The 144,179-nt window shown below is 47.4% G+C and overlaps 2 protein-coding genes across 2 annotated transcripts in view; both read right to left on the reverse strand.

Moving 5' to 3' along the window:
• KCNB1 (potassium voltage-gated channel subfamily B member 1) overlaps positions 1–12,065 on the reverse strand; it is a 112,323-nt gene extending 100,258 nt beyond the window's left edge. Inside the window, exon 1 of the mRNA XM_023184172.1 lies at positions 11,333–12,065. Within this exon, the coding sequence (XP_023039940.1) occupies positions 11,333–11,899 (567 nt within the window). The 5' untranslated portion in view covers positions 11,900–12,065. The remainder of the gene's footprint in view (positions 1–11,332) is intronic.
• Positions 12,066–37,262: 25,197 nt separating this feature from the next.
• Positions 37,263–101,271, reverse strand: PTGIS (prostaglandin I2 synthase). The gene is made up of 10 exons (XM_023184166.1): positions 101,177–101,271; positions 79,454–79,577; positions 77,176–77,354; positions 73,444–73,587; positions 68,733–68,884; positions 53,978–54,159; positions 44,081–44,249; positions 42,946–43,127; positions 40,924–41,075; positions 37,263–37,987 (listed from the first exon to the last, which is right to left on the reverse strand). Exons 1-10 carry the CDS (start codon positions 101,248–101,250, stop codon positions 37,843–37,845), a joined length of 1,503 nt encoding a protein of 500 aa, XP_023039934.1. The 5' UTR covers positions 101,251–101,271; the 3' UTR covers positions 37,263–37,842.
• Between the last annotated feature and the right edge of the window lie 42,908 nt (positions 101,272–144,179).

Here is a 144,179-nt window from a genome sequence, read left to right on the forward strand (position 1 = left end):
CCGTACCAGGCAGAAGGGATGGACAGTAAGTGCCAAGGCCCTGAGGTGGGAGGGTGCCTAGAACAGCAAGGAGGCCACTTTGGGTGCAACAGAGTGATGGAGAGGGAGAGTGGTAGGGAAGGAGGCTGTAAGGGTGCTGGGAAAAGGGAAAAGATGCCAGATCATGGGCCTTGTAAGTGGGACTGAGGAGTTGGGCTTTTTCTCTGAGTGAGGCAGGAGCCATAGAAGGGTTTTGAGCAGGGGCGTGCATTGCTGTGTATGGAAACGAGACTGGGGATGGGAGGCTGGAGGCAGCAGATGGGACTGGAGGCTCCTGCAATGGTCCAGGAGGGAGAGGATAGGATCAGGAAGGCAGCAGTGGGGTGGCAAGAAGTGGCCACAACCTGGACACATGTCACTCACACTTGGATCTCACTCTCTCACTTGCATTCTGCCAAGCTGTCCTGAGTGGAAGAGGAAGGGATGAGCCATGCTGGGTGTGTCAGAGATTGCCCCTTATCCCGGCAACAATGATAACAGCAGCTGCCCCAGATGGCGACTCCCTCTGTTCCCAGCACTGCACGTGGTGCTGCACAGCTTAGCACCTCTGATCCCCGCCATCCCATGTTGTCTTTTGTGGCTGGGGTTCCTGGCCGTGTGCAGAATCACCCAGGGCGACAAACGGTGTGGGGAAGTTGGGGATATCCCAGGCAATTGAATGAAATTGGTTCCTTATCTTACACATCACATGCAAAGACCTAAAAGTAAGACCTGCAACTATCAAACTCTCAGAAAAACTTAGGGGAAAAGCTTTATGATTTCCCCCTATTGCCAAAGATTCTTTGAATATAATACCAAAACACAGGCAACGAAAGAAAAACAGACGGGTGGATCACGAGGTCAGGAGATCGAGACCATCCTGGCCTACACGGTGAAACCCCGTCTCTACTAAAAAATACAAAAAACTAGCCGGGCGAGATGGCGGGCGCCTGTAGTCCCAGCTACTCGGGAGGCTGAGGCAGGAGAATGGCGTAAAACCGGGAGGCGGAGCTTGCAGTGAGCCGAGATTGCGCCACTGCACTCCAGCCTGGGCGACAGAGCGAGACTCCAGCTCAAAAAAAAAAAGAAAAGAAAAGAAAAGAAAAGAAAAACAGACAACTCGGTCTTCAACAAAACAAAAAACGTCTGTGTATTGAAGCACACAATCAATAGGGTGCAAAGACAACCTATGGAGTGGGAGAAAATATATGCAAATCGTATATCTTTTTAGGGATTAATATCCAGAATATACAAAGAATCCTTACAACTCAATAACAACAACAAAAAACCCAATTTTAAAAGAGGCAAAGTACTTGAGTAGACATTTCTCCAAAGAAAACACAGTAATCCCCCCTTATCAGCAATATCACTTTCCAAGGTTTCAGTTACCTGCAGTCAGCTGTGGTCCAAAAATATTACATACAATAAGATATCTTGAGAAAGAGAGACCACTTTCACATAACTTTTATTATAGTATTTTGTGGTAATTTTTCTATTTTATTATTAGTTTTTCTTGTTGATCTCTTATCGTGCCTAATTTATAAACTAAACTTTACCATAGGTATGTATGTGTAGGAAAAAACAGAGAATATATAGGGTTCGGTACTATCTGAGGTTTAGGCATCCTGATAAGGGGGTGTTAGTGTATACAAATGGCCGAAAAACACATGAAAAGATGCTCAGTATCACTAATCATCAGGGAAATGCAAACCAAGACTGCAATGAGATACCACCTCATGCCCATTTGGATAGCTACTAAAAAAAAAAGTAAACAAAAAAATAGCAAGCATTGACAAGGATGTTGATATAGTGGCTATTTGTCCCCTCCAAATCTCATGTTGAAATGTGATCCCCAATGTTGGAAGAAGGGCCTGCCTAGTGGGAGGCCTTTGGGTCATGGGGGCGGATCCCTCACGGATGGCTTAATGCCCTCCCTGTGATAATGAGTTCATGTGAGATCCGCTTGTTTAAAAAGGCCTGGCTTCTCTCTTGCTCCCTCTCTCTTCGTGTGACACGCGGGCTCCCCATTTGCCTTCTACACGACTGTAAGCTTCTTGAGGCCCCATCAGAAGCAGATGCCAGCACTATGCTTCTGGTACAGTCTGCAGAACTGTGAGACAAAATAAAACTCTCTTCTTTATAAATTACCCAGCTTCAGGTTTTTCTCTATAGCAATGCAAAATGGACTAATACGGATAGGAAGAAATTGGAACCCTTGTGCACCATTGGTGGGAATGTAAAATGGTACAGCCACTATGAAAAACAGTGCAGCAGTTCTTCAAAAACTTCAAAATAGAATTACTATATGATTCAGCAATTTCACTTCTGGGTATATACCCAAAAGAATTTTTTAAAAATTCTAGTCGGCTTTGGGAGGCCGAGACGGGCGGATCATGAGGTCAGGAGATCGAGACCATCCTGGCTAACACTGTGAAACCCCATCTCTACTAAAAAATACAAAAAACTAGCCGGGCGAGGTGGCGGGTGCCTGTAGTCCCAGCTACTCGGGAGGCTGAGGCAGGAGAATGGCGTGAACCTGGGAGGCGGAGCTTGCAGTGAGCTGAGATCCGGCCACTGCACTCCAGCCCAGGCGACAGAGTGAGACTCCGTCTCAAAAAAAAAAAATTCTAGTCAGTCGCTGCTTATCCATACCGAGAAGAATTGAAAGCATGAACTCTAAGAGATACCTGTACCCCATGTGAATAGCAGCATTATTCACAATAACCAAGAGGTTGAAGCAACCACGTGTCTGTCAATGGATGAATGCAGAAACAATATCTAGTGTATACATAAATGGAAAATTATTCAGTCTTTAAAAGGAAGGAAATTCTGACAAATTACAACATGGACAAAGCTGGATGACATTATGATAAGTGAAATAAGCCCGTCACAAAAGGACAAATACTGTATGATTCCACTTATATGAGGCACCTAGAACAGTTGAGTTCAAAGGGACAGAAAGTAGAAGGGGGGTTGCCAGGGCCTAGGAGGTGGGCCCAGGAGACAGCATTTAATGGGCACAGAGTTTCAGTTTTACAAAATGAAAAAGTTCTGGAGATTGTTCGGACAACAATGTGAATATATTTTCTAAACTATACATTTAAAAATGGTTAAGATGGCAAATTTCATATTACATGTATTTTACCAGAACTAAAAAGAAACCATTTGGGGGTGAGTTTCAACTGTGGGGCCTAGGCATGAGTATTTTGCAAAGCCCAGGTGATCCTCATGTGCAGCCAGCGTGGAGAAGCGCTACTCTGTGAGGTGTGCCCCAGGTATTATCCCCACCTCCCAGTATCAGAGAGGGGGCTTTGGGGGCTCATACAGCCAGGTAGTAGAGGAGGTGGAATTTGAACCCAGGCCTGTACCCAGGTCCACAGAAGTGTGTCTCACATGGCAACATTATGTCTTATTTGTTATTTATGTCATCAGAGAAAACATTTAAGGAGCATTGGCACCCTGGATATTAACATAAGAATTCTAGCTGCTACCCCGCCCACTCCCAATACGGGGGCTGAGAGATTCCTCCCGTCTCTGGCCCCAGCTAGTCATGCTCACTCCTGCAGGAGACACCAAAATCAAGATGATTTCACCTCTGGGAGAAGGTAGGACCTTATGCATTTAGTTTATCTATTAAAATAATGCTTAATGCTAAGTCTGTGTTTCCCATAGTTCCATCCAGGAGCCTTTGGGGGTAAAGTCATCCTAGATCCAGAGCTAGGAACACCCTCAAGTCATAGGGCAATTCTGAACAAATCTCTCACCTCTCAGCACTGCCCCAGCGTGAGAAGGGAACGCTGGGATCTTGCTTCTCACTTTCTGAAGGTCAGTCATACAACACAGAGATCAAAGTCATGGGCTGGGCAGTCAGAGTCCTGGGTGGGATCCGTCCCAGCCTTCCATTCACTGTGTGACCGTGGGCCAGATACTTCCCCTCTCTCAGCCTCAGTTTCCACAGCTGTAAGATGAGGATAGCTATCCCTCCCTTACGGGGGGGCTGTGAAAATCAGATGTGATGGGGCACTTAATGCCCTTTGCACTGTGCCAGGGACGCACATTGTAAGCACTCAGTGTCAGCTGTTGCTGCCACCGCTGTGGTTTTCATTTTATCTAAGTGACGGAAATGAGGTTGACTGTGCTCTGCCAGACCTTGAATTTCTTCTTTTACAACAACCCCCAAAAGAGGTTGTCTCTATCGGAGGGGGGGTTGTCTATAATACAGCACCAGGTCATTCTGAATAAATAATGTGTCCCACAGAGCTTTGGTTGGTTTCCACAGAACCAGATCCTAAGACAAGATTCTGAATACAAGTGGCTTATGTGATAAGTGATCCCAGAAAACTCTGGAAGGGGAGAGGGAACCTGAGACAGGGACAGGAAAGAGGTCAAACAGGGTCTGTTATCAAGCAAGTAATTGCTGTGAGCAACTGGAGCTGCTCTGGGGACCGTAGAACACACACCTCTGAGTTCTACCCCCGGCCAGGGAAGAAGCACATACACACCTTCCCCATCAGCCGGCAGGTGAGTATCCCACTAGTTCCTGCTGGGGTGTTAGTGCCCTGCCTTTACTGGACTCCAGTGGCCAGATAAAGCCTCTAACTTTACAATAAGCAGGTATCATTTTATAAGAGCAATTTTTTGAAAAGAAGCTTATTCATCTTGCAGGATTGTCAGGAGGATTACATGAGAGGACAGTTAAAAAAAAAAAAAAAAATCCCAACAGTTATTGAGGGCTTTCTACATACCAGGCCCTAGTCTAAGTGCTTTGCATACATTGACACATGTAACTCAATCCAATGAGGCAGGCACAGTGATTGCCCCAAAATTGCTGTTGGCTGAAGAAACCAGGGCACAGAGGGCTGCAATGGTTGACCCCAAATCACATGGTTAGTGAGTAGAGGAGCCCAACTCTGAACTGGGGCAATCCAGCGCTAAGGTCAAGCGCTTCCCACCCTGATGATGTTATCAAGTACCGGAAGTACACAAAGTGCTGTGTGTGGAGTTGGTGCCTAATGCATGCTTCTTCTCTTGCAGTTAGTTAAGCTTTGGCCAACCTGCTCATCTGACCAGCCCTTTTTCTTCCTAGCATTTCACATTCACACAGCAAGTCGGTGAAAGATCAGGGGCCATGCCCAGGCCCTTCTGGCCCCGCCACCAGTACCCACTGAGGCTCAGGGAGCTTTCTGTTACTCCAGGATGTTTGACCAGGATCATTTCTTAGCAGCTGGTCTCTCAGGGGGTTTGAAAGGCTATGATGGGCTGTGTGATCCTCAGCAGGTCACTGGAGCATCCTGGGTCTCTGGGTTTCTTTATCCTGTGGGGATGTATCCTGTAGGGATGTGGGATTTCTCAGGCACAGCTTCAACACTAATCATGCACTATCATCCTTCATCCTTCAGGCAACCCTGTGGAGTAGGTTTTATTATCACCCTCACTTACAGATTAGGAAATGGAAACGATGAGAGGTGAAGCAAATTGGCCAAAGTCCACAGCTAGGACAAGGCTGGGCTTGGATTCAAAGCCACAATCCCACAATCAGAATTCAGAATTGCTGGCATATTATCTGCCAGGATAAAAACAGGCATCTGGGTTGACCAAGCTGGGGCCAGCAGGAGCCTAAGCCGATGACTCATCACACTGAAGGGGCCCCATGGATTCTGAGTTGGTTCCCGCATTGCTTTTGATGATAATACACAGATCCTTGTGGCTCAGTCAAGGAAGCTGGAACCTCATTACACTAGAGACATGTAGCTGGAGCAGAGGAATTCCGTGATAACACTAATCATTGTTGCTGCCACTTACTGAATGCTTCCCATGAGTTGGGCGCTGGGCTGGGCTCTTTGCATTAGGGGCATCTCCTAATAGCCCTTCATGGTTGCCTCTGTTATAATTCTCATTTCCTAGATAAGGAAAATGACACTCAGAGCAGGAAAGGGGCTTGCCTAAGGTCATATTCATGGTAAGCAAAGGAGACAAGAAATCAACCTTATCTGTTGGACTTCAGAGCTGATTCTTAATCAAGTCTGTGATGGGAAAAATATTGACCACTGTTCCTAAATAAAGGCCACTCTAAGCTGGGCATGATAGCTCTCACCTTTAATCCCAGTGCTTTGGGAGGCTTAGATGGGAGGATCGCTTGAGCCCAGGAGTTTGAGACCAGCCAGGGCAATGTAATAAAACCCTGTCTCCACAAAAAAAAAAAATTTAATATAGCCAGGAGTGATGGTGTGCACCTGTAGTCCCAGCTACTCAGGAGGCTGAGGCAGGAGGATCACTTGAGCCCAGGAGTTTGAGGTTACAGTGAGCTCTGACTGCACCACTGCACTCCAGCCTGGGTGACAGAGTGAGAGCCTATCTCTGAAAAAAGTTTAAAAATTAAAAATAAATAAATAAAGGCCACTCCCACTTTTGAATACAATACTTCACGCTTATAAAGTACTTTCCATTTACAAATTACATTCACATCTGAAATCTCATCGAATCATCAAAAGAGCCCTGAAAGGGAGCTATGACTATTATCACCATTGGGCAGATGAATTCACTGAACCTCAGAGAGCTAAAATGATCCACCCAAGGTCCCAGGATTTAGAAACACAGGCTTGGGAACCAGATGAACTTGGGTTCAAACCTTGGCTCTACCATTTTCATTCCTTTGACAAATATTCACTGAGAACGTAGCTGTGTGGGCTCAGGCAAGTAACTTCACCTCTCAGAGCCTCCATTTCCTCTTCTGTAAAAGTCTTCATACCACTCATCAAATCCTTTCCCTCTCTCATCTGAAAATGCCAGACACTTGCTTTCTCAGGTCCCCCCATAGCTAGAGCATGAGCATGTGACCTGTCCTGGCCAACGAGAAGAAGTCTGCTAGGGTGCTCCTGGGAAAGGGTTTCCTCTCAGAAAAAAAAAAGAAAGTGGGCCAGGCGCTGTGGCTGACACCTGTAATCCCAGCTCTATGGGAGGCCAAGGCGGGCAGATCACCTGAGGTCAGACATTTGAGACCAGCCTGGCCAACATGGTGAAACTCTGTCTCTACTAAAAATCGAAAAATTAGCTGGGCATGGTGGTACATGCCTGTAATCCCAGTTACTTGGCAGGAGGCTGAGGCAGATGAATTGCTTGAACCCAGGAGGCGGAGGTTGCAGTGAGCCGCGATCACGCCACTGCACTCCAGCCTGGGCGACAGAGCAAGACTCCATTTCAAAAAAAAAAAAGAAAGAAAGAAAGAAAGAAAGTGGAGCATAGGAGAAAATGTCTGTCTTCATGGGTTAAACATCACTGAATCTATGTCTTGAGGGTTGGAACTGGGCAGCCATCTTGTGATATGAAGCATCAAACATGAGGACCAAGCCACTTGAAGGGGTTGGGGAGCAGAGGAGCAGAAAGATGAAAAGAATCTAGAATGCTGGTGGCATCGTTGAGCCATTTACTCAACCTAAAACCAAATGCCTTGGAACTTCATATTGTATTCAATGATACGTCTTCCTCCTTATTGAAGCTGCTTAGAGTTTTCTATTCTGCTACTTGCAGCCCAAAGCATCCCTAACTGGCTTACTACTGGTTGTATTGTTGGAGGAATTTCAATGAGATAGCAGATATAAAGCACCACTAATCAGTGCTGGGCACAACAAACATCAGCTACTCTGGAAATTAGGAAGTTATCTCAGGGTTTTAACACTGAGACTATCCCAGGGATCACAGACACGCCTGGGCTGGCAAATCAGTTCCTTGTCTCTCCTGCTGAGAAAAGCCTGTCAAGTTTTCCAAGAAAGCCAAAGCCCCGTGGTAGCCCCAGCACCGCAACCCTGTCACACCAATGGTGCTGACTCCATCTTCTAAACAAGAATCAATCACACTGCCTTTTGCCTAATGGGTTTTGATTTTCACTCCCATGATGGCAAAGCCTAGGGCCTGTGCTTTGGTTTGTCTCCGAGTTGCCAGAACATCCCATCAATTATTAACAGCGTCAGCTCAGTCTCCCTGGCACTGCTGCTATCAGAAGGAAAGGGTTTGCAGCAACTCGGCCCACCCAGCCCTAGAAAAAAGACTCTTTTCCTTATCATTTATAACAACAATCCCCACCTACTATGTGCTAGGCTCTGAGCAAAATTTTGACAAATGTGATTTAATGAAGACCCTGTAAGGTAAGCCTTTTATCTCCATTTTATAGGTGGAAGGTTGGGACTTGGAAAGTTGGAGAAATTACCTAAAGCTAAAAACTATGGAAGTGGGGAACGGCACAGAACCAGATACATCCTTGCTCTTCAGCATATGAGATATGGCCACTTTTGTATCTTAAAATCACCTAGAAATGATCCTCCATTTGGTCCTGTCACTCTGTGAGTTCTAAGAAATTTCCACAGGCTTTGCTTGTTTTGACAAGCAAGGCATCCAAGCTGGGGGGATGGGTGGGGATGGGTGGGCAAGGTGCAGATGACTGAAAGGAGGCCAGAGGTAGAGGGACCTGGGTTGCAGGTGGGCAGTGAGAAGGGATGACAGGTTCCCAAACCCTGAGACACAGTGACTAACTGCTTGCTTCATTCATTCATTCATTCGTTCATTCCACATGCTTCTCAGTGCCAGGCACCATCATGGGTGCTGGGAATCAAGCAGTGAATCAATTCATGGTACTCCCATTCTTGTGGGTGTGAAACAGAGAAACACAAAGAAGCAAATATAATTTCAGATGGCGTTTAAGGCCTCTGCAGGAAAGACGTTGCATGATGCAACAGAGAGTGAGGGGAGGGAAACTGTTTATAACAGCGGTCAAGGAAGGTCTGTCTAAGGAAGGGAAATGTGAGCAGAGACCTGCTCAAATAAGGAAGGGGGAGAAGGGGCTGGCCGAGGGGGAATCTGGGGAAGAGCATTCCAGGCAGCCGAAACAGCAAGTGCAATGGTCCTGAGGTCAGATAAACCCTGGACTGTTTATGGAACAGCAAGGCCAGTGGGGCTGGAGCCGAGTGAACCAGAGGAGATCAAAAGAGATGAGCTTAGAGAGGTCATGGGGGGCAGATTCTGCCCAGGCCTTATATGCCAGGATGAAAAGTCTGGATTTTATTTTGAGTGTGATGGGAAACTTCTGGAGGATTTTAAGCAGATGAATAATGTGATCCAATTTACATTTTGAAAAGCTCACTTTGGCTGCTATGTGGGGAATGGATTGCAGGGGCAAAAGTGGAAGCCGGGAGACTGGGGAGGAGGCTGCGGCACTTGATCATTATGGAAAGAACACTCGGTTTGGATTTCTGGCTACTCCTGTCTGCCTGTGGTGTGACCTTAGGCAAGTTACTTAACCTCTTTCAGCCTCACTGTTTGTGAAAGGTGGGATAATAACAGAGCTGTGTTGTTACACTCCATACACAGTAGGTGTTTGATCATTGGCAGCCAGGATTTCTATTCTGAGGGCCAGTGAGCCTGCCTGCCTCCCGATTTCAGCTCTGGCTGCAGAAAATCCTAGATGGTCCATCTGCCAGGAATGTGAGCCGGCAGCCCCAGACTGGGATCATGGAGAGGTCACGAGGCTGTCCCCGCTAGCCGATTAACCCAAGGGAGAGGAGAGGTTCTTTATTCCCAAACAGCACCTCTTGCAAGCCTCAGCACTTGGGTCTTGCTGCCAGACCAAAACACGGCCCTGTGACTGCTTCTTCTCTGGGAGGACAAATCATCCAGTTCCCTGTACCTTGTTCTCATGTCTTAGGGACAGGACAGGGAGGGAGAGTCATGTTTGGGCCTAAATGGGATGTAGAGTGGGAGAACCTGTGTCATGCCTGGAAATAGCAAAATAAGTCTGTTGATCCTAAGCTGATTAAGGGTGAGTGACTCTGTCTTAGGAGGAGGCATTTTGGACACAAAATCGGGGGTGGGATTATGAAGAGAGACAGGCCACAGCCTCAGAGGAGGAAGCCAGGCCCAGGAACCTCTACATCCTTGTTAGGGCCAACAGGGAAATGAAAAAAACATGTGGGGGCTCCCTCCACCCTCTTACCAGCAACCCCTTCTCCATCCACTCTCAGGGGCCTCTCCTTGGGTGGCCAGATCTGGAGGAAGGACCCCACGGAGTCTCCCTTCAGACTGGGACCTGCAGGTTGGCCTTCAGTGAGAACTGAGCCAGGGACCCCACAATGAAAGGCTGGGCTGGACAGGAGCCAGCCCTAGCTAGTAAGATATGGCTGGATGTTTAGGCTTCCTCCTCTTCTCTTTCTTTTGCCACAAATCTATATACCTGAGCCCCTTTTTTAGGCCCCACACTCAGTTACATTCTCTCCATGTTTCCCAACTTGGCCTTGTTGGATTTCAACATCATCTATCTTTTCTGGGTTCTCCATGAACCTCACACAACCTCTTTTACAGGCTTGGACACACTGTTTCGTCATTTGTTCCCAGCACCCAGCACTTCGGGCACATGAAGACAGGCCCCATCTCTCCCAGGCAACCTGGAATCCCAGCCTGACATGAAGAGTTGCTAATCAACCAATGCCCTCCAGCCCTGCCTTGGCTCCCACCCCAAGCCTTCCTCAGTCCCCTACAGCCCCTGCCATTACCCAGCAGCACCAAAGACTCTCTGGCCCACTCTTTGTGTTCAAACTCATTCCTGCCTCCTCCTCCTCCTCCTTTATTTTTCACATTGCCTCATTTTTCTCTCCTATTTTGAAATTTACATCTTGTTCCAAGAGCCGAAGCATCTTTACAAGCTGCACCAACCATTCTTGAAATAAACTCACCAAATAAATAACCAGGGGGTGACCCCTCACCCACAAGCATCCACAACCAACTGCATGTCTCGTGGGTTCACACCCACCCCTCTGGGTCCCTTCTTACTTATGTTTAAACTACCTGACAGTATCTCAATGTCCTGTAAGTATGTCTGTAAGCTGCTTTTATTCCCTTCCTGGGGCAGAGTGAGGTTATAAATATGGAGATATTAAAATCACAGGGTGACTCAATCCAGCCTAGGTCTGGGACTTCACAGGGAACCAAACCCTACTCCACCCCAACAAGCCTCTGTTGTCTCTCTGTGCTCTCTCTCTTATTCGTTAGTGTCCATCTTCTTGTTGTGGCTTTTTATGGGTCCCTGTAAAACCTTCTCTCCAACAAAGTAGGGGTACAACGTCTTGGATAATAAAAAGATGGAGTGACCAGTGCCACATGGGAAAAGTCTGAGGGGGTTGGTCCTCACCTCTGGGGACTCAGTCCTAGCCCCTCCCCATCAGTAATCTTCATCTTTGGGAACTAAGCCAGAGTCCTCCAGCAGTGGTCCTCAATATGGGGAGGCAGGCAGATCCCCCCGAGCCCAGCAGCCCCCAGATCCCTGACTCACCTTGGCAGCCACGGAGGAATTGGGCTTCTCCAGTAGATCCCAGAGTTTTTTCCTCTTCTCTGCACAGCACGTGTTATCGAACTCCTCTCCTTCCCGCTCCCGCAGAGTCTCGGCCTCACGCTTGAGCTCCTCGTTCATCTGCTCTTTCTTCTGGTGGTAGCGGGCCTGGCAGCAGGACTCCAGGTAGATCTCGTCGATGCCCCAGTAGTCGAGCTCTTGGCTGAAGCTGAGCGCGCACATCTCCTCCATCATGTGCAGTCGCCCAGTGCGGTAGAAGTTGAGGATGGAGGTGAAGGCGCCCGGGTGGCGGTCAAAGAAGTACTCGTTGTCGTCGAGGCTGTAGTCGTCGCACACCTCGAGCAGCGAGTCGTGCGTGTTGCAGTCGCGAAGCTTGCCCAGCCGCGTGCGGGGCAGGCGGTCCAGGGTACGCCAGAGCACCTCGTGCGCCAGCCCCCCAACGTTGAGGCGGACCCGCCGAGAGCACGCCTTGCTGCGCACGATCTCCATGGGCTCGGGCGGCAGCGAGCTGGTGGAGCGGGAGCCATGCTTCGTCATGCCCGCCGGCATCGCTGATCCGGCCGCCCCCGCCCCCCCTGCCCCCCCAGGCCGCTGTCAGTCGACGGCAAGGCCCGCTGCTGCGGGGGAGGGGGGCAGGGAGCGCTGTGGGCTGCTGGGGGTGCAGGGGGCCGCGCGGACGCGCGTCACGGCCGTCTTCTCACCTCCATCCCGACGGCTGCGAGGCAGAAAGTGAAAGCAGACGCGGGTCAGCAAACGGGTAGCTAGGCATGCTCTCCCCCCGCCCCCCACCTCTCCACCAGGCTCCCAGCCGGCCTTGACCTTCTCCACGCTTAAGCAGCTCAGTGGGGTAGGACGGATGGGCGCTGTCCCTCCAGCCGGTGCTGAAGTCCGCCCCACCCCATGGACGGAGGGAGGGGCTGCCCCTCGGGGCGGGGAGAGGGCCTCAAGAGATGCCCCTGGAGCCCAGGAGGCCCCACCCCCGGCTTCTGCGGCCCAGGCGCGACCCAGCCGCCCGGGGCGCTGTCCGCCCCTTAGAGTGCTGAAACTCGCTTCTTTATGGGTCTCCCGATCGAGTCCCGAACCTGGCCCCACCATGGGGAGAGAGGGGGAGCTGCATGAAAACTTTCTTTCTTTTTTTCTTCTTCTTTCTTTTTTTCTTTTTCTTTTCTTTTCTTTTCTTTCTTTTTTTTTTTTTTTTTTTGTGTTCTCTTCTTTTCCTTCCCCTGCTCGAGATAATCAAAATTTTGGGGGTGGGGGAATGGCAGCGGGCTTTTTTCTAAATCTTAAAAGATTTGGGGGAATTCCGGGGGTTCCAGGTGCCCACCTGTCCGAGGTCACAACAGACGGAGTGTGCACAACAGCCCCTCTGTCCTGGAGCGACCCCTCTTCCCAAACATCGGAGCATCTCCTGAGGTCGCTCCAGCGACGAGGTGAGCCGCGAGGAGGAAAAGCCCGCTCTCGCCTCTCCCTCTGCGCCCCCAACCCTACCGCAGGAGGGGCGGGCAGAGTCCTCGGGATCCGTCTGCTCCGTCGGCCCCTCGCTCCTTCCCCGCCCCCTTCTCCTCCTCCTCCTCCTCTTCCTCCTCCTCCTCCTCCTCCTCCTTCTCCTCCTCTTCCTCCCCCTCCTCCTCCTCCTCCTCCTCCTCGTTCCTCTCCTGCGATGGCTTTTTATAACTCCGGGTTCTGCGCCTTTCCCCGGGTTTGGAAGGGAAGGGGTGGGGGAGGTGGGAGGCGGGGAAATGAGCTAAATTTTCTGGCCTTTTCAAAACGTGCCATCCTCCTACCGCGCACTGGTGATTTCGGGGGGTTTCCGTGAGCACCCCCGGCATGTAGGGCTCACGCCTTAGCCCCAGAAAGGGGATCGCGCGCCCCCCCAGGCCCCAGCCCTTGCCTGCCTCCCACCCCGCTCCCCTCCAGCCTGGAGCTACGGAGCCCGAGCAGACCAACAGGCCGAGCTGCGGCAGGCAAGCCCCCTGCCCGTGTCCCCATGCACCCCCACGGAAGGCCGTACTCCCCAACACTCACCCCCAGGACGGCCGCCTCCTGGGGCCAGGGACCGCGCATCGTCCCGGCCGCCCGGGCGCCCCCGCCCGTGGGCAGCGGCGGTCCCGGGGCCGGGCTGGGCCGGGCCTACCCCGGCCGGGCAGGCAACGCGCCCGGGCTGCAGGCGCCGCGGGGCCGGGGCGCGCTCTTCGAAGCGGGGGACGCGGGCGGGCGCCGGGGGCGCGGGGGCAGGACCGCGGCCGCGCGGAGCCTCCTCCACCTCCTCCTCCTCCTGCTCCCGCGGCGGCAGCGGCGGCTGCCTGGGCGAGATCAACAAGTCGGGGCTGAGCTTCGGCTCCGCGCTTGCTGCTATTCTGTCCCGCACTTCGGAGCGCCCAGAGCCGGGTACCAAGGCGGGACGGCGCCACCTGCGGGTCGGAAGCGCGCGCGCGGCTTAACTCCTGCCTGCCCGGCCCAGCCTGCCGGGGAGGCCGGGGGCGGGCTCCGGGTTCCGGCCAAGGAGACGCGCGTGGCCGTTCATCCCTCTCTACCCGGGCCACCTGCACAGCCGGCCTCGCGATCCCGCCTTTCTTCGTCCCGTCAACAACGTGGGTTGAACGCCTCCTGTGCGCGAGCCGCGGTGCAGGGCAGGGTGATAGGCGTCTGAGATACAGCTGTGAATCAAACACAAACATCCGGCCCTCGTGGAGCTGGTTGGAAACAGATCATAAACAAAAAAGAGAAAGGATATATGAGGCGGTGACAAGCGCTGGGGGAAATAATGAAGCAGCAGGGAGGGTCAGAGGGTGGGAGGGGGCAGATCGGAACTGTAAATAGCCCTTGCTTTCATTAGTTTCCATTCTAGATTTTAGCGGGGGGTCGGGGGGGGGTGTGGAGGCGGACAATGAAAACATCAGTACATATGCAATGTGGCAGGTGGTGATAACCGCTAAGAAGAAAAATAAAGCGAGGTGGGGGGAAGAGAGGGTGAGGAGTGAGCTGGTTTATATAGTCTGGTGATTCATTCATTCATTCATTTATTCATGTGAAGTTGGACATCTGGTTATTGACAGCTTCCTATGTGCAAGCAGAATGCCAGGCTCCATGAAGGAAAAGTCTTCCTCCTGGAGCTCCCCATCTAGTGGGGGAGGCAAAACCCATCAGATAACCCCAGAAATGAAAAACTGGAGGAGGTACCTGGAGAGGCAGGCAAGGGTTCTCTAAGGATGCCACAGATGGGCCTTGTGTTTACTCATTTATTCTTTCAAATTTACTGCATGATAAGTAAATAGGTGCTGGGGGCCGGGCACAGTGGCTCACACCTGTAATCTCAGCACTTTGGGAGACTGAGGCAGGAGAATGGCTTGAGCCCAGAAGTTGGAGACCAACCTGGGCAACATAGTGAGACTCCGTCTCTGACAAAAAAAAAAAAAAAAAAATAGCTGGCCATGGTGGTGCGTACCTGTGGTCTCAGCTACTCAGGAGACTGAGGCGGGAGGATCACTTGAGCCCAGGAGGTCAAAACCGCAATAAGCTGTGACTGCACCTCTGCATTTCAGCCTGGATAATAGAGTGAGACCCTGTTGAAAAAAAAAAGTGCTGGGGATGGGTCCAGCAGTGAGCGCCCCTGCCCTGGAGAATGAAAACTGAACAAGACACAGCGTTCTAACACGGGTTCCTCTCTGGCCCTTTTCTTCATTTCTAAAATTAAGGGGTTCATTTCCTTAGAGTTGCACATAGTATTATTGTATATTTTTTACCTGTCCACTTATCATCTCCATCATCATGACTCTTGTCCAGTGTACCATCGTCTTGTCTCCCTGCAACCTCCCTGCAACTTGGCATCCCTGGCTCCCACCTTGGCCTCCTACAGTTCATTTTCCCCATGGCCACCAAAACAACTGCTACATTTCATAAATTGGACCATGTTTCTCATCCGCTTAAAACCTTGCCAAGACTTTCCCTTGCTTTAGACTAAAACCTAAACTTCTGACCTATTGCCCTAATTCAGCCCTGCCTCCCTCTCTGAGCTTGTAGACCAGTGGAGGAAGACAGGTAACTAAAAAAGTGAAGTTTTAAAGAGAGAGTTTCAGGCTACAGTGAGTGTTATAAAGGAAATGGAACATCATGATGGGGTGGAAAGAGACCAAGCTGCTAGCTTTAAACAGGGTGGTCAGGAAGCGTGTCTCAGAGGAGATTAATAGAGACTTGAAAGATATGAAGGGACTAGCCATGGGGAGAATGAGGGAAGGGTATTCCAGGTGGAGGAAATAGCAAGTGCTAATGCCCTGGGCTGGAAAGGGGAAATGAACTATATTTAAGGGACAGCAAGGCAACCAGAGAGGTCAGAACAGAGGAGGCAGGCGGGACCATGATGCGGGGGCGGGCGGGGGAGGGGAGGCAGGGACCATGCAGGCTCATATGGGCCATGGCAAGAGCTTCGGCTTTTATTCCTAGTGAAATATGGGGAAGTTACTGGAAGTTTTGAGCAGAGTGACTTAGGTTAGACTGAGCACTCTCTGAAGAACAGACAGTGGGGAGCAGAGGTAGGAGTGGGGAGACCAGCAAAGAGGCTGTTGTAGTTGCCCAGGCGAGAGATGATGGTGGCTTGGTCCAGGATGGTGGTAGTGGAAAGAAGTGGTCACGCAGGATCTATATCAAGGATAATGCTGTAAGGATTTTCTGATGGTTTGATGTGGGGTGTGAGAGACAGCGAACCACCATGTTCCCTCCTGCTTCAAGCTGGTGTTTCTAGGGTCAGAAAGGTTCTCCGCTGGCCCCTCTGTAAGCCTAATCTGTTGAAGGCAACTTTTCCCCAGAGATCTGGGCATTCCCACAGGAGGCTGCAGAAAACAATAAATCCTTCCTGATGAGAGGGAAAAAATGACTCTATAATGGTGAAGTTTCCAGGCATTACTGCAGGCATGACTGTGCCCTCCAGGTACAGCTAAAATAACGCCTAGAAGTGCGGTTCTTCTCCACTCCATGTAACCAAGGAGTGGGGATGAATGTTTGTTAGGCACCTACTACGAATAGTCCTCTGAAGGTATAACATCCATCAGCTTCCACATCTGGAAAAAAGAGATGAGGTTGTTTATAGATGTGGAAGCTGAAGCTCCGAGAGAAGGTGTCTTGCCGAATATCTTGCTGGCAACTGCTGGCATAACCAGATATGAGAATCTCTTGTTTGACTCCAGAATCAACAGGCTATCCAAATACCAGAGCAGCCTCTCTGCAAAGTCCTTTCTCTATCAATTCATTTGTTGATTAATGGAATCATTCCAGATGTTTACTGAGCATCTACTATGTGCCTCAGCATGAGTGTTGGTGCTGGGAATTGAGGGCGAATCGCTTACATGGTCCCTGTCCTCGTGGAGCTACACACCTCTCTTGCCAAGGCCAGGAACAGACAGAAAACCTGATACTTGTTTTTCTTCTGTATTGTTTTATTCATTTCTTAATTCCCTTTTATCTGCATTCCCCTCCCACTACACCTTCTAACCCATAGGAAATGGTTGTCATGTGTCAACCGTATATTGTTTTGTTTGGGTTTGTTTTTGTTTTTGCTTTTAGAGATGGGGACTCACTCTGTCATCCAGGTTGGAGTGCAGTGGCATGATCATGGCTCACTGCAACCTAAAACTCCTAGGCTCAAGTGAACTTCCTGCCTCGGCCTCCCAGAGTGTTGGGATTACAGGTGTGAGCCACTGCACCCAGCCTGTATATTGCTTTGTTTGTATGAGTTCTTGAAAACTGTTTGGTGTTTTGTGTGCACTTTAAAACTTACATATATGGTTTGTGTTATACATCACATTCTATTTATTTTTCTCTAAGATCCATCCATGTTGTTGTGGGTACACCCAGCCTGCAGCTCATAATAGCTGCACAGTTGTTCATGATGACACATGTCCCCACTCCACTGTCCACCCGCTATATGGTCACCCAGATGACCTCCAATTCCCACCACCACAATGAATGCATCCACGAGCATCCTCCCACATGTTTGCTTATGAGCCAGTATGATGATTTTTTAAAAAAACATTTCCTGCAGGTTTGGATTTGACACATCACAGAGTAGGCATGCACTTAATTTAACTAAGCATACCAAGTCTCCCTGCAGATGTCTGTTCCAGGCTGCATCTCACCAGCAGTGCTTGGGAGTTCCTACAGCTCCACACCCCAGACAGCATTTGGTATTATCCAGATATCTAGGTTTTGACAGTCTAACACGTACAAAGTAACATCTCAGTATATTTAAATTTGCATTTCTCTGATTACTAATGAGTCTGAGACTCTCTTCGTATGCTTGTTATTCTCTAGTAGAAATCACCTGTGCACATAGTGGCCCATTTTTCTATCAGGATTCCTGTTTTATTCTTGATGATTTGCAGGATTCCTTTGTATAATGCAGATTTTAAGTCCCTTGTGGATTTTAGACATTGCAAATATCTTCTTCTGCTTTGTCACCTACCTGTTAACTTTGTCTACAGTGTCCTTTATTAAACAGAAATCTTTTGAATGTGATCAAGATAATCTATTTTTGGCTGTATAGTTTGTGCTTTTAAAGTTTTTATTTGAGTCCTCCCCCGCCCCTAAGTTGCAAACAGTTGTGTTTATTCATTTTATATTTTCATTTTTTACTTTAGGTCTTTAATCAATTGTGTGTGTGTCTGTGTGTGTTATTTAGTAGGGAGCCAACTTCTTTCATTCCCTATAGTTGACTAGTTTTCTGAAAACCCTCTGTGAACCTGTGAAATAACTTGTCCTTTCCCCAGCTGATCTGTGGGCCATCTTTGTCTTATGAAGCCTCCTGCACTCCCGACTCTGCTCCACTGGGCTACTTGTGCTTATGTCACTGTGGTCCTGTTTTTATTAGTATGGTTTTATAGTGTGCTTTAGTGCCTGTAGCCCTTGTCTCTTCTTTGTTCTTTTTTAGGGCAGACTTGGCTATTTGTGAACCTTTAATCCTCTCTACAAACTTTTTAGTGAGTTTATTATGGGACAGTTGCTCTTCCCTTGCACTCATTTCCTGATCCTGATCACCAACCTGCCACCGAAGCCTACCCACGGCTCCTCTGCCCACTGAAACCCCTAAGGAATGTTGCCATGGTTAATACTAAGTGTCAACTTGATTGGACTGAAGGATGCAAAGTATTGCTCCTGGGTGTGTCTGTAAGGGCCTTGCCAAAGGAGGTTAACTGTTGAGTCAGTGGACTGGGAGAAGCAGACCCACCCTCAGTGTGGGTGGGCACCATCCGATCAACCGCCGGCATGGTTAGAAAAGAGCAGGCAGAAGAAGGTGGGAGAAGCTGGCTTGCTAAGTCTTCTGGCCGCCATCTTTCTTCCATGCTGGATGCTTCCTGCCCTCGAACATCAGACTCCAAGTTCTTCGGCTTTTGGACTCTTGGACTTACACCAGTGGCTCTCAGGTCTTTGGCCACTGATTGAAGGCTGCACTGTAAGCTACCCTACGTTTGAGGTTTTGGGACTTGGACTGAGCCACTACTGGCTTCCTTGCTCCTCAGACAGCCTGTTGCAGGACTTCACCTTGTGATTGTGTGAGTCAATTCTCCTTAATAAACTCCCCTTCATATATACATCTATCCTATTAGTTTTGTCCCTCTGTGGAACCCTGACTAAAATGTGGACAGACAGGTCCCTGGAAAGAAACCTGGGACCAGTCTTCCAATCAGCTGGAAAGCCAAGGAAAGCAATTTCCCCACAAAAACGAGTGAGACAGATATTTTGATGTTATTATGTTTGTTTGTTTTATTTGTTAAACAAACAGGGGATATGTTACAATGTCTGGAGATATTTTTGATTGTCATAACTGCAGGGGAGAGGGAGAGCAGTTGCCCTCGGATCTAGTGGGTAAAGGCCAGGGATAGTGCTAAGCACCATGCATGGCCCAGGACAGCCCTAACTATAAAGAATTCTCCTGCCCCAAATCTCAATAGTGGCAAGATTGTGAAACCCTACATGAGTTAGATGGAAGGCAAAGGTGTTTCCCAGTCTGGAAATGCCATTCTTCAACGTTCTTCAATCATTAATGAGCACCTACTATGTGCCAAGCATTACTCTTGACACTGGAGCTACAGTGTAAATAAAATAGACAGTACTGCACTCATGGACTTATATTCTGGTGGGAGATACAGTTAGTAATCAAGTAAATAAGTCATTCTGCTTGTGATAAATGCAGTGAAAAAAAGTAAACAGGAGGAAGTGATAGAGCCTGAGAGAGACATCAGGGACTTTAGATAGAGTAGTCAGGGAAGGCTTCCTGGAGGAGGCAATATGTCTGAGCCGAGAACCTGTAGGTAGGAAAAGCCACCCATGTGAAGTTCTGAGGAAGGAGGTACAGGCAAGGGAACAGCACAAGCAGGGGCCCTAAGGTGGGAATGAGCTTGGTGTGTTCTAAGAACAGATGAATGCCGGGACCAAGCCATGCAGTGCCTGGTTGGGATTTTATTCTCAAGGTTAAGGGAGGAGTTTGAGTTTTTTCTAATTGTGATGGGAAGCCACGGTAGTGTTTTAATCAAAGAAGTCCCATGCACTGATACGTTTTGAGGCGATGGCTCCAGCTGCTGGTGTGCACTATGAAGTATTTGAGGATAAAAGACGGTGGCAGGAAAACCCACAGTAAGATTTCTCCAATTGTCCAGGGCAAAGGTAATGATATTTGGACTGTGATGATAGTGGCAACGATGGCCGGGCAATTTCACAGCCACAAGTCTCTGATGGGAGACTGGTATCTAGTGGGTGGGGGCCAGGGATGCTGCTAAATACCATGCAATGCTCAGCACAGCCCCCCACTATAAAGAATTCTCGGCCAGGCATGGTGGCTCATGCCTGTAATCCCAGCACTTTGGGAGGCTGAGGCGGGCAAATCATCTGAGGTCAGGAGTTTGAGACTAACCTGGCCAACATGGTGAAACCCCGTCTCTACTAAAAATACAAATAGCCAGGTATGGTGGTGCATGCCTGTAGTCCCAGATATTCAGGAGGCTGAGGCAGGAGAATTGCTTGAACCCGGGAAGCGGAGGCTGCAGTGAGCCAAGATTGTGCCACTGCACTCCAGCCTGGGCGACAGAGCAAGACTCTGTCAAATAAATAAATAAATAATAAAAAAATCCAGCCCAAATGTCAATAGTGGCAAGATTGAGAAACCTTAGGTTAAATAAATGGAAGACAAAGGTCCCCAAGCCCAAGGCGAGTGCTACATGTTCCACATCTCTCAGATTCCTCCCCACTAGTAGCCCGTTATTTACAAAGTGCGGCTCCAGATTCAGATGAAGAACATCTGGGTACATCTTGAGCTTGTAAGTGCGGGCGGTGGGAAGGCTCTGTCACTTTTCAGCTAACAGCCCTGTTGTGACTACTTGTCCGTTCATTCAACAGGGATTCAGGGCAAAATGACTCAGATGGCAGTGTGACCTGTGGCTCAGAGGAGGATTCTGGAGTCAGAATGGTGCTATTACTTACTTGCAGAGTGACCTTGGACAAGTGCCCTAACCTCTCTGAGCCTCAATTTTCTCATCTGAAATATAGGGTGGTAATAAAAAGAGCACTTGCTTTATAGGGTTATTATGAGGAATTATAGGTTATTATGAGGATGATTAAGTGCTTTTGTAGAGAGCACTTAATCATCACTAGCTCTCATTGTCTGGTAACTGTAGGTTGCCTAAGGGCAGGAGCTGGTCTATGTTGCTCATCTCACGTAACAGAATGCTTAACTAATAGAGACGTAAAGAATACAGATATTTACTTATCTCACATAAAAAGTTAAGAGGAGGGTGGCATGAAAGTTGATTCAGCAGCTCAACTATGTTATTAAGGACCCAGGTTTCTTCCACCCTTTTGTTTTACCGCCCTATATATGTGGGCTTTTCATGCCCAGGCTTGTTGCCTCATCGCTACAGAATGGCTGCTATCATGTCAGGCATCAATCTTCATAAAATCATTTTCAAAGGCAGGAAGGAGGAGGTGACAAGGATGGCCAAAATAACTCTCGCTTCTCTCACTCTCTCTCTCTTTCTGTAATCCTGCCACCCACTGCCAACTTGCCTACCATCTCATTGGCTGGAACTGGGGATTCACCCCATAGGGTGAGATTATTCCTGTATTAACAAAACTCAAGTTCCTTTAATAAGGAAGAAGTAAAGACAGAAGTTGTGTGGACAGCCAACAGTGTCTGCCATACTGTTCACTGCCATTGTGCCCAGGATTACTTTTAACTGTTTGACAAATATTTTTGAATGAATAAATAAACCCTCTTATTTGAGGGCATGTAAGAAGCTTATGGAACAGTTTGGAGGTTTCTCAAAACAACTAGAAGTTGAGCTACCATATGATCTAGCAATATCATTGCTAGGTATATACTTCCCAAAAAGAGAAATTAGTATATTAAAGAAATATATACTCATATTTATTGCAGCACTGTTTACAATAGCTAAGATTTGGAAGTAACCTAAGCGTCCATCAACAGATGAATGAATAAAGACAATGTGGTACATAGATACAATGGAGTACTATTCAGCCATAAAAAAGAATGATATCCTGTCATTTGCAACGACATGGGTGGAACTGGAAAGCATTCTGTCAAGTGAAATAAGCCAGGTACAGAAAGGCAAACATCACATGTTCTCACTTATTGGTGGGATTTAAACATCAAAACAATTGAACTCATGGACGGAGAGTAGAAGGATGGTTGCCAGAGGCTGGGAAGGGTAGTGAGGGCTTGGGGAGGGGGAAGTGGGGATGGTTAATGGATAAAAATATAGAAAGAATGAGTAAGACCTACTATTTGATAGCACAAGAGGGTGACTATAGTCAATAATAACTTAAGTGAACATTTTAAAATAAACAGTGTAGTTGGATTGTTTGTAACTCAAAAGCTAAATGTTTGAGGGGATGGGTACCCTATCCTCCATAATGTGCTCATTTCACTTTGCATGCCTCTATCAAAACGTCTCATGTACTCCATAAGTATATATACCTACTGTGTACCCACAAAAATTAAAAATAAAATAAATAAAGAAGCTTATGAATAAGACACATCTCTGACCTCAAGGGTATCCAATTCTATTAGTTGGGGTAAGGTATACAGAAATAAATTTGACAATGATCTCTCTTATTGGCCCCTCCCCATCTCCAAGGCTTTGATAAGGAGACCCCCTGAGATCATTTAAAATCTCAGTATCTCAACTGACATTTGTATATATCTTTTAAAAAAATAAAAGCTATTCTGCAAAAGTTACTGGGGGAAAAAAAAAAACACAAAAAACAGAAATGGCTGGTACGTAAGCAGTGTTCCAGCCCTCTAGGCAATCCCTATTCCAAATAGCAGAGGGCATGAGCTGGTGGACTGTGGACTTGTGTTGTTTGTCTATGAGAGTATTTTTTAAAATTGTAATCTACAGTGAAACATCAGAAGAGTTTACATAAAATATGCTGGGCGCAGTGGCTCATGCCTGTAATCCCAGCACTTTGGGAGGCCGAGGTGGGTGGATCACCTGAGGTTGGGAGTTCAAGACCAGCCTGATCAGTATGGAGAAACCCCATCTCTACTAAAAATACAAAATTAGCCACACATGGTGGCGCCTGCCTGTAATCCCAGCTACTCGGGAGGCTGAGGCAGAAGAATCGCTTGAACCCGGGAGGCGGAGGTTATGGTGAGCCGAGATCACGCCATTGCACTCCAGCCTGGGCAAAAAGAGCGAAACTCTATCTCAAAAAAAAAAAAAAAAAAAAAAAGAAGAGTTTACATAAAATATGGATATACAATGTCACTGGAAAAATTAAAGGATCTGATTAACACTGGAACCACATTCTTGCATGACATGGCAATTATGGCTGGCACAGAGTAGTGGCTGCACTTGAGTCACAGCTGCTCCTTTAAAGCAGGACATGCTCTCCTGTTTGCTACAGTCTCCACCTCTCCCTAAAGCCCCTCACTCAAGTCACTTTTCTTTTTTTTCTATTTTTTTTCTTTTTCTTTTTTTTTTTTTTTTTTTTTTTTTTTGAGATGGAGTCTTATTCTGTTGCCCAGGCTGGAGTGCAGTGGTGTGATCTCAGTTCACTGCAACCTCCACCTCCTGGGCTCAAGTGCTTCTCCTGTCTTATCCTCCCAAGTATCTGGGATTACAGGCACATGCCCCCAAGCCTGGCTAATTTTGTATTTTTAGTAGAGACAGGATTTTACCATGTTGGCCAGGCTGTTCTCAAACTCCTGACCTCAATTGATCCACACTCCTTGTTCTCCCAAAGTGCTGGGATTACAGGCATGAGCCACTGCGCCCGGCCTCACTCTTCTTATTTATGTTACCTGCCTGGTCCTGGTATAAATTTGAGTCCATGCTTCTTGCATGCAAAGGCCAAGGGACTCCAAAGAGGTAGTGTTGCCTCTCTCTGTTTCCCCAGATGCTGCACAGTGCCTGATTTAGAATTTTCATTTTCTGAATGAAAAGACTGTAAGTTATTTGAAGGCACATAGCCTTCATTTCTAACAATTTTCTGCCATCATAAGAGAAGAGACTACCTAGAAATAAAACCATTGTAGGGGAAAGTTGGGCACCCTGGATTTTCCAGTTATGTGCGCTCATAAATTCTTTTTACCTAAGCAGAGTTGGGTTGTCGTTGTGTCATCTATATCCAAAAGAGCCCAAATGATATAATCCTCTTTCCACTTACCAGAAGGTTATAATCTACTTTTTTTTTTTCCCCCTGATACAGGGTTTCACTCTGTCACCCAGGCTGGAGTACAGTGACACCATCATGGCTCACTGCAGCCTTGACCTCCTGGGCTCAAGCAATCCTCCCATCTCAGCCTCCTGAGTAGCTGGGATCACAGGCATACACCACCATGCCTGGAAAATTTTTGCATTTTTATAATAATAGAGATGCAGTTTCACCATATTGCCCAGGCTGGTCTTAAACTCCTGGGCTCAAGAAATCTGCTCACCTCAGCCTCCCAAAGTGCTGGGATTGCAGGCATGAGCCACCGCACTCATCCAGTTGTAATCTAATCTATCTATCTATATATACACACACACACATATATATACACACACACACACACATATTTATTTATTTATTTATTTATTTATTTATTTATTTATTTATAGGAAACGAGGCAAAAAGAGTAATAAAAAGCAGAATATTCTATAGAGAAGGGACACCCCATCCCAGTGATACCTCAAGTACAGGCCAGTTGTGGTGGCACATAGCTGTAATCCCAACACTTCGGGAGGTCAAAGTGGGCAGATGGCTGAGCCCACTTTTTATTAAGCCCTGGGCAATATGGTGAAACACCATCTCTACAAAAAATCAGAAATTAGTCAGGTGTGGTGGTATGTGCCTGTAGTCCCAGCTACTTGGAAGGCTGAGGTGGGAGGATCGCTTGAGCCCAGGAGGCTGAGATTGTAGTGAGTGGAGATTGCACCACTGTAGCCCTGCCTGGGCGACAGAACAAGACTCTGTCTCAAAAAAATAAGAATAAAATAAAATATCTCAAGTACAGCCATCTCATTTAAAGATAGGGAAATAAAAAGCTGATTTAGGAGAATAGGATCCCAGTGGTCAGCCAGTGAGTGGGCAGGCAAGTACCAACACCCGAGCACCTGACTCCCAGGCCAATGCCCTCTCAAAATGTTTTCTGCTCAATCCTCTCTGCAGGCATCCTCTGCTGAGAAGTGTTGAGATTTTTCTTAGAGGCTGAGTGAGGTCAAGTCAACCCAATTCGTCCAGGTAAATACAAGCAATATCGCCTTTGAAAGGTGCTAGCAAGAGACGTGTTCACTTGAAGTCAAGTTTTTTTCTTTCTCTTGGACTCCATAATACCTGTCATCATTTATTTATAATCCCACTGAGTATCCTACTCAAGTTTTTTGGCACATCTGGGCACTGAGTAAAGCTAATTAATCCCCCTTCCTCCATGAATTCCTGAGTAAGAATAATTGCTTTATGAGGGTGGTTATAGGGGTACCCGAAGCCTCAAGGAAAATCATTACATCTCTGAGTGGATGTCACTCAGGACAACTGGTCTTTGCTGTGGCCCTGCCAGACAAAGCACCAGCAGCCTGAGGGTTTTTTCCATCAGCTTGGACTCCAGTCTTCTCACCCACCTCTCTTTTGTCACACCCCAAAATAATAATCATAATCACGAGTAAAAACGGGATAATGATGGAATCTTCCTCTCAGGGTTGCTGAAAAAAGTAAAAAGATAATGCATGTAAAGAGTTTCGCACCTTGCCTAAAAGTAGTAAGTACTCATTAAGGGAAGAGTAGTAGCAATGCTAACAACGACAATATCAGCTAACATTGATTGAGGGCTTCCCATATACCAGGCCCTGTTCTAAATGCTTTGCATGTGTCTGATCTCATTTAAGATTCTGTCTAGCTCTTTCACTCTCAGGCTGAATATTCTGATATAAATGAGACCTATTAGGTGTTAGATGATACTTGAGTGAACAGATGTCTGATTCTAGTGCCTGTTCTATTTTCCACTAGCCTGATTGTCTTTATTAAGCCCTGGGTTTCCTGGCCCAAGTTCCTGGTAAGTGGATGAACTTGGTTTTCTTTTCTTTCTTCATTTTCATTTTCTAAATTAAATAAAATTTATACTAGAGATGGAGTCTATGTTGCCCAGGCTGGCCTTGCACTCTTGGGTTCAAATGATCCTCCCACCTCTGCCTCTCAAGAATCTGGAATTATAAGTATGTACCCAGTGTGCCTGACTGAGCCTAGTTTTCTGACCAACCCAAACACTTACCCATCTCTCCTTGCTTTCTTTTGCCTATCACCTATCCATCAACCTAATCATCCTCTCATCCATCCATATACTCAGCAACCAAATTATTCAACTACATACCCACCCATCCATGTACCCATCACTCATCTGTTCACTCATTCACCCACTTACTCATCCATCTTTCTTTCAATTCATTCATATATTCTATCCACTATCCATCTTTCTACCTCCTCATCCACCTACCTATTCATTTATTCATCTATCCACCCATCCATACACATCTGTCTTTCCACCCATCCATCTATCTACCCATTCACCCAACCACACATCTACTCCCTCATCCACCCCAAATAGTCATGCATCTATCCACCACTCACTCCCCACTCATCCATCCATCCATCCTTCTAATCTATCCATGTATCTACCTGCCCACCCAGCCATCTCCACCCATCTACCACCTAACATTTGCAGTAATGCTCTGTGCTAATCCCTAGCTTGCTGTTTTGGGCTCCGTCCCTGGGAGGAAAGGTGGGTGCCATCAGAGGGTCCCCACAGAGGAAGACAGATAAGCCTGCGTGGAGTCCAGTGAGCCTCTTTGTGGCCTGGACCTTCAAAGTCACTGACTTCCAGGGTCTGTGGTCAAACAATGATGAAAGGCACATGGAAAGTGAGAAGCCCTGCAATTATATGGAAAGAGACAGAGGCTCAGCCCTCCCAATGTTACAGCGGAATGCAGCCTTCCAGCCATCCCTACCAAGCCACTCCACCATACGGTGGAGATGGATGGAGGCACATGCTTCCAGCAGAGCAATTAGAGGGAAACTAATATCTCTTTCCCACAGAGGAGACTGGGAACTCCAAGAAGCGATGGAAAGGAGGTGAGTCAGCAAAATGAAGAAATCAAAGCCACAGAGATCAAGAGCTAATTAACTGATCCTCCTAAGATAATGTTTCATTAAAATCCAGTTCTTCTGCCCTGTGGGGACTGATATCTCCCCTACCGCCTCTCCATTGCCCTTTTCCACCCATTCCTGATCTCATCTGCTTCCGCTCTGATCTTTCCCCAAGTCTTATCCTTCCTCCAATCCAACCTCCCCCCAGCTACTAGGGTAGACTTTTAAAGGCACAAGTCTGACCACGTCACTCCCTGTTTATAAGCCTTTACGACTCATTGCCCGAGACAAAGGGCAAACTCCCAAGATAAGGCAAAGGCCATTCATTCATTTAACACAGATTTCCTCGGTGCCTCTCCTCTCTCACAAGCTTGGGGATGGTAGGGCACAGAAATGAGTTTCTGACCCTTGCCCTGTTTCTCCAGTTTCCTTACCCACCACTCCTTTCCACATTCCTGCATTTCAGCAAAAACTTTCCAACCTCTGGCTTAGTGATAGCCAGTCCCCAGGGAACCTGCCCTTAGTATCCATGCTTTGCTCAGCTCACTTCCACATGGACTCTGGGCTTGGCCTTGTGACTTGCATTTACCAGTGGAATGTGGTGGCAGTAATGCCAGTTCCACGCCTAAGCCTTGAAAGGTTCGGGAAGCTTCTGCTTTTGTGCTCTTGGGAGCTCTGAACCACTATGTAGGCAGCCAGGCTACCCTGCTGGAAGGGACTGTGTGGGAAAACCACATGGAAAGTGAGAAACCCTGTAATTACATGGAAAGAGACAGAGGCTCAGCCCTCCCAATGTTACAGCTGAATGAAGCCTTCCAGCCATCCCTACCAAGGCACCAGACATATGAATGAAGTCATCTGGACGTCCCAGCCTCACCTAACATCTGACTGCAGTTGCAGGAGAGACCCCCAAGTGAGAGCAGCAGCAGAACCATCCAGCCATAAGCCCCATTCTCTTTCTGTTAGTTCTATTAGTTCTTATGAGAACCAATGAAAGCGCCAACCTGGCTGGGCACTGTGGCTTATGCCTGCAATCCCAGCACTTTGGGAGGCTAAGATGGGTGGATCACCTGAGGTCAGGAGTTTGAGACCAGCCTGACCAACGTGGTGAAACCCTGTCTCTACTAAAAAAATTACAACAATTAACCGAGCATGGTGGCAGGCACCTGTAATCCCAGCTACTCAGGAGGCTGAGGCAGGAGAATTGTTTGAACCCAGGAGGCAGAGGTTGCAGTGAGCCAAGATCATACTGCTACACTCCAGCCTGGGCAACAGAGTGAGACTCCATCTCAAAAAACAAGCAAACCAAAAGGGCCAATCCACAAAGCTATGAGAAATAATAAAATAGTTTTGTGTTAAGTCACTATATCTTGGAGTTTTTTGTTACACAGCACCAGATATCTGATACAGGGGACTTGCTCCTGCTATTTCCACAGCTTAGAATGTTTCTCCAACCCCAGCCATCTTCTTTACCCCACACAGTGAACTCCTAGTCACCTTTCAGGGCCCATATTCAGCATCACTGTCCCTGCCTCCCATAGGCTGAGTTAACATCTCTCTCCTCTGCGAAACTGTATGAGACTAACCTACAATACTCATTTTTCCGTCTGCTCCACTGACTCTGAATGACAATATTTACTCACGTAATGCTCACAAGAACCCTACGAGGGAGATGATATTATTATCCATTATCCTATTTTACAGGTGAAGAAGCTAGGGCATGGAGAAATGCCCCCAAATCACCCTGGTATTAAGTGGTTCAGCAGAGATTTAAGCCCACATAGAGCCCAAGTTCTTGTCCACTGTGGCTTCTAAGTAAAGTATAAAAAAGGTATGACATTTATTGACCTAATTTAACAGAAAATCCAGAAGGAGGTGTGATGCCAGGACCTGTCCCAGCAGCAGCCTAGCTGTCTCAGGGTCCTTGTTTGATTTCTGTGAGGTTCTCTTGTCCACATAATCACAAAATGGCTGCCATGCTCAGCCTCTCACATGACAACTCCCAGAGAGGGAGAAAGAAGGAATATCTCCTGTATTTCTGAAGCTCCCCACTGATTTTCCCAGCCATCTCATTGGTCGGTAGTGGATTACATGACCACCACTAGCCCAGTTACTGGCAAGGGGAACCTGATATCCATGTTTGGCTTGGCCCTGTCTTGATTTGGAGGTTGGGCCCATTTTCTTTGAGCACAAGGCTACCTAATATCTGAAGAAAGCCAGGGTTTCTTCTAGTGAGGAAGTTGGCCAATCAATTAGTGTCTCTTCTGCAGTGGTCAGCTCTCAGAACACCGGAAATAAAGTCATGTACAGACTCTGTTCATTCCAAGGATCCAGATGCCCCAAAGGTCACTCTCACAGGTTTGCATAATGTCAGTTGTCTTAGTCCATTTGTGTTGCTATAAAGGAATACCTAAGGCTGTGTAATTTATAAAGAAAAGAGGCTTATTTGGCTCCATGTTCTGCAGGCTGTACAAGATGTGGCACTGGCATCTGCTTCTGGTGAGGGCCTCAGGCTGCTTCCACTCATGGCGAAAGGGGAAGGGCAGCCCATGTATGCAGAGATCTCATGGCAAGAGAGGAAGCAAAAAAGAGACAAGGGAGGCACTGGCTCTTTTCAACAATCAGCTCTTTCAGGAACTACTACAGTGAGAACTCACTTATTACTATGGGGAGGGCACCAGGCCTTTCATGAGGGATCAACTCTCATGAACCAAACCCCTCCCATTAGACCACACCTCCAACATTGGGAATCAAATTTCAACATGAGGTTTGCAAAGGTCAAACATCCTAACTATAGCATGGGTGCACCTGCCTTGTCTCTCCCAGGCCACTGTGAAGCTCCATGGAAGGTCCTGGGGCAATAAGATAGCACACTGCCAGTTCTTCCCCAACTCATCGCCCTCCCGTCCTTGCAGACACACACCTCTGAACCATGTCTCAGACGGCCATGACTCCCAAGTGCCAGACCAATAATGTGGTTGCATTTTCACTGGTCCATCATGGAATGAATGAGAAAAATAGGGACAATGGAATGAGATTTGTATAAAGCTAAATTGATTCCATTTAAAGGATGATGGTGGTTTACTTTCCTACTTAAACTCTCTCTTGGCTTCCCAGAAAACTTAGCATAAAGCCCAGCCTCCTCTTCCTGACAAGGTCTGCTCCCAGAGCAGCTCCTGCCACCCCCTCACTCAGCCTCAGCCTCCCTGGGATGCTCTCTTTCTCCAGCACACCGAACCCTTTGCCTCTCTAGGGTTCTTTGGATTTGTAGTCTCTTTCTCCTGGAATGTTCTTCCCCTACTTCTTTACAAAGTTGCTATCTCTCATCTTGACCTCAACTCATCTCGCCACCTGCCTGGAGACTTTTCCTGACTGCCTCCAAGGCCACGGGCACATCCACCTCTATGTCAGCATCCATCACCTCCTGCTGTTTGCTTGTCTTCGGAGTCCCCCTCAGCACCTGACACTATTTATGCTGATTTGTTTCTTCACTGGATGGTTTCTGCTGCCCAAATGTGAAATCTATGAGGGCGGAGACCTTGCCTGGACTAGCACAGTCCTGGACTACCACAGACCTTACTCCCTGGTCTCCAGCTTCCCAGCCCTCGGCATGGACGGTGAGATGGATCCTGTTAGAATATAAGTTAAATCATGGCCCTTCTCTACCCAGACCCTTCCATGGTTGCTGGCCACGCTGCCTCCCTCCTGCTCCTAGAACCCACCCCGGAGCTTCCTATCTTCACATTTGCCATTGCATCTCTCCAGAACATTCTTTCCTCAGATGCCCCGATGGTTTGCTCCTCTCATTTCCATTGAGTTTCTGTTCAAAGCTCCCCCAGGGAGGCCATTTCTGCCCACTCTCTTTAAAATCTCACTTCTCATCTCCTGACTCCTTTATTCTTCTCCAAAGCACTTGTCTCCATTTGAACTGCTTTATATTTTACTCATTTGCCTCATTTCTTATGGTTTCTCCCATGAGAATGTCAGCACCATGAAGACAGAGATGTATCATTTTTTTGGTCTGTGTTACTTACTGCCAGGTCTTGTTGTCTAGAACAGTGCCTGGTACAGCAAAAGGTGTTCAAAATATTTACTTAACAAGTGTATAACAGCTTTCTTGAGGTATAATTGATATATCATAAAATTTGTCCACATGGCCAGGGATGGTGGCTCACACCTATAATCCCAGCACTTTGTGAGACCAAGGAGTGAGGATCACTTGAGCCCAGGAGTTTGAGATCAGCCTGGGCAACATGGCAAAACACCCTCTCTACAAAAATATACAAAAACAAAAATTAGCCAGGCAGGTGTGGTGGCTCAGGCCTGTAGTCCCGCCTGTAGTCCCAGCCACTCAGGAGGCTGAGGTGGGAGGATAGCTGGAGCCTGGGAGGCAGAGATGGCAGTGAACTGAAATCACACCACTGCACTCCAGCCTGGGTGACAGAGTGTGACCCCTGTCTCAAAAAAAAAAAAAAATTTCCCCTTTATTAGTACATTCACAGAGTTTCACAACCATCACAGTGATCCATTTTAGTAGGTTTCATCAGTGGTTACTCCCTATTTCTCCCTATTTCCCCATCCCTAGAAATCACTAGCACGCTTCATGTCTCTATAGATTTGCCTATTCTGGACATTTCATATACATTCAGTCCTATAATAAGTGGCCTTTCATGACTGGCTTCTTTCACTTAGCATAATGTTTTCAAGGCTCATTTGTGTTGTAGCATACGTCAGTACTTGATTCCTTTTTATTGACAAATATTATTCCTTTGGAATGGGGGATACATCACATTTTGCTTATCCATTTATCAGTTGGCGGACATCTGGGTTGTTTCCCCCTTTTGGGCTATTCAATATAGACTTTTGAGTGAGTGGTTGTGTTAATTCCAATATGAAACCTACCTTTCTGCTTTAGGGGTATTAAAATATCCTTTCATAAGCTGACAGTAGGAGTAAATGTATTTCTTAATGTCCTTACCTGGCAAAATCAAATGCTGGGTCTTTCTGTTGACTTTAATGGTACAAGGGTATGAAAGGCCAAAGTCTTGGAGCTGCAGATCACTAGGACTCAGGCTATAACAAAGGCTGGGTCAGTGGCTCAGGGAAGCCAAGCCCTGTCCCTCTGGCCCTGCCATGACTCAGACCATGACTGGTAAACAAGAGAGCATAATGCAGCACATCTCAAACTGGGGTATGGTACCCCGCTGAGGGCACATACTGATGTCCTGAAGAGAAAGACTACATTTCCCAGCCTCCTGTCTGTCCAGCAAGATGTGGTCATGTGATTGAGTTCTGACCAATGGGATGAATGCAGGAGATTTTTCTCTTCTTTGCTTCACCCTCCTTCCTGCTGGGTGGAATGTGGACAAAATGGCCGGAGCTCAAGCAGCCATATTGGCCCTTGAGGTGGAAACCACTGGTTACAGATGCTAGAGGTCCAGAAAGGAGGGACCTCATGATTGTGGAGATGCCACACCACCTCTGGCCTCCTGTATCTGCTTGAGAGAGAAAAAAAAAATGTGGCTGGGCATGGTGGCTCATGCATGTGATCCCAGCACTTTGGGAGGCTGAGGTGGGTGGATCACCTGAGGTCAGGAATTCAAGACCAGCCTGGCCAACGTGGTGAAACCCCGTGTCTACTAAAAATACAAAAATTAGCTGGGTGTGGTGGCGCATGCCCATAATCCCAGCTACTCAGGAGGCTGAGGTAGCGGAATCGCTTGAACCTGGGAGGCAGAGGTTGCAGTGAGCTGCGATCACGCCACTGCACTCCAGCCTGGGAGACAGAGCAAGACTCCATCTCATAAAAAAAAAAAAAAAAAAAAAAAAAAAAAAGCCTGCGGTCTTGAATGAAAGCGTGTTAATGTATAACATGTTGCTGTGTTGCTTTGAGAAGTCTGTCACTCACTGCCAAATCCCATCCCACCTGATGCACCTCCATGACCTCCTCACAGATGAGGAAACTGACATGAGGCACATCTGCCCTAGGATATTATTTCTATACAAAGATTTGAGAGAAAAAAACAAATTTCCCTTTTTATTTATCCCAAGGCTTATTTAATCCATGTCACCCCTTCTTTTTATATTAAAATGAATGCATGCATTCTGGGGAAGGATGGAGAACACCCAGTGAATTTTAAAGAGAGCTTTTGTGTTGTCTGCTTGTTACCAGGGTCTGCCCCAAAGGCCTCTAATACAGCAGTCCCCAATCTTTTTGGCACCAGGGACTGATTTCATAGAAGACAATTTTTCCACGGACCCAGGCGTGGGGGTGGGAATGTCGTTTCAGGATGGTTCAAGTGCATTACGTTTATTGTGCACTTTATTTATATTATTATTACATTGTTTGAAATAGTGAGCTAATTATACAACTCGCTGTAATGTGGAATCAGTGGGAGCCTCAGCTTGTTTTCCTGCGACTAGGTGGTCCCATCTGGGGGTGATGGGAGACAGTGATAGATGATCAGGCATTAGATTCTCATAAGGAGGGCGCAACCTAGATTCCTCGCCTGTGCAGTTCACAATAGGGTTCGCCCTCCTATGAGAATCGAATGGTGCCACTGATCTGACAGGAGGTGGAGCTCAGGCAGTAATGTGAGCGATGGGGAGCGGCTGTAAATATACATGAAGCTTTGCTCACTCACTCGCCATTCACCTCCTGTTGTGGACCCCAGTTCCTAATAGGCCAAGGACCTGCACTGATCCGTGGCCCAGGGTTTGTGGACCCCTGCTCTAATGGGTACCCAATCCCTCTGCTGCCAGCAGGAGGATCACTGAAAGAAAGATCCTGAACACTGTCTCAGGCAGCAGAGGGGCCTGCATTTGAATTCCAGGTCTGCTACTTCTTATCCACATGTTCTTGGGCAAACCACTTCACCTCTCTGACCCTCAGTCTCTTCCTCTATAAAAACGGGGATACTCATCTATGCTTTGGAGGGTGGGTAAAGGTGTGACTCAATTCTATCTGTGAGAGGCCTGGGCCCACAGCAAGGGACAGAGTAGATGCTCTGTGCTCTCCTGTCCCAGGAGCTGACCTCACCATTCCAGGCACAGCCAATGCCCTCCATCAGAATCACACTCAGAGGCAGTTCACAGACAAGGATGGTTTAATAGATTTCAGCATGTTTCCACTTGACAATGTTATACGAAAATAGAATCTTTATTAAAATAGCAAGGCATAACAATCCCTGCTGCTCAGGAAACACTGTTTATTCTTTTTCATCATCAAAATCAATGACTTTGGGCAAGACCTGGGAACTCTCAGAGCCTGTTTCTCCATCTGCGGAACAGGCAGGTAGGACATTGCCAGCTCCCTGTGAGTGGGGGCCACTGGTGGGAGGAGATGGCCCTGGTGGCCCATGTGATGAGCAACTTACTCCTCCTTCTGTCCCTGGAGAAGTTCAGGGAGATGCCAGTGTGACCTTAAGGCAATGCTAACACTTGCTTATCTCGTTTTGTAACAGAGAAGAGATAGCTCTCAGCCTTGGCCACACCAGTATGAAGCACCCCTCCCCAGTGAATTTATTTTTCTTTTTTATATATTTTTGGCAGTGAGTGATACATGTTATCCACTATTGGCAGCAATTGCGGAAAAAAAGTTCCTTTTAAAAATGAAGTTTAAAAAGCGAGTCTGTTTAAAGGAGAATATTCGGTAAACAACAATATTAAAATATAGCAAATAATAGTAATAATAATCACAGTGGTAAGGAAACACTTCATTAGGTCAGCTTAAGAGTATTTTATTCTTGGCCGGGTGCGGTGGCTCACACCTGTAATCCCAGCACTTTGGAAGATCCAGGCGGGCAGATCACAAGGTCAGCAGATCGAGACCATCCTGGCTAATACAGTGAAACCCCATCTCTACTAAAAATACAAAAATTAGCCAGGCATGGTGGCGGGCACCTGTAGTCCCAGTTACTTGGGAGTCTAAGGCAGGAGAATGGTGTGAACCCGGGAGGCAGAGCTTGCAGTGAGCTGAGATCACTCCACTGCACTCCAGCCTGGGCGGCAGAGCGAGACTCTGTCTCAAAAAAAAAAAAAAAAAAAAGAGTATTTCATTCTTGCCACTGAGCTTAAAAAAAGAAAGAAAGAAAGAAAGAAAGAAAGAAAGAAAGAGTATTCCTAACATATGTCCAGCAATTTTGATTCTTAAGCAAGAGATGAAGAAATGCAATGGCATCCAGGTACCTTCCTAATTAGCATGTAGCAGGTAGCTAACCCACTCATCTCTCCCTCTTTTCTTTATAGCTTCTATTTTTTTTAGGAAAAAAAAAAAAAGAAAAAGAACGATTAAAACAAGGGTAGGTTTAAATCATCGTCTCCTGAGCTGCACTTCAGTATCTCAGGTAACAGCTGGAGCTGCCTGGTGGGAGCACGTCTTTTCCTTGAGTGTAATTCACTAATGACTGTGGCTCCAAGGAGGTGTGACCTTTAAAGGGGATTGGCCCTTCTTTGAAGGCAGGTGAGAATCTAGTCTCAGTGACAACCCAGCCTGATTTGGAAGGGGGGAGTCATAAGGGTTTTCCCCCAGCACACCAGGGTTGCAGCCTGCGCAAGACCTTCCATAGCTATTTCTGCCAGCTTGCTTCCTTCCCTTCCCAGCCATGATGAGGTAACTGAGGGTTGCCAGGGAAACCGGCTCTGTCCTCCCACTGGAGGCTGCCAGCTCTGATTTCCCACAGAGTTAAGAAGGAGGCGGCAGTGGGGGTCACCCAGGCGTGAAGATGGGTTTCCCTGGGGATATCCCGCCTCCTGCCAATCACAGTGTCTCTCTGGGAATCCTGGGGGTGCCTGGAGGTTGAGGCCCAGGGAAGCCCCCAAACCCCAGTGCTCCTCTGAGAAGAGACGAGCCTCTGGGACATTCAGAGGTCTAGGGTTCTTTTCTCTTCCTCCAGCTAAAGCTCATTACGTGTCTTACGATATGTGCCCATGTTCAGGTGCCTCTGGCTCTGTCAGCTCTCTGAAGCCAAAAAGAATTGCACCATCACCAGCCCCCTTGAGCCCAAGGAACAGGAGTTGCCTATCCAGCATTTGCTCCTGGGACAGTGAATCTGCCTGCTAAGTTCTACAGCTTATGAATTATGTGGCCCCAGGCAAGTCACCTCACCTCTCGGTTTTCTCATCTATGAAGTGGGCACAACCCTCCTTCTCTTACAGAGATGCTGTGAGGAGTGGAAACACTGTCTGTGGGGCCTATTGCAGGCATTTAAAGGGCCTCAACAGACAGGACCTTATATTAATAAAACTAGGATCATAAAAAATGTTTGCAGGCCATTTTTCTCTTTCAGCTGTTTTAAATTTTAATTAATTAATTAATTAAGACAGAGTCTTGCTCAGTTGCCCAGGCCGGAGTGTCGTGGCACAGTCTCAGCTCACTGCAACCTCCACCTCCTAGGTTCAAGCAATTCTGGTGCGTCAGCCTCCTGAGTAGCTGGGATTACAGGCGCCCACCACCACACCCGGCTAATTTCTGTATGTTTAATAGAGACGGGGTTTCACCGTGTTGGCCAGGCTGGTCTTGAGTTCCCGACCTCAAGTGATCCGCCCACCTCGGTCTCCCAAAGTGCTGGGATTATAGGCGTGAGCCACTGTGCCTGGTCTAGGCTTTTTGTTCTAAAGCTGGGGCAAAGGCAGATTTTCATCACTGATACATTTGTTCAAAGGGTGGTGCACTCAGGCTGGCTTGGACCAATTAGCTGGTCCCCACCACCTCTTACAATGTCACTTCTAAGAGTTAGAACAGGGTCTCACACTCAGATGCCTTCAGTGCCAGGAGGCGCTGTGAATGCAGAAGCAGACCCAGTCAGAACCCTGGTGAAGCTGAGAGCACGTGTCCCACGTAAGGGAGGCAGCTGCCATTCAGGTCTGGCCAAGAGTTACCCTTGGGAATGTGAGCCCAGTGTGGTCAGATCAACCAAGTTTTCAAGAGAAGCTGGACGTTTTGAATGAACTCTCCCAAAGATGATAACAACTAAGGTATTTTCTTTAAGTGCAGTCCAAATAAAACACGTCTGCAGACTGGATCGTGACCACAGTTGGGGCTTCTGCACTAGAATGCATGAAATCGGCACCTTCTTTTTTAGCTTGACGTGTCTAAGGAGTCCTGGCTGGCTCCTTCCAGCCACCTTGTCTGGGCTGTGTCTTCCTTAGCTCCCTACCTGAGTACTGACACTGAGAAAGCCCATCCCATCTGGTGCCTGTCACTCTAGAACAGAGAACTCCACTCCTCAGAGCCCAGGCTTTGGAGGGTGTCCCTGTTCTGTGCTGGGAACGCATCAGCCTTGGGGGAAGCTCTCCTGCATTTTCTCAGGTAGTGTGAGCAGTGGGGCAACCCGGCAAATGGGGCGCCCAGGGAAGCAGATCTTCTAAGGGACTCCTTTGGCTTTAGCTGGTTTAAGGATGATTGGGGGACTGACTGCTGAATGACATCAGTGGACAGACTGCTAGGTCCTGAATGGCCTTTCTGTGGCCAGCATCTGCTTTGACTGGATAAGGCCTGGGCCATGCTAGCTGATAAGAACTGGGAAGGTGACCCCTCCAGGAGTTGGGGACAGAGCAGTGAGGATTCCTAGTCCTGCCTTGTCTGAATAGCTTTTGTGGATATCACGAGGTGAGAGGAACGAGGTGAGTTGGGAGCAGACAAAGCCTGATTTTGGAAAGAACTTTGCAGTGGATAATCCATAGAGCTTTCAATGTCTTTTCTTTGTTCACCCTCTCTTAACGTTTCCCTCCTCTGGACCCAGTCTTCTGGGAGAAAAGCAGGGAAGTGGTAATGCTAGCACCTGCACCCAAGCCAACTGTGCACACAGAAAGCTGGGAGGCTGGGGCAGGCTGAGCAGAGGCGAGCACGTGGATCCATCTGCTCCCTGTCACGGGCGGATGCGGTAGCGGATGGGCACGTCATGTTCTGGCTGCATCAGACCGAAGCCATACCTGCTGAGGTCAAACTCAGGGATCTCCACATCTGCGTTGATCAGCTCCAGGTCCAAGTGCACCAGCACGAGGAACACAAATCTGCAGAGAGATGGCATGGAAGGTGTGAAGGAGAGGAGTAGAGCAAGGAATTATTGGGAATAAGGTAGGGGAGCCATGGCTGCCTCCTAAGTCTGACACCAACTTTGGGAAAAAGGAGAAGAAGAGAGGCGTGAGGAAGTTGAACAAACGCATTTGCTGCTCACCACATTTGCCAGCCCCCTGTAAGGTTAGGCAGACCCATGGATGAGTTCTGGTGAATGGGCTGTGTGCAGAAGTGGCCTGTGCCACTCCTGTGTCAAAGCATTCACGAGCCAGCGTGTGGCTCTCCAGCTGTCCCTCCTGCCTGGCAGCCATGCAGGCTTCATGTTGACGTGGCGGAGCTGAAAGAGGGAAAGAGCCTGGCCCGAGTCTCTGCACAGAGTGGGGAAGCCCCCCAAACCCACAGCTGATACCGTGTGAGTAGAACTACACCTCTGTTGGTAAAAGCCACTGAGACTCGGCAGGTGCAGCGCTGAGCCTATGCTGATTAATACAGCAACTCCTCTGGATCCTCCAGTCCACGCCCTTCCCCGCCTTTCTCCAAACTCCTGGAACCCTCACTGTCTATCTTGGCCAGGGCTGCTGCTAACCCTTAGATGTCTCTGTGAGATTAGAAACAGGCATCGCTCTCTCAAGACATTTTACTGCCATCTCCGAGAAAATTGTCCTAAATAGACCAACTTTGCAAGAACAAGCGCTCTCTACTGCCATCTTCTGAGAAAACTGTCATACTAAACATTCGAAGCTGCCATGCCTATGATGTAATCAGTGCCCCCATAAACATAGAGCCAGCCCTACGGATGTCAATGGTTGCTGCCTCCCTGCCTCATCTTACAATGCCCATGTTCGTAAGGGTCAGGAGAATGTCTCGTAACTCTTTTCCCACCACTATTCCCTACCCCAACCCAGGTGCCCAATGCAGGACTGAGCACATGGCGGGGATTCTTCTGTCTCACTGAAGGAGTGAAGAAGACGGCAGAGGAGGAGAGAGGGGGGTTAACACTCTGGACAGAAGCTCTGGGCTGTGCCGCTTATGGGAATGTGGCCCTTGCCAATTTCTTTCCCACTCTGGGTCTCGGTTCTCCCATCCGGTCAAAGAGGGGAAAGGCAAGTTGAGTCTCTTCCAGCTCTGAGGCTGTAGGATACTAGGGGGTGAGTTTCTATGGGATGGCAGTTTTGTGCCCACCCCTGGATTTGAACCCCGGCACCTCCACTTCCTGGGCACACGGCAAGTGATCTGACCTGTCTAGACTCAGTTTTAGATGGACCAGCAGGGTTGTCATGACAATTCAGTGAGATAAAAATAACAACAAATTAGCTAATTTATTGGAACACTGTGCGCTAGGCACCAGCTAAGCATTTAGTACCTGCTATCTCTTCATATCTGTCCAAAAAGTTGATGAGGTAGGAACGCCAATCGGTTCTGCTCTAACACTTGTTTTGAACAGGTGAATTTGTTCCAATAGGATTGATATATTAGGGCACCATTTGAATATAATACAAGTTTCACATTTGCTCATGTGCAATTTCACTTGTGAGAAGCATGAAGTAAATACAAAAAACTGCATCCAGCTGAATCTGGCTGTGCAGAAATCCATAAAACATATACACGTGCACACAACTAAGCGTCGATCTACAGCCACAATTATTACAGCACTTACATAGTTCTTAGCCATGAACATGTGTAAAACTTTACTACCATTTTTTACTGGGTTCTTCTCTCTTTTTTTATTTTTAATGTGTCACTGGTGAGGTTTTTGAGAGTTGGGCCCCAGTCTCCCTCTTCCCCTAATCCCTGCAGGTTTTTCTTTTCCTTTTTTTTTTTTTTTTTTTTTTTTGGGCCAGAATCTCCCTCTTTCGCCCAGGCTGGAGTGCAATGGTGTGATCTTGGCTCACTGCAACCTCCGCCTCCCAGGTTCAAGAGATTCTCCTGCCTCAGCCTCCTGAGTAGCTGAGATTACAGGCATGCTCCGCCACGCCCAGCTGATTTTTGTATTTTTAGTAGAGACGGGGTTTCACCATGTTGGCTAGGCTGGTCTCAAACTCCTGGCCTCAAATGATCCACCCACCTCGGCCTCCCGTGAATTCCTGCAGTTTTTGTTGCATGATTTCATACAGCAAGGTGATTTTTAGGAATGCATATGAGCTGTATTATGCTCATAATCAACTCCATTTTCTTGAGGAAACTGAGGCCAAAGGTCAATGTAACATGCCCATTCACTTAGCATAATGCATGCATATTAATAATAATATTAATAATTATGATAATTAACATTTTTCAAATGCCTGCAATGAGCCAGGCAGTGGGCTAAGAACTTAGAAAGATCCAGCTCATTTATCCTGACACTTCTGGGATGTAGTTATAATCAGAACCCTCATTTTACAGTTGAGGAAACAGAGGCTCAGAAGGTAACCCAGCTTATGATTGCACAGGGGCTGGACGGAGGACAGGGCAAATGTCATAACCCCGGTCCAATCTGTTTGTGATCCTGGTGGCCAAAGCTCCTGGGGTTCAAAGGAGATAATTTATGAGACTTTCGGCCCCACAGGCATTAAAATAACCAACTGGGAACAGTGAAGTTCGGCCAGTTCCTAACACGAAGTTCTGAACACGCAGCAGCAGCTGCAGACGGACAGCTACGGTCAGCTGAAAGGAATGTCCAGTATTTGGAATCCGGACACCAGTCTTGGAGGGAAGAACCTGCTGCCAGATCTGATTATTTCCAAAAGAAATCCAAAATCTGGCTTTTTTACATGAGCTCTTCTGATTTAAAGCACACAGTTGTGAAACCACAAATAAGAGATGGCTCACGGGCTGTCCGTGTGGAGCCTCTGCCAAATCATTCTCCTGGCCGAGCCTTCAGTCCCAGGAGAGAAGGGCGAGTATCAACCAGGGGATCAGGAGCCACCCTGGACCCGCCCTGGGCCCCACTCACTGTTTGATGCTGTTGACTGCGTAACTCCTCCCCAGACAGTGATTGTGCCCCGCTCCCCAGGGCATGTTGTAATTCTTCAGCCGTTTCCCATCCTTGTAAAAGTCTTTCTTCTCTGATCCGTCAGGGTTCAGGAATCGGTTGTATTTAAATACCTGAAATAGGAAGAAGGTCCTCTTCTGACCCTATTCCCAGAACAAGCCCACCCCAAGAAAAATGTATGAGGATGTTCATGGCAGTCATGTTTATAGGAGAGAAAATCTGGAAACCAAATACAGGTCACTTGATAGGGGATTGGTTAAAAAATTATGGCAAAAGGTTTCTGTGTACTGACATGGAAAGAATTTCTACAATTGGTTGTTGAGTGAAAAAAGCAAGTTTCAGAATAGTATATGTTGTATGATCCTATACACACACCAGTCTTTTCATGGTCTGTGAATGTGTTGTGTGTATGCCTGTAAAGCCATGAAAACAATTCACAAGGCACACTCCAAACTGTGGTTAGAGAACTCTGTAGAACTGGAGAAGAAGGGAAATATATATTTTTTACATTAAAGTATATATTTCTCTGTATTTCTTTATACTCTATGATATATATTACTTTTGTAATGTAAAATAAAAGAAATTAAAATATTTTTAAAAGAAAATGCCAATTTCCTTTGGTTACACTGCACAGTGGTAAGGCAAGGTTGTACCTGAGCACAGAGCTTGGCATGCAGTAGCTGCTGACTGAAAGATGGGTGGAAGGATAGGTGAATGAACCAGTGGATAGATTAAGAGATGGAAACTTGGATGGAAAGATGAATGAATGGAGGGATGGATGGGTGGATGGGTAGATGGGGTGGATGGACGGATGGGTAGATAGGTGAATGAATGGGTAGATTGATGGGTGGATGGGTGGATGGATGAATACATGGATGAATGGACAAATGGGTGGATGGATGAGTAGATGGGTGGACGGGTGGATAAATAGAAGAATGGGTGGACGGACATATGAGTGAGTGGGTGGATGGAAGAATGGATGGGTGGATAAATGGATGAATGGGTGGGTGGATGAATGGATGAATGAGTAGATGGATGAATGGACAGATGGATGGATAGATGGGTGGATAGATGGATGGATTCATGGGTAGGTGGGTGGATGAAAGAGTAGCTTGGTGGGTGGATGGATGGATAGGTGGGCGGATGGGTGGATGGATTAATGGATGGGTAGATGGGCGAGTGTGTGGATGGATGGATGGATGGATGGATGCATGGGTAGATGGGTGCCTGGATGGATAGATGAGTGGATGGGTGGCTGGATGGATAAATAAATGGGTAGATGGGTGAATGAAAGGGTAAACCGGGTGGGTGGATGGATGAATGGATGGGTGGATGGATAGATGAATGGATAGGTAAATAGGTGAGTGTGTGGCTGGGTGGATGAATAAATGGATAGACAGATGCATGAGTAGATGGGTAGATAGATGAATGAATGGATGGATGGGTGAGCATGTAGTTTAGGGTCTGACACACAGTAAGCACCCAATCTGTTAGCAATCGTGAAAGTTTACTTCTTCTCAAAGTCTGGGGAGAGGGAAAAGTGTTGAGAAACTGACACTATAACATTCTGAAATAAGGAAAATGGCTCAGCTATCACAAAGCACTCAGTGTGAATGAACATCCCCTCATGTCCTACCGTTCCTCAGAGACCCTTGAACATGAGGGGATCTGGGTCTGCCTCCAAGAGAAGTTGTGAAAAAAGGTAGGAGCCAGAGAGATATCAGAAGGCTGGGGAGAGAGTGGGGCCATCAATATCTGCTTCTGCATGATCCCATTTAATCTTCCTATCAATCTTACGAGGCAGGTGCTATGACGAGGTCCATTTCACAGGTGAGGAAGCAAACACAGAGAGGTGAAGCAATCTAGGCCATGTCACATAGCAAACAAAGAGCAGAGCCAGGCTGCCACTCAGATCTGGCTCATCCCAAAGTCACTGATTTTCCTCCCACAGACCCCATATGACCAGGCGCCCTTGCCATTTACCTCTGGGTCTGTGTAGATTTCTGGGTCTCTCTGGGGGCTCAGGAAGGGGAAGAGGAGAAGGCGGTCACCACGTCGCAGGTTGAATTCTCGCCCATCTGCCATGGGCATGGCCAGGTCCACCACAACCTCGCGCGTGATGAAGGGGGCAGCTGTAAGCCTGAGGCTCTCACTCAGCACGCTGTCTGCACGGGGCAGGTGCAAGGAAGGGTCAGCAGGCTATCCCTTCACCTGCTCATATGCCACCCCCAACTCTTATTTTACAGAGGAAGATGAAGAGGCTCAGAGAGGGTGCCTGCCTCATCCACATAGTCACACAGCAAGGTGGAAAAGGACACTGATGACATGTGGTCTCTGTGGTCCCTCAGAGACCCTTGAACATGAGGGTATCCAGGTCTGACCCCAAGGTAAGTTGTGAGGGAAAGTGGGAGCTAGGGAGATATCAGAAGGCTGGGGAGAGAGTAGGGCCATCAATCTCCGTTCCTGCCTTCCCGGCATATATTTCTCTTCTGAAAACGGGCCCCTGGTTTTCCTCTAGGGTCCACCCCCTCTCACTCTCAGGGGTTAGACTGCTGATTCTATGCTCAACTCCTGGGATGAGGCTGTGACTGGCCAATCACAGCATCCCTCTGAGCCCTGTGATTGGTTCAGGATGGACACATGATCCAAAGAAAGCCAATGAGATACAGTCTGGGGACTCTCGGTGGGAACATTGTAAGAGATGCAGAGTCTCACAAAGCCAGGAGGAAATCAGCCTTGAGCTGCCAACAGCTACTGCCAGCCTGAGACTGGGGTCAACCCTGTGGGATGACAGGTGGAGAGGAACTGAGTAGTCCTGACAATATTGTTAAAGTGCCTGGATCCACCTGTGCCTGAAGCCAGTCCTTTGGACTTTTTAGTGACATGTCTCAAAGTACCTTTTCACCTCAGTCAATTGAAGTTAGGTTTTCTGTCACTTGACCCCTAGCTGAGACTGGTGTATGGAGATGCCAGGTGTGTGAAGATAGGAGGCTCAGGGAGACCCTAGGTTGGAGGACACTGATGGACTCTGGAAGACAGGAGCCCATGTTGGGGAGGATTTTGGGGGTCCATGATGACGCAGTCTTAGGGGCTATCTTGGAGGGTGTGACCGTCTCACCAAGCACAGGCGTGCCATCTAGAACCTTCTGTGGGAGGGTGGTCATCTGCGAGACAGGCTGCTCTGCTTCCCAAAGGATACTCTCGAGCTCTCCGCGGACAGCAGCCAGGGCTTCAGGATTCTTGAGAAGGAAGAGCAGGAGCCAGAAAGCAGCGGGACCCATATTCCCCTGCAAGGAGAAGGGCCCCTGTTATGTCATTATGAGGGCAGAGCTGACTCGTCTCTGCCAGGGACACGGCCCGGGCCAAGACAGAGGGGCCAGTAGGCCTGGGCTCCCACTGCTGCCAAACACCTGGGAATGACTAGTGTCTATCTCCAGCCTCAGGACATGGCCAAAACTACTCTGTGGCCCAAAATACCTACTTCAGGGCCACTCATGGCATCCCTGACTGTGTGTGAAGTCACTAATTCTAGGTCACACAGGTAATCTTCATAGCTAATCAGCAAAACGGTGTCAGTAGTAGGAACAGCGTGTATCAGTTAAGACTGTTCACAGCTGAGAATGATCACATTGTTGGCCCCAGTTCTTCACCAATCCCAGAATCCCCACTCCTTACCATGTGACTTTGCTGTTCCTCCCATTCAAGAGCCAGAGTGCATTTTCCCTGTCCTTTGAATTTATGCTCAGCCGTGGACTTGCTTTGGCCAATAGAATGAGGTGGAATTGAAGGAACAGCCACTGTACACCTAAGCCGCGAGAAACTTTGTGTTTCCACTTGCCTGACAAGCCCACTGATCCCAAGAGGAGGATGAAAGACTCATGGACAGAGCTGAGCTGCCCCACTGAGCCAGACCCACAGACCCATGAGTTAAATAAATGCTGATGGGTGTATGCCACTGAGTTGCTGTGGATGTTTGTTAGGCAACAATAGCTAACTGGTGCGATATCTAAGGATTTGCTTCCAAATATAATCATTCTCGATATAGTTTGGGATACAAAAAGTTCTCCATATGCTTTGTATCTTAAAATTCAGTCACTTGAAGAATAAATGTGTGCGTGTTGTGTACATATAAAACAAAGTCGCAGTCATCATTGATGACTGAAAGCTATGAATAAAAATTATTTAAACTTCCCAAATAGATAAACACTTAGGAAAATGAGTGGAATTTCTTGCTTCAAGGCTTCAGTCTTAGCTGAACATTGTCATACACATTTTAGCTTCAGCTCTTTGGTATGTGGCTAAAATGTGTATATGGCACCCTTTAGTGATCCCGACATGGGTAGAATACCAACTAATTTCAATTTGGGGGAAGGTTTTTGTCTGCCATGACTATCCTATTCAATCATAATAATGGAATATTAAATCATCATTAAATATCATGTTTACCCAGTAATTTCATTACAGACATAATTGCACATGGGCAGAAGGACATATGCACAAAGATAATTATTGCAGTGCTAATGTAATAGAAAAAAGCTGGAAACAAACTCCATGTCTATCAATAGGAGATCAATGAGATAAATGAAGATCCAGCCATTGGATGATGATGCAGGAAGTCATTAAAAAGAAGCCGGCTCTCTGTGTACTGATGTGGGACTGTAGCCAAGACACACAGAAGCATGCAAACAGCAAGGTGCAGGGTGGTGGCTCAGCATGCTGCCATTTGTGTGTTTGTTTAAAGAGAAATATACATGAAGAAGCACAGATCATCCCTTTTTTTGAGACAGGGTCTTGCTCTGTCACCCAGGCTGGAATGCAGTGGCACAATCATAGCTCACTGCAGCCTTGACCTCTTGGCTCAAGTGATCCTCCTGCCTTAGCCTCCCAAGGAGCTGGGGCCACAGGCACATGCTACCCAGCTAGGTTTTGTTGTTGTTGTTGTTGTTTTGGTAGAGATAGAGGTCTCCCTATGTTTCCCAGGCTGATCTCAAACTCCTGACCTCGAGCAGTCCTCCTGCCACAGACTCCCAAAGAAGCACAGACCATCGCTAAGAGACACCAGAAACTAGTAACTGAGGTTACCTTGGGACAGAAGCTGGGAAGACAAGAGGATAGGGAGGAAGGAGGCTGACTTTCCTTGCAAATACCCTTTTAAACTGTTCAAAATTTTTTAATGGACACACTAATTTTAAGTGAAACAGAAGGCACCCAGGCTGGAGTGCAGTGGCGTGATCGTGGCTCACTGCAACCTCTACCTTCTGGGCTCAAGTGATCCTCCTACCTCAGCCTCTCAAGTAGCTGATACAAGCATGCACCACCATGCCCGGCTAATCTTTCTATTTTTTGTAAAGATGAGGTCTCACTGTGTTTCTCAGGCTGTATTCAAATGATTTCTATAGTGATGTACAATGTCATGAGAAATGCTCATGTTACAGTATTAAACCAAATAGAAGGTTAGATTAAAACAGCTGCATGATCTTAATCACAGAAGAAAAACGTACTGGGAAAAGCTGGAAAGAAATGCACCATAGCATCAATGATGATGAGACAGATTGTGCCTTCCTCTTTAGTGCCCATGAGGCCATGAGGCCAGGAGGCACCACACTCCTCTGCTCAATACTTTCATCATGCAGGTGCGATTATTAGGCCTTTTACTGAAAAGGAAAACGAAGTACTCCCTGGTCGCTACCCACTGCCCAGCATATAGTGGAGGCTCCCTGATATTTGTCAAATAAACATCTATGTACCTTTGGATCAGAGGTGGAGCTCCAAGACAGCCTGGGAGGTGGACTGGAAGATCCCTGGACTGAGACCAGGCAGAGGTGGGTTCAAATCCCAGCTCCCCACTTTCTGTGACTGTGGACAAGTCATGTCCCCCTTTGGGTCTCAACACTGGGGGTAACATTGCTACCTCCTGGGTGGTCGCAAGGGTCCAGTGAGGCTGAATGCAAGCAATCCCACATGTGTTGTGCCCAGAGTAGGTGCTCAGAAGTGGTTACCCCTCCCCCACTGGCCCCTCCCCTGGATTTGAGAACAAGTCAGTGGGGGCCTCCGGCCCTTTCTGAGAGTTCTGCCAGCACCTCAGGTCCAGCTGACACAGCGAGGTCACTTGCTGTCCATCACTTAAATAGCCAGGCGAATGTGGGTGATAAATAATTCAGCACTGGCTTAGCTCAGCGCCAAGGCCATTTTATCTGGCCCAGATGGTCAGATGGGGGCCACCGCTCATTAATTACCAAGCAGGAGTGGAACACATGGGCCCTTGGCTATCTCTGCTTGCAGGAAAAAGCTGTGGCAAGTTAGGGAGGTGACCAAGACCGCCTTATACCCAACTGCACAGATGTGAGTGTCAGTGTGTGTGTGTGTGTGTGTGTGTGCACGCAACCATAAGAGATCCTGAATTTGCCACCCTGGAATTTGAGCTTTCACCCATGGAAACTTGCCTCCGTTTACTCAGGAAGACACTTCTCATTTGTCTTCATTCCCTCCTACTGTAGCCAAAGGCCATGACCCAGCAGTGCCACCCCCTGTTCTAGCTTTCCCGTGAATGGCGGCAGCTGACCTCTGGGGGGCACTGACTGCGGGCCAGACCACACCCTTGGCGATTCACATGCTCCTTCTTGTCGCCTGCTGACCACATGGCCCATCAGTGGGAGTGGGGGACTCCCACTGCCCGTGCCTGCCTGCATCCACTTCCTTGTCTGTGGGTAATAGCACCCCACTTTCCTTCGTCAAACCACCTCCTCTTAAATCTAAGTCCGTGTAGGTCATCCAGGACTGACCCATCCTTCCAGACTTCAAGTGTGGGCATGGGACCCAGGCAGAGGTCCCATGAGTGATCCACGCAGAGGGGGGCACGTGACGTGCGCTGGGCCAGTGCGTATCAGGCTTGGGAGCTGTGCTAGAATTTAAGGGAAGGGAACCCTCCTCCACAGGATTGCTAAATTGCATGGAGCTGCTGGAGGCCATTGTAGCCACCCCCCAGGAGACCCTCTGTGGATGCAGCTCGGCAGAAGGGAGACCTGAGGGATGGGGGTCATATATTGTGTTTCTTTTAATTTTTGTGATTTAAAAGATTCCAACGGAATAAAAGAACATCCCAAGTGTGATAATGATGTGTTAGTGTAGGTCATAAATTGTAACAAATGTGCCACTCTGCTGAGGGACACTGGTGATGGAAAGGCGAGACACTGGGAGAAGGCGGCTAAGGGGGGGTCCTTGCACCTTTCCTTCAATTTTGCTGTGAACTTAAACCTGCTTTAAAAATAGAGTCTATTGAAAACAAACAAACAAAAGCCCTACGTGCAATGTGGGATTGTGGATTGGCTCCTGGAAGAGAAAAAGGATATTAGTAGAAAAACTGGGGCAATGTGAATAAAGTATGGACTTTAGTTACTAGCAATGTCCCAGTACTAATTTCTTAGCACTTGATGAATGTATTGTAGTTATGTATGTAACATTAGCGAAAGCTGGGTGAAGAGTATTTGGGAACTCCCTGTACTATCTTTGCAACTCTTTTATAATCTAAAATTATTTCAAGATAAAACTACTGAAGACAAAACAAAAACAAAACAAAAACAAAAAACCCAACCCTCTTTACAGATGGTGAAACTGAAGCCCAGAAAAGTGACTTGTTTGAGGCCACACAACTAGTTTAGTGGCAGAGCTGATATTTCACCCAAGTCTGTCTGACTCTCAATACTGTGGTTTTGCTTTCCACCCCGTTGTCAAATGCTTCAAGGATTCTTCTCGATGATCACTATCTCAGTGGAGCTATCTGCAGGCCCAGCAGCTCCTGTGGCCCCCTCCCCTACCTCTCAGGACCACCCAGGAGTTTCCAGGGATGTGTGGCTGTGGCTGCTGAGGATGTGAGGGGGTGAAGGCCAAGCCAGATATGGGGAAGGAAGAGAAGGATCAGATGTGATGGATGAGGCTGAGGGACATCATGACAATCAGCGGTTTCAGTCCTGGCCTTGCCAGCATCAGTGGGCTCAGAGCTGGGAGGGAAACCTGTCCTGTGTTTGCAAACTCTCCTCCATCTGCCCCCCACCACCCCACCCCACCTTCCCTTAGAGCCTCCTCTTCCCCCTGGCTGGACCTTAGGTCTCAACCCACAGGGTCCTCCCTGGATGCCCAAGCCTCCCACTGCCCCTTCCATCACTCTCGATTCCAGGTTCAGGGGTTCTGGATTCAGGAAGCTGTTGTGAGGATCCTATAAGATGATGTTAGCAAAGTGCTCAACAGGATGCTTGGCCTAGGATAAGTGCTCAGTATCTTTTGCGATTATTATTCCTGACTCATCATCTCCGACCTGACAGCAGCAATCATAGCTACCATTTTTCAGCCTCTCCGCAGCATCTGACCCAGCTTCCCACTCCCGGCTCTCCCCTCACCTTCCTGGCCCCTCCTCCTTACCTTTCCCACCACTGGAGAGCCCCAGGGACGCCCCCTTCTTCACCCATCCTTGCCCGCAGTATCTCTTCCAGTCCTGAGGCTTTAAACTCCTCTACGCTGATGACTCCCAAGCCTGGACCTCAAACTTGAACTCCAGACTCTCTTCTCCAGGTGTCCACTCCCCAACCTCCATCTCAAATTCAACATACCCAAAGCCAAACCCCCAATCTTCTCCCTGAAACTTCCTCCTCCCGCCATCTTCCTCATCTGCCCATGGCTCTGCCATCCCTCCTGTCACTCAAGCCCAAACCTGGAGTCATCCTTGATAGCCTCCCCCAAGGTCCTATCCAACAGTAGATCCTGTTGGCTTTACTTTGGAATATGTTCAGACTCTAATCACCCCCGACCCTGGCCCAGCAGCACCCTCTCTTGCCTGGATCCTGCAATGGCCTCCTCCCTGCTCTTCCTGCCTCTGCTTCCCCACCCCCTACAGTCTCTTGTCAGCACTGCAGCCAGAATGATCCCTCTAATGCGTTGACAGGCCAGGATTTTCCTCTGCTCAGAGCCCTCAGCAGGCACATGTCTCACTCAAAGTAAAAGCCAAAGCCCTCCCCATGGCCTACAGGGACCTGTGTGGTCCTGCAGCTCTGCCTCCCCACCATGTCACCCTCAGTCCTGCCTCAGGGCCTTTGTACTTGCTGCTCCCTGCCTGGGAGCCTTCACTCTATATATTTATATGGTTCACCCCTCACTTCCTTCAGTCTCTGCTCAGATGTCACCTTTCAGTTAGGCCTTCCTGTGCCTGCCTTCCTGCTGCATCTCTTCTCCATAGAACACATTCCCTCTAAAACTTTTTTTTTTATTTGAGACAGAGTCTTTTTTTTTGGAGACGGAGTCTCTCTCGTCGCCCAGGCTGGAGTGCAATGACGCGATCTCGGCTCACCGCAACCTCTGCCTCCTGGGTTCAAGTGATTCTCATGCCTCAGCCTCCCAAGTAGCTGGCATTATGGGCCTGTGCCACCATGCCTGACTAATTTTTGTATTTTTAGTAGAGTCAGGGTTTCACCATGTTGGCCAGGCTGGTCTCAAACTCCTGATCTCAAGTGATCTGCCTGCCTCGGCCTCTCAAAGTGTTGAGATTACAGGCGTGAGCCACTGCGCCTGGCCTCTAACACATTTTAGATGCTTACTTGTTTGCTTGTTTATTTATTTATTTATTTTTTAGACAGGATCTTACTATGTCACCCACGACGGAGTGCAGCGGCACAATCATGGCTCATTTCAGCCTTGACCTCCTAGGTTCAAGCAATGTTCCTGCCTCAGCCTCCCAAGTAGCTGGGACTACAACTGTGCACCACCCCGCCCGGCTTTTTCTTTTTCAAAAAAAAAAAAATAAGATTTTTCTGTAGAGATGGGGTCTTGCTATGTTGCCCAGACTGTCTTGAACTCTGGGCCTCAAAAGATGTTCCTGTCTAACCTCCCAAAGCACTGTGATTACAGCTTATGTGTTTATTAATTGTCTATCTTCTCCCACCACAATGCCAGCTCCCTAAAGGTAGGGATTTTTGTCTGTTTTGCTCTCTGCTCTATCCCCAGCTTCTGGAATGGGGCCTGGTCCACGGCAGGCACTCTAAATATTTGCTGAAGATGTTTATTGAGCACTTGTTATCCCCAAGTCACAGTTACAAAGTCGCACATGTATTCCTGCCTCCTTTCATCTTCATAACCACATCTTAAAGTGAGTGCTACCATCTCCATTTTACAGATGAGTAAACTGAGGTGCTCAGAGGTTAAGTGACTGACTTGCCAGGAAGTGTCAAAGTCAGGATTCAAATCCAGGCAGAGAGGTCACAGAGCCAGAAACTTCTAGACCAAGTACCTTCTTGGCTCTGCTCCCAAAAGGCTCTTGAAAAGTTTTCCCACCTGCTTGAATTCTGGACGCTGTCAACGACTCAACCTCAGAGGACATCTTGTCCCCAGCTCCTGCCCAGCTCTCCTGGCCCTGCCAAAGGCTGTACCCTGGACTTTCTGCCACTCAAGCCCCTCAGCCAGCATCCAGTTTTGCTGACACAGGTCATTTCCACAAGGGTTCTGGGGACACTTTGGAGCTCCAAGTCATCTCTGCACATAAATATGTTATTAGGCACTGATGTGGGGGACAACTGCCAATTAATCCCAGCCCCCACCCCTTGCCAGTCTCTGCCTGCAAGGACAGTTAATGGCTCTGAGAGGAAACTAAAAATAAGCTGCAAGTCGATGGGAGAGGAATTACCCAGAAATGTCAGCCTGTACAACTGTCACTGTCAAAGTGGGGCCAAGAGAAAGATGGGGAGCTTGGGGATCAGGAAAGAGGGCAGGATCCAGGCCTGGAGCCCCACAGCATCAAAGGTCACCCTGTTTCTCTCATTCCAATATCTGGTCCATGACCAAATTCACTGGCTCTGTCTTCCTGAAATTTCCAAAATCTATCCACGTCCTCATCACCTCCATGGCCACCACCTGACCCTGCCACCACCTGACCCTGCCACCACCATTTCCTCCTTGGTGCCCTTGCTTTTGCCCCCAAGATCCTGTCCCTCCTCTGCTCAGAACTCTCCTAGGTCCCCATGTCACCCCCCCAAAAAATCCCAAGTCCTCACTTATGAGGACCCACAAGGCCCTCAGTGACCTCTTCCCTCGGTCTCATGCCCCCTTCCTCACTCTGCTTCAGCTGTGTGATCCAACTCTGCTCTGCATGATCCAACCCCAGGGCCTTTGCACTTGCTGTTTCCATTATTGGAAGCTTCTATCCCCACATCTTCTCCAAGTCTCTGAATCTAGCTTTCTTATCATCCAGGGCTCAGCTCGAATATCTCAGGGAGGCCTCCCTGACCACCCTGGCTAGAGCAGACCCGAAAGTCTCTCTATTCACAGCCCTGTTTCATACTCTAAATATCATCATCTAAAATCGCCTTGTATATGTTTCCTTGACTCTCTGCTCCCTGTCCCCCGACCCTCCAAATGGTAATCAACACAACACAGAATCTTTGAGGTCTATGGTAAGATTTTTTTAAAGAGGTGGGATCTCACTATGTTGCCCAGGCTCATCTTGAACTCCTGGGCCCAAGCGATCCTCTTGCCTCACCCTCCCGAGTAACTGGGATTACAGGTGTACACTACCATGCCCAGCTTCTTAATGGAACTTCTAAACAATTCTTCAAAATAACTGGTCTGCACACTTCAAAAAATGTAAAGGTCATGAGAAACAATGAAATGCACAGAAAATGTGACAGATTAAAGAAAACGGGTCAGGTGCAATGGCTCACACCTGTAATCCCAGCACTTTGGGAGGCTGAGGCTGAGGCTGAGGCGGGCGGATCACGAGGTCAAAAGATCAAGACCATCCTGCCAACATGGTGAAACCCCATCTCTACTAAAAATACAAAAAAATTAGCTGAACGTGGTGCGTGGTGGCACGAGCCTGTGGTCCCAGCTATTCAGGAGGCTGAGACAGGAGAATCGCGTGAACTCAGGAGGCGGAGGTTGCAGTGAGATGAAATCATGCCACTGCACTCCAGCCTGGCGACAGAGCGAGACTCCATCTCCAAAAAAAAAAAAAAAGAAAGAAAACTGAAGAGTCAGAATGACTAAATGCAACATGTGATTCTGGATTGGATGCTGGACCAAGATGAACCAAAAAGGACATTATTGAGACAACTGGCAAAACTGGAATACAGACTGTCTATTAGATAATGATCATGTATCTGGGCTCATTATCCTGAAATCGGTTATTGTGCTGTGGTCATGCAGGGGATGTTCTTGCTTACACTCAAGCAATTAGGGATAAAAAAGCATGATATCTGCAACTTATTCACAAATTATTTCAATAAAATAATCCCACTGGGGAAAAGAGAGTGTGAGAGAGAGAGAGAGAGACAGAGAGAAAGCAAAGGTGGTAAAATGTTTAAAATTGGGGAATCAAGGTGAAGCATATATAGGAGTTCATTAAACTATTTATTAAACTTTTTTTATAAATTTAACATTTTTCCAAATTAAAACAAAACAAAAAGAGGCTGGGCGTGGTGGCACACACCTGTAATCCCAGCATTTCCAGAAGCTGAGGCGGGCAGATCACTTGAGGTCAAGAGTTTGAGACTAGCCTGGCCAACATAGTGAAACCCCGTTTCTACTAAAAAGACAAAAATTAGCCAGGCATGGTGGCAGGCAACTGTAGTCCCAGCTACTCAGGAGGCTGAGGCATGAGAATCACTTGAACCCGGGAGACGGAGATTGCAGTGAGCTGAGATCGAGCCACTGCACTCCAGCCTGGACAACCAAGCGAGACTCTGTCTCAAAAGAAAAAAAAGAAAAGAATACTGAGTGAATTATTCTGTTCATCATGCTGTTTGACAGTAAAGGAAGTCAGGGAACGGGGGTGGGCAATGGGTGTGTGTGCACACACCCACACTCACATCAGCACACACTCACAAAGGCACACCTACCTACACGTGCACACACAGGTATAGTCACATGCACACCTGAATACGTGCACAGACATGCACACCCCCCATGCACACACACGCATTCATATCACAACCACACATGCATACCTGCACACACCCACTTGCACACTCACACCCACCTGTGTGGCCCAGAGCTGCAGCACCAGGGCCCGTGCCTGCATCTCCTCTGACACACCCATCTCCTCCAAGTGCAGCAGGTAACTCTCCAGCCATTTGCTCCTGTGGGCCCGTGTGGCCAGCCTGGCTGGGGACAGCAGCTTCCACAGGCGACTTTTGACACTGCACATGTGGTCCTTGTCCCCTGCAGGGATAGAGCACAGAGAGTAGGGGTTACAGATTCACCACCACACCAGGGCTGACTGGGCATGACCTCCCATGAGGCCAAGGGTCTTCTGAATGTCACTCATTGAGGGTGGGGAGTTCCTGTGGGAAAGAAGCTATAGGGACAGGCCCATGGCGGGAAGCTCTTTCAATACCGACTTGCTTATTATCTGTCTTACCCCCAGTAAAAAGAAGCAAGGAGTCTTGTCTCCTACAGGTGGGATCCCAGTCTATTTCAATCACCTCTATGTCCCCAGCACCTGGCCCGTAGTAGGTGTTCAATAAATATGCATTGTATTAGTCTGTTTTCATGCTGCTGACAAAGACATACTCAAGACTGGGTAATTTTTTTTATTAAAAAAAAAAGAGGTTTCATGGACTCACAATTCCATGTGGCTGGGGAGGCCTCATAATCATGGTGGAAGGTGAAAGGAACATCTTACATGGCGGCAAGCAAGAAAAAACGAAAGCCAAGCAAAAGGAGAAACCACTTACAAAATCATCTGATCTCGTGAGACTTATTCACTACAAGGAGGACAGTATGGGGGAAACCACCCCCCACGATTCAATTATCTCCCACCAGGTCCCTCCCACAACACATGGGAATTATGGGAGCTATAGTTCACGATGAGATTTGGGTGGGGACACAGCCAAACCATATTATGCATTAAATAAATGGCATTTCTTTCCAGAGCAGGAGAAGGAACACTAAACACTGAACAGCATTCTCCCTCCCCAGGGTCCAACCCCAGAGCAATGCCAGCCCATGAGCATGAGGAGGAGGCCACTGTGAGAAGGCTCAGCACAGCAGCGATCACAGAAAGACATCAGCAACAACCTAACTGATCATCCAGAGAGGGCAGATTGGGCTGGTGTCTCAAACTCAACTCACTCCAGAGAAGGCAGGCCAAGTAAAAGAGAGAAGAGGCCAGAAAGGGGCCATGGCACTTAGCCCACCGATCAGCCCTCGGCAGGAGAGAGAAACACCCCAGCGTGGCCAGAGGGCCCGTGCTTTCAAAGGAAGCTGAAAATTCAGACAATTATGTATAACCGTCTGATATTTTTTAAGGTTAGCATCCAAGTAAAAAGTTTTTAATCACTGTGCAGACCACAGAAGCATCTCTGAAAGTCAACTTTGGCCCACAGATCACTAGCGTGCAATCACCATTAAACAGACAATGGTGTGTTTACGTTCTGGAAAAGCCATACAGCAGTGAAAGTGAATTAGTACATTTTACATACAGACACAGAGAGTTCCGAAGGGCAGACTGGTAAGAGGATAAAGCTGGGCACTGAAGAATGGTACTATTTAGATATTGTTTTCTTTTCTCCTTCTTTTTTAAAAAAATATTTTCATGAACCATACATGAGACTTAATATATATTGTTTTAAAGCTCCAAGGTAATGCTATTTATATGCACAGATATAAAGTTTAAAACAAAAATATAAAATATAAGATTTGATATTCTCTGAAATCACCCCTTGGAAAACAGTCACCTTGGATTGCTCTGAAGTTTCAAAGTATTGGAAACTCCCTCACCGACTCTTCTGAACCACAAGCCGTGTTTCAGGAAGACTCGCCCCAGCAGTGATTCTAAACCTGGCTGCACATCACAGGGCGTTTGAAAGGGTCAGAAATGTAGGCTATGTTGTTCTTTTTTAAAAGTATTTTGGCTTCATTTTCAAATAATATGCTGAATATGTTTAACTTTCAGACTTCAACTTGAGCTCATTGTTTTACATTGAAATGAATGTCACCATTTCGGGTGACATTTCAATGTAAAGCAATGAGCTTACATGTTCAACTGAAATACTTTATCTTTGTATGTTTCTCAATTTTTCAGGCTCTCTGAAGAATTACCTGGGAGCCCTTAAATCTCGGGATGCCCAGGTGCCAACCCCAGATTGATCATGTCAAAATCACATGGGTGGGAACTGGCCATCCAGGGGTTTAGGTCTGCAGGGCACCGGCGTGTTAAAACCACCTCAGTTGATGCAAACTCTGGATTCTTCTAAGCATCATCTGATGGGATGGCTAAAAAAAGAGGCAAAGAAATTTAACACAGCTTTAGAAATAACTGGCATTCTTTGAAGTCTGACCACACAACTGCAATCTTGAATATCACTGCAAACACGGCGTTTACAGATGACTTTAAAAAGCAACGCAGGACCATTCTCTATTTTTCCCCTGTGCCTAGAGCAGTTCTGAGTACATAGGAGGCACTCGATATTTGCACAATAAATGAATAATTAAGCAAAAAAGCTAATGCAGTATGAAAAGACAGCTGACAGAATGTGAGAAAATATTTGCAAATAATATATCTGATAAGGGTCTAGCACCCAAAATATATGAAAGAACTCCTACAACTCAACAACAATAAAAAACAAACAACCTGATTAAAAAATTGGCAAAGGACTTGAATAAATATTTCTCCAAAGAAGAGCTACAAATGGCTGATAAACACATGAAAAGATGCTCAACACCATTAGTCATTAGAAAAATGTATATCGAAACCACTGTGTGATACCATTCACAACCATGAGAATGACTACTATTTAAAACACAGAAAATAAGGGATGGTGAGGATGTGGAGAAATTGAAACCTTTATGCACTGCTGGTGGGAATGTAAAATACTGCAGTTGCTATGAAAAAGAGTTTAGCAGTTCCTCAGAAAGTTAAAGAATTACCATATGATCCAGTAATTCTAGTACTAGGTATATACCCCAAAGAACTGAAACCAGAGACTCAAACAGATACTCGTGCACCAATGTCTGTAGCAGCATTATTCACAGTAGCCAAAAGGTGGAAACAAGCCAAGTGTTGGTTGATAGGTGACTGGATAGATAGAATACAGTATATACACACAATGTATTCAGTCTTTAAAAGGCATGAAATTCTGACACATATGCCAGACGTGGTGGCTCATGCCTGCAATCCTAGCACCTTGGGAGGCCAAGACGGGCAGATTTCCTGAACTCAAGAGTTAGAGACCAGCCTGGGCAACATGGTGAAACCCTGTCTCTACTAAAATACAAAAAAAAAAAAAAAAAAATTAGCCAGGCGTGGTGGCATGTACCTGTAATCCCAGCTACTCAGGAAACTGAGGCACGAGAATAGCTTGAACCTGGGAGGCAGAGACTGTAGTGAGCAACACTGCACTCCAGCCTGGGTGACAGAGCAAGACTCTGTCTCCAAAAAAAAAAAAAAAAAAAGCAAAAGAAATAGATATTCTGTCACATACTACAACATGGATGAACCTTGAAAATATTATGCTAAGCAAAATAAGCCAGACACAAAATGACAAATATTGTATGATGCCACTTACATGAGATTCCTAGAACAGGAAATTCAGAGACAGAAAGTAGAATAGAAGATATGTCGGGCTGGGAGGAAAGGCAGGTGGGGAATTATTGTTTAATGGGCACAAAGCTTTTGTTTAGAATCATGAAAAGTTCCTGGAAATAGATAATGGCATGGTTATACAACACTGTGAATGTATTTACTGCCACTAAATTGTACAATTAAAATGGTTAAAATAGTATATTTTATGTTAGATATTATTTTAGCACAGTTTTTTTTTAAAAGGTATATGAAGATCACTTGGCAAAAATGAGTCAAAGATAGTGTTGTATAACAAAGAATTTGGATTCCAGCTGGGCGCGGTGACTCACGCTTGTAATTCCAATACTTTGGGAGGCCAAGGTGGGCAGATCACCTGAGGTCAGGAGTTTGAAGCCAGCCTGGCCAACATGGTGAAATCCCGTCTCTACTAAAAATACAAAAAAAATTAGCCGGGCGTGGTGGCGGGCAACTGTAATCCCAGTTACTCGGGAGGCTGAGGCAGGAGAATCGCTTGAACCCGGGAGGTGGAGGTTGCAGTGAGCTGAGATAGAGCCACTGCACTCCAGCCTGGGTGACAAAGCGATACTCAAAATACAAAATAATTTGAATTCCAAGGTTTCAGTTATCCATGGTCAACGATGGTCCAAAAATACTAAACGAAAAATTCTGGACATAAACAGTCATAAGTTTTACATTACATGTTGTTCTGAGTAGTGTGTTGAAATCTTGTGCCAGCCTACTCTGTCCTGCCTGGCAAAAAACAAAGGATAAAAATATAGCAGTGGGCTGGGTGCAGTGGCTCACTCCTATAATCCCAGCACTTTGGGAGGCCGAGACGGGCAGATCACCTGAAGTTAGGAGTTCGAGACTAGCCTGGCCAACATGGTGAAACCCCATCTCTAACAAAAATACAAAAATATAAAAATTAACCAGGCATGGTCGTGGGCACCTGTAGTCCCAGCTACTCAGGAGGCTGGGGCAGGAGAATCACTTGAACCCAGGAAGGGGAGGCTGCAGTGAGCAGAGATTGTACCACTGCACTCCAGCCTGGACAACAGAGCAAGATTCTGTCTCAAAAACAAAATTTTATATATATATAGCAGTGATTGGATCACGAGTCAAATCAGTTTACACTTGTATATCCCTTAGAGCAGTGCAGAGGACACACTAAACCTTACCTGAGAGTTATCTATCGCTATGATATGTTGTTAGCACAAAGCAAAGTGCCAGCAACCACATGTTTATTATGCATTTGTGGAAAAAAAGAAAAATAAGAATATAGTCACATTCACTTGCACTTGTCTGAAGGAACCCTAGAAGGATCCATTAGAAACAAATAAAACTAATTGATTATAAGCAGTGGGAGTTGGTGGAAGGGGATGTGACAAGAAAAGGAAGGAGACTTACCACTGTTACTAATTTTTTTCCAGCCTTACTGAGGTATAATTGACAAATGAAAATTCTTATTTAAGTTGCACAACATGATGTTTTGATACACATATACGGTGTGAAATGATTGCCACAATCAAGCTAATTAACATATCCATCACCTCACCTAGTTACATGCATGCTCACATGTGCATGCATGGTGAGAAGACTTAAGATCCACTCTCTTAGCAAATTTCAAGTATACAATACATTGTTACTAACTACCATCACCATTCTGTATATTAGGTCTCCGGAACTCATTCATCTTATAACTCAAAGTTTATACCCTCAACCAACACCTCCTGAGCCCCGGTAACCACTATTCCACTGTTCCTCTGAATTCAACTTTCTTAGCTCCCACATACAAATGACATCTTGCAGTATTTGATTTTCTGTGTCTGGCTTATTTCACTTACAATAATGTCTTCCAGGTTCATCCATATTCTTACAAATGGCAGATTTCTCCCTTTTTATGGCTGAATAACATTCTATCGTGTATTTACACACACAGCAGTCCTGTCTTATCCACAGCTTCACTTTCCAAGGTTTCCGTTACCCATGGTCAACCATGGTCCAAGAATATTAAATGAAAAACTCCAGACATAAACAATCCCTAAGTTTGAAATCGCATGCCAGTCTGCGTAGCATGATGAACTCTTGTGCCATCCTGCTCCGTCTTACCTAGGACGTGAATCATCCCTCTGTCCAGTGTATCCACGCTGCAGACCACACCTGCCCATTAGTCACTCAGGAGCCACCGTCTCGGTTATCACATCAACCGTCATGGTATGGTAGGACTTGTGTTCAAGTAACCCTTATTTTGTTTTTATTACAGTATATTGTTATAATTGGTTTCATTTTATTACTATGTTGTTAATCCCCTACTGTGCCTCATTTATACATTAAACTCTATCAGGGCCAGGGGTGGTAGCTCATGCCTGTAATCCCAGCACTTTGGGAGGCCAAGGCAGGCGGATGACCTGAGGTCGGGAGTTCGAGACTAACCTGACCAACATGGAGAAACCCCGTCTCTACTAAAAATACAAAATTAGCCGGGTATGGTGGCGCATGCCTGTAATCCCAGCTACCCAGGAGGCTGAGGCAGGAGAATCGCTTGAACCTGGGAGGCGGAGGTTGTGGTGAGCCAAGATTGCACCATTGCACTCCAGCCTGGGTGACAAGAGCGAAACTCCGTCTCAAAAAAAAAAAAAAAAAAAAAAAAAAATTAAATTCTGTCATAGTTCTCTATGACAGACAAAGACAAAACAGTATAAGACAAAACAGTATATACAGGGTTCAGTACCACCCGTGGTTCCAGGCATCCACTGGGGGTCTTGGAACATACCCCTGAGGTTGAGGGGGGCATTGTACCACTATCTCTGTATCTGTTCATCCACTGACGGACACTTAGGTTGTCTCCATGTCTCAGCTGTTGTGAATAACGCTGCAATGAAATGGAGGTGCAAGATAGCTCTTCAAGATAGTGAGTTCGTTTCCTTCGAATATATACCTAAAAGAGAGATTGCTGGATGATGTGGTAGCTCTATTTTTGATTTTTTAGGAACCTCCCTGCTGTTCTCCATGATGGCTATACCAATTTACATTCCCGCCAACAGCGCGAAAGAGTTCTCTTTTCTCCACATCCTTGCCAACACTTGTCATCTTTCGACATTTCTAATGGGTGTGTGGTGGTATCTCCTTGTGATTTAGATTTGCATTTTCCCGATGAGTAGTGATATTGAACACCTTTTCATACCTGTTGCCATTTGTATGTCTTCTTCGGGAAAAATGCCTGTTCTGGTCCTTTGTCCATTTTGCAGTCAGGTTATTTGGATTTTTTTTTTTTTTTTTTTTTTGAGGCGGAGTCGTGCTCTGTCACCAGGCTGGAGTGTGGTGGTGTGATCTCGGCTCACTGCAACCTCCATCTGCCAGGTTCAAGCAATTCTCCTGCCTCAGCCTCTGGAGTAGCTGGGACTATAGGCACGCACCACCACACCCAGCTAATTTTTATATTTTTTAGTAGAGACAGGGTTTCACCATGTTGGCCAGCATGGTCTTGATCTCTTGACCTCATGATCCGCCCGCCTCGGCCTCCCAAAGTGCTGGGATTACAGGCGTGAGCCACTGCACCCGGCTGTTATTTGGATTTTTTGGTATTGAGTTCTATGAGTTCCTTATATATTTTGGATTTTAACTCCGTATCGGGTATGTGGTTTATAATCTACTTTATATTTTTAATGTTTAAACCATGTGAAATAATTTTTAAAATAAAATAATAGAAAATCTGGCAAACCCCCAAAAAATAATTTCCAGTGAAACATCATATACTGTAGAGATTCAAGGAGTTCAGTGCATATGGGAGTGAGGAAGAGAAGATTCTGGAAAACTGAGCTTGGTGGCTCAACCTGGGGCCCTGCAGATGAGCCTTGGGCAACAGAGTGGCCACAAGCCCCAGGGGGTTATGGAGCATTTGAAAAGGGGCTGGCTCAAATGCAGCCACATTTAATATAGGGTAAGGGTAGACACTGGATTCCAGAGTCAGTATGAGAAACAAAATGTAAAATACCTTATTAACAATGTTTAACATTGGTTACATGCTGAAATACTAATAATGTTTTAGAAATACTGGCTTAAATAAAATGTAGTATTAAAATAGATTTCACCTCTATTTTTTCTTTTTTAAGGTGTCTAATATAAACTTTTAAATTACAAATGTGATTCCTATTATATGTCTATGTACAGCACTGTTCTAGAAGGATAACACCAAACTGATAGCAATAGTTACCTAGGGATAGATTTAGAGGGAATGTGGTCAAAAAAGAATTTTCCTTTTTGTAATATTCAATTTTTTTTTTTTTTACAAAAGTCAGGGGAGCCCAGTTAAGAGGCCCAGCTCTGTAGCAGAGTGCCTGACCTTGAACAAGTCACTTCACCTCTCAGCACTTCAGTTTTCTTGCCTGTAAATTGGGATAATAAAAGTACCCAACACAGAGGGTTATACACAGATCGAATGTGTTAACATCTAAAGCACAGAGATGCCTGACACAGACCTAATAAGCAGTTATATTATGAAATAACAAATCTTACTGAATGTTAGCAGATTATTAGCCTAAGGAGACACATGTTCATGAATTGCTTCTATAATTAAGAAATAATAATAAATTGTGAAATACAGAGCACAAAGTTAGAAGACAGAGGGCACTGAAATCCCAGCTTTTCCCTTCCTAGCAAGATGACCTTGGCCAAGTCACTTTGCATCTCTGAGCCTCAATTTCCCCCATGTGTAAAATGGGGGCCATCTAGCTCAAAGAATGGTTAGGAGGATTCAGAAAGATCACACACAGAACACACTTGGTATCGGTAGAGGTTTGTAAAATGCTACTTGCTACATTCTCTCCATTATGATGAGGTATTTCTTATTGGTGCAATGACTTGATGCCATGAATCAGGGCTGCCAGGCCCATGGTGATTGGCAGCCCACCAATTTAAACCAGATTGGTATATCTGGCTTAAATCCCAGAGTCCCCATGCTATGTAGCCTCGGCTGAGCCCCTGCCCATCTCTGGACCTCAGTCTCCTCATCCAAAAAATGAGGATCCAGACTGGAGTACTTCTCAAGATTTTTCTGGGAAACCCCTCTAGGCCCTCTAGATTTGGGGGCATAGTATAGAGAGGTCCCCAGGAGAGACACGTCTCTAAAGTCTTGTGTTTTACCTTTGAAATGCATCAGAGAGTTTTGCATCAGACTCTGATTCTTTGATATAAGAATGCCTTTTTCCCCAAAACAATGTTCAAATAAACAGCCCCCAAAATAATCCAGTAAAATAAATGTTCCAGACAGAAGCACTATGCTTAGCTTGGGGGCCTGTTTAACTGTCCCCTGTTCCCAACTCCCTACTGTATGAGAAACACCAGACTCAATGATGTAAGTGTCCTCAAAGGATTAACTTTCTTTTCAAATATATTTATACTTTAAAAGTGAAGGAAGAATAATGTATGAATACAGAAAAAAATAAGAAAAAAAAAGAGTCTAAGAGTTCAAATCCACATATTGTAAAAAATTATTTTCTCTCTACCCCTTCTCAGCCCATAACTAAATAAATTATGCATTCATCTAAAGGCCATCTATGCATCTAAAACAGAGTGGGACATACTGGTAGTGAATGAAATCTACTGTCACAAAAAAAGAGCAAGGTGCAGGCAGAGGGTATACTATGTCACCATATATACAGATTCAAGCAATTCTCCTGCCTCAGTCTGCCGAGTAGCTGGGATTACAGGCATGCATCACCACACCTGGATAATGTTTTTGTACTTTTAGTAGAGATGGGGTTTTGCCACGTTGGCCAGGCTGGTCTCGAACTCCTGACCTCAAGTGATCTGCCTGCTTCAGCCTCCCAAAGTGCTAGGATTACAGGTGTAAGCCACCACACCTGGCCATTTTTTAAAATGTTGGAGTATGTGTAGATTTTTGCCTGAAGTACAGGATCAAAGGAATGTGCATTTTATTTTATGTTTCAGCAGGTTCTGCCAAAAGAGGCTGCAATGCTTCAAGCACCCCACAGCAAGGTTTGGGGGCTGCTTTGCCCATATGCCTCTGGTGCCAACTAAGATGAGAAATCACCATCCCACATTGCCACCTGCTGCTCACATTGAGAAATGCATCCTTCCTATAGCCAACCCAGGGCTGCTCCCAGAGTAATGGGGGTAGTTCCTCTGTGTCTAACCAGACTCCTCTGGAGCATCTGTATGGAGGAAATGGTAATGGAGAAACCCAATTTTTCCTGGGGAAACAATCAGTGCTAGGATGCGGCAGGTGCTTTAAGCACAGGATTTTGCAGCCAGACAGACCAAGTTTCCACCTACCAGCTGCATGTCTATGACACGTGATCTCACCTCTCTGAGCCTCAGTTTCCTTATCTGCAATATGGGTATGTTAATAACAACCTTCCAGCATGGATGGCAAGATTCGGTAAGATCAAATGAGTCCCTCTAAAAAGATAATAAAGGACACAAACAGCTGACTCATAAAGAAGAAATGCAAACGGCTACTGAAACACAAAAAAAATACAAAAATCAGCCAGGCCCAGTGGCACGTGCCTATAGTCCCAGCTACTCGGGAGGCTGAGTTGGGAGGATCACTTGAGCCTGGGAGGTCAAGGTTGCAGTGAGCGAGATCTCGCCACTGCACTCCAGTCTGGGCAACAGAGCGAGACCCTGTTTCAAAACAACAACAACAACAAAGAAAAAAACCACACACACACACAGAGATGTTTCATCACAGTAGTAAGGGATATGCCATATAGAGTCAGATGTCCTTTTTTCCATCAGATTGGCAATTATTTAAAGGCTGATAACTGCATATTGGCAAGGTTGTGGTAACATGCAAATTAAAACAATAAGTTACCCACCTCTGCCCATCAGATTAGCAAACAAATGGAAAGACTGATGGCATCTGGTGGAGCAGATTTCTTCCCTTTATGTAGGTGGATGAATTGCTCTGTGGTTTTGGAAATGACGTGGCAGCAGCAGATAAAAATTCAATGTATAGGGCCTTTGACCTGGCAAAACCACTTCTAAGAAGTGGGCAGAGAGAAATGAAATCACCAGATGGTAGAATAGATACAAGTACAATGAAATGGTACAAAAGCAAAAAGAAAGACAGACAGAATATTGACATCTATCAGAGGGAAATGGCTAACTACTGAAACAGCCAAGTGAGGGCTAAAAAAATGTCTTGGTTTTTAGTGTTTGTTTTTGTTTTGAGACAGAGTCTCACTCCATCGCCCAGGCTGGAGTGCAGTGGCGCTATCTTGGCTCACTGTAACCTCCATCTCCCAGGCTCAAGTGATCCTCCCACCTCAGCCTCCCAAGTAGCTGGGATTACAGGCGTGTGCCACCATGCCTGGCTAATTTTTTTGTATCTTTGGTAGAGATTGGGTTTCGTCATGTTGGCCAGGCTGGTCGTAAACTCCTGACCTCAAGTGATCCACCTGTCTCGGCCTCCCAAAGTGCTGGGATTACAGGCGTGAGCCACTGTGCTCAGCCAGATGTCTTGTATTTTTAATGTCAATTTCATATCCTTCTACTTTGCTGGATTCATTTATTGCTGGAGTTGTTTTATTATTGATTTTCTGGGGTTCTCCAGATACAATATCAGATCATCTGCAAATAAGAATAGTTTTACTTCTTCTTTAAACATTCTGATGTCTATAATTGGTTTCTCTTATTTAATTGCATCAGCTAGTATCTCTAAAAGATGTTTATATCAACAGAGAAGAATGTACAGCTATATTGTTAGGTTAAAAACAGGTTGCAAATAATGGATACAATTTTTCTTTGTAAACACAGAGACACGGTAGATGTGTAGATGTTTATGTGTAGATGTGTAGATGTGCATTTATCTCTAGTTGTAAGAACATACAAAACACTGTGAAGGGATAATATCATCATGCTAACATTGGTTTCACAGGAAGCTGGGCTTGGAAGAAGGGGTATTATATTTTATACAACCTGTAACTCTGCATTGTTAACCACAAGATTATGTTTCTCTCATAATGTAAACAAAATCAATAATGCGTTAAAGTTTGGCTTTTAAAAATATATAAGCAAAAGGAAATGGGCGATGAAGTGTTTGAGCATTGACTATGACAAGGCTTAACCTCGTATCTGGCACATAGTAAGCGCTCAGCAAACAGTGCTTTTTCTTTTTCTTTTCTTTTTCTGTCGCCCAGGCTGGAACGCAGTGGCACAATCTTGGCTCAGTGCAACCTCCGCCCGCAGGGTTCTAGCAATTCTCCTACCTCAGCTTCCTGGGTAGCTGAGATTACAGATGCCCACCACCACGCCTGGCTAATTTTTTTGTATATTTAGTAGAGACAGTTTCGCCATGTTGGCCAGGCTGGTCTTGAACTCCTGACCTCAGGTGATCCACCTGCCACGGCCTCCCAAAGTGCTGGGATTACAGGCATGAGCCACCGCGCCCAGCCACAATGCTTTTTCTTGTTACCTCAGCCAATTCTAACAGCCGCCCTCTAGGAAGATCCTGCTGTTCCCCCTGTTTTACAGATGAGCTCACTGAGGCACAGAGAGAACACACAGATATAGGGATGGGGAGCCGGTAAAGCTCTTCAAGCCCTCAGAGCCCAGACTCTGTCTTAGCCACTCCCCTCCACAGTCCCTCCAGAGAAAGGAACTGAGGCAAGTAGAAGTAACTTGCTCCGAGTCACCAGCAAGGAAGCAGCAGCACAGTAGTTCAAATCCAGGCCTCTGACGCAAGCCTCTGAGCCCAGCACACACAGCACTTCCCAACCTTCTCAGGACACTTGTCAGGCATGCAGTTTTCCAGGCTGTCCCCTGGAGATCTGGATTCCTACGACCCAGATGGGGCTGAGGGACTTATGTTAGGAACAAGGGCCTGAGAGGATTCTGCTCATCAGGGAAGTTGGGGGCACATGGCCCAGGGAATGGCGCCGCCCAGTGGTTCCTACACACAGAATCAGCCAGGACACTCCACCAACACTGAGTCCGCTCTGCAGCCACAAAAACAGATGAGGTAGATTTTTACAAATCGATGTGGAAATACTGTACACAGGGAGTTGAGTGAAAGCTGTAAGTGGTAGAACAATTATTCTAGTGTGATATATCTAAGTTATAAAAGTACAGGCCGGGCCGTGCATGGTGGCTCATGCCTGTAACCCCAACACTTTGGGAGGTTGAGGCGGGCAGATCTGTTGAGCTCAGGAGTTTAAGACCAGCCTGGCCAACATGGCAAAATGCCGTCTCTACTAAAAATACAAAAACTAGCCGGGTGTGGTGGTGCCTGCCTGTAATCCCAGCTACTCAGGAGGCTGAGGCAGGAGAATTGCTTGAACCCGGGAGGCAGAGGTTGCAGTGATCTGAGACTGTGCCACTGCACTCCAGCCTGGACAACAGGGCAAGACTCCATCTCAAAAAAAAAAAAAAAAAAAAACCAGAAACAAAAACAAAAACAAAACACAGGCCAACAGCTAAGTGAAATGCATGTGTGCACTGAAAGACACATACAAGAATGTTCACAACAACCTCTTCCTAACAGCTCCAAACTGGGGACTATTCAAATGTCTATCAACCAGGAATGGATAAACAAATTGTGGTATATTTCTTTAATGAAATGCTATACAGCAATAAAAAGAACAAGTTGTTGGCCAGGCACAGTGGCTCACGTCTACAATCCCAACACTTTGGGAGGCCAAGGTGGGAGGATTGCTTGAGCCCAGGAGTTGGAGACCAGCCTGGGAAACATAGTGAAACCCCATCTCTACAAAAAAATTTAAGAATTAGCCAGGCATAGTGGCACATGCCTGTAGTCTCAGCTACTCAAGAAGCTGAGGTGGAAGGATTGCTTGATCCCAGGAGATTGAGGCTGCAGTGAGCCAAGATTGCACCACTGCACTCCAGCCTGGGTGACAGAGTAAGACCCTGGTTCAGGAAAAAAAAAAAAAAAAAAAGGCATGGTGGCTCACTCCCATAATCTTAGCACTTTGGGGGGCCAAGGCAGGAGGACTGCTTGAGCCCAGGAATTCAAGACCAGTATAGGTAACATAGCAAGACCCCCATCTCAAAAAAATTGTTTTTAAGACAAAAATAAATAAATAAATAAATAAATAAATAAAAACTGGATTGTTGATCCATATAACAACCTGGATGAATCTCCCAACATTAAGTTGAGTGAAATAAACCAGACATAAAAGGGCATATGCTGTGTGATTCCATTTCTAGGAAGTTGAAGAACAGGCAAAACTAACTGGAGGTAAAAGAAACCAGTATAGTGGCTACCTCGGGGGGTGAATACTGGCTGGGAAAGAGCATAAAAAGTTTAGATCTACCTCTCAGTGCATTTATTTATTTATTTATTTATTTATTTGAGACAGAGTCTGGCTCTGTCACCTAGGTTGGAGTGCAGTGGCATGATTGCAGCTCTGCAGCTCACTGCAACCTCCAGCTCCTAGGTTCAAGCTATTCTCCTGGCTCAGCCTCCCGAGTAGCTGGGATTGCAGGTGTCTGCCACCATGCCTGGCTAATTTTTGTATTTTTAGTAGAGATGGGGTTTCACCATGTTGACCAGGCTGATCTCGAACTCCTGGCCCCAAGTGATCTGCCCACCTCAGCCTCCCAAAGCGCTGGGATTATAGGCGTGAGCCACCACACCTGACCTTTCAGTGCATTTAGATGTGTGTGCTTTCCTGTATATAAATTATACCTCAGTAAAAAACAAGAAGTTAAAAGCCTCAAAAATAAAAAACAATAACAATAACACACAACTGTGTATGTGTTTAGAGAAAGTGCTCCCAGGATGTACTCCAAGCTAGTGATGGTGGTTGCCTCTGTAGAGGGAAGTGGTGCGCTGAGGCTGGGGAGAAAGTGGAGTGCTCTTTTATTCTTCCCTCTAAATTATTCTATATGGCTTGAAGTTTTTGTAATCAGCACAAACTACTTGTAAAAACGTTTAAAGCAACTCAAACCTTAAAACAAAAAAAAAGAACACACACACACACACAGATTCTCAGGCCCCACTCCAAATGTGCTGAATCAGAATTTCCACCAGAAACCCAAGCTCTCCTCCAAGCCCTGGCTCCCCACCATTACGCCCTTGCATACCCCCAGGGATGGGTTCTTACTGCCTCCCAGGGCATTGGATGTCCTTCCGCCTGTGTTGCCTCTGGTCCTCCACCTTGAGTTGGGCTCCCCCTCTGGGTCTTTCCATCCTCCCCATCACCACTGGGGCCCCCATGGTGCTCACCTACTGACAGGGAGCCGCGGGCCAGTTTGGGGAGCAGCCGGTCGAGCTGGCGGAAGGTGTGGAAGACATCAGCTGAATGGACGCGGTCCTGGGCCTGGCTTTGATGGGTGCGTGGCAGCGCCTCGATTCCGTAAAGAGTCAGGTAGCCGGCTCTGAGGGCAGCAGACAGAGGGTCAGGGGTCCTCCTGGGACACTCACACATAGCCACAGCTACTCACAGAAGCTTCGTTCATACACCCAATGAGCACCTACTAATCCTACTGTGCACCAGAGACCATTCTGGGCACTGAACAGTTGGCAGTGAAAAAAACAAAAATCCCTGTCCTCAAGGAGCGGACCTCTCAGCACACGGAGACAGACAACAGACCAGAGGATGAGTAAAATGAGTCATGTGCCAACTGGTGCCCCACGGCACTGTCAGACACAAAGCTGGGTAGCAGGATGTGAGGGCGGGGGCTGTGGTGTCAGGTGCCAGGTGAGGGAGGGGCTGGCATTAAGCTGACAGCTGAAGACTGAGAAGGAGCCAGCCGTGGGCAGAGCAGAGGGAGGGGTCGGAAGCAGAGTAAGCACCAGGTGCGGTGTCCTGGGGCAGGAGGGGGCCCGGTGCTGGGGAGCAGCAAGGAGGCTGATGAGGCTGCAGCAGAGAGCTCGAGGGGACGGGGCTGAAGTGGGGGCACAGAAAAGGGGAGGAGATGCCTGCTCCCGGGGAGGGATTCAGGGAAGACTTGCTGGAGGAGGGAAGATCTGAGCTGAGATCTGCAGGATGATCGGGGGAAGCAGAAGAGGAACGTGTTCAGGCAACAGGCACAGCCTGTGCAAAGGCCCAGAGCTGAGGGTGCAACCGTGCCTGGTGGGAGAGGTGCCAGGTGTGGCTGGTCCAGGCACTGGAGCTGGGGTATGAGGCAGAGGGCGGGAGGGCCTGGGGCTGTCAGAGCTGGTCATGCAGGGCAGGGCATTTGCAACAGTGAGAAGGTTCTGCTTGACCTGAGGGGCTCTGGGAGGCCCGAGAAGGAGGTCAGAGCCTGGTCAGGTGTGAAAAAGAGTAAGACATGGGAGCTAGCATGTACTCTCACTGAGGCACACTTATGCACATGCACACACAGGACCACGCTCAGAGGACACGCCTTCACCTCAAGCCCCCTTTGGCTGCCCCAGGAGTCCAGCCCCAGCCCAGCCTGCTAACCTCAGTCCTGGGAGGGAAACTGCAGGTTTTCATTTTGTCCTCAAGGTGAGTAGGGCTGCGGCCTCAGCAGAGAGTTGCAACAGAGAGACACAACCAAAGCCCCAGGGCCTTACCCTCTCACCCTCCCCTTGAGCTCCTGGGTCCCTGTGCAGACAAAGACCAGGGACCAGGATCTCTCAGGAGAGGGGTTTGCCCAAATGAAGAGAGAATAGAAGCAGGAATGAGGGTGGGTGGGGGCTGAGAGAGGCCTGCGTGGTCCGGGCTCTGTCCTTCACCTGCACAGTGGTGGCAGAAGTTGTAAAGGTGCAGCCCACACACTGGATTCAGTCCGCAAATGTGTTTTATCAAGGGAGCTCCTAAAAACAAACTAAACCTTCCTTCAGACATTTGGGGAAACTCACATAAAATCTGGACTTCCCACTCGTCTCATCTTGAAAAAGGAACCCGGCTGACCTGCGGTCCCACCTGGAAACCTGGCAGGAGCAGAGTTGCAGCCGCCCCTTTTAGACAGACACGGGCTCGCCAGGCCGCCGCAGTACTCCCAAGGCCCTGTGGTCTTGGTGACACTGCATTTGACACTGGTCGTCATTTACCATCACACTTGCACTGTTGTTTTTTCCTAACTCAGAGAACCATTTCCCTGTACATGTATTTCTACCAAAACAGGGAACGAAAAATAAACCAAAAAAGTAAACTGGGCCGGGAGGGGTGGCTCACGACGGTAATCCTAGCACTTTGGGAGGCCGAGGCTGGTATACCACCTGAGGTCAGGAGTTCGAGACCAGCCTGGCCAACATGGTGAAATCCCCTCTCTACTAAAAATACAAAAAATTAGCTGGGTGTGGTGGCGGATGCCTGTAATCCCAGCTACTCAGGAGGCTGAGGTGGGAAAATAGCTTGAATCTGGGAGGCGGAGGTTGCAGTGAGCAGAGATCGCACCATTATTGCACTCCAGCCTGGGCAAAAGAGCGAAATTCCGTCTTAAAAATAAATAAAATAAAATAAAGGAAAAGAAAAGGAAATAAAAAGAAAAAGTAAACCCAGAGGACCACAAGGTTTTGCTCTGTGGAAGTGAAGCCGGCAGTTTCATATCAAAACAGCACGGCTGAAGACAGGATAATCCCATATGTAAATACACCCAAGACCCACAGGCGGCGCTAGAGTCATAAAGAAAAATAAAGCTGAACCGAGCGGGGTCATGGGAGACAGCCATCACGAAAATGGGACTCAAGAAAGACATCTCTGAGCAGATGGCGCTCGCGATGAGGCTTGAACGAAGTGGGGTGGGAGCCACGCAGACATGTGGGGAACAGCATTCCCAGGCAAGGGAACAGAAACAGCAAAGGCCACAAAGAGAGAGCGTGCCCGACCTGCTCAACGGGCAGTAGAGAGGTAGGTGGGAGGAGGGGAGGCCAGGGCTACAAGGTGAGGACAGAGGAGAACTTTGGGTGTGACTCAGTGAGGCCAGGGCCAACACAGGCCAGGCTGGTGGGTATAAGAGGTGGCACCTCACAGTTCGGGCTGCCTGAATCTGCACCCCCTTCACCTCTGTGTCCCTGCCATCCAACTCACCCATTCCCTTTCTATTTCAGGGGCTGCCGATAGCAGTGGAAAGGCCTACAGCTGCCAAACCAGAAGGCAGGAGCTCCAGCCTAGGCCTCAGGCCCTAAAGACACAGTTACGGATTTACAGGTATGGATTTACATCTGATTCCCCCTGAGCCGATTCCCCCGTGCCTGCCTCCATGGAGCCTAGCCAGACCCAGCTGCCCCCCAGCCTGCCTCTCTGACTTCTTTGTCTGCACAGGGATGGGGAGCCAGGAGGCCTGGGAGGACCCCTACTGTGAACTTGCTGGGTAGTTTCAGCTGCCCTCTCTGGACCTCAGTCCCCATCATACAATGACAGGGTGGATCAGACCAGCATCACCCACACCAATTACAGCTCCTTGATGCTGTTTATACCACCCCAGGGTGAAACAAAAAGAATGGGAACGGTTAGTGTGCAGAGGGCTGTGGCTGAGGGTGCAGACTCCGGGGCCAGCCCTGTCCTGACCCCAACACAGGCCTCTGGGCAAATGACTCAGGCTCTCCAGGTCTGTTTTCTCATCTGTCAAATGGAGTATGTAAAGTCCTAGCCTCCTAGAGCAATTGTGAGCATTAAATGAGCTGAGACACAGAGTCTACACATACGCACACACACGTCATAAAGGCACCCACATGCCCGTACGTGTCAACGAATGGCTGCCCTTTATCCTAGAACTATGTTGCTCTAATTTCTTGGAGGGGTTGAAAGGTCCTTTTTAAAATTTAATTTAAATTAAATCAAATTCTGGTTGGTTAAGGGCACCACTAAAAATCAAGGAGCTGTCCTTAACACCACTCTTTGCCTCGCACCCACACCCATGCTCCCCCACCTCCACCGCTGCCCCAGTCAAATCCTCCAGCAGAGCCAGTGAACTCTACCTCCAAAAGCTACCCAAATTCTCACCACCTCCCTGGGCCACCATCATCCTCTCACCTCGGTGACACCTGGCAGCCTTCTGCTGGGTCCTCCTGCCTCCCTCTCCACCCCTCCCTACCCCTACAGTCCATCCTCTATCCAGCAGCCAGAGGGGCCTTTCAAACTAAGTCTGATCATGTCCTGCCCCTGTGCAAACCCCTCATGTCACCTGATCTTACTCAGCCTAATTTCCAAAGCCTTCCCTGGCCTCCCAACTGCCTGAGGCCTGTTTCTGCCCATTTCTCTGACCTCCTCTCCGCCTTTCCTCCTTGGCTGTTTAAGCTGTAGCCACACTGGACCTCTCGCTGAGCTTCCTCCCACCTCTGGGCCTTTGCACCTGCCGCTTCCCCTGCCTAGAGTCTTGGCGTGGTGGGCACTTTGCAGTTAGGTCTTGGCTCAGAAGCCAGACCCCCAGAGCGTGACCCTGCCTTGTCAGTCGGCCTAAGAAAGCCCCCCAGATGCTGTCACCCCACCTATGGATCTCTGCCATTGTGTTTACCACTCTCTGACCTAACTCAATTCGGCCTCCCCAACTGGAGCGTCAGCCGAGTGAATTTGGGGACCTCATCTGTCCTGTTCCCTGCTGTATCCCCAGAGCCTGGAATAGTGCCTGGCACTGCTGAAGGAAGGAATGTTCGGTCATGTAGTTTTTAACATACATTTACAAGACCGGATAAAAGGTTAAGGTCCCAAGTTGATCTCCCAAACATTTTGTTTTCTGTTCTGTGAAATCCTGAAGTCTGGAAGCCACAGGACAAGATGGCCTCTGAAGTCTTGCTCTACGACTTCCTCTCTGATGACCTGTAAGGTCCCATTTCCAGCCAGGGTTTCCTTTTACAGTTCATGAGCTAGGTCGGATGAACACCCGGGGCCCTGGTGCGTGGCGTCTTTCCTACAGTCCTTGCTTTGCGCGTCTCAAATTTTTTCCCCCACCAACAGAGTCCTCTCGGTTCCCTTGACCACTGCTCATGGCTGACACAGGTCAAAGTGCCGGGCCCTAGCAGGAGGGTGGGGGCTGCACAGCCTCACCTGAGCAGGGAGCTGTAGGAGAAGTCAAGGAGACCCATTTCATGCCAGCCACTGCCCGCTTCCGTAGCGTCGCCCAACAGCACCGTGTGGAGGTTTGTATACATGGCTTCCGTGAGTGCCTGGAGCTCTCTGTGGAGGAGAGTCCTGAGGCAGGAAACAAAAGCATGAAAATTCGGCTTCCAAAGGGAAATATACACCTACAGCCACCTCCCTCCCCAAACCTCAGGGTCCCAGAGCTCAAGTTCCCCATTGGCAAAGAGGTCTTGCGGAAGAGTAGCTTAAATAAGAGAGTATTATTATGAATGTCATCGTCAACAATAGTCACCATCTGTTGTACTAAGCATAATGATCTCATTTCATCTTCTGACAAACCTGGGAATAAGAGTTACTATTATGACTCCATTTTACAGATGGAGAAACTCAGAAACAGAGAGGAAAGCGACTTGCCCAAGGTCACACAGCCAGTAGGTGATATAAGCGGGACTGAAATCCCTGGTCTGCCCAACGCCAGAGTCTGAATTCTTAACCAGGAGAGTCTGTCCTTCCCCAAGGCACACAGCTTGGATAAGGGACCCATAGCGTTCTGGAAGAGAAGGAATTGAAAAGCAACTCATCTCTCCCTGAAATCTGAAGACAGGAAGATCTGTTGGAATAGTTGTGGTGTTCCCTGACTCAGGCCTGTCAATAAGATGTGACCCTGGCCAGGCATGGTGGCTCCCGCCTGTAATCCCAGCACTCTAGGAGGCCGAGATGGGAGGATCGCTTGAGTCCAGGAGTTCAAGATCAACCTGGGCAACATAGTGAGACCCCATCTCAACAAAAAATAAAATATTAGCCAGGGGTGGTGGCTTGCACCTGTAATCCCAGCTACTTGAGAGGCTGAGATGGGAGGATCGCCTGAGTCTAAGAGCTCAAGACCAGCCTGGGCAACATAGTGAGACCCTGCCTCTGCAAAAATAGAATAAATACATAAATAATAATTAGCCAGATGTGGTAGCAAGCATCTGTAGTCCCAGCTACTCAGGAGGCTGAAGGGGGGAGGATTGCTTGAGTCCAGGAGTTCAGAGCTGCAGTGAGCTATGATCACACCATTACACTCCAGCCTGGGCAACATAGCAAGACTCTGTCTCTTAAAAACAGAAAAAGAAGGCTGGGTGCAGTGGTTCACACCTGTAATCCCAGCACTTTGGGAGGCTGAGGCGGGCAGATCGCCTGAGGTCGGGAGTTCGAGACCAGCCTGGCCAGCAAAGTGAAACCCCGTCTCTATTAAAAATATAAAAATTAGCCAGGCATAGTGGCACGTGCCTGTAATCCCAGCTACTCGGGAAGATGAGGCAGGATAATTGCTTGAACCTGGGAGGCAGAGGTTGCAGTGAGCCAAGATCGTACCATTGCACTCCAGCCTGGGCAACAAGAGGGAAACTCCATCTCAAAAACAAAAAAAAAAATAAAAAAAAAAAAAAAAAAGAAAGAAAGAAAAAGACATGACACAAGGAAAAAGGGATGTGGGCTGGGGACCTGGTCTCATTGTATGGACTTGCACAGAGTGAGGAGACGTCTGGGACAGTGCACGGCAGAAGCTGGAAGCTCCCTTGTACTGAGCCTCCATGACACGAAGTCTACATTGAGTCACGACTGAGGATATGATTAGAGGCCAAGAAAGGGGGATCCTGCATCTAAGTCTAAGGCCCCTCTGCTCCTTGTGTAGGATCTAGACCGAAAAGGATATCCCTACAGCAAGTGAACCGGGGTGTCCATGGGAAGTAGGATGGACACCTTTAGACTGAGTAAGCCAGGAGTGCCTGGGTAATCCACCAGGGCAGGGTCTGCACAGGGCATCCATGAACTCCTGGGTATGAAAAGGTTTGGGATGTTCAAGTTGGAACATAGTGGGGAAAACGACAGACAGGGCTCATGACTCATGTATGACAATGCATGTGAAGGGTTCTGCACGGTGCCTGGCACATCGTAAGTGCTCAATACATGGGATCTGGCCTTCAATGGACCCTGACCCAGTTGTTCTCCCCACCCCACCCCAAGTGCTGGTCCTCAGCAGAGACAGGCCCTCAACATATGTGGCTGCTGTGCCAGAAGACATCACGCCAGCTTGTAAGAAATCCAGAAAATTCCTGAGGCAAACACTGGAGGAAACTGGGATCCTCCCTGGGTAGCAGGGGCAGATTCAGTGAGCTGTGGATTCCTATTGCTAGTGGGATCCCCAGGGTCCCCCTGGAATGTCAGGACCCAGGACACTCAGGCTCCAAGCAGCTGCCTCCAGGCCAAGGTTCAGAGCAGGCATCACATCTCATCAACATCCACCTCATCATGCTGGCCTTGCTTCGGCCTTAACTATCCTGCAAAACAGGTTCCTCGTTGCCCTTTCTAACCTCCACAGGGTATTCTTCCTGGAGACAGATCACTGAAGACTGTCATTGGACTGCGTGAACTCTGCAGGGGCGGACACAGGGTCTTATCTGCCTTAGTATTGTAGATGAAGGAGAACGGGCTGTGAAGTCAGCGGACCTGGGTTCAAATCCCAGTTCTGCCACTTACTAGCAGCAGACTTTGAGCAAGTCACTTCACTCCTCTGAGCCTCTGTGTCCTCATCAGTAAAATAAGGATAAAAATGCCCACCTCTTGAGGCTAATGCACAGATATGAAAGTGAGCTTATCAGACACCTGGCCTATAATAGCTGCCTTCAAATGGTGGTTGGCATCATTCTGCACACCCTGCATCCAGGGCAATGACCAGGGTACAATGGGTCCTCAGATGTCTGCTGAATGAATGCAGAGCAAACATGTTCATCTGTTCTCTTATTGATATGATTACTCCATACGTGGCCAGGCATGGTGACTCAACGCCTGTAATCCCAGCACTTTGGGAGGCCGCCCAGCACTTCAGGGCGGACCACCTGCGGTCAGGAGTTCGAGACCAGCCTGGACAACATGATGAAACCCTGTCTCTACTAAAAATACAAAAATTAGCTGGGTGTGGCAGCGCGTGCCTATAATCCCAGCTTCCTGGGAGGCTGAGGCAGGAGAATCGCTTGAACCTGGGAGGCGGAAGTTGCAGTGAGCTGAGATCGCACCACTGCACTCCAGCCTGGGTGACAGCGAGAGACTCTGTCTCAAAATAAATAAATAAATAAAATAAAAATAAATAAAATAAAAAGATTCCTCCATATGTTTCAGGAGCTGTACCACTTCCAGCTATGTGGCCTAAGACAAGTCACTTATCTGAGCTCCAGTGGCTGCATCTGTGAAATGGGGCTGTAAGTTACTTAGTCTCCAGCATTGTTGTGAAGACTAATGGGATAATGCACGCTGCCTGGCAGAGTATGGACTTAGAAATACTCGTCACCCCACCTCTCTCCTTCATTTTACAGAGGAGGAAACAGAGGGTCAGAGAGGGAAACAGGTTTGTCCAAAGTCACAAAGATAGGGAGTGATGGGGCTGGGATTTGAATTTAGGTGTGGCTGACCCAAATCCTCTTACTAAAATCAGGGCTGCTTCCAAAAAAAAAAAAGGAAAAAAAAACAAAGATGAGAAACAAAGAGTTCTTCTTCCATGCAATTCTTTTGGGTTGTTTTTTGTTTTGTTTCTGTTTGTGTTCTCAAGATGAAATGTCTTTACTGGACACTTGCTTTGGAACCGAGCATGACTTGGGCCACATGGGTAGAAGTGAGTCGCCCACCCTGGCCCGCCCCCAGGTGCCATCTCCAGCCACTCACGGTTTCATCCTGGCCTTTTCATCACTGGGGCTGTAATGTGGAAGCTGCACATCAAAAATCCTCTCCATGAGGAAGACGGCATAGGCATGGAAGTCGAGCCTGGTGCGAGACTCCCACACCACCGCGTCGTAGGAGTGTGGGTCCAGGAGGACGGTGACATACCTGCCCCCAACCAGTATCTGTGGGAAGTTGCCAGGGATAGAGTGAAGAGTGTCACTGTGAACAGCAGCCGCTCTCAGTGGTCAGGGCCTTACTATGCGCCAGGCACTGCCCCACTGGACAGCAACAGACTATGTTCTCTTATCAATGCCTTACTACCACCTACCACCCTGTGAGGTAGGGACCATCACTCACCCATTTATAGCTGAAAAAGTGAGGCTTAGAAAGGAGATGAAATGTGCCCAAGATCTCATAGCTGAGAAATGGCAGGGCTAGGACTGGAATTTGGGAATATTGGGGCTTTTTAAAAATCAAAGACTATGTTCTTTACCAGCTCACTCTTAAGCACCTGCCATGACTATCTTGGTTATTGCCATATCTCCAGCAGCCAGGAGAGAAGGCGGCAGATGGATCCTGTGCACATCATGCGTGGATGGATGGATGGATGGATGGATGGATGGATGGATGGATAGATGGTTGGATGGATGGATGAGAGAATGGATGGATGGATGGAAGGATGGATGGATAAGTGGATGGATGAATGGATGGGTGGATGAATGGATGGATGAATGAAAGAATGGATGGATGGATGGATGGATGGATGGATGGATGGATGGAAGAATGGATGGATGGATGGATGGATGGAAGAATGAATGAAAACATGGATGGATGGATGGATGGATGGATGGATGGATGGATGGATGGATGCTGTTGGGTAAATTCCAGTGGGTGGATTGTAGAAGAGTAAATGGGCAGATGGATGGATGGGTGAATGGATAAATGAGTGGAAGGAAGGAAGGAAGGAAGGAAGGAAGGAAGGAAGGAAGGAAGGTGCTGGGTAAATACTTGTGGATAGAATGTTAGGTGGATAAATGGAAGGATAGATCAATGAATCTATGTTGGATGGAAAGATGGATGAAAAGGCAGCTAGAGGTTGGTTGGAAACCAAATGTATGAATAAATGTTGGGTACATGGATGAGAGAATGCTAGGTAGATACTGGGTAAAGTGAAGGATGAATGTTGATTGGATGGAAGTTGGAAGGATACATGGAAGGTGGATGGGTAGGTGGATGTCATTTGAATAGATGTTGTAAGGATGGATGGATGAGATATAAATAGATGTATATCCAGTGGAGAGACATTGAATACTGAATATAGCTGAGTGTTGGGTGGATAGTGGCAATGAATAGAAAGATGCGTAGATAAATAGAAAAATGAAAATTGGTGGGAACTGACTAGTTATCCCTCGGTATCCATGGAGGATTGGTTCCAGGACCTCCTGCAGATACTAAAATCTATGGATGTCCTTGATGTAAAATGGCATAATATTTGCAAATAAGCTACATGCATCCTCCCATATACTTTAAGTCATCTCTAAATTACTTATAATACCTAACACAATGTAAATGCTATATAAATAGTTGTTATACTATACTTTTAGGGAAGAATTACAAGAAAAAAAAGTCTATAAAAGTTTGGTACCAACACATTTTTCCCCAAATATTTTCAATTCGTGGCTGGCTGAATCCAGAGATATGGAACCCACCCATGGATACAGAGGGCCAACTGTATACGGATGAAAGTTGGATGAATGTTGGATCCATGAGTGGAAGAACGCTGGGTAGATCTGGGTAGACAGATGAAGGTATAGAAGATGGATAAATGAATTGACAGATGTCGGGTGAATCTTTGAAAAGACTGATGGGTGAGTGGATAGACGGAGGTTGACGAATGAATGCTGGGTGGATATAAGGATGGAAGGATGCTTGGTAGACACCAGGTGGACAGGCAGAAGAATGGAATGGGAAGATGGATGTTGAACAGATGGAAATGGAATGGATAGATGGAGGTCAGCTACACAGATGTACAAGTACTAGAGAGATACTGAGTGACTACATAACTCCACGCTGGGAAGAGCAAGAGGGAGACTGAAGGGATGATGTTAGGTCAGAGTTGGGTATGCAGCTGGACAGGCAGCTGGATAGAGTTGGCTCGACCACTCGGATGGATGTTGGATGGGGGGTTGGCATAGGGACAGATGTTGAAGGAATCAGCAGAAACCAGATATGAGGCTCAGCTGCTCATCCCCATCCCTCCCCAGGCACAAGAGGCACTTACAGTAAATATGTCACCGTGCTTCTCCTTCATCCTTGTGAGGAAGCTGGCAGCATCTTTTCCAAAGTCCAAGGCATACCCCAACCAGGGGATGCTCCCCAGGTCCAGCGGAGGCTCACCGGGTCGCCTACAGAAGCCATGGAACTTGTCACCATTTGATGAGGCAAGGAAGGGCATAAAGAGTGTAGGTTGTAGGGTGTGATTTTGAATGGAGCAGTCAGGGACGTAATTTGAATGGAGCAGTAGGGGACATAATTTGGCTCAGGTTTTTGCAGGATCTTTTTGGCTGTGGTGCAGAGAATGGACTGTGGTGGGTGGGAGCAGAGGCTGGGGGTCAGCTCATGTCTGGTACATGGCGTGGGTTCCATTAGAGGTGGTCATCTCTCTGTGGGTGAGGGGCCTCCCAGCACCCAACAGTGTAAGGACACAGAGTAGTCTGTGTGAGCCAACCTGGACCAGGGTTTGGGTCACCCCACACTCCCTGTCTTGCCCACAGAGAAAGGATGTGACTGGAGGGCACAATTGGGTGGCAGAAGGCAGTGAAGGCACTGGCTTCATCACCACCCCGACCACCCCTCTTAGTTCAGAAGCTGAGGTTCTTCAGGTAGCAAAAGGCCAGGCTGTAGCCTGTGGAGATGTCCCCAGAGCACATGAGTAGGTCAGCACAGGGGGTGGGCTGGGTGCATATGTGATCATCAAGGTCAGGGTCATCTGTGAAAGCAGAGGAACTCCTCTGAGAACATAAGAACAATATTTCCAGCTCACCGAGGTAGGCGGAACTCTACGATGACCCAGAGTGACCCACACCCTTGTATAATCCCCTCCACTGATTAGGGGATAGATGGTACGGTTCACTTTAAGAAAAAATTATTCTCCTTAGTGGGCCTGACCTAACAGGTGGCAGGGGGCCGGGCTTAAAAGAGACAAGGCTCTTCCTGGCAAAAGAGATTGAAAGCATGAGAGGGACTGGACATGCGGGAGAATCTCTCTACTGGTTTTGAAGATGGAAGAGGCAACGTGGCAAGGAATCCAGGTAGCCTCTAGAGCTATGAGGGGACCTTGGCTGACAGCAGGCAAGGAGACAGGGACCTCAGGACCTCAGTCCTACAACTACAGACAAATGCATTCAGCCAGATTCCTCCCGAAGACTGCCCAGTAGGAAGACAGCCCAACAAATACCTTGATTTCAGCCTTGTAAGTTGGAGTGCTGTGGGGCTATCTTGGCTCACTGCACCTCCGCCTTCCGGGTTCAAGTGATTCTCCTGCCTCAGCCTCCCATGTACTGGGATTATAGGCATGCACCAGCATGCCCTGCTAATTTTTTTTGTATATTTAGTAGAGACAGGGTTTTGCCATGTTGGCCAGGCTGATCTTGAACTCCTGAGCTCAAGTGATCCACCCGCCTCAGCCTCCCAAAATGCTGGGATTACATAACCAAAGAGCCCTGTCACCCCGCGCTGGCCTTCTGATCCACCGAACTGAGAACTAGTAAGTGGGGATTGTTTGAGGCCGCTTCTTGTATGGCACCTTGTTGTGCAGCAATGAACAATGAACGCATGCAAACCTCCAGCGTGCTTGTACCGCGCACTGTCCCCAGCCAAGCCTCCTCTCATCCTCACCCACCACCCTCTGCGGGGGGTGCTGTCAGCTCAGGAGAGCTGCAGTCAGAGTCATCAGATGAGCCTCATGGTGTTCCAGGGCTGCGGCTCACGGTGGGTCTTTTAGAGGTCCCTAGACCCAGGTTACGATCCCTGTCAGAGCCACTGGGATGCAGAGAGCTCCCAGATACACCTCTGCTAAATGAATGAATGAATGAATGAATCATCGCATCTCTTCTTCTCACTATGGATTCATTCACTCATTCACCAAACATTAACTATGAAGCAGGAACTGTCCTGGGTATCAAAGATATAGCAGGGAACAGGGCAGACAAGATCCCTGACCTCATGGGGCTTAGCTACTAATAAGGGAAGCAGACAAAACATTTAAAAAGCAAAATCACATAAGAGAGTGAGAATTGTGGAAGAAAATAAAAGAGATACAGTCCAACAGTGAAAAGAGGAGTAACCTAGTTTTAAAATGCACAAGGAATTTGAATAGGCGTTTCTCCAAAGAATATACACAAATGGCCAATAAGGCCAGACATGGTGGCTCATGCCTGTAGTCACAACATTTTGGGAGGATTGCCAAGGCAGGAGGATTGCTTGACACCAGGAGTTCAAGACCAACATAGTGAGATCCTGTCTCTACCAAAAAAAAAAAAAAAAAATTTAATTAGCTGGATGTGGTGGCACACACTTGTAGTCCTAACTACATGGAAGGCTGAGGTGGGAGGATTGCTTGAGCCCAGGACTTGGAGACTGCAGTGAGCTGTGATCACACCACTGCACTCTAGCCTGAGCAACAGAGCAAGACCCTGTCTCTTAAAAAAAAAAAAAAAAAAAAGCTGGGGGCATGGAGGCTAGGCCAGGCATGGTGGCTCATGCCTGTAATCCCAGCACTTTGGGAGACTGAGGAGAGTGGATCACCTGAGGTCAGGAGTTCGAGACCAGCCTGGCCAACATGGTGAAACCCCATCTCTACTAAAAATACAAAAATTAGCCGGGTGTGGTGGCGGGCACCTGTAATCTTAGCTACTTAGGAGGCTGAGGCAGGAGAATCACTTGAACCCGAAAGGTGGAGGGCCACTGCCCTCCAGCCTAGACAACAGAGCAAGACTTTGTCTTAAAAAAAAAAAAAAGCACATGCAAAGATTCTCAATACTATTAGTCATGGGGGAAATGCAAATCAAAACACAATGAGGTATATGAAAGGAAAATAAAATCTCGGAACCCCAGTTCACTATGCCAAAAGGAACAAATTAAGCTAAAAGCTGAGTCGTGCAAGAAACTGCCTTTCCTTTTGTTCCTAAGCAGAGAGCTACAGATAAAAGGTTCATATCTCCACAGGCAGCTACTCACCTTATCTTACATAAACTGCCCATTTACTGAGCACGAGAGATGAATGCATCATTGACTATTGCCTCACCTGCTCCCTTTCTCTTGTAACATGTGGATGACCACACCCTCCCTCTTTCCCCTCCAGCCCACTTTTCTCCCTTTAAATACTGAAACCCTCAAAGTCATCTTTGAAGAAAGGCATAGACTACAGACTGTTTCTGCGATTCTGTGGTTTTTCTTCTCCCTGGCATTGTCCTTAACCTTGGTAAAATAAACATCTAAATTGATTGAAACCCAGCTTAGATAATTTTTAGTTCACAAATTGGCAGCCATGAAGGGACTCCATGGAGGTGGGCCTGGCCTTTGACAAATCTCCCATTGGTGTTTAGTAATGGCTTGGTATCTGTCTTCATTGGTCAAACCAGTAGGACAATTTGTCAAGGGCTGGGAGCTCCCCCCTGCAGAGAATCCCGGATCTCTGAAAATTTGAGATCTACGAGAGCTAAAATTTGAGAGCTAAGTTTTATTTTGTTGTACAACTTCTTTTCTGGACTTTTACTTGCTTTCAACAAGGAAGGCAACTTTTCCTGCTTCCATGACAATGGAGAGCAGGTAACTCCTTTCTGGAGTTTCAACTTACTTCCAACAGGGAAGGCAAGTTTGAAGTTTTTTTCCTGCTTCGTAGATGCTAAAGTGCAGGCCAGGCACAGTGGCTGAAGCCTGTAATCCCAGCACTTTGGGAGGCCAAGGCAGGTGAATCACTTGAGGCCAGGAGTTCAAGACCAGCTCGGCCATCATGGCGAAACCTCGTTTCTACTAAAAATACAAAAATTAGCCAGGCGTGGTGGTGTATACCCGTAGTCCCAGCCACTCGGGAGGCTGAGGCAGGAGAATCGTTTGAACCCAGGAGGAGGAGGTTGCAGTGAGCCGAGATTGCTCGATTGCACTCCTGCCTGGGAGACAGAGCAAGACTCTGTCTCAAAAAAATAAAATAAAATAAAAAATAAAATTTAACCTGAAAGACTGGTTCAGGCCATGGTGGGAAGTGGGGGTTTGACATGACTCATTATACCCTGCAGCATTCATATCAACGCAGACCTTAAGTCTGATAAGAAACCTTTACATCTATTCGCTCTGAAGCCTGCTACCTGGAGGCTTCATCTGCATGAGAAAACTTTGACCTCTGACTATAACCCAGACATTTCTTTCTATTGATAATAACTCTTGCAACCAATTGCCAATCAGAAAGTTTTAAAATCCACCTATAACCTGGAAGCACCCCCCACATCAAGTTGTCCTGTCTTTCTGGACTGGACCAACGTATATCATCAATGTATTTGATTGATGTCTTATGTCTCCCTAAAATGTGTAAACCAAGCTGTGCCTCGACCACCTTGGGCATGTGTTCTCAGGATCTCCTGAGGCTGTGTCATAGGCCATGGTCACTCATATTTGGCTCAGAATAAATCTCCTCAAATATTTTACAGAGTTAGACTCTTGTTGTCAACAGTGTTTATGTATGTATGTGTGTGTTTATGTGTGTGTATGCATGTGTGTGTGTATGCATGTGTGTATGTATCTGTGTGTGTATATGTGTGTGTGTGTATGCATGTGTATGCATGTGTGTGTGTGTGTGTGTGTGTATGTATGCCTTTATGCTTTCTTTTTTTCTCTCCTAGGTTCTTGTTTTTTGAGAAAAAAATTTTTTCTTCCCAGTCGACTGATTCTGTTTTCTCCATTTACTTCTGCCTGTCTCTCCTTCCTCTCGCCGCCCTCTGCTGCATGAGGGACCTAAAATAATTTCTAACAGCCTGGGATTCCTTAAAGAAAACAGAGAAGGCGCCAGACTCCTTCTGGGGAGAAACTTCTGTTTTTCCTTATGGAATCCTAAGAATGTAAAAAGACAAGTTCCTCTCAGATCTTAAAATGATTGTTTTTGTATTGCGTTATCTGATTTTTCTTTCTTTCTTTTTTTTTTTTTTTTTTTAACTAAAATAGTTATTACTACAGGGTCTACTCTTGTGTATTTAAGAGAGGAAGTGGTGTCTTTGTAACAAAGTGCACTATGAAAGCATTACATGGCCTAGTCTCATGATATTGCTCTCCCTTTGGAGACCCAGGATTCAGTGTGGGTTCTGCCCAGAGCTCAGAGGTCCAGTTAAAAGACAGAGACTAAATTTAAAACTACCTATCTAAATAAAATTAGTCTCCTCATAAAATCCTACGGTAGATTCCTATAATTTTATGTGTGGTTTGTGGCTTGGCATCCATTTTTAATCTCCCTCTAACACACCCAGTCTCTCTCTCCCTCTCTCTGGCTCTCTCTGTCTCTCTCTCTCTCTTTAGAGATACACATTTCCCTCTCTGATTTTCACCCGAGTTGTTCCTTTAGTATGTAAGTTTGGTTGACAATTACCTAGGGTAATGAAACAGGTTATCACGAAATTGGAAGTCTAAGATAGATGTCCTTTTTAGACCCAGGAGTCAAACCCCTATAACTTAATAGTACCAGGACTTAAAAACGATACAGAAAGTTACATGGATGTAATAACTTCTATTTAAAATTGTTTTATATCAGCTTTCCTAGGCAAATAAAAACATAAAACAACTTAGACATATTAAGAAAAGCCAGGAGCTTTATAATAGGAGAAAAAAAGTGGTCTTATGAATTTTATCAGGTCTACTTCTGCCTAATATGTCTATGTATTTATATGTCCTGTATATAATGTCTCACTACAAAAAAATACATAAAAGAGGTCCAATTGGCTTAAAGAAAAAAAATCAAATACTTTATCAGAAAAATAGAAACTTTAAGCCCAAATGGTTTTTCAAGCTCACATGACTTAAGTAAATCTTTAACAAATAAGCGGGTTTCTAAATTATTGGTAAAATAAAATTAGAAATGGTTTCAGCATTGTCAATATACATTATTTATTGTTTATATTTATTAGTCAAAGGGTTTTATATTTATCTCTGCTAGATATAGGTGACAAAATTTGGCATGAGGATTATGAAGCTATAAATCCAGCCCAAAAGAGAATTATCGTTGCATAACTTTTTGATAAATAAGGCATTTAATATTGTTCCTTTAATGAAAACAGTTAAATCCTGAGTTATTGGCAAAAAAAACAAAAACCACACATGTATTTAACTTTAAGGTTCTTACTTAAGTAAATATCTGAAATTCACAGCTATAAAAATGATTAACAGGGAAATAACTTTAAATAATGACTATCACAGTTTTCATAAGTAATCTAGGTAAACTATTTTTAAAAATAAACTAGGTAAGCCGGGCGCGGTGGCTCAAGCCTGTAATCCCAGCACTTTGGGAGGCCGAGACGGGCGGATCACGAGGTCAGGAGATCGAGACCATCCTGGCTAACACAGTGAAACCCCGTCTCTACTAAAAAATACAAAAAACTAGCCGGGCGAGGTGGCGGGCGCCTGTAGTTCCAGCCACCCGGAAGGCTGAGGCAGGAGAATGGCATAAACCCGGGAGGCAGAGCTTGCAGTGAGCTGAGATCCGGCCACTGCACTCCAGCCTGGGCGCCAGACTCCGTCTCAAAAAATAAAAAAAAAATAAACTAGGTAAATGTAATGATATAAATGCTTATAAATAAATGTCATATAATTCAGAATCTAAAGTGATATTAAATTAAATAATAGATACCCATTAAATGTCTGGGTCTTTTCCAATTTTTCCTTAAAAAATTATAGAAAAATATTTTTCTTAAAAAAGTGTTCTTATTAAAAGGAAATAGTTTTGTCTAATTCAAAGGATGTTTATTAAACAAGATAAAAGTAAATAAGAGAGATGTAAAGAAAATTATAAAGGGGCATCTTTGGCAAGAAAGGTTAAAAGAAAAGTAATTATATATGGAAAGAATCCTGTAAAAATGTTTTGTCCTAAAATAAAATGATTGATCATTTACAAAAGAGAGATGTTTAGGATAAAACAGGAAGTATGTTGTAAATGGTTTCTGCAAATCATAATAAGGTTTATAAAAAGAGAATTTATGAAAAAAACTTTATGTGATCAAGTTGACTATAATTAAAAGGAAATTATTTATAATACTCTTTCCAGAGTTTGGGTTTTGATATTAAAAATGCACTAACACACTAAAGAATTGGTTAGAACAACATTTTCTTAAGGTGTTGCTTTACTCTTAATAAAGTTACATGAGATTTTAATTTTTTAACCCAAAAGTTCAACTTTTATTGCATCTTGCTATTTTCAGCTTTCTCTCTCCTTTGAGAAGGACTGAGAGAGTAATTCTCTCCTTCAACATTTTCTTCAGCTCATATAAATTTTTCCCCTCAGGTCCTAACTGTTGTGGCCTGATGCTAAAAATGTTTGATCATAAAGGTCTAAAGGAAATGTTTTCGCCCAATATAACATTCTGTGCTCCTGGCATTTCTTAATATGTCCAAATTGTTCTGTGTTTTGATTTGCCTAGGAAAGCTGATATAAAAATTTTTTAATGAAAGTTATTACATCCATGTAACTTTCTGTAATGTTTTTAAAGTCCTGGTACTGTTAAGTTAGCGGGCTTTGACTCCTGGGTCTAAAAAGGACACCGAGTCCTGCGAGATCTTAAACACTGACAGCAGTTAAAGCCTCATCTTCAGACCTAGGAGATGACATTCAAAATAAGCTGCATTTGTGAGACACGGAGCCAGAAATGAAAACTATTCAACCTCTCTAGGCCCAGGGACTATCATGGAAGAGGTGGGCATATGAGATTGTAAGGTCTGATTTTGAGAGATTAAATTAGTTCAGAGTTTCTCTATTAATTAAGCATTAACATCAAGGGCACACTGATGCAAGACCAGCATCTGGGCTCCTGTGTCAGATTAACAAGGTTTTCCTGAAGCATTATCCCACCCTGTAATTAAAAAATTATAAAAGTTTAGAAAATGGTTTATGGAAATTACATCTTAGGGTCAAGATGATTAAAATTTAATAGATTTGTTTATAAGATTTGAGAAACAGGATTTAATTGGCCTCATGCTGTCTTTATTAGAGCTTCTTATTTGGGAAATTAAGTCTCCTCTCTCAAAGAATAAGGTTTTTAGGCCGGGTGTGGTGTCTCATGCCTGTAATCCCAGCACTTTGGAAAGCTGAGGCAGGTGGATCACTTGAGGTCAGGAGTTCAAGACCAGCCTGGCCAACATGGGGAAACCCTGTCTCTACTAAAAACACAAAAAAAATTGGCTGGGTGTGGTGGCAGGCGCCTATAATCCCAGCTACTCGGGAGTCTGAGACACAAGAATTGCTTGAACCTGGGAGGTGGAGGTTGCAAAGAGCCAAGATTGCACCACTACACTCCAGCCTTGGTGACAGAGTGAGAGTGTCTCGAAAACAAAAAAGAATAAAGGTTTTTGCCTTTTTTCTGAAATCTCTGAGTTATACCTTTGGCTAAATGAATGACTTATTTTATAATCTGTGATCCTATTTTGTGATATCAAGTGTTTTAAACTTTCTGTATTTGACAAACTTTCCAAAATAAAACAGTAAATTCACTAATTTGACCTCATCAATTTTTCAGCATTAGTCCTCTGAAGTCCAAAAAAGACACATTCGGCTTATTTGGTAAAATAAAATCATACAGGAAGCACTGTCAAATATGAAATGGTGTTTAATCTTCTTTGGATTATATTTATATAAATTAGTTGTTTATATAAATGAGTATGTGTTCCAAAATTGTATGAGATTCCTGTGATTCTGATATGTCTTAGTATATATCCTCAGTAGTAATTATGATTATTATGTAAAACTATTGTATACCACAGAAGTAACCAAATTTCCTTGTCAATTGTATCTTTATGGCTGTTCTAAGACTTTTGTCATCCACAATTGTTTTAGTTTCATCCTTTTATAGGTGATTTATAATCAGCTGTAGAACTCTGAAGAGTACTCTTAAATACTCTTCTGACAACCCTAATTGTGCCATTGGAATAGAGAGAAAAACTTCCTGGGCTGTCACGGAGAGCTGATGTATTCATGAGGATTGTTAATCCAATCTTGAGCACAACAGGAGTTAATTGTATGAACTGAACTAACAGGAGATTGAAATAATCTTTTATGAGTTTTTGTTTAAAACATTTATTGATTCTTTTTGCTTTGTTTTACAGAGTCAAGAAAACTTTCTCTTCTTGTAAGTTGTTTATAGCTTTTAGCAATTTTATTGCTAAAAGTTTATTGCTTTTAGCAATTCAGTTAGCTGTTTATAGCTTTTAGCAATTCAGTAAAGTATACTCTCATGAGGAAAATTTAAAATAGAATTTCTTTCTCTTTACCTATTTTTCCAAAACTTGGAAACTATTTGTGAGTATTCTTAATTTATGGCAATGTAGTTATTTCTGTAAGTTCAATAAGTATCTTTTTCTTTTATAACAGGGCATAATTGAAGACACTGTTAATTTTACCAAGGCTTTAACTGGAATGACATGTTTTCAGACTTCTTTGAGAAAATGAGGCTGAACTATAGAGCTAATAAAAACCCCTTGGAAAAACTGGCTTCATATACCCTGTCATTTACAGGGTCCTGACCTGTGGAAAGCAAAGAACGTCACTTTCTGAATTCACTCAATTCATACAGGTATCTGTAGGCACAGATAAATCCTTGGCTGGGTGTGAGGCTTTTAAAAAGGTCTAATCTTAGATTCCTTACAGAGAAGCTTCCAGCAAAGCCAACTTTAAAAAGAGAGAGCCCATATGGCAAATGATTAGTCTTGCTTCACTTTATGCAAATAATCAAGCCAAGTGTAAGAGAACTAAAATTTATTTTACAAATAAATTGGTCCTACTGTGATTTTGTCTTTAATGAAATTGGGGAATTGGAGAGAGAAAAGTCATGTTTCAAAATTAACTATAGTACACCTGTTATTAGATTCTAGCCTTGTCTAATGTTTTTCAATTTTTATTATTTTCTACAATTTGGACTGAATTCTAAAACTTCTCCTGGCTACAGTTCTCCAAAATAATGTTTTCAATGTTTTCCCTTCTTTCTTTTTTTTCCCCCTCATTTTTTCTGATGTGAAATCACTGAAAGTTAAGCTGTGCTTTTCTTAAAGCCCTATAAGCTGAACTTAAACTTTGGAAGAAAATCAAAGCAATCTCTTTATATGCATAAATAATTTTCATACCTGCCTACTGATATATGGACTTGAGAGTAATATGGCCTCTATCAGTTTTCCAGGCTTGTTCTTTCTTTTTTGTTTATCTGCTTATTTCCTCCTTTTTTCCTGTTTTCTTTCTCTCTTCCTTCCCCTATATTTTCTTTGTGCAATGTGAGACTTCACAACCTACTAAAAATGAACTTTCCTAACAATGTGGGACCTATTTGTCTAGAAATAAACCATCCTAGACATGAGAGATCGGACAAAAACTAACACCAGACACTCATTTTCTTCTAAAATGCTTTCTCCAAAAGATCTTAAATAGAAAATGGGGGCAGGCATACATGGTGGTTCATGCCTGTAATCCCAGCACTTTGGGAGGCTGAGACAGGAGGATCACTTGAGCCCAAGAGTTCAAGACCAGCCTGGGAAACAGAGTGAGACCCTATCTCTCCTTAAAATTTTCATACCTGCCTACTGATATATGGTAGCCCGGCATGGTAACACATGCCTGTAGTCCCAGCTACTAGGGAGGCTGAGGCAGGAGGATCTCTTGAGTCTGGAAGGTTGAGGCTGCAGAGCAAAAACCTTGTACAAAGAAAGAAAAGAAAAAAAAAGAAGAAAAGAAAAGAAAACCAGGGAGAAAGGAAAAAAAAAACTCAGGACACCAATTCATTCTGCCATAAGGAAAAAATTAAGCTGAAAGCTGAGTCATGCAAGAAGCTGCCTTTCCTTTTGTTCCTAAGCAGATAGCTACAGATAAAAGGTTCAATATCTCCATAGGCAGCTACTCTATCCTCACCTTATTTTATGTAAAGTGCCAATTTACTGTGCATGAGACGAATACAGCATTGACTATGACCCTACCCGCTCCTTTTCTCTTGTGACATGTGGATTACCATACCCTCCCTCTTTCTCTTACAGCCCACCTTTCCCTCTTTAAATATTGAAACCCTCAAAGTTGTCTTTGGAGAAAGGCACAGACCTCTCTTCTGGGCATGTCCTTAACCTTGGAAAAACAAACATCTAATTGATTAAGACCTGTCTCAGACACTTTTTCATTCACAGGTACCACTTCACCCACCAGGATGGCCATAATAAAAATAAAAATTTTAAGAAAGGAAAATAAGGCTGAGCATGGTGGCTCATGCCTATAATCCCAACACTCTGGGAGGCCAAAGTGGGAGGATCGCTTTAGCCTAGGAGTTCAAGACCAGCCTGGGCAACATGGTGAGACCCTGTCTCTATAAAAAATACAAAAATTAGCCAGGTGTGGTGGTGTGCACCTGTAGTCCCAGCTACTCAGGAGGCTGAGGTTGGGGGATCGCTTGAGCCTGGGAGATGGAGGCTATAATGAGCTGTGATTGCACCACTCGACTACAACCTAAGCAAGAGAAAGAGACCCTGTCCCCACCACCAAAAAAAGGAAGAAAATAAGTGTTAGCAAGGATGTGGAGAAATGAGAACCCTCATACATTGCTGGTGGGAATGTAAAATTGTGCAGCTGCTTTGGAACGCAATCTGCCAGTTCCTCCAAACATCAAGCATAGACTTACTACAAAACCCAGCAATATACCCCAAAGAATTAAAAACGTTTGATCCTATATAAATGTACACACTATTATTTGTAAGCAGTGTCAGGGGCGTTCAAACCAGAGCAACTCCATGTTGAATAGGAGCTGGGTAAAATGAGGCTGTGACCTGCTGGGCTGCAATCCCAGAAAGAAGTTATGCATTCTTTTTTTTTTTTCTGAGATGGAGTTTCGCTCTTATTGCCCAGGCTGGAGTGCAATGGCACGGTCTCAGCTCACTGCAACCTCTGCCTCCCACGTTCAAGTGATTCTCTTGCCCCAGCCTCCCAAGTAGCTGGGATTATAGGCATGAGCCACCATGCCCAGCAAGTTTTGTATTTTTGGTATAGACAGGATTTCATCATGTTGGTCAGGCTGGTCTCGAACTCCTGATCTCAGGTGATCCACCAGCCTCCACTTCACCAAGTACTGGGATTACAGGCGTGAACCACCAAGCTCAGCCAGGGAACTAGGCATTCTTAATCACAGGATGTTAACGATTAAGGGAACAGGTTAATAATGCTTACCCCACAGACCCAAGACTTAACAGATCCAGGACTTAACAGACCCAGGAAATGTTCTGATGTCCCGGGTCTTTTATGAACAAAAGCCTTCTTAGTTTAAGAATACGTTTTGCTTTAAAGATAATAATATAGATTCTTATGGAAGACCGTAGGTAACAATCCTTTGTCACCAGCGCTTGTGGTAGAGCACATCTCTCTCATGATTTTTATCTTCTATATAAACAAGAAGAATTGTACCTAAGGCAGACACATTCCTCCTCTTGCCTTCGGGAACGCCCTGGTCTGTCTATGGTGTGGCCACTCTTTCGTTCCTTTACCTTCTTAATAAACTTGCTTTCACGTTACTCTGTGGACTCACTCTAAATTATCTCTTGCATGGGATCCAAGAACCCTCTCTTGGGGTCTGGATCAGGACCGCTTTCGGGTGACAGCAGCATTATTCATAATAGCTGAAAAGTGAAAACAACCCAAGTGTTCACCGAGTGACGAATGGATAAACAGAATGTGGTGTATCAATGCCATGGAACGTTACTCAGCCACAAAAAGGAACGAAGTACGGATTCATGCTGCGATGTGGGCGAACCTTAAAAACATTAAGCCCAGTGAAAGAAGCCAGACACGAAAGGCCACATATTGGATTAATCCATTTATATGAACTGTCCAGAATTGAGAAATCAATAGAGACAGAAAATAGATTAGCAGTTGCCCGGGACTGGAGGAGGGAGAAATGGGGAGTGACTGCTAATGGGTACATGGTTTCTTTTAGGGGTGATGAAGATATTCTAGAATTAGATGAGAGTGATGATTGCACAACCCGGTGGATATACTAGAAACCATTTAATTATATACTTTTTTTTTTTTTTTTTTTTAGATGGGGTCTCGGTCTGTCACCGAGGCTGGAGTGCAATGGCACGATCTTGGCTCACTGCAACCTTCACCTCCCAGGTTCAAGCAATTCTCTGCCTCAGCCTCCTGAGTAGCTGGGATTACAGGTGCCCACCACCAAGCCTGGCTAATTTTTTTATTTTTAGTAGAGACGGGAGGGATTTCACCATCTTGGCCAGGCTGGTCTTGAACTCCTGACCTCATGATCCACCCACGATCTCAGCCTCCCAAAGTACTGGCATTACAGGTGTGAGCCACTGCACCCGGCCGAATTATACACTTCAAAAGGGTAGCTGGAGTGCAGTGGCATGATCAGAGTTCACTATAACCTCAAACGTCTGGACTCACGCAATCCTCCAGCCTCAGCCTCCCGAGTAGCTGGCACTATAGGCACATGCCATCACACCTGACTTTTTTTTTTCTATTGTTTATAAAGACAGGGTCTTGATGTGTTGCCTATGTTGATCTTGGGCTCAAGCACTCCCTGCTTGCCCTCCCATAGTGCTGGGATTACAGGCATGAGCCATTATGCCCAGTACAAAAGGGTGAACTTAATAGGATATGAATTACATTCCATTAAAGAAAAAAGAAAGCAGGGTGGTGTGAGACAGTGAGGGGGGCCAGTTTACAGAAGGTGGTCAAGGAGGGCCTCTCAGGAGATGCTATGTGAGCAAAGACCAGAAGGATGTAAAAGGAGTGCTCTGGGAGGGGCAGGGAGGACAGTGTTATAGGCAGAGGCAACAGCAAGTGCAAAGGCACTGGGGTGGGAGCATGCTCACTGAGGTTTTCAAGACAGCAGGAGCCAGCACGGCTGGAGTGGAGAATGTGGAGGCGAGAGGTAGGCAGTGATGCCGGAGATGACCTTGGGGACCACGAGGGCCAAGGCCAAGGTGAGAATCTGGCTCCTCTGCCACGTGGGACAGGGATCCACTGGAGGGTTTGAAGCAGGAGCCAGTAAGTGATGTGACCACACCTTTAAAGGGTCATACCAGAGAAAGACAAGAGGAAGGAAGGACATGTGTCAGGGAACTACTGTGACCCCCCAGGACAGCAACATGGTGGAAGCAACGGCTATGGTCCCTGGGGAGCCAGACCTGACATCTGAGTCTCCCACTTTCAGCACAGGTGCTTTTGTTCCACACCCAGCAGTTCAGGGAAGCAGCCACTTCTCTTCCTCCTTTCCCCTTCCCTCTCTACCTCCTTCTGCCCCGTCTCCTGCTCCCACTTTCCTTCTACCTGGCTGCCCCCAGTATAACCCAAAGGGTGGGACAGGTGGTGGACAGGAACAAATGGCCAGATTTGAGGGCCAAGGCTGGGAAAGATGGGAGCAGCACCAAAGACGAAATGTGAGGGCCTAGGAAGTGCCTCTCCCAACCATTCCCTCCCCTCCTCAGCCATCCCGGCTTCTCTAGTCAAAGAGGAGACTTGCAAATTTGGGCTCTATGAGTCTAAGGAGGTACAGGGCCTTTCCTTGCCCCATTTTCTTGTGAGCCCCTGAGCTAAGGCCACTTCTCCCGAAGCCTCCACGTGTCACGCTGCCCGAGTAGCCTTGGAATAACTGGCTCATGCCAGCCCCCTTCCAGCCCAGGTCAGAGCCTGGCAACCTGGACTCAGGAGCAGTCATTTTTCCATAAGAGGCAGGAGGGCATGGTCATGATGAGCCCGAACTTTAGCACCATACTTCCTGGCTTCAAATCCCAGCCACGCTTCTTGCTGGCTGTGTGACTTAGCTTCTCCATGCCTCTCTTTCCTCATCTATAAAATGGGAGCAACAATGCTACTGACAGCATCAGGCTGTGCCAAGAATGAGGGGAGTTACAGAGCACCTGGCACCTGGTAGCTGCAGGGCAGCTGAGAAGCAGGAGCAGTAAGATTCCTGGGTACCATTTACCTAGTGCCAACTACACATCAGGTGCTATACTTGGCATTTTCCAAACAGTTCCTTGCTTGGAAATAATGGCTAACATTTAATGAACCCTGATGGTGTGAGAGACACCACACTGAGGACTATCCCAGTGACTCAGTGAATCCTCTCCTAACCTTATGAGGAAGCAATTATTACTGCCAGGCCCATTTTACAGAGGAGGAAACTGAGGTGCAGAGGGCTAAGTCACCTGCCAGAGGGCCCACCATAGAGGACTTGGGTTTCTAATCCAGGCAGGTCTGGCTGCAGTGCCCCCCGTCTTGATACTCCCCTGGCCCCCAGTCACCCTAAGTGGGCATTTTGCAGAGAGATTTCAGAGACCTACTCAAATGCAGGCCCTGAAATTTTCTCCTAAATCATCTTTGCAGGTGGGAGCGGGCTTCCTTTCCCTGCCTTTCTCCTGGCTGCGGCCGGAGCTCCCCAGCGAGCCAGGTGTTATTCCTGGCAGCTTTCCTCTTTCCCCAGAAAAGTCCCAAGGAGGCGTGGACAAAGGCAGGAAGCCCGGAGCCCAGGCGCCTGACCCCTGATGCTGGCTCTTCCAGCCTCGGGCCCTCAATCCAACTCAGGCTGTGGCCACATTCCAGGGTGACTCAGCCTGTGGCCAGCAGGGGCGAAGGAGGCTGTTTTGGGGCCTGTGGGCTCTAGCCTCACCCACAGACACTTTCACTTTTTTAAAAAGGCACTGCCAGGCCCTGGCTGGCAGGGCGGTGGGCCCTGACCTTTCCGTCCCCGGCTCCTGCCCACACAGCCGGTTTCCTGCCCACCCTGGGTCAGATCCCAAGGCATCTTTTCTGACTCCACACTGGAGCCCCATCATGTGGGTTCCTCAAAAAACTGCCCATTCCTCACTCACTGACCCCACGGCCACCCCTACCGCCTGCCCTGGATCTGTCTCCCACGTGACCCTTTGTGAATCACGGACAGGAGTCAAGGATGGGATGTCACCCCCCTCCGTGCTCCCTGAGGCATCGCATCTTCACTAGATGGAAGAGCCATGAAGGGAGGACGTGTTGTTTACTCCAGCACTCAGAACAGTGCCTGGTCTGAATGAATCATGTAGGCAGTCAGTGTTCAATGGGCAGCACCTGCCTCCCAGAGTTGCTGAGAGGGTTAAGAGAGCCAATGCAGGTTAAGCGCCTGACACAGAGTCCATCTTCTAGATTGTCCAGAGCAGAGGCTGGCATGGTTCATCTGCGCAATGTTGGGTAGACTGCCCAACCTCTCTGTTCAATCATTTCAACTTAATTCAGGGCCTTAAGCTCTGGGAGGATTTGATGGGGAACAAAAGGGTTGCTCCAGCTCAGCTGTTAAACAAAATTCTGTTTAACTCGCTTAACCCATTCTTCCCCCAGGGCTCACCCACAGGCCTCCAGGGTTTTCAGTCTGCCATTAACACGGTTTCCCAGATGCTCTTCCATACCTGCCCTGCACTGCTACCACTGTGCAGAAAAAGCACATGGCCTAGCCCGAGTTTTTATTTTCTAGCTTTTGAAATAGATACAGATTCTCAGAATTATTTCTCAGCATAGGAAACAACAGCAGAGGAAGTAAAGTGGTAACTAGAGTAGCTGCATGTTGGAGAGGCAACAGGGAGTAGTGGGGACTGTGGCAAGGTTTAGAGAGGGTGCTACCACTGAGTCCCAGGAAAGTATTGCTAGATCTTCCCATTTTTCACAAGAAGTTGGAAATCTAGATTTTTGTGTATGGAATCCCCCCATTTTCTCCTCTTGTCCCACACAGCACAAACCCAGCCCATCCAGGGCTGAATCCAGTCATGGACCACCTCTGGTCAGTGTATGTTAGAATGAGACAGATTTATTTGTGCCTATAAATTCTGCATCTTGCAAGGGCCCAGACCAGCCACTGGGCCACAGGGACCCTCACTTGATGCCACTAAGCCTTCTGGACCCCCAGAAAAGGAGCCTCCCAACCAAGAGATCCCTCTCAATGCTCCCCGTGGTGGTCACACAAGCCCAAAGAAAGAGATGCAGTAGCCTGGTGACATGGCTGGGGCTTGAGAGACCACCTCCATGAGCCACCTCAAAGTACAGATAAACTGAGGCCTGGGAAGCAAGAAGAATGCTTCTGATACTCACAAAGCAAATCAATTAGCCTCAATGGACCCACAAGCCATACTCCTCACTCTCAGCTTACCACCCTCATGTTCACTGAATGGGGCTTGAAAATTCTCGCTGTAATTGCAGAAATTTGAATTTAAACTGGGAACTAGATGATATTAAGAATTATCTTTTTATATTCTCAGGCAAGAAAATAGAATTGTAGTTGTCATTTTTTATGCATTCTGAAATATTCAAGGGTGGAATATCATGACATCTAATTTTTATTATTATTATTATTATTTTTGAGATGGAGTCTTGCTCTGCTGCCCAGGCTGGAGTACAGTGGCACGATCTCGGCTCACTGCAAGCTCTGCCTCCTGGGTTCACGTCATTCTCCCACCTCAGCCTCCCGAGTAGCTGGGACTATAGGCTCCTGCCACCGCACCCGGCTGATTTTTTGTATTTTTAGTAGAGATGGGATTTCACCGTGTTAGCCAGGATGGTCTTGATCTCCTGACCTCATGATTGGCCCGCCTTGGCCTCCCAAAGCACTGGAATTACAGGCCTGAGCCACCGCGCCTGGCCTGCATCTAATATTTTTTAAACAATGTTAATGACTGTCAAATCAAGGTATCGGTACACGGGGGTTCTTACCGTATTCTTTTTCTTTTTCTGTATAGTTGAAATGTTTCCTAATTTAAAAGTTTTAAATTAAATTCTAGAGGTAAAGATGGAGTTGCTCACTCCCAGAAGCAGTGGTTTCTTGCTGGGATGAGCATGAATGTTGGAGGGGCCTAGATGTGGAATACAATTTTTGTATGACCTTGGGAAAGTCACTTCATCTTTTTAAACCTCAGCTGTATGATAAAGGTGGTGGAAATTACCTCAAGCCTTGGTCAGAATAAAGAAATGAGACAAGGGAGCTGCAGAGCCTTGCTTATTTCAACCCAAACTGGATCACCATTCACAAGGCATCAGGGTCACCCACTTGTTCCACTTGTTTGTCCTTCTTTAAGAATCTTTTGCTTGTAGTTGCATCTCTTAGTATCTTAAGGTCACACAGTTCTAAGACTTTTAAGTGTTCAGATTACCAGTATAAAGTATGGGAAGAATGAGAATTCATTCTTCCTGTGAATTAAAAATTCTTGCAAAGCCAGGCGCGATGGCTCACACCTGTAATTCTAGCACTTTGGGAGGCTGCGGTGGGAGGATCACTTGAGCTGAATTTGAGACCATCCCGGACAACATAGCAAGACACCATCTCTACAAAATATTAAAAATTAACTGGGCATGATGGCACACACCTGTAGTCCCAGCTACTGAGGAGGCTAAGATGAGAGGATCACCTGAGCCCAGGAGTTCAAGGCTCCAGTAAGCTATAATTGTACACTGCACTCCAGCCTGGGCGACAGTGTGAGATCTTATCTCTAAAAATAAAAGCTAAAAATTCTTATAGCCCAGAGTTTTAATCCAGACAGATCTTGAGCAAGTTGCTTAGCCTTTCTGAGCCTGTTTCCTCCTCTGTAAAATGGAGATAACCAGAGTGTCCCTAGCAAAGCTGGAAGGAGAAAGTGAGATTAGGGATCTAAACTGGGGTCCCCAGGGTCCATGCACCTACCCTCAAGCTGCCAGTGACCCTCATTCCCACACTTCTCCCCACTACCCACTCTTGACCCTTCCAAGGTGCCCACAGATATAAAAATCAAAGGCTCAGCAGGGCACAGTGGCTCATGCCTGTAATCCCAGCACCTTGGGAGGCCAAGGCGGGCTGATCACCTGAGGTCAGGAGTTCAAGACCAGCCTGGCTAACATGGCAAAACCCCGTTTCTACTAAAAATACAAAAAAAAATTAGCCGGGCATGGTGGCATGTGCCTGTAATCCCAGCTACTCAGGAGGCGGAGGCAGGAGAATCACTTGAACCCAGTAGGCAGAAGTTGCAGTGGGCTGAGATCACACCATTGCACTCCAGGTTGGGCGACAAGAGCAAAACTCCATCTCAAAAATAAATAAATAAATAAATAAATAAATAAATAATAAAAATTTTAAAAAACCAAAGGCTCATCCCCAAAGATAAATTTGCTCTTCAGATTGATAGTTAGCAAGAACTAGCCAAAATAATTTAAACTGGCATTTCTTCTAACCCAGCAACTCCACTGTTAGCTACTATGATCATCATCTCCATTTTAAAGATTGGGAAACGGAGGCAGAGAACAGTTACTCAACTTGACCACATTTCCACAGGCTGAGAATTTTCATAGGTCAGGAATGCCGGGCTGGACACGGTGTAGCTCACGCCTGTAATCCCAGCACTTTGGGAGGCTGAGGCAGGTGAATCACTTGAGGTCAGGAGTTCAAGACCAACCTGGCCAACATGGCAAAACCCATCTCTCTACTAATAATACGAAATTAGCCAGGCATGGTGATGTGCTGTTATCCCAGAGTAGCTGGGATTACAGTAGCTGTAATCCCAGCTACTCCAGAGGCCGAGGCAGGAGGATCGATTGAGCTTAGGAAGCAGAAGTTGCAGTGAGTGGAGGTCATACCACTGTACTCCAGCCTGAGTGAGAACACAGCACATTGAAGTAGTAGAAACACTGGAAAAAACCTAAGGTCCATCAAAGGGACAAAAGAAGGCCAGACACAGTGGCTCACGCCTGTAATCCCACAACTTTGGGAGAGCCGAGGCAGGCGGATCACCTGAGGTCAGGAGTTCGAGACCAGCCTGGCCAACATGGAGAAACCCTGTCTCTACTAAAAATACAAAAATTAGCTGGGCATGGTGGCACATGCCTGTAATCCCAGCTACTGGGGAGGCTGAGGCAGGAGAATCGCTTGAACCTGGGAGGCGGAGGTTGCAGTGAGCCGAGATTATGCCACTGCACTCCAGCCTGGGCAACAAGAGCAAAGCTCCATCTCAGAAGAAAAAAAGAGCCCACAACTTATTCACATGATGGAAGACATTCTCACAGAGAGAATCAAAAGAATGGATTCAATCTCCATGTAGCAAAAAGATCTGCTTGTAGCAAAAAGAACAGATGTCAAAACTAAAATCTGGAGTGAAAAGAGCAAGCATCATAATGTCTGAAAACATTTCTATACAGTGTATTGTGTATTGAGAAAGCCTGACAATTAGGAAAAATAATTCATTTCTTCACGGAGACATTTATTCACTGTCTTTTTCTTTTCTTTTTTTAAGGCAAATGATTGACTACATAGTTGTTAAGATGTCTGGAGGTTGAAGAAAAATACAGCGAGCTTATTGTTTGAATATTTAACTAACATATTGTTTAAAAATCAAAAAGTTCCCAAGGTTTCCGGAATTTCCAGACACGAATGTAAACTAACTCTCTCTTACGTGGCTCTGTATTAGCTACAAGCTCATGTCTGTGTATGTAAGAGTAATTTTTAAAACATCCGGGAGACTGAGGAGGTATGAAGACTAAAGTCAATGTGATAACTTGGGGCCAGATCCTGGAACAAAAGAGGACGGTAATGGGAAAGGTGATAAATCTCATAAAGTTTGAAGTTTAATTAAGAGTAATGGACCAGTGTTGGTTTTTAGTTGCGACAAATGTCCCATAACAATGTAAGATGTTAACAATAGAGCAAACCGAGTGAGAGAAATACAGGAACTTTTTGCACGATCTTTGCAACTTTCTGTAAATCCCAAACTAGTCTAAAAGAAAAAGTATATATTTTTTAAATATGGAAGGTTCTACCCAGACTGAGCAACAGGAGAGGCCCAGAGAGGGAGAGAGGACTGGACTTCAGGGGCTGGGGGAGGTTAAGGGGCTTTGGTCTTATCTATAACAGGATAAATATCTGTTTTAAGTCAAATATATTCAGCTATACCTTGTGCAATTCAAGTTAATTTAAAAAATATTTTATAAAAAGGAGAACTACAGCTATCTCCTTGATTCAAGGCTGTCTTTACTTTTTTTCCTAAATCACAGATGCTCAATGGAGCTGGGAAACCTTTGGGACCAGGAGGCTGTGACATCTGGCCCTGGCTCCATTCTGTCCAGGCTGTGGGACCTCAGGGGAAGGCAGAGCCCTTCACAGGCCTCAGTTTCTCCCTGGCAAATGAAATTACTAAGCCCACCGACCCCCCTCTTCCAGACAGGGAATACGGGGAGGGTGATTCCAGGGCATGATCAGGACATCCCCCAGGGCCCTGCACTCCGCTGGCTCAACACTCCCATCTGTGTAATGGGTTGAGGAGCGAGGCCAACCCTACTGGACTGCGGAAAGCAAGGCAGGATTTGACAGCGCGTGGGTGGGTGCTGGGTGCAGGCGGAGGCTGAAGAGTGGAGAGTGCTTCTTCCACCCGGGCCACGCCGAGGCTGTCCCCGCACTGCTCCCCGCCCACAAACCCTAGGTCCTCACCTGAAATCCCCTCCCAGGTCCCTGCCGTCGCGCTGAGGGCCAGACCCGGACTTGTCGAAGTGGGTGATTCGCCCCGGGGGACCTACCGACCCCGGACCTTCCCAACTTACACCTTCTTGGCAGGGGCCGCACTGCCTGGCCCCCTCCCCCGGGTGCGGGGCCCCGGGACTCCCACCTCCAAGGGTCTCGCCCTGCCCGGGATCCTGGAGTGGGACTCGGGCCGGGCTGGCGGCGGGCTCCGAGACCCCTGGGCTGCAGCCCGGGCGGGAGCCGCCCCCTTTGTCTGGCGGGGCCGAGCGGAGCAGGACACTCACCGCGTGCGGCGGCGGCTCAGTAGCAGCAGCAACAACAGAGCGGCCAGGAGGCCGAGCAGCGCAGCCCAAGTCATCGCGGGGCTGGCAGGGCTGGCAGGCCTGGCGGGGCTGGCGGGGCGGGCGGGGCTGGCGGGGCTGGCGGTCTGGCCCACTCCCAGGTAAAGTTCCCCGCCCCCACCCGCCACGCCCCTCCCACTCCGCCCACCCCGGCCCGCTTTGGGGCGGGATGGTGGGGCGGGATGGCTGGGCGGGAGGATGGGGCCCTCCGAGGTCCGCAGGGGTCGGCCCAGGGCGCTCTGGGAGAACCCCTCTCCCCGCAACTCAGGCCGGGATGGAAAATGTGGGAGGGAGGGAAGGGGAAAAGGAGGAGGAGGGGGGCGGAGGCGATGTGGTGGGCTGGGGAGTGACCAAGGGGAAAGGAGATTGATGGAGGACGGAGGGGGATGTGGCGGACTGGGGGGTGATGGAAGGGAGGGGAGAGAAAGAGGATGTACAGGAAGGAGGAAATTATATGTGGGGAGGGAAGAAGGATGGGGAAGATGAGAGAGGACTTTTGGGGAGGGGAAGGGGAGGGAATCTGGAAAGACGGAGGGGCGATGGGGAAATAGTGAAGGAGTGTGGGGAGGAGGGGGCAGAGTGGGAGGAGAAAATGTGGTGGGAGGGAAGAACATGGAGGAGGAGTGTAAGGGGGTCAGGAGGAGCTTTCCCACCACATTCCACAGTCCACCTAGACAGAGGGCATCCCCCCAAGGCTCCTCCTCACGCCAACCCCCACCCCAGGGGTGCTGGAGATCTGGAGTTTTCCATTGTGTGGTCTGGGCTGGGAGGGTTGGGTGGATTATATCGTACCCTATAGTATCTTCAGTAACTACTGGGCGGGGGATACAAGGGTGCCTCAGGGAGTCCCCTCATCCTCACCTGCTTTGGGGACAGATAGTGCCCATGAAGTATGCACCCTCTACCTGGTGCATGTTAGGGCCTCCGGATGTGGTGGCCATTGTTGCCGCTACCTGGTGCTTGGGGTGCCAGCCCCCTGTGCCCGCGGCTCTGCAAGGTACCACCCCAGGGTGCTGATGAGAACTGGGTCTCCAGGCTAGAATGCCTGGGGGTCAATCCAGCCTTGCTCCACGCTCCTGCCCCACCATCCCCATTCCCACCCTGGGAAGCCTTGGGCAGGTAGCTCAACCTCTCTGAGCCCACCTGGTTATCTGAAAGCAGAGAGGGCAGCGTTGTGCTTACCTCTGGGGTTATTGTGAGGAAGTGATGAGAGCTTGACAATAAAAGGAATCACAATCTGTTGAGTGCTTGGCACATGTAAGTTTTATGAAACCATGGGCTGAACCTGGAACTCAGACCCAGGAGGTCTGGTTCTAGTCCTGTATCTGCCCATTCAGTGCTGGGTGAGCTTAGGCACGTTTCATTCCACCTTCCCAGCAGAGCTCTGGAGAAGCTGTTGCTCTCCCTGGTCTCCTGGTTTCCATCCTTATCAGTCAGAGTCCTGATAAGGCCCTTCAAGAACCAGCATGATCCGCCCCTCTCACCTTTACCTCCCTGACCCATGTCCCCAGCTCTCTCCCTCACCCACTCTGCTCCAGCCACACTGATCTCCCCATCTTTCCCTAGAGGTCCCACTACAGGGCCTTTGCATGTGCTGTTCCCTCTGCTCGGAGCATTCTTCGCACAGCCTGTTCTTTCCACCATGTCCCCAGTCCCTCTGTGTCTGCTCAGCTGTCACTGCAGAGAAGCCGTCTTTGGCCACCTGCTCTAAAGCAGTCATCCCCACCACACTATAGTGCCATAACCTGTTACTGATTTTTGTCTGTTTGTTTTTTTGGTAGTTTTTTTTTTTTTTTTTTTTTTTTTTGGCAGTACTTCACATGTCCTGCTATCATATTCAAGATTCATTTATTTGCCTGCTTAATGTCAGCTGTCAAGGCAGCTGGATGACCCCTTTGTGGCCTCAGCAGATTCAGAACAGCAAGAGGCAAAAGGAGTTTCCTGAACCTCTTGTTTATTTTTCCAGCTTATCTGCTAGAGAAGCCAACAATCCCAAAAAGGCTGCAAAATGGGCGCAGAGGATTTTCTCCAAATTTGGGGAGCTCCATAGGGCTGTCTGCTAGCAGTGGGGTTCCCAGCCGGGCTTGGCCAATCCTTAGCTTTGTGACCCCAGGCAGACTGCTCCACCTGCCCAAGCTGGGGTTCCTCGTTGACAGAATGGGGAAAAGAGAACCTCATGGAGTTGAGGTCAGGAACAGATGACCTAGTCCACGGGACACACCTATGTGAGTGCCTGTCACACCAGGAGCATCAGGGAAAGTTAACCACCATTAATGCTTAGACGAGTCCCGCTCCTCTCCATTATCTGTGATCAGGCTCGGTCTCAATTTTCTCATCTGAAAAATGGGAGGAACAGTTCCTTCCTCATGGGGCTGCTGTGATAACTGAATTAATTGAAAAGAGAATGAAATCACCCAGCACTGGGTCTGGTTTACAATAGGTGCTCAATAAATATTAGCTCTTCTACTCCCTGCACCTGGCTTCAGTGCAGACCAATATCAATTCAGTACAAATTTCTCTCCCAGATACTCTCTTCCCTTCTCGAGCCATAGACAAAATCCTCCCAGGGAAGGAAAGGCAGCTGCTCACACACCAAAGGAAGATGAATGTGAGCCTCTGGTTCTCCCTGGATTTGTTCAGGAGTCAGCATGTATTTAGGAAGGTGGCCAGGCCCCCTTCGCAGAGAATGACCCGCCATGGATCTGAGCCGGTCCAGGAAATCCACCTTTGCTAGTGATTTGTCCTGAGGTGGGCACCTTCCAGATATCTGTTGGAGGCTTCTAGAAAAATGTGTTTCCTTCATATTTGCCTTCTCTTCTGCTTTGGGGGCCATTGTGTGGGAAGGTGATTGGCTGGGGAGTTGAGGGGGGTTGTAGTGTTATGAGGGAAGGCCAAGAAAACTGCAGAGCCTTGAATTAGAGCTGCAGAATCACCATCCCTGGAACCACGCCCCGCCCCCCCGTAGATTTCTCATTTAATGAGCTAACCACATGTCTGTGCTAAGACACCATGAGTCAGATTTTTCTAATACTTGTAGCCAAAGACATTCCCAGCTGAGACGCCTTCTAGGTATGGCTGAGGGGAGGACCAAATGAGGTGATAATGCATCCAGAGCACCTGTGCAGGACTGGCCCATGCCAGAATTCAAAAATGTTGCTTTGTCTTATTATTTTTACTTTTCTTACTGTGTAGGTTTTCTGTGTTTATCAGGCTAATAGGACATCCAACCCTCTGGCTGTGGCATCTTGGAGGAACAGGCAGGCCTTGAAAAATAGCAGAAATTCCAAATTCCCCTGCCCCGGGAGAACTGAAAGGACCCTGCTGAGGACAGAGCTGATATGACCTCAGAATGAAGATGAGGGAAGATCATCCCAAGGAAGATCACCCCTCTAGCCCATGGTGAAAGAGCTGGAATACGCAAGGACTTGAAAAGCAAGTTTTGCTTTTCATCTAAACCTAAGCAAGTTGCTTAATCTGTGAGCCTCAACTACTTTACTTGTGCAATGGGCATGTTGCTGGTAGTGGTGATAGCAGGGAGCTACCCGCAGAGCTTCCAACTCTGGCATGTAAGCCTTCCTCTGGGGAAGGGAAGCTCATGTGTCAGCTGAACCCCCGGGGAAAATTTATTCTCCCAGGGTTGAACATTCAGACATTTCCCTGTAGGCGCCTCAGTGTGTTCAGATGTTCACTGTCCAGTAGAAACAAGACATCTAGGCAACTCTCCCATCTCACCAAGCCTCTGTTCCCTTCCCTGGCCACTGTGGGGTTGTGAGAGTAATGTCAAGACCCAACCCAATTAGAACACAGGGAATTTTGCCTGGGAAAGGGAGCCCTCTACCCTGCACCACTGCTTTCTCTCTTCCAAGGATCAGCTCTGATTCATGTCTGCATCCTAAAGGCTACAAATAAACTGTGTCGAGAAAGGAAAATATTATGCGTATTGCCTTCCTCAAGGCTAAAAACCAGTCCCTACAGAGAGGGGCACTTTTAAAATTGTTTATGTAACAATAGCTCTAACTTTAGTCGGTAACTTATGCCATTTGAAACACTTTTTCGTAATAATTTATTTATTCCCCCCAAAGAACCTATAAAATGCATAGTATTATTATTCTGAATTCACAGATGGTGAAATCGAGGTCCAGAAAGAGTCAGTTCACCCAAGGTCCCATAGTGCTTCCTCTGATAAGCTAGAGCACAGGAATTTGATGTCTTCTTAGGACAAACTCACTCACTCCCTGGTGCTGCAAACACAGCCTGGGCCTTCCCACCTCGGCACCTTTGCTCATGCTGTTTACCTGCCTGGAAGCCCTCTCTTTCTCTACCTTTTGGTTTTTCCAAATCTGTTATGAGCAGGTCCTCCAGGAGAGCCAAGATGAGAAGAGTTACGCTAAAGGCTTATTGAAGGAGTGCCAGGGAGTAAAATGAAGAGGGAGCCAGAGGGGACTGGGAGAAAAGGACAGAAAGAAGGAGGACAAATGGAAGGACAGGACAGAGAAAAGAAGGGACCGTGGGCTGCAGTGCACTCTTAGAAAGGTCAAGGCTGGCCGGGCACAGTGGCTCATGTCTGTAATCCCAGCACTTTGGGAGGCTGAGGTGGGTGGATCATTTCAGGTCAGAAGTTCAAGACCAGCCTGGCCAACATGGTGAAAACACTGTCTCTATTAAAAATACAAAAAATTAGCCAGGCATGGTGGCCGACACCTATAATCCCAGCTACTCGGGAGGCTGAGGCAGAAGAATTGCTTGAACCCAGGAGGCAGAGGTTGCAGGGTGCCGAGACCGCACCACTGCACTACAGAGTGGGTGAAAGAGCGACTCTGTCTCAAAAAAAAAAAAAAAAAAAAAAAAAACAGGAAAAAAAGAAAGAAAGAAAGTTCAAGGCTAACAGGTTGTCCTTAAGCCTCATGAGGAGCCTTATGTCTCCCAAGAACAAGCCTGCTTCCCCCAGTGATTGGCTAGGAGCAAACCCTGGGAAGCAAGGCGTATCTGTCAATCAGGCTCCCCCAAGGGAGGTCCAAGAGGTGTGTTTTCATGGCTGCTGCAGCCACGAAAGAAAGCACAGCTGCCATCTAAAATTGGAACAATGCAAGAATAAATTCTTCCACTTATAGAAGCTAAGTGAGGTTGAGAGGTGGAGGGGAAGGAAAGACCCAAACTGCAACGTTTCTGGTGTTTTTGTGCTGCTAAAGAGAGACTGGTAAACTCAAGTCTTCAAGCAAGTATTGCAAATGAATGAAGTGAGCCAGAAATATCAGGACGGCAACAGGGAGGGATGGGAACGGTAGAAAACTAGAGAGGGCTACCCCATCCAAAAGAAAGCAGCTTCTATCAGTTCCAGCCAACTAAAGCCATGCAGAAATACATGCCCAGTGTGGCCAGGTCTCCAGACTCAAGAGAAGCCAGAAATAATGGCTCTGATTATTTTAAAACACTGCATAGACCAACAGCACACACCTGCCCGCCGATTTTTAGCCCTGCAGTCTAGTTGTGCCAAGGGCCAGTGGTTTAAACATTTGGGGTATGCAAAATAGGTTTGGAGTTGGGATGTTGAACAAAATTGTTCTGTAGAATTAGGGAAGGACAATAGAGTTTTAGGGGGCAGCCTGAAAGAGGGGGCAAAGACTAGGCCGACATGAGGGCAGATTGGGGGCCTGTGCCAGTGTGACATCCTCCCCCATGGAATTAGGAGCCAATAAATGACCATTTCTACTGGTGATGTGTCATACTGAGTGTTTAGTTGTTTGCTGTCTTGGGCTGTGGAATAACAGCACACATATACTCATATACATACACACACACACACACACAACTCACACACACACTCACATGTTGCCCCAGTTACCCCCAAATATTCAGAAACAATCTGCTACACACGTCAAGTGACCAACGCATCCTGGTTTGCCCAGACTTTCCCAGTTTTAGCACTGAGAGCCCCGCATCCTGGGAAACCTCCCGGTCCTGGGTAAACCAGGAAGGTTGGTCATGCTATTACCACACCTGGTAATAGTGGCCAGAGATTGGGTCAGAGCTGTGGCAGCCACCTTGGAGCCTAAGGAGAGTCTTTGCTAAGTCACGCCATTAATTAGCCACCCCTGGAACTGTGCTGCAGTAGATTAAATCACAGTCTCCAATTCTTACCCACTCCCTATATCAGAATCAGACACTCACACCGTTGGCTGCAGGGTTGTGGTGCCTCCCACTATGGGCAGAGAATAATATCGCCCTGACTCAGTGATGGTGGACTCGGGCCTGTGACTCAATTTAACCAGTGGTGGATGAAGAAATAACCAGTTGCCAGTTCTGAGTAGAGGTTTCACGAGGAATCACATATTTCCACTTGACCTTGGTTTCTGCTTTGAGCCACGACCCACAGATCAAACCTGAGCTCAACCTGCAGCCTAAAGTAGAGAACCGCTAGCTGACCTGCAGAGGTCCGAGGAAGGAAAACGTACGTGTCGTTACAAGTCATGGAAGTTTTGAGATCTTCTTAAACAAAAAGGATTGACTAATGTATACTTTATCTCCAAACGTTTTAGAATCCTTTTGGTTGAATGTTCTTTGTACCAGTTAAATTAGAATAGGCTGCTTTCTACTCTTGGAGCCTTGGTACAACTGTACAAGAGGATCGTGATGACAGGGCCCCCCTCCCATGGTGGTGGGACGAATTCAAGAAGATCTTGTGTCTAGTGCATGCAGTAGGCACTTAATAAAAGAGATGAAGCTATGCCGGGCGCAGCGGCTCACGCCTGTAATCCCAACACTTTGGGAGGCGGAGGCAGGTGGATCATGAGGTCAGGAGTTCGAGACCAGCCTGGCCAACATGGTGAAACACCGTCTCTACTAAAAAATACAAAAATTAGCTGGGTGTAGCGGCGGGCGCCTGTAATCCCAGCTACTCAGGAAGCTGAGGCAGGAGAATCACTTGAAACCAGAAGGCGGGGGTTGATCGCACCACTGCACTTCACCTGGGCAAAAGAGAGAAAACTCTGTCTCAAAAAAAAAAAAAAACTAGAGAGAGAGAGAGATGAAGCAAGGCTGGGTGCAGTAGCTCAAGCCTGTAATCCCAGCACTTTGGGAGGCTGAGGTGGGTGGATCACTTGGGGTCAGGAGTTCAAGACAAGCCTGGCCAACATGGTGAAACCCCGTCTCTACTAAAAATACAAAAATTAGCCAGGAAAGGTGGCATGCACCTGTAATCCCAGTTACTAAGGAGGCTGAGGTGGGAGAATTGCTTGAACCGTGAGGCAGAGGTTGCAGTGAGTCAAGATTGTGCCACTGCACTCCAGCCTGGGCGACAGAGTGATACCCTGTCTTAACAGCAGCAGCAGCAGCAACAGCAGCAGCAACAAAAGAGATGAAGCATAATTCTTTCAGCACATATTACCAAGTATTTATTTGCAAGCACTGTGCAGGCCTCTTTATCAAGAATTTTACAGAAGAAATGAAAGACAGAAAACCTATTCACTTGGTCTTTCTTATCAGGAAGAGAAAGCATGTCTGAATCAGAGGCAGAGGGTTGGAAGAAATGACCTCTTTTCTGCCATCCAGGCCTTGCTGCTGACTGTCTCTAAGAATGGGCACATGCCTGAGCCTTTGGAGATTTGAAGGTCTCTAAAGTGCAAGGATGTCAGCTGCAGGGGAGCCATCCTTCAGCATCCTTCCCCAGGAAAGCCAGGATTATGTAGGGAATGTGCTTGGCTAAGAGCCCAGAGGTGGGGGCAGCTATCCAGATGCAAACACGGCTGGGCTAGGAGGCCTTTCGTTCAGCATTCCCAGGCTAAGTCCACCTGGACCTCATCTTAGCCTGTGAGAGGATGTTCTGGAGCGGTCTTGCCCCTCTTCCCAGGCTATCTGCCAGAGGTGGTGGGTGCTACAGGAGAGGGACTCCAGCAAGCTTCTCATCCTTTGATTTTCCCAGGACAGGGGGACAGGTGGCCTTATGGCTCCCAACCAGCTGCCTTGGCACTTTGTAGTGGAAAAAATGGTGAAGTCAGACCTCAATCTCCTCAACGCCCTGCTATCCTGCCTGAGAGCCAGCGTAGTACGGAAGACAAGGAGAAAAGAGACCCATGTTGATCCGTCATCCAGACAGACCCCAAGTGCTGGTCCTCCTGCCACTCTGAAGCACCCCAGGAGCCTCAGAACTTCTGGTTTCTCATATTGAAAATGGGATGGCAGTCATAGCTGCTCTGCTTATTATGTCTCAGAGTTACTAAAGAGAATCCAGTTAGATAATGGGGGTAGAAAAATGGCTGCCTAAGGCCACATTTACCCTCTCCTTCTAGAAATTATACCAGAGGATCAAGAAGAATGGAAAAACAAATAAACAAAACCAAACCACAAACTCCATTTTTAGCAAAGCCAGGAGAGACATATAATTCATTGGCTTCAGAGTATGTGTGAAGCAGCTAAGACAGGGCAGAAGCCACATGGGAGTAGTGAGTGGGCTCAGTGATAACAAATCTCAGAAAGCATCAGCAAAACTACACTTCTGAGGGATGAGGGCTTGCCCCGAGATGAAAGTTATGTTCCTTATTTATAAAAATGAATGTGGAAGCTTGGGTGAGTACTGTTAGCAGCAGAAGCTCTCCTGGATCTTGTTTGGTTCAGAGAAACAGAGGAGGTATAGCAAAGAATTACAGAGAGAAGACATATTTGCAGGAGGCAGTCTGTCTCTATGGCAGCAGAGGAGAACCACAGTTATGGAGCCCACGAAGCTACCCTAATTCTTTCTTACACCCACAGGAGCAATCAGCAAATAGCTGACCCAGGAAAACCAAGCCCTTCCAATGACAAGTTTTTGAAAAAGTGTAAAAAGCCTTGATACAAAGACATTATGATAAATTATGCAGAAAAGAGCAGAAAAATCTACCAATAGATGGAAGTGTTAACACAAAATGGATGAAAATTTTATCCAAATCATATTGGCATAAATTCAAAAAAGAACTGAACGGAGGCTGGGTGTGGTGGCTCACGCCTGTAATCCCAGCACTTTGGGAAGCCGAGGCAGGTGGATCACCTGAGGTCAGGAGTTCAAGGCCAGCCTGGTCAACATGGTGAAACCCCATCTCTACTAAAAATACAAAAAATTAGTTGGGTGTGGTGGCAGCTACCTGTAATCCCAGCTACTCTGGAGGCTGAGGCAGGAGATCACTTGAAATGGGAGGCAGGGGTTGCAGTGAGCCGAGACCTCGCCACTGCACTCCAGCCTGGGCAACTAGTGAAACTCCATCTCAAATTTAAAAAAAGAAAAAACATCTTAGGAGAATGGAATGGAGCAACTATCTCTATGAAGGAGAACAATAAGGACATTGAAGAACTCAGACAGAAGGTGGCAGGCAAAAGGAGGGAATGGACATGAAGGGTTAGCACTCAGGAAAGAAGTAGAAAGAAAAAAAATGTCTCAGAAATTAAGACAAAATTGGAGGGGAAGGAAATAGGCCCTGCAGAAAATATAGCAAGGACATGGTTAACAGAAATGGAAAAAGAGAAAAAAATGAGACAGAAATAAAGAAAACATTAGAAAGACTAGAAAGAAAATTGGCTGGGTGCGGTGGCTCATGCCTATAATCCCAGCATTTTGGGAGGCTGAGGGGGGCAGATTGCCTGAGGTCAGGAGTTCAAGACCACCCTGGCCAACATAGCGATACCCCATCTCTATTAAAAGTACAAAAATTAGCTGGGCATGGTGGCACACACCTTTAATCCCAGCAACTCGGGAGGCTGAGGCACGAGAATCACTTGAACCCCAGAGACAGAAGTTGCAGTGACCCGAGATTGCACCACTGCACTCTAGCCTGGGCGACAGAGCAAAACTCTGCCTCAAATAAATAAATAAATAAATATAAATAAATAAATAAATAAATAAATAAAGGTGTGAGCATCCATGCACCAGATAACCCAGCAACAGATAGTTATAGAGCAAGGACACTTTAAGTCACTTCTCTCAGCTCTTGAAATACCAAGAGAAAAAAAACGGGGAAACAGAAGGTCAAAATAACGTGATGAACATTCACAAACACTGTCTACCTAGTAAGCCGCAAAGAACACTGCAATAATTTTTTTAAAAGCAGAATAAAAGTACAATAGTCTCAGATCACAATGCAACAAGCCTGTGTGACCCCCATTCCTCTCCCTCCCACCCCAGCACGTCCCCAGAGGGCAATAATCCCCCAGCTCCACTTCACCAGTCATCAGCTCCTGTGTCTGTTCTATATTCATGTCAGATCTCATGTTGGCCAGGCACGGTGGCTCACGCCTATAATCCCAGCACTTTCGGAGGCTGAGGCGGGTAGATCACCTGAGGTCAGGAGTTCAAGACCAGCCTGGCCTATATGGTGAAACCCCATCTCTACTAAAAATACAAAAATTAGCTGGGCATGGTAGCGGGCACCTGTAATCCCAGCTACTTGGGAGCCTGAGGCAGGAGAATCGCTTGAACCGGGAGGCAGAGGTTGAGTGAGCTAAGATGGCGCCACTGGACTCCAGCCTGGGCAATAGAGTGAGACACTGTCTCAAAAAAAAAAAACAAAAACAAAAACAAAAACAAATCTCATCTCAAACACACAAACATTTCACTACTTTAAACAAACAAACAAAAAAAATAGAAATCTTTGGTGGGTGTTCAGCCATGCTCATGGTTCACAGCTCCAAATTCTGATGCACAGACCATCACGTAGCCCCAGTGTCTACATGTCCTGCATGTCCGCGGAAGGCTAGAGTGGGAGAGCCTGGGCTCCACTGCCAGACTATGTGAACTCAAAGCCTGGCATCCCCCCATTAAAAGGCCTCAGGCATGTTGCTTATCTGTGCCTCTGTTTCCCCAGGTGTCAAAAGGAGTTGGTTGTGAGGATGAAAAGAGTTAATCTCCGGAAGTACGTAAAGCCTTAGATAAATGTGGGCTATTAGCATTATTATCACAGCCTCCCAACCTCCCTCCACTAATACCAGACACACAGAAGAGAAATGGAGAGAGTTCTCTCTCTCCCTTACCATTTATTTGGTGATCAGAAGGACCTCCTGCCTGTGATTTCTGACCTGGCAGGATACCGGGGGGCCACCTTTGCCTCTGCCTGGAGATAGCCTGTCTGAGAATGAAACTAACTTACAGGGCAGCAGAACCAAGAGATAGGGAAATACAATTTCTTGAGAAATCATTTGAACCCCCGGATTCAGCCACACCTGAAGCCAGAATGCTCCTGACCACATGAACCATTAAATTATTTTTGTTTGCTTGTTTGAGCCAATTTGGGTTGAGTTTCTGTCACTTGCAATAGAAGAAAGTTCTCCATTCTGAAGCCGTATAAAGTAGCATGTGAAGTACCTGTTTCGTACTTGGTGGTTAATGGATGAAACCTATTATATTATTACATTCTCATTTTGTAAACCTTCTCCAGGGCTTTGTGGGAGGCAACCAGATAAGAATTAGAGTGATACAGCTTTCCACTCCTTGCCCAGCCTGGATAAGATGCTGCATCCACAGCAAGCTCTATACAGCTAGGGCCAGCTTCATGGACATGAGACCTGGGCACTCACATAGGCTCCTGCACCTAGAATGACCTCATGCTCGGCTTAGTGCTCTCCTGTCACCAGCTTGAAATTCTTAATTATTTTTGAACAAGGGTCCCCATCATTTTACTTTGCTCTGGAACCCACAAAGTATATAGCTGGTCTTAATACCAGTATCATCTCCATTTTCCAGGTGAGGAAACTGAGGCTCAGAGAGGGGAAGCAAGCAGCCCAAGGTCACACAGCAAGAAAGGGGTGGAGCTGGAAATCAAATTCTGATTCGGAGGCCCAAGTTCATAACTGCGATGTGCCAGTGCCTGGACAATTCCTCATGTGTGGATGGCACTTTACAGTTTCTACTCTAGTGCATAGCATTTGACCCTTATACCAGCTTTAGAAGCAGAAATTGTCATGCTGGCATCAGGCAGAGTACTTGGGTTTCTTCAAGCCTCAGAAACCAACCCTGGCTAATTTAAGAAAAGGTGGGGACGAGGTATTGAAAGGAAAAGTTGACCAGCTGCGACTTGGAAAGGACAGGAATGAGCAGCTCCAGGAACATGGGGAGCAGGAGCCAGGGGTGGGGATCGGGAACCAGCGGCCAGGTCTTTCAGGCTCCAGCTGTTTCCAATCTCAGCGTTCATTCCCCTTCAGTTCCTGATTCTCCCAAGAGCAAGTCTGATTGGCCGTGTTTGGGTCACGTGCCCGCCCACAGACCTTGATGGTCAACCAAACAAGGTAGGAAGGATGAGCCCCCAAAGGCGGGTCAGAAAGTGGGGTGGGAGGGTTGAAAGCTGGGCAGGGATGGCTTTGTGCCCATTTTACAGATGAGGAATGGGAAGCCCAGACAGAAGGCAAGGCCACAGAACCGGGAATGGCAGAGTCTGGGCTCCAGTCAGAGGCCCAGGCTGCCTCTCCCCACTCCTGGGACTCCAGGCTGTCAGGGGAACAGGAGGTCATTGTTCTCCCTGTTGGAGTGAATGGCCGCCTCTTGGGGAACCCAGGACCCGATGGCGTCTCCCCAGGGCACAGGAAACCGCCTCAGACTAAGCTATATTCAGGGGTTGAAGCCTCTTCCCCATCCTCCCCCTACAGTGGACAGACTCCCCCTTCAAATCCAACCTCACTGCTCAGCTTCAGCCCTATGGTTTTTAAGAGAAGCTAGTGGGGGAAAGGCTTATTTTTCCAATGTGCATTTTTCCAATATGTAAGACACTGTGTGGACCAAATAAAATATGTCCAGTCCTGGAAGCAGCCCAAGCATAGCTAGTTTATAAGTCCTGGAATGCTCCTTCCTGCACACAAAAATTAAGGGTCTGTTTACATAGATATGCTGGTCTGTTTACATAGATATGCTGGTGTGTTGGAGTTGAACTTTTCCTTACTCTGAACTCAGGTATGCAAAGAAAAATGAGCCTTTTACATTTTTTTCATGGATGTCATCTAGTTCAGTGATTAGGAGCAAGAGACATGCTGGAGCCAGAGGACCTGGGTTTACATCTTGGCTTTGCCACTATGTGACCTCAGGCAGGTCACTTAACCTCTCCGAATCTCAGTTTCCTCTGAGGGACATAGGTACACATGTGTGTGGCATTTAATAAAAACAACAAAAGTCCCTGCTACTGTTCTGTGTCGCTGGTATGATGTCAGTCATGAGCCCTCACATTGGAAGAAATACAAAATCTTAAGCCAGGCTAATCATTTAAACTGTTTATTTAGGCAAGACAGTCTTCCCCTGGGGTGTTTCAGGGACAAACTCCATTGATCAGTTTCCCACCTTCCTCTGCTCCTCTTCAAGAAGCTTCTGCCTGAACACCGCTTTGGTAACAGGGAAACTGAGCTCTGAGGAGAGAGATCGAGGTTAGGAAATGCCATTTAGCGAGTGTCTCTTCTGCACTGAGCCGTGTAGGTCCACAAGCTCCCTCAATCCTCATAACCATTCTAGATGAAAAGAATCATGACTCCCTTAACCCCTTAACCAGCATCATGGAGCTTGCATTAGATTCCAGGATGTTCAACTTCGAAGCCTGCTCCTATTAACTGTGTATTCCCATTCCTGGTCATAAGGCAAGAATTCAGAGGCATCTGTGCTTCAATTGACCGTGGCGCTTGATCCTGAAAGGAAAAACTCTTTCTCTCTCTCTCTCTACCTGATTGACAATAATAATAACAATAATTTAATGGCTCAAGCAGGGAAAGTCCAATGGTGGGAAATCCTGGCTTCAGGGAACTGAGAAGAAAAACAGCTTCAGGTATGGAAGGATCCAGGGGCTCCATGGATGTTACCAGGACTCACTTCTCTCTCTTAGCAATGCTTTCCTTTGTATTGGCTTCTCCCTCAGTCAGCCTCTCCCTGTTTCGTGTCAAGATAGCCTTAGCAGCCCTATGCCCTGGCAGCTTGGCAATGCCAGCGGAAGGTGATTCTGGGACTAACTCTGGTTGGCCTTAGTAAAGTCAGGTGCAAATCCCTTTGCTTCTTTCTCTAGCTCATATCGGTCAGGCCTGCGTCGCCTTCCTACTTCTAGAGCTGGAGGTAGAGACTTGGGTAGTTTTTTCACATTGATGCTCTAATTAATGACCTTCCTGCACCCAAGCCCTTTGCAATGTGAGTTTATTTTCACATGATCTGAATCTGGGCTTGGCCTTGAGACTTGCTCTGACCACTGGAATCCAAGAGAAGTGATGCTGTGCTCGCTTCCAACCTAGGCCTCAAGAGTCTTCTTCATTTCTCCCCTCTCTGTTGGAACTCTGGATAGCCACCATGAGAACAAACCTGGGCTAGCCAGCTGCAGGAGGAGAAACCATCTCAAGGAGAGCCTGGTCCCCCAGCAAAGACTAACCTCAGTGCAACAGTCAGCTGACCTACCAGAGTTTGTTTTTTGAGCAATCTTATCTACCTTCTTGCAGTACTAGGATTGACAGATGACAAAAAAACAAAAACAAACAACAAGCAAACAAACAAAAGAACAGAGTAAGGCACATCTGTAAAGCTAGAAACTGGAAGGCTGTTAGGGTTTGAATCCTGGCATGGCCATTTCCTAGCTGTTAGGCTTAGTTTCCTGCAGCTGTCATAACAAATTGCCACAAATTCAATGGCTCAAAACAACAGAAGTTTATTCTGATACAGTTCTGGAGGCCAGAGGGAGAACATCAGTTTCACTCAGCTGAAGTCAAGGTGTCAGCAGGCCATGCTCCCACAGGAGGCTCTGGGGGAGAAATCACTCCATGCCTCTTCCAGCTGCTGGTGGCTGCCAGCATTCCTTTGCTTGTAGCCACATCACTGCCATCTCTGCCTTGGTCTTCACATTGTCTTCTTCTTTTCTGTGTGTCTGTCCACCCTCCCTTGGCCTTCCTGTTATGAAGCATGTGACATGCATGCTTTTAATACATGTGATAACATTTAGAGCCCAGCAGGATAATCCCAGATAATATCCTTATCACAAAATCCTTAATTTGATCATATTTGCAAAGACTTTACCATATAAAGTAATATTTGCAGGCTCATTAGGAGAACCTGATTTCTTAGAGGCCCACCATTCAGCCCACTATACTACTAGCATATGGCCCCAAGTGAGTGTCAACCTCACTATGCCTCAGTTTCCTTATCTGTAAAATGACAGCAGCCATCTCACTGGGTAATTATAAAGATTTAATAAGTACTTAGAATGGTGACCGGCACGTGATAAAAGCTTTGTAAATGTTAACCTTCAATAATATCAAGGGTCGGTCAGACGCAGTGGCTCACACGTGTAATTCCAGCACTGTGGGAGGCAGAGACAGGCAGATCACTTGAGCCCAGGAATTTGAGACCAGCCCGCGCAACATGACAAAACACAGTCTCTACACACACACACACACACACACACACACACACACACACACACACAAACTTAGCCAAGCGTGGTGGCATGTGCCTGTGGTCTCAGCTACTTGGGGGGTTGAGGCACAAGTACCTCTTGAACCTGGGAGGTCGAGGCTGCAGTGAGCTGAGTTTGCACCACTGCATTCCAGCCTAGCGGTCAGAGAGATATTCTGTCTCTGAAAAAAGTAATAATAATAAGATTTGGCTCTGACTAAAATTCCCACAAGAACAAATCCCTTCTCTGTCCTGTTTGCTCACGCCTGTCTTCATAGCACCCACCGTGGAGACTTGCACATAGTAGGTGCTCAGTAAATATTAAATGCACACATGCCACTATGTAGCTGTGTGGCTTCAGGCAAGTTGTTTCTCCTCTCTGGTCCTCAGTTTTCTTCTCCCTTCACGAATAGCTTCTGGTAGGGAAAGTCCATTTCTCTTTCTGGAAGGGTGTGTCCCCATCGGGGTAGAGGGTTCAGGGGTCAGGAGCTGGCCACAGCTGCTATCTCCCTGAGTCACCAAATTTCTCAACTTGAGGCCAAGTGTCTCAATATTATGACTGAGCCAGTTAGAGATAAGATGTGGAAACATTGATTTGGCCCAAGCAACTGCAGTCATGGCACTGGAGCCGGACCTCCCTGGATCTTCTCAGCAGCATGAGTGAGTGTTTAGCACCTGCCAGGAACACAGGCTGCTGACCTGCAAACAGATGGGGAAGCCCAGAGGCCTGGCTTTGGCAGCAAGAGCCTGCCTTTACCGCCTGTGTTTACACAGCCAGCATCCAGTCAAATCTCTGTGGCTCCAGTGGAGAAACTGAGGCCCAAAGAGAGTGAAGGATGTGTCCAGGGTTATGCTGGGAGACTGCTATCCCATGAAGCTAAAACCCAGAAGTCCTAACTCACAGCCCAGCACCTGTGGGAACCTACCAGGCCCAGGGAGAAGGAAGGCTGGCAGGGTGTCACAGGCAGGGAGCGTGCCTGAGAAAAGGGGTAAGAGACCAGATGCAAGCTCAAACACTAGAGTGAATGGGAGAAAAGGCCACGTGCCCAAGACTTTGGACTCAATTCAGAGAAGAAAAGGGAACCATTGATGGTTTTAGGAAGAAGAGCAACAGGATCTGAGAGGCTTTTCCCAAGTGTGTTATAGACCACAAGCATCAGAATCACCTACAACAGGAGCTGGGGGAGGTTGTCAAAATGTGGGTTCCTGGGGTCTACCCTGGATGTGGCTCCCCATTGTAACAGGTCCCCTCTGAGGGGATTCTGAAGCACACCCACTGTTTTAGTGAGTAGGAGATGCAGCTAACATCCCAGTTATAGGGTCTAATCTCAGACAAACCTGGTTTCAAATCCCAGCTCTGCCACTTACTTGCTCTGTGATTTTAGGTCAGTTACGGCACCTCTCTGAGCATGTTTTCTCTCCTCTAATGAATAATCTTAGCATTTGCCTCAAAAGTTTGTTCTAAGGATTCAGTAAGAGAATGTAGGTAAAGTGCTCTACATAGATCCAGAGCCCTCCTAGTGCTCAAAAACACTGGTTTTGAGAGATTCCCTTGGGCAGCAGTGGGGAGAAAGCAATGGAGGAGGGCAGGCATGGAGACAGGGAAGTCAGTGAGGAGGCAGCTGAGGGTCTCCAGGGAGAGGTCTGTGGCTGGGGTGTGAACGTGGTGATGGGCAGAGTGGCTCCTTTGCACCGTGCCAGGTGGTGCCGATTTTGTATGCTCGATTGTGAAAGAAGCTCCCTGGAGTTGGTCTAAGGCAGGAGAGAAGAGCATGAGCAAAAAAAACCAAAAGAGGTTGATCATAAAATCCACATTCGTAGTCACGGACTGTGTGCTTAGCGTGGGCCAAGCCCCGTGTTAGCTGCTTCCTGATCTTCATCCTCACAACTACCCGACAGTGTGGGTAGCACTTCATCAGGGCTTGTCAACCCTGACACTAGTGACACTTGCACTGGATAATTCCTTCATTAAGGGGCTGTGCTGTGCACTGTCAAATATTTAGCAACACCCTTGGACTCGACCCACTAGATGACATTAACACTCCTGCCTTCCAGTTGTGACAACCAAAAATGTCTCTAGACATTGCCAGAGGTTTCCCGGGAGGCAAAAATCACCCCTAGTTAAGAACCACTGCTTTATTCTCCTTTTACAGGGAGGGAATTGCATTCTCAGAGATCCAAAGCCCTTTGCCCACAGTCTCCCAGCTAAGAAGTGGCCGGATTTGAACTCAGGTCTGACTCGGAGCCCCGGATGTTAACCTCTGCTGTGAAGGAAGCAACATCTATGCAGTGGCAGACCCAGATGGTCTACATGGGGGCCCTGGGGACAGTGGTCTTTTCCAAAAGGGCAGCTGGAAACACCTGCTAAGCAGATGGGCTGCATGAATGTTTATTGGGGATGGTTGGAGAAGCTCTCATGGGGATTACGAGGGAGCCAAATTCCCCTCCAGGGGCTACCACCACTTGCCCTGGACAGAGGGACCGAGGGAGATGGGCATGGAGGGCAGGCCAGAAGGACCAAGATGGCACTGTTAGGAGAAGCTGGGTGAGGTCAGCTATGCCTGAAGCCCCACTGCCCGGAGCCTCCCAAAAACACTCTCCAAGACGTTTGGGCTAAATATTTATCCTGTGAATGTTCTTTTCCTTCCTGCATGGGGAGTGGGGGCTTAGAGGTGGGTCCAAGAAATTTGGGGAGACAGAATCCAGAGAAAGAGGAAGGGGGCAGGCCAGAGGTCAGAGGTCAGGAGAAAGTAGTCAGAGGCTGGGAATAAACGTTCATGCCCTAGGGGTTGGCATCTAAAGCCTTCCAGAGAGAGCCCCACTGCCCCCACAGCCATCACCCTCAGGGAGGCGTAGAATGCAAAATATGTTTTTGTTTTCTTAAGAGACATGGGGAATAAAACTATGTTTTTTTGGTCCAGTCTTTTTTTTTTTTCTTTTTTGAGACAGAGTCTCACTCTGTCGCCTAAGCTGGAGGACAGTGGCATGATCTCAGCTCACCGCAACCTCTGCCTCCTGGGTTCAAGCAATTCTTGTGCCTCGGTCTCCTGAGTAGCTGGGATTACAGGCACCCACCACCATGCCTGGCTAATTTTTGTATTTTTAGTAGAGGCAAGGTTTCATCATGTTGGCCAGGCTGGTCTTTAACTCCTGACCTCAAATGATCTGCCTGCCTCGGTCTCCCAAAGTGCTGGGATTACAGGCATGAACCACCGTGCCTGGCCCCGTCTTGAGCTTTTTAAGCGAGGGAGTTGGAGGTGAAGGGGCAATTAAGTCAAAAAATCTTACCCAGAGGCCAGGTGCAGTGACTCATGCCTGTAATCCCAGCACTTTGGGAGGCCAAGGCAGGCAGATCACCAGAGGTCAGGTGTTCGAGACCAGCCTGGCCAATGTGGTGAAACCCCATCACTACTGAAAATACAAAAACTAGCCGGGTGTGGTGGTGGGCATCTATAATCCCAGCTACTCAGGAGGCTGAGGCAGGAGAATTGCTTGAACCCAGGAGGTGGAGGTTGCAGCGAGCTGAGATTGAGCCACTGTACTCCAGCCTGGATGACAGAGCAAGACTCTGTTTAAAAAAAAAAAAAAAAAAAAGGCCGGGCACAGTGGCTCATGCCTGTAATCCCAGCACTTTGGGAGGCTGAGGAGGGTGGATCACCTGAAGTCAGGAGTTCGAGACCAGCCTGGACAACATGGTGAAACCTTCTCTCTACTAAAAATACAAAATTAGCTGGATGTAGTGGCGCACACCTATAGTCCCAGCTACTTGGGAGGCTGAGACAGGAGAATCGCTTGAACCCGGGTGGTGGGGCTGCAGTGAGTCAAGATTGCACCGCTGCACTCCAGCCTGGGTAACAAGAGCAAAACTCCATTAAAAAAAAAAAAAAATCTTATCCAGAGAAGAAGTCATTTTTTTAGACTCAAGAATACTTTGTTTATACAGATGGTTGCTATAAAAGGCCTGACTTTGCACCGATAAAGAAGATGGATTTATGGTAAAGGCAGCCCCTGAATGAGCTCAGTAATCAAAGTCAAGATCCCACCAGGTTAAGCTGCAGCAGGCTCCGCTCCCTATCAATCAAAAATGACAGACTCCGCCCCCTATCAAAAATGACAGGCTCCGCTCCGTCTGATGGGTTCTGCTCCAGATGATGGAACTAATAAGGGCATCATGCTGTCAAACAGTTTTATTACCGAGACTGTCCCTCATGTGTCCAAAGCATCGCATCTAACCCCTAGGTTACGATGACCCCCGAGCTTGCAAATCTTGGTGGGAGAATTGCATGGAGCATGAAGTATGTTTTTCATCGGAAATGGTGCTCATTAAAGAAATATGTGCCTGTTAGCCATCACTTGGATTGTACATGACATCGCTGATGTTGCTGCGTGTGTGTGTGTGGGTGCATGCATGCACTTGAGTGTTTACATTTTCTTTTCCTTCTTTGTTCCTCCACTAAAGCAGAAAAAGTGTTAGATGTTTAAGAGAGATGTTAAAACAGAGAGAAATGCAGTTCCATCCACTCTTCTCTCTTGTAAGATAAAAAAAATGTGTCTCTGGGTGTTTTTAAGCCAAAAGCCATTCTTCACCAGGAGGGCTTGTGGGAAAGCAGATTCTGACTCAGTAGGTCTGGAGTGAAGCCTGGGATGCTACTTCTCCAATGCACTCCCAGGCAATGCTGCAGCCACCGGTCTGGGAGCCATGCCTGGGAGTGGCGGGGCCTTAGCACACTGTGTGTGTCCCTGTCTCTGGATGCCTCCTGCCATCTCTGCTCTTCCCTCCTGCTGCTAAGTCTCGCCCTGGTCTCCCTGCCTTCTTAGAGATGGTGCTTCCTTTAGCAAGTGTTTGCTCCACTTAAGGATTCAGGGAACATCCGGGCTGGAGAGATGCTGGAGACCATCTTGTTCAACTCTCTTCAGTTCTTAGGTGCTTTTGTGGCAAGAGCTAAAAACCCACCTCAACCCACACACATTTATATAGACTTGTGGGAAATACAAAGGGCTTTTTTTTGGTGTGTTTTAAAATATAAATGGTATCATATTGTATGCGTCATTCTGTGCCTGTTTTTCTCCCTTAGTAACCAATCTTGGACATTTTCTAGGTCAGCAGAGGCAAACCTCCACATTAATAGCAGCACAACATTCCAGGATCTAAACTAACAACAGTCTTGACATTACTGACATTTACGGCTGGACAATTCTTTGCTAAGGGGCTGTCCTATGCATTACAGGACAGTTAGCAATGTCCCTAGCCTCTACCAGCAAGATTCCAGTAGCACCCCCTGCCTCCATCAGTTGTGACAACCAAAATGTCATCAGACATTGCTAAATGTGTCCTGAGAGGCAAAGCTGCCCTGGTTGAGAACCATGGGGATAAGATGTAGAAAAGCAAATTTCAAAGAGGTAAGATGAGTTACTTCGTGGGGCATAAGGAAGGACTGGAATGGGGATTGAGAGTTCTCATTCATTATGACTTCATTCATTCATCCATTTCATACATATTTATTAAGCACCTGCTATGTGCCAGACACCATGCCAGGTGCTAGGGATGCAGCAGGGAAGAAAACAAGCCAATATCCTTCCTACTGTGGCTCTACTATTCTCCTTGGGGAGACAGACATGAAACAAACAAGTAAGACATCAATACGGAAGATGTGCTAAGAACTATGGGAGAAAGGGGGGGGGGGGGGGGGGCTGGGAGTGCTGGGGCCCAGGTGGGGACTTCGTAGCCTCATGTATGATGTTTTAATGTATTAAAAGGAGAATATCTCCATGAGTTATTTGGATGATTAAAAATTTTTTTTATTACTTGAGTCTAGGAGTTCAAGACCAGCCGAGGCAACAGAGCAAGACCCCTCTCTACAAACATGTTTTTTTAATTAGCCAGGTGTGGTGTCAAGACCAGCCTGGGCAACATAGCAAGACCCCTCTCTACAAACATGTTTTTTTAATTAGCCAGGTGTGGTGGTTGCACATCTGTAGTCCCAAGTAAATGGGAGGCTGGGGTGGGAGGATCACTTGAGCCTGGGAAGTGGAGGCTACAGTGAGCCATGATGGTGCCACTGCACTCCAGCCTGGGCAACAGAGAGAGACCTTGTCTCAAAAAAAAATTTTTTTTAAGATGGGTGGGCTGAGCCAGTCCCAGCCTGGCTCCCTGCAGCAAGGAGATCTTTCAAGGGGCTGAACCCTGGTGCCTGGGCAGCAGCTGGCCTCAACCCCCCATTCCTTCCTTCAAATCCCCTTGCTTAGGACAATAAAGTCCTCAACAGGTACCCTCAGCTGCACTTGCATGGAGCCGCACCCTCATCCCAAGAGCTCATGGTGTGCTCCTAAGGCACCTTCTCTCCACCTATGTGGGTTCCTCCAGTCCATTGTTAAAAGATAATAGTAATGTCTAACATTCCTGTAAAAAAATAATCCCCATGTTTCTCGAGGCCCTAGGTTTCTGGTCCCTGCTCCCTCTCTGACTTTTTCTCCTCCCACTCTCCCCCAACTCACTCAGCTCCAGCCACACTGACTTTCTTTCTGCTCCTCAAGCGTTCAGGCTGGGTCCTGCCACTAGGCCTTTGCACCTGCTGTTCCTAATGCCAGCAGGCTTTCACCATGGTCTCCCCACAGCCAGCTTCTTATCAACCAAGTATCAGCTCAAATGTCGCCTCCGCAAAGAGGACATGCCTGACCACCCTAGGCAAAGGAGGCCTTTACTCCAAATCTCCTTACACGTCTCTCTTACAGGTATGTTTCTGTTACGGTTTGAATCTGTGTCCCTGCCCGAATCTCCTGTTTAATTGTAATCCCCAATGTTGGAGGTGGTGCCTGGTGGGAGGTGATTGGATCATAAGAGCGGTTTCTCATGGTTTCACACCATCCCCCTTGGAGCTGTCATCGCAATAGTGAGTTCTCATGCGATCTGCTTGTTTAAAAGTGTGCGGCACTTCCCCTCTCTCTTTCTTCCTCCTGCACCAGCCATGCGAAGATGCCTGTTTCCCCTTCACCTTCTGCCAGGAGTAAAAGCTCCCGGAGGCCTCCCCGGAAGCAGATGCCACCATGCTTCCTGTAGAGCCAGCAGAGCCATGAGTCAATTATACCTCTTCTCTTTATAAATTATCCAGCCTCAGGTATTTCTTTATAGCAGTGCGAGAACAGACTCATAATTTCCTTCATTGTATTTGTGACTTAATGAAATGATTCTGTTTGACTTTTTGCCGGGTTGTCGTCAGCTCCATAGGAAGAGGACCTTATCTTGTTCTCTGTGGACAAACACACAGTAGGTGCTCCATAAGTACTTGTTGAACAGACATGTAAATGAATGAATGAATGAGAGCCAGTGGGATTTGGATGACTGCGTGTATGTGCTAAATAAACTTCTTTCCATTATCTCTGGGGTTGTGTGTGTGTGTGTGTGTGTGTGTGTTCAGTCTGGGTTTTGCCACATCTTTATACCCTCTGTTCTATTACAACTTAGCATTTTTCTTTTTATATAAAGCAACTTATTTAAAGGAATCTTGACAATGTCACTAGAAACAGAAAGCCAGTATCTGCACATACTTGCTATAAATAGCCAAAAACAAAGGAAGAAGAAGAAGAAAGAAAACCCTATACAGATAAATTCTGTGAAGACATGAAAAAGTCATCAAATTCTCACAGGTTACGATTGCTCCTGTAGATTCTGAACCTGAGGCTTTAGGAAATTGATACTCTGTTGAAAAAAAAAATTTTTTTAAGCCTGAGGCGGTTGTGTCTTTCTTAAAAAGGAGATTGGCAGGTGCCAGAGAGGTGTTCAAGACAAGCTAACCCCAATCTGAGGCTTTCTCAATGATCTTTCTCCAATTCATCCCGACACCCACTTGCAGCAGACCTTGTGGATGGCCCCAGATCCAACCTCCCTTCCTGCCCCAGGAATCTCTGGGGAGACTTCCTTCCAGTTGAGCCATCCAAGGGCTCCTCCCCAGCCCTTATCTGTGGAATGGAAAAAATACTAGCCCACACCTCATAGATTAAGAGAATCAAATGAGCTCATTTGTAGAAAGTACGTGGAACAATGACAAGCATGAAATAATAGTCACTGATGTTTACTGAGACTAACAGCATGTCACGCCCAGTGCAAAATGCCTCACGTCATCCCACAGTCTTCATAACAACCTTTAGCTCATGGGAGTACTATTTTTACCCTATTTGTCCAATGAAAAAGCAGAGGCCCAGGAAGGTGAAGTAACTTGCCCAAGGTCACACAGCAAGGAGGCAATGGAGCTGGGATTTGTACCCAGGTTGCCTGACTCTAGGGCTGTACACAGCCAGATACCATAGAGGCTGGGGTTATTGTTCATCCAGACCCATGTTCCCACAGGTCTTCTCATCCCTTACCTGCTCCCTTTGTACCTTGCACTTCTATCATCCTGCTCTGAGGAGATTCCTCTCCCTGGAGATCCTTGGGCTTGAGGGAACCAGGAGGAGAGGAGGTGAAGTTGGCCTGGATGACTCTGTGGTCAGGATCCTAATGACCCAGTAATTTCCTCCAAGTCCAGCATTCTCAGGATTAAGTTCTAATCATCCATCTACCCACTCACCCACCCATTCATCCATCTGTCCATCCATCTATCCATCCATCCATTCATCCACTCACACATCCACTCATTTACCCACCCATTTCATCCATTCTTCCATCTACCCATCTATCTATCTATCCACTCACCCATCTATCAGTCCATCCATCCATTCATCCAGCCATCCATTCACCCTCCCACCCATTCATTCATCCATCAGTCCACTCATCCATCCGCTCATTTACTCACTGATTCATCTATTCTCCCATCCACCCATTCATCCACTCACCCACCATCCATCCGTCCATCCATCCATCTATCCACGCATCCATCCATCCATCCATCCATCCATCTATCCACGCATCCATCCATCCATCCATCCATCTGTCCATCCGTCCATCCGTCCATCTATCCATCTATCCATCCATCCACCCATCTACTCATTTACTCACTCATTTCACCTATTCTTCCATCCACCCATGTATTCATACACCCACTCGCCCATCTACTCATTCACTCACCCGTTCATCTATTCTCCCATCTACCCCCATTCACCCACCAGTCCATCCATCCATCCATCCATCCATCCATCCATCCATCCATCCATTTAACATTTACTGAAGGCCCACTACCTGCGTGCAAGTTTCAGGTGAGGGGCAGAGCAGGACTGTACAGGCCTCTCTCAGCCTCCACCCTCCCTCATTCCTGCTTCTATCCTCTTCTGATCTGGGAAAATTCCTCTCCTGGGAGATCCAGGGATGAGGGGGAGCAAAAGGCGGTGGGGTGAGGGGTCGGGGCTTCGGCGGTGCCTCTCTACTGAGGCCCCAGGCCCTTCTCCACATGGACAAAATGGAAACTTGTGGCTTTTCTTCCTGCATTGAACCAGCAGGCTGAGCTGGGGCTGGACTCCTGGGACATTAAAAGGGGGTCAGAGGTGAAGATGCATCCTCTAAGCGAGATCCTGTGGGTGGGGTGTGTTTGCGTGTGTGTGTGTGTGTGTGTCTATAAGATGAAATGGAGGCCCGTGCCTCCATCTCACGATGAGAAAGGCCTGTGCATCTCTGTCTCTGTCAGGCACACAGAGAATGGCAGTGGTGAGCCTGCAATGTATTGGGAAGACGTTGCTGTGTACTCAGAAACTGGAGGAACCCACTTTCCTCCCTGCCAGGAGACACTGGGTTCTGCGCCTCCAGGCGCAACCGTCTTCCCTCCCTTCCTCCCTTCCACTTTCCTCCCTCCTCCTCAAACCCTTGCCTAGATGCCCCCAGGCTGGCCGCGTTCACCAGAGGATAGAGGACCACATACTAATCCCAGCCTCCAGTGGAGGCTAGTCCCACCCTCCACCGAAGCGGAAAATTCCTGCAGTTAGAGTCAGCGGTGGGTTCAAGTCCCACCATTATCCATGAGATCGGACCACACAGCACACACGGCTGCTTTTTTTTCTTTTACCTACCACATGTCCCACATCTCCCACAGTCCTTTAATCTCTGACCAGTCCTACAGGGGATGGATGCACTGCGATCTTCGTAGCCTCTCCCCTCTCCTCAGGGATCACAGCTCACTGTAGATCACAGCCCAATGTCCTAGGTGACTCACTTACTAGAATTCGTAATTCACTTCATCCTGCCACCAGTGCCCCTGTGAGCTAGACACTCAAATTGATTCCATTTTACAGATTTGGCGACTGAGGTCTGGAAAGATTAAGTCCCAGTCTGAGGTCGCATGGTGGATGAGCAGCAGACACCCTGGCGGGCAGCCTGGCTCCTGAGCCATGCGTCACCACCATCTTAGTGGAAAATCAGCCACAAGGAGGGATTCCCCTCCCAGTCTCCTGACCCTTGCCAAAGGATCCACACTAGACATGAGAGGAGGAAGGGAGTCCACCCGACTCTGGCCTCAAACCCTCATTCCTTAGGAAACTGCGCTAATGTTGCCCCCTCCCTCCCTGTGACCACCCCAGGTTGTATCTGCACCTTCCCAGCTAGCCCCGGTGTCATCACGTATTTATCTGTTGATCACTCGGCTCCAGGGACTGCCATATCAGCCCAGGAAGGCAGGATCTTGTCTGTCTGGTTAGGGGCTGTGGTCTGGCACTGGGCACATAGTCAGTATTCAATAAATTTTGGCTAAAGCCCTTTTGCATCGATCGTCTATTGTCAGTGTGGCTCAGATGCAGCCCCTGCCACTGACTGTGTGGCTCTGGCAGGTCACACCCCGTCTCTGAGCCTCCCTTCCATCATCTGTAAAATAGACTTATCTCTGAGTCCTACACATGTTAAACACTCAAAGGATTTCTGTTGCATGAATTAGTGAAATCCGAGCCAGAAGGGCCTTTAGAACCCAGGATTGCAAACTCAAAGACTCCAAGAGCCAGGCAGGAACCAGAAACCACCAAGGGAGCTGGGTGGGGACCGAGGCAGCTGCTACTCAGCTCTAGTCACCAGCACTGCCAGATCTTCTGGTTTCTCAAGAAAAGCCAGAAATCTAGAGATTTACAAGAAGTTTCCCAATGTATAAGTATTGGCAACTAATTTAAAACATTTAAACACATCTGTGGACGTGATGTGGCTGCAGGCCGTTTCTTTGTGACTCATGATTCATCTGACTGCTCATGGCGCGGATGAGATTGAAGCCCAGAGAGGGTGAGCCACGAGCCCCCAGTCACAGAGCACAGGAAGTGAAGAGGACACAGCGATCTTTCTCCTTCGGCTGCAGCCCTGTTGCCCAAGCTTAGGGCAACGGCTGAGCCCTGATCCCGAGGGAGGCAGTGCCGCCTTTTTCTCTAGGCCTGGCAGTTCCAGGGTGAGAGGAAGGTCACGATATCTCTGTTTGGGTGCACTGCAACGTCCGCTTCCTGCCTGGACCAGGCTGTATCAGGCACTGGGATGAAGAGAACATTCCAAGCAATGGGCTGGCCTAGGAGGTAAGAGCTGGTAGTGGAGAGGGGTGGGCACACCCCTTCCTTACTTCAGGGATGTGCAAACCCCTTCAGCAGGCCTGGGCAGAGCTGGGGCGGTTCAAGCCCTGCTTCTGGAGAAACATGCTCTGCCATTGAGGCTGGGAGCTCTGCCCGCATGGCTCTCAGGACCTTGGAATGCATTTGTCCAGCAGCTTCTATATACCAGGCCCTCATCTGACCCGCGCTCCCACAACCTCGATGGCCACTCCTCCCTCTGTCCCCTCTTGCTCTCTCTACCCAGACACAGTGGTGCCTGCTCTGCCCTGAACACAGCAGCCCTGCTCTTACCTCAGGGCCTTTGCACACGCTGTTCCCTCTGCCTGGTTCACTTCACCCATTACGCAGATGGCTCACTGTAGACCTCTACCTGAATGTCACCTTCTCGGTGAGGCCCTTCCTACCTGTTCACTCTGTTTAAAATTGCAAACATCCCCCACACTCCTTAGCCTCCATCTGGCTTTCCTCTACCCTGCAGCACTTAGAACCGTGGGACACGCGCATGTTACATGTGTTTATTCATGTTTCCCTTTCCTGTTGCTGCTGTAACAAATCGCCACGAACTTGGGAGTTGGAAATAACACGAATGTGTGAGATTACAGTTCTGGAGGACTGAAGCCCACAGTTGGTCTCAGCAGGTTAAAATCAAGGTGTGGACAGGGCCACGTTCTTTCTATAGGCTCATAGGGATAATCCATTTCTCCAGCTTCTCAAGGCCGCCTGCATTCCTGGGCTCACAGCTCCATCCTCCATCTTCAAAGCCAGCAACAGCGAGGCCATCTTTCCCATGCTGCATCCCTCTGCCTGCAACGCCCCTACTTCCCTCCTGCACTGATAAGGCCCCTTGTGATTACATTGGATCACAATGTCATCAGTTGGGTAATCCAGGGTCGTCCCCCCCAGCTCAAGGTCAGCTGCTCAGCAGCCTCCATTCCCCTTGGCTGTGTAACCTCGCACATTCACAGGTTTCAGGATGAGGACGTCTTGGGGAAGGGCGCATGAGTCTGCCGACCACACACTCAAACACACCAGGCGTTGGCTCCGGGAAGGCACATGGTTTGCTGCTTGATGTACGCCCAGTGCCTGGTGCACAGCCGGTGCTCGGTAGACCCTTGGTGACTGCATGGGTGCTGGAGTAGAATGTGGCTGCCAAAGGAAAGGCAGGCAGGAAAGGTGACTCAGCTACCCCAGGGGTCCTCCCTGTCTTACTGATGAGGAGACTCAGGGAGACCTGACATGCCAAGGGCTGAGGAACTGTGACTTAGCCCCTACCCTTCCACACCCATCCTGTGCCCGCAAAGAGGGGTGAGCCCTGGGCTGTGTCAGGGAGCCCCAAAGAGAAGGCCTGAAGTCCGGCAACTTTAAAGGGGACAGTCCAGGCCCTGAGCCCCTGAGTGCCCCTCCCAACCCCTACAAGCTTCCCTCCCAAGGCTGGGCCAGCAGTGCCTGTGGGGGGCTGCCCAGGCATGGTCCTGCCATGTAGGACTGCCTGTGTGGCCCGGCGGGACCCAGATTAGTCATGGGACAGCTGGGGTGCCCTCCCTCCAGCTCCACATGTCTCCCTGGCTTCAGAGGAAACCGACTCAGGGTCCAAGTTTCTTCACGACTGAAAAATGTTCCACCCCAAAGGACATGAGCAACAGCTCGCCGAGAACGAAAGAGAAATGAAGTAAGTGGCTTTTCAGCATTGGGAGAGACGCTTGGCCACGCACAGCTACAGGCAGAGATCTGGGAAACAGAATGCCGGGGAAAGCAAGTGAGGAACAGGAGAACTCTGCAAATCAGGACACTCATCATAAAATAATTCTGTTTGTTTCACAAGGACACATATACATCCAGGGACATATCTCATGGGCCCCGGTATGGAGGCTCAAGGAGAAAATATTTATTTTCTATTAAATATATATAAATATTATATTTATATATAATATTTATATATAATATAATAAATATATATTTATAATATATATTTCGTATATTATATATTTTATATTTTGTTTATATATATAAATATATATTTATATTCTATTAAATATGTATAAAATATATTTAATAAATTATTATTATTTGAGATGGAGTCTCGCTCTTGTTGTCCAGGCTGGAATGCAATGGCGTGATCTCGGCTCACTGCAACCTCCACCTCCCGGGTTCAAGCAATTCTCCTGCCTCAGCTTCCCAAGTAGCTGGGATTACAGGCGCTCACCACCATGCCTGGCTAATTTTTGTATTTTTAGTAGAGATGGGGTTTCACTATGTTGGCCAGGCTGGTCTTGAACTCCCGACCTCAGGCGATCCACCCGCCTCAGCCTCCCAAAGTGCTGGGATTACAGGCATGAGCCACCGCACCTGGCCTAAATTATTATTATATGTTTATTTTGTTTTAAATTACTTTTATATTTTACAATGGAGCTTCCTGACATGTGATAATGATGCTATGGTTTTTTGTTGCTCTTTTTTGTTTGTTTGTTTGTTTTGAGTTGGAGTCTCTCTCCGTCACCCAGGCTGGAGTGCAGTGGCACGATCTCGTCTCACTGCAGCCTCCACCTCCCACATTCAAGCGATTCTCCTGCCTCAGACTCCCGAGTAGCTGGGAGAACAGGTGCCCACCACCACGCCTGCCTAATTTTTTGTATTTTTAGTAGAGACAGAGTTTTGCTATGTTGGCCAGACTAGTCTCAAACTCCTGACCTCAGGCGATTCGCCCATCTTGGCCTCCCAAAGTGCTGGTATTACAGACCTGAGCCACTGTGCCCGGCCAATGATACTATGCTTCACTCAACAAGCAAAAAGTACTCTGCTTCACTCTTCATTTAAAAATAGAAATTGAAACCATACTGAGACACCTGCTTCCATCTATTAGAGTGACAAAAACATCAGAAAGTTCACACATGGTACTGACAAAGCTGTGGGGAAACAGGCACCCTCACACGTTGGTGGGAGAATAAATTGGTACCAAAGTGCAATTTGGTCACATGGATCAAAACGTAAAATGCACAAATCTGTTATAAAATCTGACTTCCAGAGATTTTTGCCCACAGATACATTCGCGTGCGCGCACACGCGCGTGCACACACACACACACACACACACACACACACACTACATACAAAGACAGTCACCGCAGTATTGTTTGTAGTTGTTGCTGTTTTGAGACAGGGCCTTACTCTGTCAGGCTGGAGTGCAGTGGTACAATCACAGCCCACAGCAGCCTTAACCTCCTGGGCTCGGTGACCCTCCCACCTTAGCCTCCTGAGTAGCTGGGACCACAGGCATGCACCACCACAACCAGCTAATTATCTCTATGTTGCTGTGGCTGCTCTCAAACTCCTGGCCTCAAACAATCCTCCAGCCTCAGCCTCCCAAAGTGCTGGGATTATAGGCGTGAGCTACTGTGCCTGGCCCACAGTATTGCTTTATAACAGAAAAGGTTGGAAACAACCTAAAGGGCCATCAGTAAGAAAACAACTGTTAATAAATATGGTCCAGCCATGCAGTGGAATACTATGCAGCTGTGAAAAAGAGCAACACAGGTATGTGTGATGAATTAGAAAGAATGACAAGTATGTTAGGTTAAAAAAAGCAAGCTGCAAGACACTGGGTATAACATACATCTATGTAAATAAAGAGTGCGTACAATCATGTGTGTTTTTGTACATACAGACTTTTAGTAGCAGAGTCCGTGGGAAACTGGAGGCAGGGTTGCTTAAGGAAAGTGAAATCTGGGGCTTAAGCGTGGGGAGAGACACTCGTTTTCATTGGATATGTTTTTGTGCCGTTGAATTTTTTCCCACTTACGTGTCTTACCTATGTTTTAAGCATAATTTTTAAAATACAAAAGCAATGCTCACTTGTCACAAAATTTAAACAATAAAATGCAAACAATATGAAACCAGTTGTCCCTAACCACTTCCCTGAAATCTACTATTAACATCTTTCCAGAGTTAACAAGAGGTCTTAAGTTTAGATATGCTTCTATATTGCTTGAACTTGTGCAACAGCTGTGTGATTTGAAATTAAACACAAGGGCCAGGCACAGTGGCTCATGCTTGGAATCCCAGCACTTCGGGTGGCCAAGGCAGGCGAATCGCTTGAATCTAGGAGTTCGAGATCAGCCCAGGTGACATGGTGAAACCTCATCTCTAAAAATAATAAATAAATAAATAAATAAATAAATAAATAAATAAATAAATAAATAAAGGAAACTGAACACAAAACCTTCCTTTTGAGTCAAAGATTATCAAGGAGGTTGTTACAGCTGCAGAGGTGGCCTGGACAGAGTGGTGACCATAGAGACAGAGAAGTGGCCAGTTGTAGGAGGCAAACGTCACAGGTTGAACTGACAGGGTGAGACGCACAGGCAGGGAGAAACAGGAAAGAGGACATACCGTTGAGTTCCCTTGTCTAGGCCCACACTGAGGTGACACGGGCCAAGTGCCCCAGCCGGACAGGGTAGACTGGGATCAGGGTCAGGAACTCAGTGAGGCGGGTCCTGGAGCACTGGGAGCAGGTACAAAGGTCTCAGATATTTGGGGCTGGGACCCTCCAGATCATAGCAAGATAAGTGGATGACATACTCAGTTTCAAGAGTTAAACCCCAGATTTACATGGCTGCCTGGAGTCTGGATTCACGGGCGTGAAATTTGAAGGGAGATGACGATAGTAAGAATATTAATACTAACAGTAACAACAACTATAATAAGAACAGAAGCCAACACTCTGTAGCACTCACTAGAGACCAAGTGCTATACACGTGTTAACTCATTTAATCCCACAATCACCCTCTAGATATAGGTGGGTATAAAGAACCATGCCCCCATTTCACAGATGAGAAAACTAGGCCAGGCGCGGTGGCTCAAGCCTGTAATCCCAGCACTTTGGGAGGCCGAGACGGGCGGATCACGAGGTCAGGAGATCGAGACCATCCTGGCTAACACGGTGAAACCCCGTCTCTACTAAAAAAATACAAAAAACTAGCTGGGCGAGGTGGCGGGCGCCTGTAGTCCCAGCTACTCGGGAGGCTGAGGCAGGAGAATGGCGGGAACCCGGGAGGCGGAGCTTGCAGTGAGCTGAGATCCGGCCACTGCACTCCAGCCTGGGTGACAGAGCGAGACTCCGTCTCAAAAAAAAAAAAAAAGAAAGAAAACTAAGGCCCAGAGAGGTGAAGTAACTTGCCTACGGTCACACAGCCTGCATGGGATAGAGAAGGGCAGGGCGTATCACTGAACCAAATGGAGGTCCCTTCACCCCAGAGTTGCAAACCCAGCCTCCCTCACTCCCACTACCCCTCTGGGCCTCACTGCATGGATAGACAATGGCAACAAGCCCTGCTGGGCCTCCCTGACTCTGCCCTCATGCCCCCTTCCCCCCAACAGTCCCTTCTCTATCCAGTGGCCAGAACCATCTTCCTAAAGTTCTAATCTCATCTTCCCTTGGTCTGCTCTCAGGCAGGGCCAGGCATTAGGTGAGGCCAGCAGGTGCCCGGACACAATGTCAGGAGACCCCACTCTCAGGTGAGCCCCTGCTCTGGCCTGATTCACAGCGAGGCCTCCTTATGTTTTGAACACTCAGTGTCCCTCTTGCACAGACAGGAACAGTCTATGGAATCCCCCCAAAGCCACGTTTGAAGTTTCTTTCCAGGCAAACAGGGCCTGTACAGGCAGATGGCTTCTTCAATCCAGATGACGGCGGAGGCCTGGGGATCTGGCAGCTCTGGGCTGGTGGGACCATGTCCAGGGGAGAGGTTTCTGTTTTCCTGCCGTGGTTCTCCGGCCTATGCTGGCTGGATGGGGGTGTTGGTAAATCCTCCAGCTTCCTGGGGCCTGGGGAGGAGCAACCCTGAAGTGGACTCTGCACCCGCTCCCAGAGGCCCCAGCACGACAGAGCCCCAGGTGCCCAAGTGATAACTTGCTTATCAAGACACTCAGCAGTACCAGCTGCCCCCTCCCCTCTCCTCTCAGAGCTTCCTGGGATCAGCTCCCCACTAAGCTCCCTGCCCTTGGACCCTCTAAGTGTCTGCTTCTGGAGGAGGCCCAAGCCAGACCCAGGAGACAGGTCAGTGGCCCAGGGCTCTGTGGCTCATGATATCTGCAGTATTCTCTCTGGGGCCTGGGTCTTCCTGTCTTCTGGGTGATCCTGGGTGATGAGCAGGTCAAGAAGTCAGTGGGTGACTGTGCGTGGTGGCTCACGCCTGTAATCCCAGCACTTTGGGAGGCTGAGGCAGGTGGATCACTTGAAGTCAGGAGTTTGAGACCAGCCTGGCCAACATCGTGAAACCCCATCTCTACTAAAAATACAAAAATTAGCCGGGCGTGGTAGTGGGCACCTGTAATCCCAGTTACTTGGGAGGCTGAGGCAGGAGAATTGCTTGAACCCAGGAGGTGGAGGTTGCAGTGAGCTGAGATTGAGCCACTGTGCTCCAGCCTGGGCAACAGAGCAAGACTCTGTCTCAAAAAAGTCAGTGGGTCACTAAACCCTCACCCTAAGGAGGTTGGTGTTGCCGGGTGATCTGTGGGCGTTCGCTTGTCAAGCTCTCACTGCACATGAACTGCAGATAAAACCAGGAACAGCCAGGTGAAGTCACTTCACGAATAATGAGACTGATACCCAGAGAGGGCCTGTCAGCCCAAGGTCACCCGGCCAGTAAGTGGCAGAGCCAGAGGCTGAACCTAGATCTGCCTGACTCTAGCCCAGTGCTCCAAACACATGTTGTACACCTTATCACACATGGGCACCCACTGTGTGCCTGCCCTGTGCCCTGAAACCTCCACCACACAGAGGAGAATGGGGCTCCCAGGGAGCTCTGAAGAGCTGTGGTGGGGATGATAAAACAATCACACTATCACTCCTTCTAGAGCACCTACTCTGTGCCAGGCTCTAGAGCACCTACTCTGTGACAGGCTCTAGAGCACCTACTCTGTGCCAGGCTTGGTCCATGTGCCTTGCCTATGTTGTCTCGTATGTTCTTCCTTTGTCAGCTGAATTTTCCAGAGAGAAAATTAGGACTCAAGGAAGGTGGCTGGGCACGGTGGCTCATGCCTGTAATCCCAGAACTTTGGGAGGCAGAGGCGGGTGGATCATCCAAGGTCAGAAGTTCCAGACCAGCCAGCCTGACCAACATGGTGAAACCCTGTCTTTACTAAAAATACAAAATTAACCGGGCGTGGTGACACACACCTGTAATCTCAGCTACCTGGGAAGCTGAGGCAGGAGAATAGCTTAAACCCCGGAGCGGGAGGTTGCAGTGAGCCAGATTGCGCCATTGCACTCCAGCCTGGGCAACAAGAGTGAAACTTTGTCTCAAAAAAAAAAAAGAAAGAAAGAAAAGAAAAGAAACAAGGCAAGGAAGTTCCAAAGCCCACACAGTGGGTATCTTAGGCAGGGCTCTATCAGATGAAAAATATAGCAGAACCCTGATTCAAATTGGCTGATGCCATGAGAATTTATGTCAACTCTATCTGGTAAAAGCAGGAGTAGAGGTAGGCTTCAGGCATGGTTGGATCCAGATGTTAAGTCAATATCTACCAAGATGTACTACCTCTGGCTCTCATCTCTTTCACTCCACACAGACTCTCCAGGTCATGATGAGACCAAGGTTGCCCCTAGCCACTCCCAGCTTTTTTCTCACCAGCTCAGCAACCCCAGGGAAAAGGCAGCATGAATTTCCAATTGTTTCAAAACAAGGTGTATGGCAATGTTGCTCACACTTGAATGTGCCCATGTTCACTCTGGGGACTGGGGACAATGAAAAAATGCAGATTCTGGCTCATAGGTCTGGGGTGGGGAGTCAGATGCTGCATTTGCTGCAATTTTTTTTTTTTTAAATAGAGTCTTGCGCTGTTGCCCAGGCTGGAGTACAGTGGCATGATCACAGGTTACTGCAACCTCCACTCCCGGACTCAAGTAATCCTCCTGCCTCAGCCTCCCAAGTAGCTGGGACTTCAGGTGCATGCCACTATACATTTTTTTGTAGTTAATTTCTGTATTTTTTGTAGAGACTTGGTCTTGCTGTGTCACCCAGGCCGGTCTTGAACTCCTGAGCTCAAGTGATCCACCCACCTCGGCCTCCCAAAGTGCTGAGATTACAGGTGTGAGCCACCACACCCGGCCCAGATGCTGCGTTTCTAACAAGATCCCAAGTGCTCCTTGTACTGCTGATCTGGAACCATTCTTTGAGTAGGGAGGTCTTTGCATGATGCCATTCCTCTCAGTTAAAAGCACATTGTAGGCTAGGCATGGTGGTTCACACCTATAATCCCAGCACTTTGGGAGGCCGAGGCAGGTGGATCACCTGAGGTCAGGAGTTCGAGACCAGCTCGGCTAACATGGCGAAACTCTGTCTCTACTAAAAATACAAAAATTAGCTGAACGTGGTGGTGGGCGCCTGTAATCCCAGCTACTCTGGAGGCTGAGGCAGTAGAATCACTTGAACCTGGGAGGCGGAGGTTGCAGTGAGCCGAGATTGCAGCATTGCATTCCAGCCTGGGTGATAAGAGCAAACCCCCCTCAAAAAAAAAAAAAAAAAAAAAGCATATTGTATACATGTGCAGAATATGCATCTAAAGGAAAATTGTAATCAACATTAAAAAGTAAAAGCACATTGTGCACACGCATGAAACTATTGCCACATCCCAAGTGTCCTGCCTGAAGTAACTGATGAACTGGTCACAAGGACATTAGAGGTGACTCTGCTCCCATTACCCCATTTCTCCACAAGGCCCAGACACATTCCCAAGGCTGCACAGCTGGGAAGCAGCAAAGCTCGGATTTGACCCCAAGTAATGGATTCTCCAGATGGAAGAACCAAGGGCCCTGCTGATGGCCCTTAAAGCTCTTTCCAATCCTTCCCCATTACAAAAACACCATGCTGAGCAACCCCACAGGTGCATGTGTTAGTAAGCATGCACTAGTAGGTTTTGCTGTATCAAAAGACGATGTACGGTTCTATTATTGTTAGGGGCTGCCAGAAGAGAAAGAGACTGCCCGTTTCCCCACATCCATGCCAGAACTGCATGTTCTTGTTTTTGCCACTCTGGTGAGAGGCGCCTTCCTCGTGGCCCTAGGAAGGTGGGCAGCCTCCTTCCTGTAAGGGATCATCCAGGAAGCACCCTGTGCCAGCCCACCTCTGGGCATCCTGTTGTCGTGGAAATATTTCAGGTCCTGCTTTTGTCCTGAATAGCCACTTCAGTGGAAAGAGAAGGTCTCTGTTATGGGCTAAATTTTGTGTTCCCTCAAAATTTGTATGTTGAAGTCCCAACCCCCAAGACCTCAAAATATGACTGCATTTGGAGATGGGGTCTTTAAAGAGGTGGTTACGTTAAAATGAGGTTGTTAGGGTGGGCCCTAATCCAGTCTGCCTGGTGTCCTTATAAGAACAGACCCCAGGAGCGCTCCTGCACAGAGGGATGGTTGCGTGCAGAGGCAGCAAGAGGGCCGCCATCTGCAGGCCAAAGAGAGAGGCACGGACGGAAACCAATCCTGACAGTTGGCATCTCGAGCTTGGACTTCCAGCCTCCAGCACTGTGAGAAAATAACTGTGATGATTAAGCCACCCAGTCTGTGGTCTTTTGCTATGGCAGTGCTAGCAAACAAATATAGCCTCTTTCCCTGCACACCTGGAAGAGTTCCTGGGAAGATGCCCATATGCCTGGCTTGGGTCACTTCCCATCTGTTACCAATTGCTGTGGCCACCAGATGCTGAGCTCTAACTGGCCAGGCCTTGGCCAAGTGCTCATCCCTGGAGCTAGGGATGGGCTCAGCCCGCCAACCTGGGTTCACTTCTCCTTGTTTGATTAAAAATTTTAATTTAAAGCAAGTGAGGGCTGGATACAATGGCTCACTTCTATAACTCCAACCCTTTGGGAGGCTGAGGTGGGAGGATCACTTCAGCCAGGAGTTCGAGACCAACCCGGGCAACATAGCAAAACCTCATCTCTACAAAAAATATTTAAAAATTAACCAGGTGTGGTGGCATGTACCTGTGGTCCCAGCCACTTGGGAAGCTGAGGTGGGAAGATCACTCGAGCCTGGGAGATCAAAGCTGCAGTGAGCAGTGATTGCACCACTGCACTACAGCCTGGGCAACACAGCGAAACTCTATCTTTAAAAAAAAAAAAAAAAAAAAAAAAAGAAGACGAAAGTGAGGTCAAACCTGTGGCTAACAAGGGGATAATTTACATGTCTGAGCTCGAGTTCAGATGTAGAAGTTGGATTCTCTTTACTTTTTTTTTTTCTTTTTTGGGGGTGGGGACAGAGCCTTACTCTGTTGCCCAGGCTGGAGTGCAGTGGCGTGATCTCAGCTCACTGCAACCTCCGCTTCCTGGTTTCAAGCGATTCTCCTGCCTCAGCCTCCCGAGTAGCTGGGATTACAGGCACCTGCCACCATGCCCGGCTAAGTTTTGTATTTTCAGTAGAGATGGGGTTTCACCATGTTGGCCAGTCTGGTCTTGAATTCCTGCCCTCACGTGATCCACCCGCCTCGGCCTCCCAAAGTGCTGGGATTACAGACGTGAGCCACTGTGCCCAGCCATCAAAATTAGAAATCTTTTTAAAAGTCCCTTTGATCCCACCCATGGTAGGCAAACCCTACCTCAGGCATTGGGTCAGGCTGCAATTTCCAACTCATATCTGCTTTTAGGCCCTGGAGATTTCAGTTAAATCCTGTGAGCTCAGCCATCTATCCCCAAGATGCAGCTCCTCCAAGATACCTGGCAGGTATCCTGGCAGGAGGGTGTCACGGTTCTCTAACCTGGCTGACTACTGAGCCTCTGGGCTCCATGAGGACAGGCTGTTTCTCTCACTCGCTGCTAGCCCAGTCCCTGGCACAACCTTGGGGCTTGGCAAATATTTGTTGAATGAATAAAAAGGCTGTGGCTTATAAGCTGGTTCAGGTTCCAGCTCCCCACTCACTCCTCATGGAAGAACCACTTCAATCCTCCAAGCCTCCCTTTCTTCATCTGCATGGGGGATATTTTGTTGTTATTGTTGTTTTTTAAACTTGGGATTTTTTTGAAAAGTAGAACAGATACAGATACGAAAACCACACAGCATAAGCATGTACCTTAACGATTAATTATAAGGCAACTGAACACCCTTGTGACCACCCTCAGGTCAAGAAATGTAACTTTGCCTGCCACCCCTAGACACCCCTACAGAAACCCTGTCCTCTCAAAGCCCTGCCCTCCTCCCAAAAGTCACTGCTACCCTAAGTTTTATGGATATCACTTGTGTTTCTTTCTTGTTTTACCAACACCGTGGGCAGCCCCAGACACTATATTTTATCTTGCCCACTTTTTAAAAACTTGATGTCTCTTTTAGTTTCTATTCCTCCTCTATCCCTTGCTTTTCCTTACAGTTTATCTGCGCAGTACCTGGGCTGTCTAACCTGCACAGATCCCTGGGTCTGGGTTAGGCTGATGACAGCACTGTGTCATGGTTTAACACGTTCTGTCCTCGGGATTTTCTGTAAAATGGCAGCTGGATCCTGAGGCTATACCAGGGATGTTTCCAAGCTTCTGCCCTCATGGGTTGTGGTGAGAATTGAAGGGGGATGGGTGAGTGTCTGATATCAGCAAGCAGTCCCCAGATGCAGCCGCCAAGGTTGTTTGGAGCTAGGATGCAGCCGCCAAGGCTGTTCGGAGATGCTCATGAGGCCTGAACACGCACAGCCCGAGGGACATCCCGTCTCAACAGTCCATCCTGGCTTCTCTCTCCACCCAGACCCACCCACCCCACTTTGGGAAAGGTCCAGGGCTACGGCTGGCTTGTCCCAGTGGGAGCTGGCAGCAGAATGACCTGTAATTTTAGCTGTTTCTCTTCCCTAAAATTATTTCCCATCTGGAAATGGTTTCCCAACCCTGCCCAGGAAAGAGTTGGTGGTGCATGGAACGTTTTTCTATTTAAAAAAAAAAAAAAAAAATAGAGGCCGGGCACTGAGGCAGGAGAATCGCTTGAACCCAGCAGGCGGAGGTTGTGGTCAGCCAAGATCGCGCCACTGCACTCCAGCCTGGGCAACAGAGCAAAACTTCGTCTCAAATAAATAAATAAAACCAGCCACCAAATGCGGAATCTCTGCAGCCCAGGCTCTGGAGGCCTGGCTGAGTGCCAACTGTATACTCTGCCTTGAGGGGCCTCTGCCAGTGAGGAGCAGAGGGTGAGAGGGTATAGTCAGGGCTCTGCTGCCAGGGTCCCCCTATCCACCCAGTGCATGGACAAGGACTCTGATGCAGGGCCTGGGACAGCCCCAGGCGAGCTGAGAAGAGGGATCTGGCCTAGGGCTGAGTGGCCTGCCCAGCTGCTGCCGCACTCGAGGTCTGTGGGTTATTCTAGGCCCCACAAGGAGTGGAATCACAGAGCAGAAGTTCTTCCTACGGGGATTATCTTGCAGCTGCTCTGAACATTTCAAGGAAAAAAAAATCCCTGCCGCTAACATCTCCCCATTACCTCACTAATTATCCCCTTCCTTCCTTCCTTCCTTCCTTCCTTCCTTCCTTCCTTCCTTTCTTTCTTTCTTTCTTTCTTTCTTTCTTTCTTTCTTTCTTTCTTTCTTTCTTTCTTTCTTTCCGTCCTTCCTTCCTTCCTTCCTTCCTTCCTTCCTTCCTTCCTTCCTTCCTTCTTTTTGAGACAGAGTCTCATTCTGTCGCCAGGCTGGAGTGCAATGGTGCCATCTCAGCTCACTGCAACCTCTGACTCCCTGGTTCAAGCGATTCTCCTGCCTCAGCCTCCCATGTAGCTAGGATTACAGGCATGCGCCACCACATCCAGCTAATTTTTGTATTTTTGGTAGAGATAGGGTTTCACCATGTTGGCCAGGATGGTCTTGATCTCCGGACCTCGTGATCCGCCCACCTAGGCCTCCCAAAATGCTAGGATTGCAGGTGTGAGCCGCCGAACTCTCTTCTTTCTAACAAAGTTCTCACAGGCCCCTGACTCCAGACTGTGTAAGCAAGAGCATCTGGCAAGAATATCATGATATTTTTAGCACTTCTTGCACTTATTTTCATTATTTTATTTATTTATTTATTTTTGAGACAGAGTCTCACTCTGTCACCCTGGCTTGAGTGCAGTGGCACTATCTCGGCTCAACCTGCAACCTCCGCCTCCTGGGTTCAAGTGATTCACCTGCCTCAGCCTCCTTAGTGGCTGGGATTATAGGTGTGCACCACCATGCCTAGCTAATGCTTGTATTTTTAGTAGAGATAAGGTTTCGCCATGTTGGCCAGGCAGTCTTGAACTCCTGACCTCAGGTGATCTGCCTGCCTCGACCTCCCAAAGTGCTGGACAGGTGTGAGCCGCCATGCCTAGCCTTATTTTCTTTTCCTTTTTTTTTTTTTTTTTTTTTTTTGAGACAGATTCTCACTCTGTTGCCCAGGCTGCAGTGCAGTGGTGTGATCTCAGCTCACCACAACCTCCGCCTCCTGGGTTCAAGCGATTCTCCTGCCTCAGCCTCCCAAGTAGCTGGGACTACAGGCATGTGCCACCATGCCTGGCTAATTTTTGTACTTTTAGTAGAGATGGGGTTTCACTATGTTGGCCAGGCTGGTCTCGAACTCCTGACCTCGTGATCCACCTGCCTCAGCCTCCCAAAACGCTGGGATTACAGTTGTGAGCCACCGTGCTGGGCACCTAGCCTTATTTTCATAATTGTTTTCATGATAAATGATATTGGTTTTCCATGTTTGCTAATGATATAACGTTTCCTCTGCAGAAACAGGTTTAAAGAAAAACGTGGGCAGAAAGTCCATTTAAAATACACATTAAGGAAAGTAAAACACAGATGGCACAAAATCCAAAGCTACCTGGAGTTTGGGAGACTAGGAGCCATAGTGAAGAGGGCAGACTCCAGATCTAAGGGCCCAGGCTTGCATTCTGGCTGTGACTCTGCGGACCCTGTGATTTTAAGCAAGTCACTTGCTTTCTCTGAGCCACGGTGCTTTATCTGTAAAAGAAAGGAAAATAATAACACCTCCTTCCTATGATGATCTCTGAGAATTCAATAAAACAACGCAGAGAAAACACTCAGCCCAGTACCAGGCACATGGGTTGCATTTAATGCTGTCAGAACACAAAGTGCGTGCTATTTTTATTCCTCTTAGGAAGCTGAGGCCCAGAGAGGTCATCTAGCCCATCCAAGGTTGCACAACTTGTAGGTGGTGGAGGTGGAACTAGAACCTCCAAAGTTCTAATGTGAGGCTGAGATCTGTGCTCTTAAACTGCTATGCTGCTATTGGCAGATCCATCTATCCACCCATCCGTCCGTCCGTCCGTCCATCCATCCATCCATCAACCCACCCACCCATACATTCATTCAGTCAGTCAGAATTCATGGAATTGTTCTGAGTTCATGGTGTTTTTTCAAAAAGCAGCAAAGTGCAGAGGTTCCCAGAGCAGGTTCAAATCCCCAGCTGCCATGTACAGACCGTCTGGGCATGTTGTCCCACTTCTCTGAGCCTCAGCTTGCCTATCTGGAAGAGGGGAACATTGATAGCCCTTTGAAGCTCCCGGAAGAGGTAGAAGACCATTTTCTGGGACTTCACAGTGTCCTGCATGCCCTGCATCTGACCCCATGCTCTGTCTTTGCCTCTAAGTCTCAGTGACTCAAGCCCTGCCATATGTCTGCCTCATTCTGTCTCCCTCCTCCCTTTCACTCCACTTTAGCCAGACTTGGCTACTGGGGCTCCCTGAACAGCCCCAGGGCCTTTGTACACTTGGTTCCTCCAGCCTAAAATGTCCTTCTGCTTCTACCTGGTAACCACGATTCCTCTCTGAAAAATCAGGTGAGCTTCCCTGTCTGCCCCAGGAGCATCCCCTGAGGCTGAGCCAAACTCTGCCTTTCTGGGCTCCCCCAGCTCCCCACTTCTCTGACATGGAAAGGTCATGGATGTAATAACTTAGACAAATTCTTATGCTCTGCCACAGTCCACCATCTTAGTCACAAATGTCTGCTTCCCTTCTTTCATGCAGATACATGCACCCGTCTGCAGACGAGGCCACACACGTTTAACACAATCATGGCATGTGATCCAAAGGCATGATTTCTGCCTTCGTACATCCAACATGCAATGGTGGAACAACATTACCTCTGGCTAGTGACCTCCCCTGGACTCAGCTACCACGTCTGCAGAAAGGGGGCAGTAACAGGACCTGCCGCACATCTGCTGTCATGAAGACCACATGAGCTAATATATGTGGGAAGCCCTTAGCACAGGGCCTGGGAGAGCATAAGCACTCGATGCAAGGCAGAAGAAAGGCGTGTCCTGGTATGGCAGGGCCCTTCCGACCAGGGCTGGTACTAAGGTGAGAGAAGTGAGGTGCCTACAAGTGCAAAATGTAAGGCAGCGTTCACTCTCAGAGCAGTGCACCTGCCGCTGGGTCCTAGGAGTCACAGAGCAGTCCCGCTCTCCCCCTGCTGGTCACTCTGTAGAATGACGTCCCTTCCCTTTGCTCTCAGGGATCCCTGAGCCTCGGTTTCTTCATCTGTAAGGTGGAGTAGGAGAATCTGCCTCTCAGTTTGCAGGGCAGACAGGAGGCATTCCTCAAACATCAGTGTCCTCATCTCAGTGCCAGCACTTAATGAGCACCTACTATGTGCAAAGGAAGATGACTGAGACAGAATCCCTACCCTTCAGGGGTTTAGCGAGTGGAGAGGGCAGGAGGAAGGCTGGAAACAGTGACTAAAGTAAGACACTTGTCCCTATGCAGCACCTACTGCTTACCCCAGAGCAGTCAGAACCACGGCCCTGGCACCTGTTCATCTACATATGTTTACTAAGCACCTACTGTGTGCTTGAGCCCAGGCTTGGCTGTGGATTAAGGGATTTAATGCTGTCAGAACACAAGATGGGTGTTATTTTTATTCCTGTTGGGAAGCTGAGGCCCAGAGAGGTCATCTAGCCCATCCAAGGTTGCACAGCTTGTAGATGGTGAAGGTGGAACCAGAACCCCCAAAGTTCTAATGTGAGGCTGGGATTTGTGCTCTTAAACCACTATGCTGCTATTGGCAGATCCATCCATCCACCCATCCATCCACCTACCCATCCATCTATCCATCCATCTATCCGTCCTCCCCATCCTTCCATCCATCTACCTATCCAT

This window comes from Piliocolobus tephrosceles, chromosome 20 (genome assembly GCF_002776525.5).
Source record: "Piliocolobus tephrosceles isolate RC106 chromosome 20, ASM277652v3, whole genome shotgun sequence".
NCBI classification, from domain to species: Eukaryota; Metazoa; Chordata; class Mammalia; order Primates; family Cercopithecidae; genus Piliocolobus; species Piliocolobus tephrosceles.

Coding starts and splice junctions, on each gene's coding strand:
- PTGIS (XM_023184166.1), bottom strand. CDS start 101,250: ATGACTTGGGCTGCGCTGCTCGGCCTCCTGGCCGCTCTGTTGTTGCTG. Junction 68,885..73,443: donor TCCTACAGCTCCCTGCTCAG/GTGAGGCTGTGC, acceptor TGCTGCCCTCAG/AGCCGGCTACCTGACTCTTT. Junction 41,076..42,945: donor AAATCTACACAGACCCAGAG/GTAAATGGCAAG, acceptor TTCCTATTTCAG/GTATTTAAATACAACCGATT.